Source organism: Canis lupus, chromosome 12, assembly GCF_003254725.2.
Source record: "Canis lupus dingo isolate Sandy chromosome 12, ASM325472v2, whole genome shotgun sequence".
In the NCBI taxonomy this organism is placed as follows: domain Eukaryota; kingdom Metazoa; phylum Chordata; class Mammalia; order Carnivora; family Canidae; genus Canis; species Canis lupus.
The window spans coordinates 57,341,756-57,485,934 of NC_064254.1; the positions used below are offsets into that span (position 1 = coordinate 57,341,756).

A 144,179-nucleotide genomic window follows, 5' to 3' on the forward strand; every position below is an offset into this window, starting at 1 on the left:
TGACCTGAACCAAAATCAAGAGTTGGGCGCTTAACCAACTAAGCCACTCATGTGCCCCTGGTCTAATCTTATTTTACTAAAAATGTAAGCATTGCAACAGCTATTTTTTTTTTTCAGTTTTCAGTGCTTTGGACCTCTTGTCTTAATAACCTCAGTTCTATTCCAGCCAGGCATTTATTGTTATTTATATTTTATTTATTTATTTATTTATTATTTATTTATTTATTTATTTATTTATTTATTTTTGAATTTTTATTTATTTTAAAGTAAGCTCTATGCCCAGTGTGGGCTTGAACTTGCAATCCTGACATCAAGAGTCACATGCTCTATGGACTGACCCAGCCGGCTGCCCCCAGTCAGGTGTATTTTTATGGCATAAAAGCCTCTACCAGACATATGTTGGTTTTAGAGAGCATGTATCAGAGGGTGTTGAGAAATCAGTTATCCTTTTAGTTCTTTTTTTTTAATCAAGAAGATTTCTAGTTTTCAGAGGAAATCTTGAGTGCTATTACACATTCATATACCTATCCCATATATGTATCACATGAAGATAAGTGCTCAGTTTTATGGGAATGTAAATCTGGTGCCTTTCACCAGCATTGAATTCATAGTTGGAGTTTCATATTTCAATTAAGTAATTAAAACTTGTTGAAATGAAATATCATCTTTAAATTGCCATAATTCAAAATAAAGTATCACACATAATTAAAAAATAGACTAGAAGAAAGATGGAAAGAAGAGAGTTTGCAAAAGGGATGATAAATCTAAAAGTAATAAATTAAAATGACTTTCAAAATAGATGGAAATTAAGAGAAAATAAAACTGCCTTTAAAAACATTCCTGTTTTATAAAGCGTGGATCTTAATAGTCTTGGCTTATACTGGAGACAGGCCAAGCTGTGTATAATCTCCAGAATTTGTTCAACAAATATTTACTGAGTACCTACTCTGTGCCAGGTATTATTTGAATTCCCAGGGGACAGAGCAGAACCAAACCAAGCTCTTGTTCTCATTGAGATAAAAATCATAGAGGGGTGGTTATAAATCAACACATAGTATGTCAAATCGTTGTAAGTGCTCTAAACAAAAATGCAGGGTAAAGGCTAGTGATTGATGGGTGGGGGAGAATATGCTACTTTAGCAGAGTGTCAATAAGGGGCTCTCTCTGCAGTCAGTATTGGAGCAGAGCCCCGAGGAAAGCAAGCTGTGCAGGGGAGGAGACACACGGGGAAGAGCACTGCAGCAAGGAGCAGGTGCAGAGGCAAGGGCGGAGGTTGGGGAGATAAGATCCCAGAGGACAAAGGTTTTGGTTTTTATTCTGCAGGGTTCTAAGCAGAGAAAGGGCATGATGTGAGGATGTGGATGTGGAGATTCGATTGTGAGGGAACAAGGGAAGAAGCAGGGAGAGTGCACGTCACCATCTAACAGCCATTCCAATTTTGCAGTATTTCAACCTGAGGTGGGTCTACCCTATGGATTTGGAGAATCTAATACTAATCAAAGCACTTTCACTTCAAAGGAATAGTAAGAGGGACACCTGGGTGGCTCGGTGGTTGGGCGTCTGCCTTCGGCTGAGGTCATGATCCCGGGGCCCTGGGATCGAGTCCCTTATCAGGCTCCCCGCAGAGAGTCTGCTTCTCCCTCTGCTTAAGTCTCTGCCGCTCTCTGTGTGTCTCTCATGAATAAATAAATAAATCTTTAAAAAATTTTTTAAAGGAATATTAAGATATTTGGTTTCCAAGTTTCTAAAATTTCTTTCTGAACATAATCCTATCACTTACAGAGGTCCGATATGCTAAATGTGTGGGGTTTTTTTAAAGTTAAATTCACAAAATACAACCACCAGACAAGGAATGTGTAATTGAGAAGCGTGCGATTACCTATGGGGTGCTTGTTAGAAATGTAGTGTTCTGGATGCAGTCTAGGCTTGGCGTCCCTGGGGGTTTGGGGGCTGGAAATTTACATTTTAAACAAGCTCCCCAATGATTCTTATATATAATGTTGCCTAAACCAGCAAAGCTCAGAGTAATGGAATTACAACAGTTTGAATATTAAGATTAAAAACAAGGAGAGTTGTACTCTATTACTTTATCTCAAATCCCTTTTTTAATAGGGTGGGATATGAATAAAAGAAAATTAAGATTCCATTGCTCTGCTATAATTCTAGGAAAAACAACGAGTTAAACCATAATATAAATTGCAGAAGGATATGCTTTGTTAATTAGATGACAATAAAAAAGCATTCGAATGAGAGCTTTATAGTAAGAGTGACCTTAGGAAGCTTGTGGAACAATTTTCTTATTTTACACATGAGGAACCTGAGAGGCAGAAGAGTTAAGTAACGGCCACAAAGTAGCACAGTCCAGACCCTGGCTGGGTTCCCTGGGACTCCTGTTTCCCTTCCTTTTTTTTTTTTTTTTTTTGTTTTTAAATCAGTTTTTTTTTTTTTTAAGATTTTATTTATTTATTTATTTATTCATGAAAGACACAGAAAGAGAGAGGCAGAGACACAGGCAGAGGGAGAAGCAGGCTCCATGCAGGGAGCCTGATGTGGGACCCCATCCCGGGACTCCAGGATCACGCCCTGGACCAAAGGCAGGGGCTAAACCGCTGAGCCACCCAGGGATCCCCTCCTGTTTCCCTTCCATTGTTCCCATGACTACCGCATCAATTAGCTGGGCCACTCCAATTAGTTTATCATATTGTTTATTTCCCACACAATTAGGTCATATTTGGGGGAATCTTTTTATTTTTTAAAGGATGAAATACAAAGAGTGAGGATCCTTCTAAAAATTCTCAACCTAAACCAACGGATTCCTTTTTTAAAAATTAAGATGTTATTTCCTTTTATGTTATTTTGACCTACTTTGGCTAGAGTGAACTCAAATATTTGTGGGAAATTGTGGTACCTGGGGTATTACTGTTCAGAATTCTTTGTTCCCAGCACCTCTGGCCATGACGTATAACGGCTCCCTGGAAGGAGAGTAGTGTTGTTGCCCTATGATTGGGCTTGGCCACCAGAATGTGAGCAGGCTCAATGAGCAGTATATCTACCGGAACACTTTGAGATGCATTTCACCCTGCTGCCAACCCCCTTCCGCCAGTGCCCTTTGCCACTAGAGGGGCACATCTCAGTTAGGGTCTTCTCCTTCAGCCTGGGTTCTGGCTGGAGCAGACCTGAACCTGAACCAAGCCTTGGAGAACAGCTATGGCATCCAACTCACAGTAGCCAACACGCCACATGAGTGAGGAATGTGTTATTGGAAGCCACTGACACATTTGAGGTTGTTGTTCACTGTAGCCTGATAAAGGCTAATACATAAATGCTTCCGACTTTGGGTCAAAAATCCAGTACCTGAGGCAGGAAGATATCAAAAGTTAAAAATTCTGAGGTTCCAAGAATCTTTGTTATAAAAATGTAGACGTGTCTCATCAGCGTGCCTGCATATCCATTAGTGATAGTATGTTTTTACGCAGAGTTCAGTATATGATAGGTACATATTTGAGTTATGGTCATTTGTGTTTGGAAAATAGGTGTAATGAATCTCCATGACAATTTCGTAATGTAAAATTGCAGCAACACGCAGAAGGGAAATGTCACAATTTATCTGGGGATATAATTTTCAAAGTCCATGGAAATACAGGGGAGTTTTTTTTTTATTATAATCCCACAAATACACACTGCTCTATCCATTTACATGACCAGTGTCAGATTGACATCAGCAACAAGAATTTGCTTCTCCTTATAAGTTTTTGCAAAGTTTTTAGTATTCTTAATTCTCTGACTAGTGACGATCTGATAATAGTTTAGGAAAATCTATTTTAACTTAATTTTTTTGGTGTATTCAGTGGAAGGAAGAACTTCATAGATTTTGAAGGACCAGTTGACCACAGAGGACACAGCCTCTGCGGAGAAACTAGCTCTAGCTTCTGATGCCTGTTTCTCCGTCTGGCAGCCGAGAGCTGGAGGCAGTTCACATGAACTCAAAAGAACAGTGTGCATCTCCTCCCAACTCAGCACCCAGTGACTTCACGTGGAAAGCCTGAAATGGGTCACGCTGGGAATATTTACATGACAAAAATTGGAAAGTGCTACAAATCAGGGCTTCTCCCCTCACCAGAGAGTTAGTGGTTAAACATTTATCAAAAGGCTTAAAAAGTTCTTTAACACTTGATACTTTAATGTTCAAAACATCAGAAAATAGATGGCCTAATTTGATTTCTGAGGGAGGATGTGAGGCTACCGGGTGAAAACCGGAGCTAGTGGCTCTGAGAGTTTAGGACTGTTGGTGCTGAGGAATAGGGCCCGATGATGCTCCAGGAAGGCCCTTCCGCTCAGACTGGACACCGTGGTACGACGGAGGGAACAGGGTGGGACACGGGACCCCTGACTTTGGTTAAAGCGTGTACATAGATGGGCGATCAGCAGATATTTTGAAAGACGAAAGCAGAACAGTTGTCAAAGAGTCTTAAGATTTTTTTTTCTCTTAGCTACACGTGGTCAGACACTACGGACAGATGCCAAGGAAACATATGCTGGAGACACACATTTTAAGGTCTTTCAATTTTATGAATATTTCTGATTATAAGGACTTATGAATATTTATTTTAGGTTTGACTGGGTGGAATAATTTTTAGAACTTTTAAACAGAGGAAATAGGGCTTCAGCACTATCAATCCTGTATTTGGGGGTTTTGTCAGCAAAAACATCTCAAATAAGAACAATGGTGTGCCAGACTCTGTGTTAGCCTTAGTAATTCTCTAGCTTTTGTGGTTGTAATCTTAGCAGCAATTTATAAACATTCTATAGGAGGAAGCATAACTTCCCACTAAAAAAAAGTTAACGAAATTAAACACATATTTGCCTAGGAGACTGAAATGTGTATGTGCGTGTGTGCGTGTGCATGTGTGTGTGTGTGACTACACATACAATAAGGTTCACATGAAAGTATCTCTTTGGGAAGAAACAGTCTTGTAATAAATTTTTAAAATTTATTTAAAATTTATCTTAAAATAAAATTTTAAGATCTTATTTATTTCTTCATGAGAGACACAGAGGGGAGGCAGAGACACAGGCAGAGGGAGAAACAGGCTCCCTGCAGGTTGCCTGATGTGGGACTCGATCCCAGAACCCAGGATCATGACCTGAGCTGAAGGCAGATGCTCAACCACTGAGCCACCCAGGTGTCCTGTAATAAATTTTTTTTTAAGATTTTATTCATTTATTAGAGAGTGAGAGAGAGAGCACAAGCAGGGGGAGGGGCCGAGGGAGAGGGAGAAGCGGGTTCCCTGCTGAGCAGGGAGACTGATGTGCTCCAATCCCGGGACCCTAAGATCATGACCTGAGTCAAAGGCAGACGCTTAAGTAACTGAGCCATCCTGGCGCCCTGATCTTGTAATAAATTACCAACTTCTATCATAGACTTTAGCAAAACAGGTGCTAGTTCTGAATTGTTGTTACTCTAACTTTATATTCAATATTTTTAAGTAGTCACCAATCAGGAGTTAATGTAGATTTTCTTTTTCTATTGCTACAGAATTGATGATTAGAATAGTTTATGGAGTAGCACAACATATAAATATTGAATAAGGAGCATAACAGTAAAATCCTACAAATATTAAAAATCCTCAGATGGTACAGCATTTCCTTTAGCCATTCCCAATGACTAGACTATCATGTTCACAAAATTTTAGGATACCAAAAATAAATACATATTCCAAAGATCTAATAAAGGAAGAAAAATTAACTTAGAAATTATTGGCCAAAATAAAAAGTAATCGTGCTCAGAAATTTTTTTTAAAGATTTTATTTATTTTTTTCATGAGAGACACAGAGAGACAGACAGAGACATAGGCAGAAGGAGAAGCAGGCTCCCTGTGGGGAGCCTAAGGCAGGACTCGATTCCAGGACCCCCGGGTATCACGACTTGAGCCAAAGCCAGATGCTCAACCACTGAGCTATCCAGGTGCCACCAGAAATTTTTTAAATCACATCACCAAAGCATTAGTCAACTTCCTAATCTTTCTCTTAAATGATACATTTAAAATATTTTTATTAGAAATAAATTATAATGCATGATCTTGAGGAAATATATTGAAAGTTACTGTAGTGAATACTTTTTAAAAAAGATTTATTTATTTTGAGAGAGAGAAAGCACACAAGCGGGGGGAGGGGCAGAGGGAGAGGGAGAGAGAGTATCTCAAGCAGACTCTCCGCTGAGCACGGAGCCGTATGCTGGGCTCAGTCCCACAACCATGAGATCATGACCTGAGCAGAAATCAAGAGTCAGGCTCTTAACCGAATGGGCCACCCAGGCGCCCCTGTAGTGAATACTTTCTGTAAGACACCATATAATACTGCTTTAGTACTTTCTAAACTGTACCCTGAGAGACTATCGCTTCCAATACCATTGACCAGTATTCCATGGAAAATTGGGAAATACTACAAACCTTACCTCATCTCACCTTACCTCTTCACCTCCACTAGACAGTAAAGGTTCTGAAGTTCAGAAGCAAAGAAATCTGCCTAACTGTGCTGAAACCATGGGATCTCATTATTTTTTTTCACCATAGAATTTTTTCTTGGCACCTGACCACTCATTAAAAATTGCTCTGTGGGGCAGTCCTGGTGGCCCAGCAGTTTAGCGCCACCTGCAGCCTAGGGCATCATCCTGGAGACCCTGGATCGAGTCCCACATCAGGCTCTCTGCATGGTGCCTGCTTCTCCCTCTGCCTGTGTTTTCTCTCTCTGTGTCTCTCTCTGAATAAATAAATAAAATCTTAAAAAAAATAATAAATAAAATTAGGTGTTTTTTAAAAAATAAAAATAAATAAAAATAAAAATTGCTCTGTGATTATCTCTGTGCATTCCATACATCTGGTCCTTCCCACCTGAATATGTGCCTAGCACAGAGATCTCCACATATATTTGTTGTCTGTATATACTGTTGACTAAGCAGATGGATGAATATGTCTTAATCTTGTGTTATTCTTTCCATTCTAGTTCATCAAAAATAGTTGGGGTGCAACAAGAACTGTAGAATCTGGGGGCTAATTAGTAATGAAGGGATTCGCTTTCAGAGAAAGCAAATGCCACAGTACATGATACCTTCTAAGTAAAAGCAGGAAAACACTGTATCAAACTCTGGTTTGAGTAACAAACAAAACAAACTTTAAATAAATTCGTATTTGGGGGAATTACAGAGAAAGGAGAGAGAAATAAATAACAGTGTGAATGCAGTCTGCAGTTTAATTGCAGATTCGTGTAATTTTAGAGTTTAAAATGAGCTGATGTCATTTCATAACATAAGGATGGATTGTGAGTGTTTAGCACATAGATGATGGTTCATCTACCAGGCTTATCCTCGTCTAATTTCATAGAGGCTGTGACACAAACCTATTTACCCAAACCTTCCATTATATTCAGCGGTGTCCTGAAATGATCAGTTTTGAAAGTGAGCTAATGAGATACTCAAGCTTATCTTATTATTCTGAAGTACAGAATAATACAAACAATAAAAATCATTAGACATTGAACAGCATTTTTATACAAATAAAATTTAAAACATCTCAGTTAGTTGTCTGCACAGATTCTCATTTGTAACAGAAAGAGCTGTTTTATCTTTGGTGTAATCTACTCAATTTATCTGATCATATGACTGCTTTGCTTTTAAATTTTTCCTTGAAAATTTTATAGCTAGGACTGCACCAATTTACTTCGCCAAATACACTGATAAAAATCTTCCTTCCTCTCAAAGTGTCACTTTCAACATAATTACCTTTTTCCTTTCAAAACGTAATAAACCATTAATAGTATTCATGCGTATAAAAATTCAAGCCCAAAATTCAGACTTATAGGCAAAAATCTTCAATACACTTTCCACTGTGCCAAAGGAAAAATCTTGGCCCCTATCCACATTTATAAAACATATATAATAAATCATGATCCTTGATTAAAGTAATTTATCTTTTCCCTTTTGACTTGTTGCTATTGCTGTCAATCATCACCTCTTTTGCTTATTGACATTAATGTACTGCTAGAGGACTGGGCTGCATGGATAAAATCACAGCTGCTAGAATAGTTTTTTAGCAATAGCTAACACTGTGTTAAGGGTCACTGACAAAATTTTCAGAATGGCTGAAAAAAAATTTCCTCTGAAGTATTAATTTAGTATTAAATGTGCTAAGAAAGGGGACAAACTAGAAATAACACTGAAAACTGTGATAAATGGCTTTGAAAATGAAAATTACTGTGTCAGAAATGGTGTCCTTTAATATTGTAAAGTGAAAAATGAAAAGTCAAACATTCATTATTAATTTACACGGTAACCAAGTGAACTTTTTATTTCGTTTCATATCTCTTTGTTAGTATTAGTATACTTGTAAATATGAGTTTTCAGTCTTTAGTTAATTCCTGGGAAACACCAAAAAAATAGAAACACTTCTTTTAAAAATTCACTTTTTTCTTTGCTACATATTGGCTGAAAATTAATCACCCTGAAAGAAAGGAAGAATATTAGCTGTCTAAATGTTTTTCTATATATTGTGTATTTTTAGGGTCTTATTTCAGGGCAGTTTAAATTAAGAAGCTCCTTTACTTATGCTCACAGAGTTAGGGATATATCTTTATCTATTACTAGCCACTGGGAAGATAATTTATCTTACCAAAATGCTAATATTAAAAATTTTAAGTCAATTGACAATATTAATAGTGATGGGTCATTCGGCTTCAAATTTTAATGGACAGTCTATATATTTTCTCTTGTTAAGGGAACTCTTATACATTGCTGGTGGGAATGTAAATTGGTACAGCCATTATGAAAAACAGTATAGAGGTTTCTCAGAAAATTAAAAATAGAACTACCATATGATCCAGCAATCCCACTTCTGGGTATATATCTGAAGAAAATGAAATCAGGATCTCAAAGAGATAACTGTACTCCCATAATCATTTCTACATTATTCACAATAGGCAAGATATGGAAACAACCTAAATGTCTGTCAACAGATGAATGGATAAAGAAAATGTGGGGTGTGTGTATATATTATATATACACAGCCCACAGGTATATGTTATTATATCATAACATATATAACACACACATATGGTAATGCAATAGTATTCAGCCTTGAAAAGAAAGTAATGCTGCCATTGGCAAATACATGGAGGCCCCTGGAGGACGTTGTGCTGAGTCAAACAAACCAGACACAGAAAGATAATACTGCATGATCCCATTTATATGTGGAATCTAAAAATAACAAGTTCATAGAAGTAAAGTACAATGGTTACCAGGAACTAAGGGAAGGGAAATAGGGAGAGATGCTGGGTAAAAGGTAAAAAGTTTTGGTTATGCAAGATGAATAGGTTCTGGAGATCTATGTACAATGTGACTATCATTGACAAAACTTATTGTGTATTTGAAATGTGCTCAGTTGTCACCATCAGAAAAAAAAAGTGGTAACTATCTGAAGAGAGATACCTTATTTAGCTTGAATGTGGTAATGACTTTACAATGTATATGTATATCAAATAATCAAATTGTATACCTTCAATATATACAATTCTTACTGGCCAAATACACCTCAGAAAAAAAGAAAAAATACAAAATTCTCTCACTGTAATGGTAAAAATTTTTTCCTAAGTCAATAAAATACTGTTTTTCATATTAAAATCTAAGTGGTAAAGTGAGAAAGATAAAGGCTGAGAACAGGTTTGAGACTAGTGTATAAAATTAGAAATGGGCAAACCTGAGCTCAGTAACGACTTGCGAATATCCCAGAACAGTGTTCACAGATTTGGTCCACCGGCCAGATTCAGACTGCCACTTGAAAATGGTTTTTAGATTTTCTAATGGTAAAAACAATAAAATCAAATCAAAGAAAGAAGAGTAGTATATGACACACGGAAATCACATGAAATTAAACTCTCAGTGTCCATAAGCAACTAAGAGTTTTATTGGAATGCGGCCACATTCATTCATTCAGGTCTATGGTTGCTTTGGCCTGCAGTGGAAGCGGTGAGTAGCCACAGCACACACCTACCGGGTTCTCGGCGGTCCACACTGCTGCTCCGCACGTTACAAATGGCAGGGATGCAGTTACGACTCTTCTGCATTCTGCATGCCACACATGTTGCCATACTACAATGTTTTCTTATTACCAGTGGACACCCATTGTGCCAGAACAAAAAGGAAAAGGAAAAAAAGAAATGTGGACTTCCAAGTTTCCTATGTTTAAGACAGTATGGATAATTTTGTTGCCACATGAGATGGCAAAGGTTGTGTTTAACATGCCATGACACTGTCACTGTTCTGGAAAAATACTATACATACAATGGAATGATCACAGTGGCCAGAAAAATTAGGAAATTTGAAACAAGGTATCTCATTACAGAATTTCTTTCTTAAAAAAAAAAAAAAATGAAAAAGCTGCAGCCAAAGCAAGTTTCTGCATGGTTCATTCATTAGCCCCGCGAGGAAAGCCTTTTACCAATGGTGAGTTAAATTGTTTTTGATTCATCAGCTAAAGAAAAGTGTCCAAAGTAAACTTGCTTAGACTATGTAATTAGGCTTTTGGCAAGGACAGTGGCTCGAAGAGTTGAGAACACTGGGAACAACATCAATAGTCAATAAAAAAAAAACAAGGCACATGATTCTGAGTGGTTTTCCCTGGCTCTTGCTGAGTCAACAGGTGTTACTGCTACTGCCCCGTTATTGTTGTTTATTGGATAAGTCCGTGCTAAGGCTCAAGTGACGGGAGAGTGATTTTCTACAAACAGTCTGTGTGGAGCAACTTCAGGCAAGAGCATTTCTCAGAAGTTAAGAAAATAGGACCTCGGTGTACCCTGAAGTAGAATCTGCTAAGATGTGTTAAAAAAAAATATATATATATATGTGGAGCAAAAAAAGACTTAGTTGGTCAAATTTAGAAGAACTTGTGAAAACGTAAAGTGTTGAAAACCTAAGGTTATTTACTGTACTATTTATGGCAAGTAGTTGTGGAATATATGTGACTTGACCTTGTGTTAATGACCTAGTGCTCTCGGCAGGCAGTGAATGCCACTGAACCATCCTCAGCTGTCACCCGTCAGCTATAGAAGCTGAATACTCGGATCTCTCCTACCACACTGCAGTCTGTTGGCTTAACAGTGGTAGTTTTATCGTGAGTTTTTGAGTTCAGAACGGATATTGCAATTTTTCTGGACCAGAAGAAATACCCTCAACCACAACTACAGAACGCCAAATGGCTTTGGAACGTAGCTTTTCTTGCAGAGTTGATCATGTTTTGTAATGAATTCAACCCAAAATTGAAACACTGCAAAACAGTGGGAACAGTTATTCCCACTGTATGTGGGATTCAGGAAAGGGCTCCTCCGGACCCAAAGAGCATTCTGGAGTGGTGCTTTTCAAAGGGTGGCCCTCAGACCAGCAGCAGTCAGCATCCACTGGCTGCTCATTAAAATGCAAATTCTACTGAATCAGAAGGTCTGGAGGTGGAGCCAGCAAAACCGTGTTCATATGTGAAACTTACACTAAAGTAATTTTGATGACAACTAATATAATTTGAATCACAAAGTAACACCAAGCAGCTTTATACATTTCCTGTGCTACCAAAAGGTAAGACAAGAAGCAATATCTCCGTTCTCACAGGAATCTGCAGCATGTATTTTTCTGAGCTCAAACCATACGTCCAGCAGTGGGTTTTTTGAACCCCGATGCAAATATGAAGGAAATCTCCATTTTTCAAATCCATTCAATTGTGCAATTGAGGAGCTCCACCCAACCTTCAACTGGAAGCGATTAATCTGCAAGGTAATGGCATGCTAAAAGGAAAATACCAAGAGAAGAAGGAATCTAATAGAATTCTATCAATGTCTTCCAAGCGATAAATATGCTCAGTGAAAATATTCTCATGGATTAACATATGTACTTGGCAATACTTATCTGTATGAAAAGATATTTTCAAAGACAAAAATATGTAAAATCATACCAGAGATCAACATTACCAGATGAATACTTACAATCAATTCTGATGACAGGAAATAGTAACTCTGAATCCCAACTAAGTGAAATATTATCCTCCCCAAGAGTATTTCATTCTACTTGTTAGTGGAACCATATCACAAAAAAATTTTCTCAATTACTATGTTTTGAATTCTGTCCTTCAAAATTTTGTGGAAATTCACTTTCTCTATCATTACTATAATACCTATATAATAACCTCAATTTTGCCTCTTAGTCCGTTACAGAAAATGTTCGCTTGACCTGCGCTCTAGAATCAGAAGCCACCCTGGACACTTAAAACATAGGGTGAAAGCACCGCCTCTAAAGCCAGATGTCCGAGGCGTGTATAATGGCTCTGCCACTAGCAGCTATGTGAACATGAGTAAGTTCTTCGATCTTTCTTTGTTTCCTCACCTGTAAGTTCGTGTAAGTAATGGTATCTACCTTATGGCGTGTAAGTATGGTATCTACCTTATGGCGCAGTTGTGAAGATTCAGTGACTCAGTAAACACAAAGCACACAGAGCATCTGGCACAAAAGTAAGCACTAATTCCATGCCAGTTGCTAATTCAAGATAAAAGTACTATTTCACCCAGTTGGTAGTCAATTTATAAGTCTCTTCCTCCTAAAAGTTCCACCAGATAAAACATTTAAAATGTTGACATACATTTGTCAGTGAAAAGCAAATCCAAGTGCATGAAGGTAACAATGTAGGTCAACCCAGCCCTTTCCCAACTGCCCCTTGCTTCTGCCATGAACTGGAAAATAGGGTGTACCATACACGTGACAGCAATCCTCATACAGATGGTCTCTTACATGGAGGAGACTGTATTACTATTTTAATATTTTAAATGTCATGATATTACATTCTTTATATTCTATAAAAGAATAAACACAGCACTACTACTAGTAATAATTTATAACCTTTACATTTTTAAAGTTTGACATATTGTATGGCCTAACTCAATAATATATTCTTATTCAATAAATATTTACGGAATGACTAATATTTGTCATATGTATAAATTCACTAGCTTAAGTACTTTGGGGGGGAATGCTTTCATATGTATACTGTTGAGAATACCCTCAAAAATTGCCTAGAGACAAATATTAATCATGCTAATTTTTTTAGCTAAATGTGTGTGTGTGTGTGTGTGTTTTAAATGACTCCAAGAAATTCTACAGTAATGGTGTCCAATATGATAACCACCAGCCCCCGGTGACTCCTGAACGCTAGCACAACTGAAGTATGGAATTTTTAATTACATTTAACTGCAGTTAAATAAAATGGCCACAAATGGCTAGTGGCTGCCATACTGGACAGCAGAGTTCTCCAGGATTATTCTAGGGTGTGCAGATGTTGGAATTTAACATATTGCCCTATGTGGGAAAATAAATTTTGGTATACTGTATCCTTAATATTAGTTTTCTACTCAAAATGGCCTTGTCATTTTATGCCACAAAATTTTTTCTGTTTACTTTCAGAGCAGCAGAACTAAATCAGTTCACTATTTAACAAAACAATGTTGTTTGTTTTTTTATCTGCTGTAACAGCTTTCTAATTATTTAAGGTGCTGGGGCACAGGAAAAAAATATATAAATAAATGAAATCCACATATATTTCAGAAGTCTTAAACTTTTCTCTCTGGCAAATTTTTAAGGCATCAGCTTAACAGTTGGAAAGTTGTTTTCTTTAGTAGTTTACCTCTGTTCTTGATTATGCTCATATTTTTATACTGGTATTATCCAGTAGTAAAATATATATGTCAGAAGAAAAATGGAAAAACTAAAATTCTCAAGTTGAAGAATTGATTTATCAGCTTAAAAATTAATCATAGCACATTAATTTCTCCAGTTAACTCTGGAAATTCTGTATACACCCAAACAAAACACTGGCCAGGTCATAAGGCTTATTAATAAGACATCCTTACATGGAGGTGTGAAAAATTATTTTTATTTTTAAATATCATGATACTTTCTGGCTCAACATGTTCCTTTAAAAATAAGTTAAAAGGTTTCCATATTATTCTTTTATTACACAGGTAATTACTGACTAAAGAATAATATTACTGATTAACATAAGGTACACATAATGTGAGCCACTCACATATTCTTCAAGAAAAGTGCTTGCAATATCTTCTCAAAACACTTGTTTACATTTTTACTTGATTTAATGGACAATTTCATATTTTTTTCTTCAAAAATCTACAAATGCCTTAATGGAATATTAAGACATTCCCACCATCATAAAAACTAAACAAAACCAACTCTAAAATAAAACCCTACAAAAGCGCATTGATTTTATTATAGAACACATATTAAGTCACTGCGTAAAGCTCTTTTTTATGAACACTTTTGGAAAGCTCACATTGAGTTCCAGCACAGCTCTATTATCAATCTGTGAACAGAAGGACACATCAAGCAAGGAAAGATCTTTACAAGATTCCAGAAGTTTTCTTAAGGATGCTGGACTTACCATTCTTGTTCCTGTCAAAACAAAACAAAATACCATCAATATAATATTTATATGATATCCTGATAAAAACCCCTTTTTTATTGCTTAAAATGCACTTAAAATAAATTGCCTTTTAAAAATTAAAAGCATTTTAAACAAAAGACATACTGAAACAGTCTTGTAAAAAAATACAAACTGAATTCTCCTAGCCAATTTGGTATCTAGGACCTAGATTTTGTCCATACTCTACCCACTATCTTCATTCCTACCTCCTACCCTTTCCAATCAGCTCCTCCACACCTTCCTATTTCTGTCACCCAACTTTTCCTTAACCCATAGGTCAAATCAGACAGAAGGGCTTACAGTGATTCCACCTCATATTCCATGCAGTGCAATTACTACACAACCACCCCTGCAGAAACTTCTGTGTGAGGCCCTGGAGATGCAAAGATGAGTAAGACATGTGTCTGCCCTAAGGAGCTCATTGACCAAAGCTGGAAACAAATAACTACAATACAGTTTGGTGAGTTTTACAGTAAGTGGTAGGTATAAAATGGCATTACTGGAAGTCAAATGACGGATGATGAATATTGTGTAGCCCATGTCAAATCTGATGAGATTATGGGACATTCAGATAGAAGCTAAATTATATACATTATGAAAAGCACCTGCTACATAGCAGGTACTCAAATATCACATACCAGTAGGCTTTTAAGATATCATCTGTTGTAAAACAAACCTTACTTTAACTACAGGTTTTCTAGAGAGAAAAAAAATCACAATTATATCACATATACATGCACGTCTACTGTGACAGGGACCAAAGTGTTGGTAGTGTTAACCTATGCCTTTTCCCTGAGAAATCCCTTCTACTCCCCTCTCTGCCATGGGTTCCAGAAGTGGCAACTATACTGCCATCTCGACTGTGGCTGGCCCCCCAGATCCTCCTGGGAATTTAGAATGGGAATTCAGTAAAGCCTTCACTGTCCATAGATCTCTTGAACTAAAGACGCAAGAATCTGGTTGGGGCTGTCATATTTAGCCACCTGTACCTAGAAAGACAGAGATGGCCAGCATGACAAGAAAAGAAGGCGGCAAAGCCAAAGGGAGAAGCAGACCTAAGAGCATCTGTGAGTGTACAGGGATAGAGGGGGTGGGTGTAGGTGTCTGAGCATGAAGGACAGGAAAAGAAAGAACAAAAGAGAAAACAGCTTCCTTGCCTTTTGATGGCTTTCTAGTCTGTCCTGAGGTCTGACCATAGCTAGCTTCTGCCTGTGGATCTCAGAGAGACAGCTCTATCTCCATAATAATTTTCTTTCCCTTATGTACAAGTTAGCCTGAGTGGGTTTTGTTATACAAGCGCAGAGAACCTCAACTAAGACACTTGGCTATGTGGTGTTCTTTACCCACGGCTGTGGCTGTCTTCTGTTTGACAGACTTGGTCACTAGAATCTCCGTTTCCTTTTTTTTTTTTTTTTTTTTTTTTAGATTTTATTTATTTATTCATGAGAGACACACAAAGAGAGGCAGAGACACAGGCAGAGGGAGAAGCAGGCTCTCCGCAGGGATCAGGCCCTGAGCCAAAGGCAGAGGCTTAACCATTAGGCCACCCAGGCGTCCCACAATCTGAGTTTCCTGATTAATTAGAAGTTCCTAAAAGCCTAAGAGAATGTCAGGGAAGGAAGTTGGGAGATGAAAATTTAACTAGACAAGGGCACCCTGTCTTCTCTTCCAGAGCACTGTGTGCTTTTGTTTCTTATCCACTTATGACACAACTGTGTTCTCAGTTCCTTCAGAGCAGGGGCCACCTCCTTCGTGTTCACGGGCCTATCTCCAGTGTTGGAAACGATGCCTGACACAGTATATGCTCAATAAGTGTGTAATAAATGAAGGGATGAAGGGATGGTGTTTAATTTCCCAATGCCATCACCCTGGCTTAGATCCTTATCAGATGGATGACTGCAGCTAATCTCCCTCATTTTGATCTCCTCCCTCTCCAATTCACTTACCACTTGTTTCTAGATTAATATCTCTAAAACACAGCTCTAAATATATCACTTATGCCCGGAATTGAAACCTGATAATAGCTCGTCCTTGTTTAATTTTGTGCAGATTCCTCATTCTGGTGTTCAAAACTCTCCGTGAAAGCCTCCATTATACTAACATTCTAAGTCAAATTAGATTGCCTATTCTCTGAAGATACTCTGTATTTTTGATTCCTATGCTTTTGTTTCATACTATTCATTCTGCTTAAAATGCTCCCCTCCCCCTAGTTCCTATTCACTTTTCAATGATGCCTTTCAAATACCTATTAACCTTTTTAATTAAACTTCTTATTTCTCTAATTATAGATACTCTCTTTTCTTTGAGCCCCCAAATGGACTCGCTTCTGGCTTCCATTAAAGTTATTTATATATTGATTTCCCGTTTTTTGTTTTGGGTTTTTTTTGTTTTGTTTTGTTTTGCTTTGTTTTGTTTTGTTTGCCACATTATAAACTCTCTGAAGGTAGAGACTGTATCTAACTCAGCTTTGGTTTTTTGTTTTGTTTTGTTTTTAAAGATTTTATTTATTTATTCATGAGAGACAGAGAGAGGCAGAGACATAGGCAGAGGGAGAAGCAGGCTCCCTGCAGGGAGCCTGATGCGGGACTTGATCACATTTGAAATAAGATGTTCTAATATATTTGCATGATGGCCCTCTCCCATCTAAAATTTGTTTTGGCATAATAATGACACTTCCTTGCTCTTCTTTTCTGAGTAGAGTTGACACACAATGTTATATTAGTTTCAAGGTAGTGATTCATCAAGTTTACACATTATGCTCCATTCACCCCAAGTGTGGCTACCCTCTGTTACCACGCAATGCTGCAGTATCACTGACTACATTCCCTATGCTGTGCCTTTTATTCCCATGATTTACTCACTCATTCCATACCTGGAAGCCTATACCTCCCACTCCCTTTCAACCATTTTGCCCATTCCCTCCAGTGCCCTTTCTTCTGGCAACCATCAGTTTGTTCTCTAGAGGTCTGATTTTGCTTTTTGTTTATTCATGTTTTGTTTTTGTTAAGATTCCACTTAGGAGTGAAATAATGTTATTTATCTTTCTCAGTGTGACATGTCATGTCACAAAATGCCCTCCATGTTATCATAAATGGCACAATCTTATCCCTTTTTATAGCTGTGTAACTTTCCATTGTCTATCTCTATACTGTATTTTCTTCATCCATTTTTTTTTTATTGATAGATTGCTCCTGTATCTTGGTTGCTATAAATAATGCGACAATAAACATAGGGGTGCATATATCTTTTCAAATTTGTAGTTTGGTTTTCTTTGAGTAAGCACCCCATAGTGGAATTACTGGAACATATGGTAATTCTATTTTTAACTTTTTTCAGGCACTTCCATACTGTTTTCCACAGTGGCGGTACCAATTCACATTCCCAGTGACAGTGCATGCATGAGGGTTCCTTTATTTCCACATTCTTGCCAATATTTATTTCTGGTGGTTTTGATTTTAGCCATTCTAATAAGTGTAAGGTAGTATCTCATTGTGGTTTTGATTTACATTTCCCTGATGGTTAATGATGTTGAAGCCTTTTCATGTGTCTGTTGGCCATCTGTATGTCTTCTTTGGAAAAGTGTCTATTCAAACTCTCTACCCATTTTTTAATTGTATTGTTTTCTTGGTATTGTTCTTTACTATATTTTGGGTACTAACCCCTTACAGGATATTTACAAGTATCTCCTCCCATTCAGTAGGTTGTCTTTTTGCTTTACTGATGGCTTATTTTGCTGTGCAAAGCCTTTTATTTTGATATAGTCCTAATAGTTTATTTTTGCTTTTGTTTCCCTCACCTTAGGAGATGTATCTAGAAAAATCTTGCTACAGCTGATGTTAGAGAAATTACTGCCTATGGTCTCTTCTAGGATTTATGTCATTGCAGGTTTTTACATTTAGGTCTTTAATCCATTTGGGCTTATTTTTGTGTAGGGTATTAAAACGTTTTATTCTTTTACATGTAGCTGTCCAGTTTTCCCAGCATCATTTATTGAGAGGTTGCCTTTTCCCCATTGTATAATCTTGCCTCTTTTGTTGTAAATTAATTGACTATGGAATCCTCGGTTTATTTCTGGGCTCTCTATTCTGTTCCATTGATCTATGTCTCTATTTTTGTGCCAGTAACACACTGTTTTGATTACTACAGCTTTGTAGTATATCTTGAAATCTGGAATTGTGTTACCTCCAGCTTTGTTCTTTTTCAAGGTTGCTTTAGCTATTTGAGGTTTATTGTGGTTCTATACAAATTTTAATATTACTTGTTCCAGTTTTGTGAAAAATGCTGTTTGTATTTTGAAAGGGATTGCACTGAATCTGCAGATTGATTTGGGAAATATGGACATTTTAATAAAACTAATTCTTCCAATTCATGAGCATGGAATATCTTTCCATTTATTTGTGTCATCTTTAATTTCTTTCTTCAGTGTTTTATAGTTTTTAAGTAATGTACAGTTCTTTCACCTTTTTTGTTAACTTTATTCCTAGGTGTCTTATTCTTTTTGGTGCAACTGTCAATGATGATGTTCCTTAATTTTTCTTTCTGCTACTTCATTATTGGTGCATAGAAATACTGCTCATTTCTAGGTACTAATTTTATATCCTGCAGCTCTACTGAATTCATGTATTACTTCTACTAGTTTTTTGGTGGAATCTTTAGGACTTTCTATATAAAATCTGCAAATAGCAAGGGTTCAACTTCTTCTTTTTCTTATCTGATTGCTGTGCCTAGGACTTGCAGTATTATGTTAAACGCGGTGAGACACATCCTTGACATCCAGACATCCTTGTCTTATTTCTGATATGAGAGTAAAATATCTCAGTTTTTCACTATTGAATATGATGTTAGCTGTGGGTTTTCATATTGGCCTTTATTACACTGAGATATGTTCTCCACTTAATAATTACTATTATGTTACGGTAAGTTCATTCCACTTTGTTGAGAGTTTTTATCATGAATGGATGTTAAATTTTGTTAAATGCTTGTTCTGCCTCTAATTGTGATAATTTTGATGTTTATCCTTTGTTTTGTTGATGTGGTGCATAACATTGATTGATTTGCAAATATTGAACCATCCTTACATCCCTGGAATAAATCCCACCTGGTCATGGTGAATGATCTTTTTAATGTACTGTTGTATGTGGTTTGTTAATATTCTGTTAAGAATTTTTGCATCTATGTTCATCAGGGACATAGGCCCATAGTTTTCTTTTTTCATGTTCTCTTTGTCTGGTATTGGTATTAGGTAGTGCTAGCCTCATAGAATATATTTGGAAGCTTTCCTACCTCTATTTTTTGGAACAGATGAAGAAAAATAGATATTAACTCTTTAAATGTTTGGTAGTATTCACCTATAAATCCATCTGATCCTGGACTTTCGTTTTTTGGTAGTTTTTCAATTATCAATTCAATTTTGTTATCTGTGATTGGTGTGTCCAGATTTTCTATTTTGTCCTGGTTCAGTTTTGGAAGACTGTGTTTCTAGGAATTAATCATTTCTTCTAGGTTGTCCAGTTTGTTATAAGCTTTCACATACTCTCTTATAATTCTCAGTTTATATCTGTGGTGTCAGTTGTTACTGGTCCTCTCTTATTTCTGATTTTATTTGAGTCCTTTCTCTTTTATTTTTGAAGAGTCTTGGCTATGCATTCATTGATTTATCTTTTGAGTCAGCTCTTGATTTTATTGATTTTTTCTACTTTTTTTTTTAAGTCTCTATATCATTTATCTCTGCTCTGATCTTTCTTTTATCTCTTCTACTCACTTTGGGTTTTGTTTGTTCTTCTTTCTCTAGTTCCTTTATGCGTAAGGTTAGATTATTTGAGATTTCTCTTGTTTTTTGAGGTAGGCCTGTATCACTATATATTTCCCTGAGAACTGCTTTTGCCATGTCCCAAAGATTTATGTTTTGTTTTCATTCATCTCCATTTTTAAAAAATTTCTTTTGATTGCTTCATTGACCCATTCATTGGTTGTTTAGTATCATGCTGTTTAGTCTTGGTGTTTGCATCTTTTTCTAGTTTTTTTCTTGTGATTTATTTCTAAGTTTTTTTTTCTTGTGATTTATTTCTAGTTTCATACCATTGTGATTGGGAAAAAAAATGCATCATATGATTTCAATCTTCTCAAATATATTGAGGCTTATTTTGTGGCCTAATATATGATCTATTCTGGAGAATGTTCCATGTGCAATGAAAAAGAATATGTATTCTATTTTCAGATGGAATGTTCTGTATATATCTGTTATGTCCATCTAGTCCAATGCGTCATTCAAAGACATTATTTCCTTGTTGATTTTCTGCCTGAATGATCTATCTATTGATGTAAGTGGAATTATTATCACTGTATTACATCAATTTGTCTCTTATGTCCATTAATATTTGCTCTATGTATTTAGGTGCTCCAGTGTTGGGTGTGTAGATATCTACAAATGTTACATCCTCTTGTTGGACTGATCCCTTTATCATTATATAATGCCCTTCTTTGTCTCATTACAGTCTTTGTTTCAAAGTTCGTTTTGTCTGATATAAGTATTGCTACCCTCTCCTTTTCTTTCACTTCCATTTGCATAGTGAATGTTTCTCCATCCCATCACTTTCAGTATATGTATTCTTTAGTTCTGAGGGGAGTCTCTTGTAACCATAAAGATGAGTCTTGTTTTTTATCCATCTGCCACCCTATGGCTTTTGATTGGAGCATTTTGGCCATTTACATTTAAAGTAATTATTGATACGCATGTACTTATTGCCATTTTATTATTTGTTTTCTGATTGTTTTTGTAGTTCTCCTCTGTTCCTTTCTTCTTTTGCTCTCTTTTCTTATGTTGATGAGTTTCTACAGTGTTGTGTTTGGCCTTCTTTCTCTTTATTTTTTGTGTATCTATTATAGGTTTGGGTTTGTGGTTACCATGATGATTCTCATATATAGCATCTTAAGTATATAGCAGTTTATATTAATTTCATGATCTTTAAGTTCATACACATTGTAAAAACAAAACATTTTTTTCTTTTCCCCCATTTTATGAATATGTTGTCCTATTTTATATCTTTTAATTAATAATTTTCTTATGTCTAATTATGGCCATTTCTTTTCCACCCAAAGAAGTCCCTTTAACATTTCTTGTAGTCTGGCTTAGTGGTGATAAACTCCTTTGTTTTTTGTTTGGGAAACTATCTCTCCCTCAAATCTGAATGACAGCCTTGCTGAGCATTCTTCATTATAGGTGTTTTCCTTGCAACACTTTGACGGTATCATGTCATTCCTTTCTGGCCTGCAAAGTTTCTGCTGATATTCTTATAGGTTTTCCCTTGTAGACAACTTTTTATCTCTTTATCTCTTGCTTTTTAACTCTTTTTAACTCTTTATCTCTTGCTTTTAAGATTCCCTCTTTATTGTTAACCTTTGACATTTTAATTATAATGTGTTGTAGTGTGGACCTCCTTGGGTTCATCTTACTTGGAACTCTCTTGGATGTGTATGTCTATTTCCTTCCCTAGAAGAGGGAAGTCTTCAGTTATTCTTTCTTCAAATAAGTTTTTTACTCCTTTCTCTCTCTTATTTTGGGACCCCTATTAAGCAAATGTTTGTTTGCTTGATGTTGTCCAAGAGATCTCTTAATCTATCTTCATTTTAAAAAATTCTTTTCTCTTTTTCATCTTCATCTTGGGTGATTTTCATTACCTTGTCTTCCAGATCTCTGGTACATTCTTCTGCATCTGAAATCTGTTGATTCCCTCTAGTGTGTTTTGTACTTTATTGTATTCTTCAACTCTGATTGGTTCTTGTTTATATTTTGCATCTCTTTATTGAAGTTCTCACTGGGTTCTTTCACTCTTCTCTCTAGCCTGGTATCTTTATGATCGTTACTTTAAATTTTTCTCAGGCATGCTGTTTATTCCTGTTTCATTTAGTCCTTTTCCTGAGTTTTTTTTTTTTTTTTCTTTTTCTTTCTTTTGGAGCATATTCCTCTGTCTCCCCATTTTGCTTTCTGTGTTTGTTTCTATGGATTAGGCTGAACAGCTACTTCTAAATTTGAAGGAATGATCTTGTGTTTGGTCATTCCCTATGTAGACTGTGTGCTTGATGACTTTGCTGGCTGGCTGGGGTTGTGGCTGGCATGGACTGGGGCTGGGAGGTGGGGTATTTTCCACATAGTAAGTGCCCTGTCAGGACAGCAAAAACCGAAATAGATGTAGGCCAGGGTGTCCCAGGGTTCTATGCACAGATAGCACTCTAGCAAGATAGCTAATGTTCAAATGGGTGTCCCAGGGTGCTCTGCACAGGGGCTGTCCTGGCTGAGTGGCTGGAACTGATGTATGCAGGCCAGGAGGTCCTGAGCTCTCTGCACAGAGGGGCCCTAGCAGGATAGCTGAAACTAAAGTGGGCACAAGTCAGGGGCACACAGGGCTCTACACACAGAGGACAGCTGAAGCAGAAATGGATATAAACTGAGAGTGTTCCTGGATTCTCCACATGGAGGGTGTGCCCTAAATGGTGACTGTAGTTGAGATGGGTATGAGCTGGGAGGTCCTGGGGCATTCTACACAGAGGGCATCTTGGCAGGACAACTAAAACTAAAATGCAGTCCTTGGGGTCTCCACACAAAATATGTCCTGGCAGGACAGCTGAAACTGAATTGGGTGTAAGTCGGGTTGTCCCATAGTATCCCATGGAGCAAGTGCCCTGGTTGCGTGGCCGCAGCTGAGCCCGGCAAAGGTGGAAGTGTTCTGGGTGCTCCACACAGGGTGTGTCCTGGACTGAAATCAATGCAGCCATGGGCCTATGGTATTTGGGGTGCTCCATATAGGAGGTACCCTGGCAGAGTGGCTAGGTGTGAAGCAGATGCCAGCCAAGATGGTCTGAACCACTCTGTACTGTGGGTACCCTAGCAAGCCATCTGAAGCCAAAGCGGTATAGGCCTGGAGTGTTTTGGGGTGCTGTGCCCCTGTGTCATGTTGGTGTGAAGGCCGGGGCTGTAGTGAGCACTGACCAGGGGTGTCCTTGGTGTGCACCACTTTGTGATCGCCTTAGTAGGACAGGGGGGCTGGTGTGGGCTAAGGGCCCAGGGCTCACTAAGGCACCAGGCCATTTAGGGGGCCCAGATCGTATACTGGTCTATGTTTTTAAGGGGGAGAGGGTGTGTAGACTATGTCCGTCAGCTCTGCCCACTGAGAGCATTCTAGCAGCCCCCGCCCCAAAATATTGGGTGCAGTTCTAGGGCTGACTCTTTAAACCAAGAACAAAACCAGACAAAAACTCCCACACAGCTTACTTTCTATGCTCCAGCACCACCACCCCTAAGGCAGGTGTGGCCTGTGGACCCTGGTCTCACTGCGGTACCTGGTTCACTGTGACGGCTGCAACCATTGGTCCAGATCCTGCTGGGGTCAAGGCTTTGGAGGCGGGGTGGGAATCTAGTTCCTCTGACCCAGAGAGTAAGCACGCAGCTCCAATGCAGTTTGGGAGTTTCAGTGCTGTCTCATTTATATGCTATTTGGAGGCCTTTTATCTGTGCCCAAGGATAGACTGCTCCCCACTGCAGCTGGCATTGTCAGGGGCGGGGTTCCTTTTGTTACTGTGTTTCAGTTTTTTTTTTTTTTTTTTTTTTTTTTTTTTTGCTGTTCTATCTTTGGTCCTGCAGAAGCTGTTCAGTCAGCCCCCAGTTCTTCTTCAGGAGGAATGGTTCTATAAATAGGTAGAAACGGCTGTGTTCCCTGGAGGGAAGTTCAGGGTCTTCCTATGTTGCCATCTTGGACTGGAACCTTCCATATTTCCTTGCTCTTATGTTTAGGAAAGTTACAAATGTTTTCAAGAAGAAGCCATTATACTTCTTACTTATTTTTCTTTTATGTCTCTGCCAAGTAATTTATACGTTTGTTGGCTAAAGTTAGACCGCCTGACAACCAGTCCCCCTGTTCACCACAATTGTGCTTTCCTTGTAGGATCAGTGTTACCAACTACCTTTGTGGTTCTGTAGCATCTCTTTCAGAGGCTGGCTACTCTTCATCTCTACTGAGTGGGAGTGCTGTAAAACTGAGACTAACCAACAATACCACCAATCCTCTGAAGTGAAGCCTAATGCAATTAGTGATCCAGTTTTAAAGGCCTCAGTCCCGGGGCAGCCCGGGCGGCTCAGCGGTTTAGCGCCGCCTTCAGCCCAGGGCTTGATCCTGGAGACCCAGGATGGAGTCCCATGTCAGACTCCCTGCATGGGGCCTGCTTCTCTCTCTGCCTGTGTCTCTGCCTCTCTCTCTGTGTCTCTCATGAATAAATAAATAAAATCTTAAAAACAAAAAATAAAGGCCTCAGTCCCCTTTCCTCATTCTCTCTCATTTTCTTGAACTTCCCAGAATATTCCCCTTATAAAAGGTCTAGACTAATTCAAGGTGGAATGTGGGTAGGAGGGAAAAGAAATAAGAAAAGCAGTTGTGGTGGTATGAAAAGATAGTACCAGCTGGGGCCCCAAATCTGGCATTTGAACAACCCTGCTCTGCCATATACTAATTGCTGAGCTCAGTCCCCCTTCAATGAAAACAAAACAAAACAAAACAAAAAGATGATATCCAATTCCCTGAGCTATAAAGAACAAAGAAAATATAACATAGATGAGGTATCTATCTAGCCCAAAGTGTATATGTAACAGGCAAGAATTCCTCCCCTAAATTTTTAGGCAAGAATTTCTGCCTACAAGTAGCTTGAACAAGAAACATGCAACCATATAAGCAACACCTACAAATGTATTATAAACCTGGACCATGCATTTTCAAGGAAACCACAAATTCAGACGCTGAAAATCTTCAGGTTTTCCTGTTGTTGAATGTTTAATAAACAGGAAAGGATATAATTAGCATTTCATGGGCTAACCTGTGAACACTCAGAGATGACCAGAGAACACAGTGCAAGTGCTATGTGAGTTCACAAAGTACCAACTGTATGCACGATTGAGCCATGGTGTTGCCAGCACTCCTGGCTAAAGTAGGAAGTAACATAACCTCACTGGGCTCCCAGCTGATGGGCTGCAATAGGGACACAAGAAATCTCAAACTGGGAAGGCTTCTCAATAGATCTGCCTTGGTATACAATTATTCCTAAAATCTAGAATTATCAGGAATGAAGATTTGGCAATTTTCCTTAATCACAAGTTTAACAGCAAGAAGCTTTATGTACATTTGTATTTGTATATACATAAATGTATCTATTTATGCATATATATAAAATTCATTATACAAATGGATTAATTTCTTCTTTCATAAAAATGCAGAACACAGCTCATATAAATTCTCACTCTTCTTACCAGACCAAGAATTAATGTTTATTTAGAGCTTTCTTGTTAGTTCAACTGCAAAATTCTGTTATTATCCTTACCCTTTTACTCAAGTACAGATATAATTACTCTCCGTATCAATTGGCCTATCTTGCACTTCCTCAAACCAAGCAGTCTCACCAGGATGAAATTTTCTTGTATCCGAGAGGTGGTCTTTTCCTTGCAAAAGGTCTAAGATTAGCTTTTACATCAAGGCTTTAAAATAAATTTATATACTGTACGCTTACCTAGTATGTCCAGTTGCCGTAATCTGGTACAATTACACGCTAGTTCTTCAATGTCTGTGTCACACACAGACCTGTTAGCTGTAAGAAAGAGTTTTTGCAAGTTTGGGAGCTGGCGTGCCAGTTTGGCGAAACATCCGGTGCTGCTCTGCAGAGTGGGGCACCAGCCAAGGTCGAGTTCCTCCAGAAGCGGACACCCAGAAGCCAGTTCTGCTATCCCGTTCTCAGTAATATTCTTACATCTCCACAGATCCAGAGTTCGGAGTTTTTTACACTTGGCTCCTATCATGCTGGCTATCACATCATAGTCTTCAATCTGGAAATCAAATCATTCCAGTCTCTTACATATTATGCTCAGAAATACAAACTGTGTAGAGCAAGTTAAAACATTCTTTTCTTTTTTTTTAAATTGAAGCATCCTTAATCATCTCCTGTTGTTTGCTTCCATGTAAACAGACCCATATTCTTGTTAATACACATCTGCCCACTCATCTCACAGATCTGCCACTGTTTCATAAAACAGCAAGAATAATCACTTACTTAAAAATCCATTTACCACAGCTCCAGACAGAGGACTTTATGAATTACATCCCAAAGTAGTATGAAATCCTCAGTCCCTCATAAAGGATTTGAGGATTTTGTGTTGTTCTTGTATGCCTTACATTTTCACCTTGCTGCTGCTCCTCGATGACAGGGCCTCATTTCTTCTATTTTATATATATAATCCATCAGCTTTGGTAGGTATAGAAGATCTCCCTGATGAGGGTGTGCCCTTCACCAGGCTCTAAAGTAGTATGTAAATATGCTGACAGTACTAATAATGATACTAGTTTGGGGTTAAATGAGGCATCTGGGGACTGAATATGCAACACAAAAATAATTTAGATTATGATAGGTTGGTGTCAGTTATTGCAGGTGTCCGCTAATTTCCTTCACAATCACGGGATAATCCTCTACTAAATAAGGATTAAACCTTTCAGTTCACGGGCTTTATATGCTTTAGTAATGCTTCTTTAAACAGGTTTCTTTCTTTTTTTTTTTTTAAAGATTTTATTTATTTATTCATGAGAGACTCAGAGAGAGAGAGAGAGAGAGAGAGAGACAGGCAGAAGGAGAAGCAGGCTCCATGCAGGGAGCCCGATGCGGGACTCAATTCTGGGACTCTGGGATCACGTCCTGAGACGAAGGCAGATGCTCAACCACTGAGCCACCCAGGCATCCCAAAACAGGTTTAAGAGTTTCATTTGATTGTTTTATAATCAGGAATCAAAATTATCACCAGAAGTCAAAAGGAAACAAAACAGCTAACATGTCCAATTATTATTTCCTTTTTCATTTTTTATTCATATTTTCAACCACGATGTGCCAGCACCACTCCAGGGGCTAGGAACAACAGTGAGTCAAAACACAAAGACTTTGTGCACATTTTGGGGAAAGATGTACACAAACGGGCAAAATAAATTCAGAGTGATAAGTGGTGTGAAAATAACCTGGTGCATTCAAGGAAAAGAAATAGGACTGAGTACGGCCCAAGGGGAGTGAGGAGACCCAAGGGGAGTAAGGAGAGAAGTGGTGAGGGTAGAGAGTTATGCAGGGGCCAGGTGATCAGGCCATGAAAACAATAGAGGATTTGAGACAAATATGATTTACATTAAAACAGAAGGGTTGGTTTGGATGGTAGATGGTGGGTAAGAATCGAAAAAACCCAGAGAAGAGGCCTGCATGAGCTTAGTGTAGAGAGGCAAAGGCTTGGATTAAGCTTGCAGCAGTGGAATTGCTGGACAGATTTGGGGCTAGATTTTGAGTCAGAACTAAGGCCTGATGGCTTTGATGTCGTTGTGATGATTTCTAAGGTTTTGATCTCCAGGAACTGTGTATGGGAGAATCATGCAAAAGACCATGAGTAACAGATTTGAGGGGACTGTAACTACTCGACTGTACCCAAACAATACAAACCCGTAGCTTTGAAAATTAGTGCAGCCAATTCTTTATAAAGAAGTAATTTTAAAACTTTCCAAAACCCATAATTCTGATTGCTATTATTTTGATAGTCAAAAATAAAATCAAAGGAATCTTCCTCCCTTTTGGTCAACTGACAAAAGAGAAACTGTAATAAACATGGTATTAAAGTGTCAACAAAGATCTGTGTGTTACTGTTCTGGTGAACCCTGGACCTGCTGTGAAATGCGAACAGTATTTCTATGACAGGTGCGGGATGTTTCAGCCACAATGCTAGTAATGGGATCAACAATGTTAGTAGTAGTTCTGAACTTCAATGTCAAGTCCTTAAAACTTAATTTCCTGACAACCAAATATCAATAGCAACCATATTTTACTGATAACTACATACTTTAATTTAAAAATAGCCAATTTGGGGGGGCATCTAGGTGGTGTAGCCAGTTAAGCATTCAATTCTTGGTTTTGGCTCAGGTGGAGCTCTTAGGGTCATGGAATGGAGCCCTGTTTTGGGCTCCCTGCTGAGCATAGAGTCTACTAAAGTTTGTCTCTACCTTTCCCTCTGCATCCCCAGCTTTGCACTCTTTCTCTAATAAATATATAAATCTTTAAAAAATAAATAAACCAATAAAATAGCCTATTTATCTTGATGCTTAAGAAAAGTAATGCTTAAGTAGCATTTTCTACAGTATATCATATATTAAGAGATTAGTAGTAGTAGTAGTCAGGTAAAGTTGGAAAACACTGGCTTACACAAAGGCATAGTTTCTTTGTTGTAGGACATACCACTGAAAACTCCAGGAGGAAGATAGAGGAGCATTATTTCCTATTTTTGACCAGGAATCCCTACCTCACTGCCTCCTAATATACATCCTTTCTTGATCAAAAATCTTTTAGGACTAATATTCCATTGTCAACTTGAAAATGCTGACTTAAAATACATCTCATTCTAAAGACAAACATAAATATAATTCCAAATACAAAGTGTCTGTGGCCAAAGGCCTGCTTTTCTAGAGGATGTTGCTCCAGTTTAAGGGGAGGTAAATGACAGGCAGAAAAAGTATCTCTAGCCATGATTAAGCAAGGTGCTTCTCAATCTAAAACGTGTGGGTGAGCAATAGCAAAGATCCAAGTGGCAGGAACTGGCTGGTCTGTAATCATAGACAGTGCCATCGAATGTCACCAGGCCCATCTAGAAGAGTCATCAGAGGGACCCAATAGTAGCCCATGAAATGGCTTGCTAAAGGTAAGAATTTGATCAAAAGTAAGGAAAGCCTAATGCTGAGTTAGTGGGCTCCCAAGACTGTTTCCAGATACTGGGGTCAGCCTGAGCCCATACCTGGGGTTTAATCAGGCCTGACCACCAGGATGGTTTTCACATGGGGATATGGACATAAACACGTGGCCATAACATGCCTCTCCAGCCTACACTGCCAAATCCTGGAGCATCTCAGAAGCCATTATTGAGCTCTAAAAGGTATTCACATGGGATTTCTTTTAGGTTGAATCCAAGCTCAGGACTCCAGGAGAACTTCTCTGATCTAGCAACCATCCTGCTTACACATGTCTGTCTTCCTAATAAGTGGACACAAAATTGGAATGGTTTGGAATCTCCTGAATCTGGTTTACTTTTGTAAGAAAGTAAAGAGGGCAGCCTGGGTGGCTCACCGGTTTAGCACTGCCTTCAGCCCAGGACCTGATCCTGGAGACCCGGGATAGAGTCCCACATCGGGCTCCCTGCATGGAGCCTGCTTCTCCCTCTGTCTGTGTCTCTGTCTCTCTCTGTCTCTCTCTCTGTCTCTCATGAATAAATAAATAAAATCTAAAAAAAAAAAAAAAAGAAAGTAAAGAAGGATGGACTGTTGTTGCAGTGGGAGATGTACTTCCTAAGGTGTGCATACAAATACCAAAAATTCTACTGTCCCTTGAGTCTCAGTATTTATTCATAAGCCACATAATTTAGATGAAAAAAATTTAGCTCATTCCATTATATCATTCAATGGCACATCAAATCATAATTTTAAATCCGGAAGGACTTTAAAGATGATCTAGTCCAACGTCCCTATGCTTTTGGGTTTAAAGGACCAGTAACGTTTCAAAAAAATTTGAGTTCTAACATAGGGTATCCATCCTTTTTATCTTAACCAATAAGGACAATAAAACATACACCAAAACCAACAACAAACAAACAAAAAACAGGAACCAAATGTACCTAAATCATCGACATTTCCAGGAAAGAATTTCAGAACTTTAAAATCAGCTTTGTGACAAACTTACTGAGCTCCTGTCATCTGGGCATAACTGATATTTTGTAAAGAAACCCAGAGAGGCAAACAGCTTGTCTGAAATAACATCTGGCCTGAGGCAGAACCAAACTTTTTTTTGCCACATACACTTCTTTCCTTGCTCTCCTAGATAAATAATGTCAATGTTTCAAAGACATGCTCTCCAATTTAAGACAAATGTTTGAAAGCAGGGTACACAGTAGTTCACCATAAATCTGAAAGGCTGTGGGTGAGTGCAGAGTGGGTGGGTCAGGATAAAATTCACCCACGGGAAGAGAAAGAGAACAAGCGATGGAGCAAAAAGAATTGTCAAATACTTACCATTACACAACTGCCCAAACTGAGGTGCTGAAGCTCTGAACAGAAGTTCAAAATGCTAAGCAGCGCTGTTTGCTGCCATCGGGGACCACGTTGGTGGCAAATATGGAAGGTGAAAGAAAGTGAAACAAAGAGAAGAGGTCAATTAGACATTAAAGGCTGTCACTGCTTTTCCTGGAATAGAGCTGAAAACCTAAGTTACAGATACCACAATTGCCATTTAATGAGTCCCCAGGTGCTCTCACCATTGATTGGCTTGAAGTCAAGGTAATCATTACAGTTTCCATGTGAGTCGCCACTTCGTATATGGTTTTGCATGCCCCACCGAAACCTATAATTCCCTGTGACCTCTCAGCCCATTTCCCAAAGGTAAGCAATTCGAAAGTCTCCTTAAGATTGAACAATAAGACAAGCTAAACAGGCTGTCCCTCAAAAAAAGGAAAAAAAAAAAAGCCAAAACCCAGAGAGGGCTCATGCCACTCTGAAGAACAGCGGCAGCTCTGACATTCACTGATCAGCTGCTGCCTGATGGAGCTGCCAATAGAGTCACCCCAAATCAGGATTGAGCTGGTGACTTTAATGTCAAAGGATTCTCTCTGCTGACAACGATACCAACAACCATTGAGCACCTGTCACCAGCGACATGCTGACCGGAACATATATAACATGCACTTTCTAGTCATGTTCCTGCCATTTAAGCCCATCTGCTCTGTGCAATGAAAACGGTCTCACCACTAAAGAAACCCAAAGGTATGCTGGACTGCTACATAATCAACGTACCTAAAATATCTTGATGGAATGCCTGCCAGGAAAAATTACTAAAAAAAAAAAAAAAAAATGCAAAGCATTCACATTTTTTTTCTTAATCTGTAGGAAAAAACCTACTCAAACTTATGTGGCAAAATTTCGTTTTAAACATTTTAACTAAATCCTATCCAATTAAAATGAAAATGATAATGGACCACCTCTGTTTAATCTGTTCAGTTCAGAAACTGAAAAGTACCGGTCAGGGAAAGGATGAAGAATGTGTCAGTGACAATACAAAACAGGAGTTCAAACCCAGATGAGATTCTCACTGACAAAATAATGAGCTATTTCATATAAAATACAGATAAAGTAAATAAGGCAAAAATAAAATAATAGTTCAAACAGTCCCAGAACAAAACCAAATTCAAGGCTAATTGTTTCACTGTTGGGTATTTCTTTAAATTTAGCCAAAAAAAAAAAAAAAAAAGAAAGCTTAAAAAAAAAAGCTTATTTGATTTTATGATTTTATGCTTGAGTTTCAATACCACTTATCACATTTATAAGCATGTAGCTAATAACCATGTAGCTCTCAGAATGCTGAGATCTATGAAGATAAGTTAATTTTCAGGTTCCCTATAATATTTAGCTATTTTAACTTACTAATAGATGGTAAAATGACATTAGGTTTGTTTTATTAAAATACCAGATCTGTATGACAAGGTTGTTTGTTAAGATTTTCTCATAAGCAAGATCTAGAACATACTAGAGAATTTTTAGAGAATTCCATATATTCTCGTGGATGAGGACTCACAAAAAATATATATACACACATCTCATTCAAGGAACCTGTTGGGAATTTATTTTTAAACTATTTTAATGGCAAATCTCAAGACAAGAATAGAATCCAATATAATGAATACCCATTTAGCTGTAACTCAGATTTATCAAACCTTAACATTTTACTTTGTTTGCTTACCCTTCTCTATTGGTGAATCCCTACAACCATTCACATACTTCCTTGGAGGCAACCTTTATCATGACTTGGTGTTTAAAAATATGCTTGAAAATTATATAATTTTATTACACATTATGGATCCATAAATAGCATATATTGTTCTACATGGTTTCTATACAAAGGGTACTATATAAATGCACATATACTTTTGCATCTTCCTCACAAGTATTTGAGGTCTATGTCGCTACTCACAGCTTTTGTTCACTGACTTTTTAGCGGTTGTATACTATCCCATTATGCCAATATATTACACAACATATATGCTCATTTGATGAAGTTTATGTTTCATCATAACAAAGAATGTTAAAATAACCGTTTTTATAAGTGCTTTCTTGTGCTTTTTATAGAAGAATATTTCTCTACAGCACATACCAAAGGAAGAATTTCTAGGTTTACAGTATGCTTTGACTTTATTAGATTTTGCAAAACAGCTTTCCTGAGTGCCTGCATCAATTTACTCTCCCATCAGCAAAGCAAGAGTGCTGGGTCTCCACATCTTTGCCAACATAGTCTTTTCATCCTTTTTAACGTGTGCGACCTGATGAGCATGGAATGGTATGATATGCATTAGTATGATTACTAGCAAGGCTGAAGATCTTTTTGTATGTTTATGGGCAACTCCTATTTCCTGCTCCATAAATTGCTTAATCATATCCTTTGCTGATTTTTTCCATTAGGCTGTTTCTTCCTTCTTGACTTGTAGGAATTTTTTTCTACACTGGATATGAATCTTTGTCCGCTCTATCCATTACAAGTATCTTCTCTAAATGTGAGACTTGGCTTTTGTTTTGTTTACAGAAGCTTCTGAGACATGAAATTTTAAGTTTTAATATAGTCATGTCAATCTTTTTCCTTTCTGTTTGTATTCTGTTGTCTTTTCTAAAAAGTTCCTCGTTATCCAAGGAAGAATATTCTTCTTTTTAAATGACAGCACTGAAGTTTTTCTTTTTCTTACACTTAGGTTTTAACCCAACTGTAATGGATGTTTATACATGGCAGGATATCAAATTTCACTTTTTTCTTTAAAAATAACCACTTTTCCTGGTTCAATTTGTTGAAGATTCTACTTCTACCTTATCCACCCATTTGTGGTGTCTTTTGTCATATTTTCACATCTCCATATGTGAATGAGTCTATTTCTGGGTCATTCTGTTCCTCTTGTCCACTTGCCTCTCTCTGCACCAACACTTACATCTTAATTATTATACTTCGTAATAAGTCTATAAATGTGGTAAGGTTTTTCATTTTTCAAAACTCTTAATTGTTCCTGGTCCTTTGCTCGTTTGTATGAATTTTAGAATCATCTTAAAGATTTCAGCCTAACTTTTAAAATACAGAAAAGATTAGTTTACTTTCTTCCCCCATGGTCATTATAGCTGATCCTTGAACAATATGAGAGTTAGGGGTGCTGACCTCTGCACAGTCAAAAACCCATAAGTATAATTTTTGACACCCTCAAGGCTTAACTACTACTAGCCTATGATTAACTGGAAGCCTTACCAATAACAGTCAGTTAAACACATATTTGGTATGTTGTATGTATTATATGCTGTATTTTTACAATAAGGCAAGCTAGATATAGGAAAATGTTATGAAGAAAATCATAAGGAAGAGAAAAATGCATGCAGACTACTGAACTATATGTACTGAAAAACATCCACATATAAGTCAACCCAAGTTCTTCAAGGGTCAACTGTATTTGATTTATTGGCATTTTAATAATTTCTGTGTCACAACTGATTATATATGAAAACTTCTCACTGAATTTCTCTTGTTAGAGAATATTTTTAATAGTTCTTTTAGTGTCTGCGAGTGGTAAAATCTTAACACACATTTACAGTCATTATTAACATGTTAGGTACTGCTATAATTATATATATTAATCTTTGCGACAACCCTATTATGTTTAGTCCTCACAGCAACCCTACACACTCATTTACTCATTTAACAAATATTTATTGAATGTCTATTCTGTATTAGGGACTGTATAGACACTTGAGATATATCAGTAAACACAGCAGATAATAACCCATAAGGTACATATCATTATTCCCATCTATTTATATCTTTCTTAAAAGATTTTATTTATTTATTTTAGACAGAGTGAGAGAGCACAAGCAGGGGAAGCAGCAGAGGGAGAGGGAGAAGAAGGCTCCCCACTGAGCAGGGAGCCCGAAGTGGGCCTTGATCCCAGGACCTTGGGATTATGACCTGAGCTGAAGGCAGACACTTAACAGACTGAGCCACCCAGGTGGCTCCTATTTATTTGAGAGAAACAGAAACAGAGAGAAAGCAAGCATGAGCAGGGGGAGGGGCAGAGAAAAAGGGACACGCAGACTCCCTGCTGAGCATGGAGCGCAGTGAGGGGCTCGATCCCAGCACCCTGAGATCATGACCTGAGCCAAAGTCAGATGCTTAACTGACTGAGCCACCCAGGTGCTCCTTTAAGTCACAGAAAGTTAAATACCTTATTTTGTCTTTATATTTTCCCTCAATCTTAAATGGAAATTTATTCAGACTTAAAATTCTAGGATGATACTCACTTTCTTTCATTACTTTAAAAGTATTACTCCATTACCTATTAGCCTCTATTATTTTGATAAGAAGTCTATCATTAGCCTTGTCTTCCCCTGTAGGTAATATTTCTTTTCTCTCTAGAAGCTCTTATCCCTTTATCTCATATTCTGCAGTTTCATCACAATGTATCTAAAGATCTATTTTCACTTATTGTTTGGTATCCTGAGCAAACATTGTTGATTCAAAGACATCTTTCATCAAGAAAGATGAAGATTCTTAACAATTTTCTCTTAAAATGTTGCTTCTCTATCATTTGTTCCTTTTTTTTCCCTTCTGGAACTCCTAATAATGAACACTGGAGTCTCCCAAGACCAGTGCCTACAGTAGTTTAAAAAATAGGTCCACAAAAAAAAAAAATAAATAAAAATAAAAAATATGTCCACAAATTATTCTATACTTCTTCCTTCCTTAGTTCTTCTCCCTTCAAGTGGGGGCTGGACTTAGTGATTTACTTCCAACAAAAGAACATAGTAGGAATGATGGTATGTTAGGTTACTGTGGTGATTAACTTATAGGAAACTGGACTGAGCCACAGGGTGCCCAGATATTTGCTCAAATATTATTCTGGGTGTTTCTGAGAGGGTGGTTTCAGATGAGATTAATATTCAAATCAGTAGATTGAAAGCAGGTAATTCCCTAATGTGGATGGGCCTTATCCAAGCATCAAAGATCTGAATAAAACAAAAGGCTGACCGTCCTCCAAGTTAAGGGAATTCTTCCTGCCTGATGGCCTTCAACCTGGCACATCAGCTTATTCCTGACTTCAGACTGACAATGAAATATCAACTCTTCCTGGGTCTCAAGTCTGCCAGCCTTCAGACTGGAAACATTGGCTCTCCTGGTTTTCAGGTCATTAGACTTGGACTGAACTACACCATTGGCTCCTCTGGGTCTCCGGCTTGCTTACTCACCCTGTGGGCCTCTGACTTGCCAGCCTTCATAATTATGTGAGCCAGTTCCTTAGAATAAAGCTACACACACATACACACACACACACCTCTTATTACTGTGTCTTTGGAGAACCCTCATACTGTTATAACAGGTCTATGGCTCCTCTTGGTTCCAGCCTCCCCCAATGCTCACTCAGGAGAAGCCAGCTGCCATGTCATAAGGACACACAGAAAGCCTATCGAGAAGCCCATACTATAGAGAACAACAGAGGCCTCTGACCAATGGCTAAGGAAGAAGTCTGCTAATGGCCATGCACATAAGCTTGGAAGCTAGTCCTTTAGCTGCAGTCAAGCTCTGAGATGACTGCAACCTTGTTAGAGACCCTGGGCCAAGACTCTTCAGCCAAACAGCTCCCAGTCCCTGACCCACAGAAGCTGTGTGACATCATGAATGTCAATTGTTTTAAGCCACTCAGTTTGGGGGTAATCTATATACAACAATAAATAAATAATATAGTGACTGGCATAGAGTAGACACAATATATATTTATTAAATCAATGAAAAGGATTATGATGATGATTAACTGTGTGTGTGTGTGTGTGTGTGTGTATTATACAAACAATGGAGAGTGGTGCCTGACATTCAGAGCTTTTGAATGCACTTAAGTTTAAGTGCATTCCTCAAACCTCCTTCTAATTTAGCAATTCTATCTCTCTGTTCAATGTAGAACTTAATCAATTTTTATTACAATGACTATTGTTTATTTCCTACATTTCTAACTAGTTCTTTTCTTTTTAAAGATTTTATATATTTACTCATGAGAGACAAAGAAAGGCAGAGACATAGGCTCTGCGAGAAGCCTGGTGCAGGACCCGATCCCAGGACCCTGGGAATCTTGACCTGAGCCAAAGGCAAACGCTCAACCACTGAGCCACCCAGGTGCCCCTAACTAGTTCTTTTCCACAACTATTTGTTCTTGCTATTTCAGTCTATGTTCTATAATTTATTAGTCCTTTTTTAAAAAAATATTTTATTTATTTATTTGTGAGATACACAGAGAGAGGCAGAGACATAGGCAGAGGGAGAAGCGGGCTCCCCATAGCAGGACTTGATCCCGGGACCACTGAGCCAAAGGCAGACGCTCAACCACTGAGCCACCCAGGCATCTCTCTTGTTCCATTTTAAAAGACGCTTTCATTTACTTCTTTGAACTCCTATTCCCTGACTTCACTCTTTTTATTCTTCCTTGTCTAATAGTCTTGCAGATTGCCCCCACCCAGAACTAGCACTTCTACTGAAAGTGCAGTGGTCCTGCTCTGCAGTGGTACTAGGGATAGTGCAGAACCAGGAGAGGCTTGGCTCAGTTCTGACCACAAGGTCCAACTCATGCCAGGGTACTATATACTTTTTGGTATATGTGCCCAGGCCCAAATCCCTCCCTTCTCTAAGATTTCCATCCAATCCCTGGGGTGGCCTGGACAGCCATCTAACACACTCACCTAGCTCCAACTACCCCCATGTTGGGACAAGAAGATTCTCTTGAGAAGTTTGAGGTACATTCCTATTAAATAAGTTCTTCTAATTAAAATTAAGAGTAAGACAAAAAAAAAATGTGTTGCCAAGAACAGCATATCAACCTGTCTGGACTCCTCTCTAAGGAGAGGAGCCTATCTATTGCTTACCGTTTAGCTTAAAGATTGTGACTTTGAGGCACAGGCAACATACTTTTGAATTAAAATTCTCATAATTATATATTTAGAAAATATTTTGTGTAAGGGTAGATGCATTCTGGATGAATTTCAAGCCACAGAAGAGGAATTCATGGCATACCATACATATTTATGCAAATATTTTACAATAACTTACAGTATGCACAAATTGGGGATTAAAAATTCATTTAATAGTAGAGAGAACTATTATTTTCATACCCGCCTTAAAGAAGGAACACAGAATAAAAAAAGATTCATGTCAAATGATATTACACAACTTTGCTAAATAAGAGATGGGAATTGAAGTGCTGAGACTCCCATACAAGGGGATGGAAGTGATGGCTATGGGAAACAAGGATGACCTTGGGAGAGATGCTGTGAAGAATGCAACCAGGAATCAAAAACAGATAAACAAAAGGACAAACAGGTAGCACTGAGGTGAACAAGTACAAGTTTACAGTTTCATGACTTTCTCCAGAAGAGCTCATGAGAAGCCAGAAACTGTGGGAGTACCCAGGTTTAGAGAATACAACAATAGTGTGCAATTTCTCTAGGTCCAATTAACTAATTTCCTCCCTGAGTATCTTTAGGACATTCTTTCTCTATGCAATTCAGAATCAAAGGACTGCTAGAGATGCTGAAACGAAGAGGAGAAACTAGAAGAAACTAAAGAAAAATGAACTCTTTGTTTCCAGATATAAAAGGGCCCGCTTTGGGGAAGACCACAGATTCAATGATTTAGAGCAGGAGTTGACGAACTATTGCCAGCAAGCCAAATCCAGCCTACAGCCTGCTTTTGTAAATAAAATTTTATTGGAACAAAGGCACACCCAATCATTTATGTATTGTCTATGGCTGTTTTTTACACTACAACAGCAGGGTTGAGTAGTTGTAACAGAGACCATATAGCCTGCAAGGCCTAACGTATTTACTACCTGGGCCTTCATGAAAAAAGTTTGTCCGCCACTACTTAAGAGAACGATTCTACCGTAATGAGTGCTTTCAGCATTTCTACAGGTCTAGAACACATAAATGGATGGATTAAAGCTACATTATCAAATGTGCTATAGAAAAGGAATTCAGAAATAAAAAGTGAAAAATTGTATGAATCCCTTATTTAAGACTTAAGATATCTATTAGATCCCCAAGTCCACAAATTCTGATTAGTTCTGTAAAATTCAATAGAAGCACAAGAGTAGCTCTATAAAATTAAAATACAATTTAAATAGCTTTCAGCTTTAATAATGCAAAACAGCTGATTCATTTTCAATTGAGTTTGTAATTTTCAAACAAAGGCCCAACCTTATTTAAATCACCATGGAAAGGAATTCACTAAGGAGTGACTGGATCCATGTTAATTTCTCCTATAGAATTATCAAAACAGGAGTGCCTGGGTGGCTCAGTGGTTAAGCGTCTGCCTTTGGGTCACATCATGATCCCGGGTCCCGGGATTGAGTCCTGCATAGGCTTCCTGCATGGAGCCTGCTTCTCCCTTTGCCTATGTCTCTGCCTCTCTCTCTCTCTCTCTCTCTCATGAATAAATAAATAAAATCTTAAAACAGCAACAACAACAAAAAAGAATTATCAAAACATACTGTAGGTGAAGGCTGGCATTTAGTAGTAGAATATATGCTCCTAAAGAAAGAATTCTTTTGCATTCCACCTAAAATCTAACTACAAACCAGCTTCAAAATCCAATGGATAACTATATGGCATAGAGAATTATTATTAATGCCTCTCCTCATTATAAGGAAATTTATTAAGAGGTAAAAGAAGGAAATTCAAATTTTCATTCACAGTTTTTAAAGAAATGCAACCTATAAACTACATAACCTTCCATTCTCCAGACTTCTAAAGTCCTAACCAACAATACTTAATAAGATGATAACTAAAGTTTATTACACTCACATGTAAGTTTTAGACAGTCCAGATTTATGGCTTAGTAGAGTCATATTTATGCATGGCATGTACATTTTATAATACAGTGAGACACTGTTTAATCAATGTGTGCAGGACTGTGTTCACCATTTTATATTAATACAGGTTTATAGTTGTTATAACTAGTTTATGACCTTTGTTGCTCAGTTAAAATTAATTGTTGCTTATCTATAATAAAGAATGCAACCCTTAATTATAATATTCTTAATATAGGAAAGTAGGATTCCAAATCAGTATTCTCTACTCTAAAAAATGATTCCTAGAAACCATTCTAAAGGATCGTTAAAAGTTTATATATTAGGGATCCCTGGGTGGCGCAGCGGTTTGGTGCCTGCCTTTGGCCCAGGGCACGATCCTGGAGATCCGGGATCGAATCCCACATTGGGCTCCCGGTGCATGGAGCCTGCTTCTCCCTCTGCCTGTGTCTCTGTGCCTCTCTCTCTCTGTGACTATCATAAATAAATAAAAATAAAATAAAGATTAAAAAAAAAAAAAAAGTTTATATATTATAGAAATATATTAGCTAAATAGAGACTTGTGACATCACCTGATCACAAACAAATGCACTTTCACTGATCATTATATTTCAAAAACATCAAAATAATATCTACAAGTAATGAAATGAGATTTTATAAAAGTATATTCACTATGAAAATTCATAAATTTGCATAACAGATTCCACCAAAGAAATCCAAAAAACACAATCAATTAGCATAATTTAAAATAAACATATGTATGGGGGCACCTGATGAGTTTAGTTGGTAGAGCATGTTGACTCTTGATCTTCAGGTAATAAGTTTGAGCCCCACATTGGGCATGGAGATTACTTAAAAAAAAAAAAAAAGAAAAGAAAAAAACCATATATATGTATGAATCTTTCTCTAATTTTTTTTGCCCCAATGTTCTAATCTCAATAAATCTGAGGAAGGGAAATAGAATAAAAATTGAAGTATTTTGAGAACTGATTAAAGTACTTGAAACTATATATAGAGACAATCATTATTCTAGAATATTTAAATTCAATTACAGAGATTTGCTATGAACCTTCTACAACAAATTGTTCTCTTTTATACAGTTTAAATATACAGTGTGATATGGGTTATATAATGACACATAATCACAACTGAATATCAGAATATGGTTCAAATAATTTATTAAATTCCCAAAGGTCAAATGTATGATAGAACAAAATCTTGGACTAAATCACAGACATTGGCCACCCTGAAGCCTCATTTCAAAACCTATTTTTGCCCCTGTTGTTGTGGATCTCTTTTGTAATCATACAGTTGAACACAGCTTTGCTCCCAGAATACTACACTGACAAATTTCCATATCAGCCCATAATAGATGATGGCAGAGATCTGCAGTTACAAAGTCATGGCAGTTTCCATACCAGCTGAACTTGATAGTGACCTTACTGACTATATGTAAATATATATAGTTTCAATCAGAGGAGTAAGGGTTGGATTGTCAAAGAAGCATGTAAGAGGAGTCTGAGGCATATATTGGTTGACACTGTTCCATTGAAAAAGAGCACACTAGTCCAAAAACTTTATCTATCTTCTTTCCTGTTAGGATGAAAGTGTCAACCTGTTCTGTGCTGATGCCTTTAATCATTTAAGTCACATAACTAATTCTCAGTGTTCTCATTCTAAACCCACCAAATCAGTTTTATAAGTATAATTTGGTTTCCCTTATGATATGCCAACAGTGAGAGAATGTGCTAATCAGCTATCTCTAATGAATGATGTCCTTTCTGGGTAGATTTTTTTATATCTGATTTACTGGTAGATGATAATGAGTCTGATCCCCAGGAGATGACACTACCCCCACATCCCACCTCACTGCACTGACAAGTCAGACTTCTTGACCCTAAATGAACCCTGACCCTGAAAGAACCACAGCCTATTCTCTCGGGTCACATACAATCAACCCCACCAAAAGATTCACATTCCCACTGGCACTTCTATAAAGCCTATCAGGATAAAAAAAGTATAGATATATTCTTGTCTGGAGACATATATTAAAGACTTTAAAAGTTGTTTACTTTAATTTTTAACTCTTAATCCTGTGTAAGAAGAAATTATTAATATCCTTTTGTTTTATACATTATCCAGCCAAATTAATATGTCTGAAGTGGACTGCATTTAAGTGGCAGTTAGCCAATGACCACCTGCATTAGCTGATTTAGGTGACCAACATAGGTTTTTCCTATCTCGATTTCTCTTCTTGGACTGTTACCCACACCAGCTCTGTTACGTGAGTGGCCATCTCTTTCATTTAAGTTTGTTAGCTGCACTGACTCCCTTCAAGGCAAGGCCATCTCTACTTCTACTTACCAGTATAAAATAACATGTTCTTTAAATCAAATAAGAATGTGGTAAGGAGACCACCATTATCTCTGTGTCAGAAAGCAAATTCATGGCACTAAATCAAATCATACTGCTTTCAAAAGACAGTGTATGTATCCTTTGTGGGACAGCTGAGGCACAGGGTGGTATGCATTTTCATGTATGTATCTCTTCTTTGCCAAATAAACTGGCACAGATGACAGAAAATATGAGGAGAGTGCTGACATGCAACAGAAGTAAAGATCGGCTACTTTTGTTGTCTTCTAGTTGATGAAGATGAAGGCAGTGGGGTCCTTGAAACTGTCGTCCCTGCCTAGTAGGCCAAGTCAACAGCTGCCAAACCAGACTTGCGGATTACTGTCATATACTAGTCCCCCACAATACCTATAATCAGTTTTTTCACTTCTTCAGATTCTTTCAATTTATGCTCTATCATTCTTGAAGTGAGGCAATCAAAACTGGATGCAGGTGTTCCATTTATAACTCCAACTTTTAAAAAACACACTTGGTTTTCTTGTCTGCTGCTAAGCAACAGAATGACATTCTTACTGAGCTACTATCATGCCCCATCTTACACCCATTCCAGATTTTTTTTTTTTTTACAAACAAAGAAAAGGTAAACAGGCTCCAACTTCTAACACTAATCCAGATTGTTTTAGTAAATGCACAGGATTTCTCTTAAAGATATTTTTTATGCAATATGTTAAAAAGTTATTGTTATGCTATCCTCTATAAGCTGTATTAGTTTATTAGGGCTGCTGGAACAATGTACCATAGACTAGGTGTTTTAACAATAGAAATTTATTTTTGCACAATTCTGGAAGCTAGAAGTCTGAAATCAAGGTGTCAGCAGGGTTAGTTTCTTCTAAAGCCTCTCCTCTTGGCTTGAAACTGGTCGTATTCTTCCCGTCTTCACATGCTCTTCCTTCTGTGTATATCTGTGTCCTAATCTCCTCTTCTTATAAGGACACCAATCATAATGGATTAGGACCCATCCTGATGACCTCATTTAACTTTAATTAACTCTTGAAAGACCCTTCCTCCAAATACAGTCACATTATGAGGTGCTGGGGACAGGACTTCAACATATGAATTTGAGGGAGAGACAATTCAGCTCAGAACACAAGTATTTAAGAGTAGGTTGCAGATATATGCCCCTTTAGAAGTAAAGTATCTTCTACTTATTTTCAAATGGTTCAGGAAAAAAAAATTATGCATATGGTAGGAGAATCTACTTTTTATGCTACCTTTTTTAAAGTCTAAAATCACTTTGAAATAAAACATTTACTTTTAAGTATTTAAAAGTCTATTTAATGAGTTAAATTTTTACAGCCCTCCTCTTGTGAAAATACATCATCACATATGGCAGAAGTAGTACTTGTAATTAATGTTTATCATACATAATAAGAATCTTGTGAACAGAGAGGAAAAGGACCAGTGGGGCAAAACAAAGTCATTCCCATCATTATATATCCAAGTCTATTACAATTATCTCTTCATCATGAATAGCAGAAGAACCTAAGTTCAATAGAAGTTTCTTTTCTAAGTTTCCATCTTTTGCCTAAAATGTTGTCTATACAACCCTAGAAGATCCATCAAATTCATTAAAAAGAAAACTACCCTATTTGCCAATCCATTTCACTAGTTTCTCTGGTATCACATAGTAAAATAAGGCATAAGTCTTGGCTCAAGGGCCACTGCATCTAAAAAGGTTGCCCAACAAGGGTCATTCTCCAACGAAGCACAAACCGGTGACATTCTTAGTATGCATTTGGGCTTACTGCACACCAGTCTACTTTATCTCTCTTTATCATAATAGTATCTTGTTCTTTAGTAGGCGTACGTTTACTGCTCTGCATCCACTGAAGTTCAACAAATGTATAACACTAACTCAGCAAATAGCTTATTTAGTGATTTTTTTGGTTGAGTTATAAGAAGACATTTGTTATTTCTCTGATGAAACAATTTTTCATCTCAATCGCAAACACATCTAAAAAATGAAAAAGATCTCATGAAATAAATGAATAAAACAAGCTGAACTATATTTCACTATCTTTTAGAGCTAAAAATTCTGAACAAATACAGTTCAAATATTTTCTTACAAGTTTTTCAAGTTGCAGATCTACCTATCCATCTGCTTAATACATGTGCTTATCTAATAATGAAAAAAAAAAAAAGAACCGATAAGAGCTAGCTATTACTCATTCATTCAACACAAATGTACTGAATACCTACTAATACGTTCACTACAGTAAACACCAGACACCGTTCTATGTACTAGTCATGAAGAAGTATATAGTCAAACATGGTCCTTCTAATTATGGAGTTCGTAATTTAGGAATCAACATTCCTTGTACCAGAAATAAATCAAAAAGGTGAGAGAGAATTTAGCCTAAATTTCCCTTAGCACATGATGGGAAAGATACTCCTACTTTGGAAGATCTATAAGAATACTTCATGGAGGTGGAAATACTTGAGCAAATCTATTTGAGTAAATCTAAACTACCATTTTCACATTTACACAAGTTTATCTAATTTCTACACAAGGTGTGTAGTTTTTTTAAACATATAACCTTAATTTGTCTTCTCAATAGCCAATGTGATAGGGTAAACTTGTTTTTTTTATTTTTTAGTATTTTATTTTATTTTATTTTTTAAGATTTTATTTATTCATTCATGAGAGGTACAGAGAGAGAGAGGCAGACACAGAAACACAGGCAGAGGGAGAAGCAGACTCCATGCAGGAAGCCCGATGTGGGACTTGATCCAGGATCATGCCCTGGGCCGAGGCAGGTGCCAAACCACTGAGCCACCCAGGGATCCCCTTGTTTTTTAAAAAATATTTTATTTATTTGGGAAAAAGCGAGAGAGAGAGGATACAACCCCAGTTTCTGACAAGGTGACACACGAGGCTCACCGGTCAATGCAGCAGCCTTGATGGTGAAATGTGTCAGGTAGGGAGAAGCCCACTGCCCTGTGCTCATTGCCTATTTCACCAGGGGCTCAGGAAGGGGCCCCATCAGCACACCAGAATCTACCTACCAGCATGTAAGGCAATTCTGACCCTACTATACTTTCATCCTCCTGGGTCCTCAGTCTTATTGAGTAATCAGACCTATAACATGCCTGGTATGCCTAACCACTTAAGAACACACCACTAGATATCAACAACAACACATCATATTTTATATACCAGAATTATTTGTGGGATTATTTGTCCCAGTGCTACTGTCCACTATGGTATAATATTGAGAACTGGCCTATGTTTTCTTTTCTTTTCTTTTTTATGATAGTCACACACACACACACAGAGAGAGAGAGAGAGAGAGAGAGAGAGAGAGAGGCAGAGACACAGGCAGAGGGAGAAGCAGGCTCCACGCACCGGGGGCCCGACGTGGTATTCGATACCGGGTCTCCAGGATCGCGCCCTGGGCCAAAGGCAGGCGCCAAACCGCTGCGCCACCCAGGGATCCCATATAAACTGTTTTCTTAAAGCAGTTTATTATGTACTGATTCCACAAACTATTACTTAAATATTTCTAAATATAATTTAAATAACTTATTTATAAATGCAAAACTAAGACTTCAAAGTAAGTTTGTTCATAATAAAAATAAAAGACCAAAATTCCACTTCCCTGTAGTAGTTTCAACTAGAAAATATTTATAGAATATAAATTAATAGTTTATATCTTATACTGGATCATGACATTGTATATGTTAGTTCTAATGTTATACTTCCTTACCAATTGCAAACTAGAAAAGGAATAGGTAGTAGGATAAACTCTCTGCTTTAAATAGAGGCAGCCAGGATACCTGGGTGGTTCAGTGGTTGAGTGTCTGCCTTCGGCTCATGGTGTGATCCCGAAGTCCTGGGATCGAGTCCCAAATCAGGGTTCCTGTGGGAGCCTTCTTCTCCCTCTGTCTATGCCTCTGCCTCTCTCTCTGTGTCTCATGAATAAATAAATAAAATCTTAAAAAAATAGAGGCAGCCAAGTTATTAGAATAACTACCATTCTATGCTTTTATATATCTTATAATTTTATTTATTTTTTTAAAGATTTGTTTATTTATTTATTTATGATAGACATAGAGAGAGAGAGAGAGAGAAGCAGAGACACAGGAGGAGGGAGAAGCAGGCTCCATGCTGGGAGCCTGACGTGGGACTCGATCCCAGGACTCCAGGATCATGCCCTGGGCCAAAGGCAGGCGCTGAACCACTGAGCCACCCAGGGATCCCCTATCTTATAATTTTAACTTAACACTGAAACCACCGAATCTGGGTTCAAATCCCAACTCTAACTTATTGCCCTGTGCCACTGGGAAAGTTACTAATCTTTTGGGACCTTCATTTAATCATCTGTAAGATGAGAGTGACACCTACTTTCATTGGACTAGTGTAAAGAATTAAATTATATGGATGCCTGGGTGGCTCAGTTGGTTAAGTGTCTGTCTTTGGCTCAAGTCATGGTTCCAGAGTCCTGGGATTGAGCCATGCATTGGGCTTTCTGCTCAGCAGGATATCTGCTTCTCCCTCACTCCTCCTTCCTGTTCCTACTCTCTCTTTCTCTCATATAAATAAATGAATATTTAATAATTTTTATTAATTATAAATAAGCAAATATATATATAAATAAATAAAATCTTCCAAAAAAGGAATTAAATTACATGCAAAATGTCTAGGCCAGCAAATAATATACTAGGAAGCTTTCCGAAACTTTGGGACTAAAACCCAGGTCTCCAATATCCCCTAAATCTTTGTTTACTATGTACACAAACTGACTTAAGTCTTACAAAATGGCACAGATGTATGTTTATTAGTGTAAATTATATATAGGCACATAAAGTGTAACTCTACCAAATCATAAATCTGACCTCTCTGAAGTTAAATGCTATAACAGACTCAACATTTTATAATAATAATTTTTGCTTATTTTAGAGCTTTGTAGAATTTAGAAAAATGGGTAAAAGTGGCACTGGATAATTTGTATTCCTTGTTTAAAAAAAACTCTCTGAAGAAGTTCAAATTTGTATCTTCTTTTTCTTCTCGTATATTTCCTTAAAGCCAACAGAGGCATTTAAAATTAATTGCTGTTCCTTTTTTTCAAAATAGTTTATAACATCTAAATGTACTGCCAACAATTATGTAGAAGGCTTAGAGAGAATCCAAACCCCTTAACTGTGTCTTCTTATTCCCTGTTTGCTCTTCATCCACCAACTGAGAACAGGACAGGAAATATACATGCATTGAAGAAAAAAGTAGTGACATGATGCTTTGCTTAAGTGACAAGGGAGGTGTTGGCAGATTGATATGAATACCACTGTAGTAGCTCCTGCTTAAGAGCCCAGCGGATCGTGCTGCCTTCTCCCTTTATTCCTGTCAGCTACTGAGTACCCATGTCAGTGTCTGATATTGAGCCCAAGGATGAGAAGACAACAGAGGTGAACAGAGTATAGGTAGAGAGCACTGAATACAGACTTTCAGAAGTAGGAAAAGAGAACACTGCCTGGCTAAGTTTTTCCCAGTTTCGAATTTCTTATGTCACTAAAATGGCATTATTTTTTATGTTATTATAAGTCAACTGTAAATCATTAAAATTTAATTTTATGAATTTTTTACATATTCAGTGTCAGAAAAATTGTATAAATTTATAAATTATTTTTGTAATATTATAGCAAATGGACTAATAAAAATAGACTTTAATAGGTAGTAATGTAGGTTACAATACAAATTTTATTTAGTGGAGTCATATGATTTTACATCTATATTTAAGTAACTGAAGGAAGCTGGAGCTGATGCTATCTAGACTTAGATACATATATATAGATCTCCACTCTTGAGATAGGAAATCTTCTCAGTCTTTTATAAACCACACTTTAAAAATATATATATACTTATATGTGGAATTTAAGGACCAAAACAAAGGAACAAAGGGGAAAAAAAGACAAAGAAAAAAAACACTCTTAAATAAAAAGAACAGACTGGGGGTTGCCAGAGGGATAGTGAATGGGAAGATGGGTAAAAAGGAAAAGGGGGATTAAGAGTACACTTAACATGATGAGTACTAATGTATAGAATTGTTGGATCATTAAACTGTACACCTGAAACTAATAAAAAATAAAAGAAAATGATTTAAGGACTATATAGTTATATTCTATCAGTTTCTTAAGGTAAATTAAAGAAAGCTGGACCACTTAATGATTTCCTAAAACCTGGATCATGTTAATATACAACATTTCAAAAGTATCCCATGGGATATCTTTTTTAAATAAGGTACATAGCAAATTAATATAATTTCTTGGGTTTTCCCCCTATTTTTCTTCCTGAAGATTCATTTAATAATTAACTTTGCTATATTTCTTCTTAAAGTTAAATATAACAAAAAAAATTTTAATGTGGCATTATCTTGCTCAGAGGATCTCAGATTTATAATACATAGGCCAATAAAATAGTAAATATATCAGTAAAAATAAGGTATGGTATACTCTAAGAATGGATGGACCTACCCAAGAAAAGACAGCTGACAATTTTATACTCACAAATGGTAAGTCATTTCACAACAGACCAATGAAAACATAGGCTAACATTGTCTTTAAACTGGCATTCAGAGACAATAGTCCTTTCATTTTACAAAAAAATGAATCTAGGAATTTGAGAGACTATGTGACTCAACCTAGATCATTAAGTTTGTCATGGGGCCAGAACTAAAATCAGTCTTCTTTCTACCCGAGCAGGTCACCAGTTAAACTCTAGCTAAACATTTTGCCCCCAAATTGAAAATATTTTATTAAACAGAAGCTCTTATACTCATACTTTCAGGCTTCCATAGATTAGAAAAAAACATCACATCTGTAAAAAGGTATATAATCTGATCTACCACTAAAAAAGGCTATATACCCAGATGGTTTTATAGGTAAATTCTGCAACAGTTAATTTCCATCTATTCAAGTGATGCCAGATGAAAGAAAAATGGGAGTTTCCCAAATCATTGTTCTATGCTGTCATGATCCTAGCCTCAGACCTGATAAAAACAGCATGAAAAAGAAAACCACAGCTCTTAAGAAAGCAGATATAAAAATTATTTTTAAGTATAAATCCTTAAAGAATATTTACTATGAACCAGGCACTGTTGCAGACACTTCATGAATATTAAATCATTTAATCCTCACAAAAACTCTTTGTGATGCATACTATTCTTATCTCCATTTTATAGAAGGGAAAGCTGAAGCATAAGGGATCAAGAAACCTCCTCAAGGTAATAATTCATAAATGATAGAGCTGGAGTTCAAATTCATGCAATTTGGCTCCAAAATATTAGGAAATTAGCTTAGTGCTGTATTAAATTAAAAGCATGTAGGGATACAAGAGTCACTATTCAACATAAGTCATCATACTGATAAATAAAAGAAGAAAAAAGATGAATGCATTAATGGAGCCTTAAAAATAATACATATTTTTGATAAAATATTCTTAATCAAACAAGGATGATAAAAATTACTTATTAGAAAGCAGTATCAAACAACATATAAAATCAGTAAGCTGCATGAGGGACTGTGTCTTTAGTTCAATACTAAGGTTCCAGTGCCTAAAACAGTGCCTGACACACAATAGGTAGACAAATATTTGTTGTATAGATATTTTAAAAATGAAACATTAAAGAAATTCCTACTATATAAAAAATAAGACCGGTATACTTGCTATGACTCTATATTTAGTAAGTTCTATCTAACGAAGCAACACTTTAATCATTGAAAAACAAAAAAAAGTATTAATTTTGAGATTATGTAATTGTATTAGAAAATACAAAAGCATAAATAAAAAGTTATTAGAACAATTATGAGCATTCAGTAAGGTAAGCAGATACAAAATAAATACACAAAAAACAATAAACTCTAAACTAGCAATAACCAATCAAAATTAAATAGAAGAGGAAACTGTATCTGACACTATAAAATGCAAGAGAGAAATCTTTTAACCAGAAAGATATAAAACCTAAGTGAAGAAAACTATAACATGCTCTTGGATGTAAAACAAGGCATACATGAATGATGGAAGCCGTATTAAAGAGAAAAATGAAATCAAATGAATGTACTTTTAATAAAATCTTTGCTGAAAGATACAACTGGAAGAAGAATGTACAAGGATTAACAAACGTGTAAAAATAGAGATGAGACTTTCCCTACCACAGAGTAAAACATACCACAAAACTGCCCCATGATGAAACTATTTGTACCAACTACTATTTTTTGCAGCTAGTATTTATTGAGAGATTGCTATATTCTAGGCACCCTCTAAACATTTTACATGTGATTTAATTCTCACAATGCCCCGGCCCTGAGATCTGTATTTTTTTATACTATTTTAGAGAAAAGAAAACTGAAATACCACAGGTTAAATACATTGACTAAGATACCATTAGAGACAGTCAAGGGTTCGCTACAATGAGGAAGTATCTGGTATACAATTTTGGAAAAGTAATTTGGTTATTTTACTCATTCATTTCATTTATCAAATGACCAATCTTACCAAGTACCATCCTAGATGTTCGAAAAATGGCAATGAGAAAGACAGACAAGGCTCCTTCCTACCTTCCTGAAATTTATATCCCAGTGTAAGGAGACAGATATTAATAAGAAAACAAAATCACTTAAGAGTGATACAGTTGCTAAGAAGGAAATAAAACTGGATAATATGAAAGAAACCAGAAAGAGGGCTACCTTTTTATAAATGTCCAAAAAGTGATCTCTGAAAAAAAAAAACTTGAATTGAACACTGAGCTAAGAAAAGGGTAGCCACATAATAAGCTGGAAAAACATTCTAGGCAGGCAGAAAAGCCAAGAGCCATGAGCTGGGACCAGATTAGAATGTTCAAGTAATAAAAAGAAGGTCAACATGACTGAAGTAAAGGAAACGAGTATATGACAAGTGAGTCTTTACTACAGGGGCCCAGGCACACACTCTTTGATCCAGCAATACCATTTACAAGACTCTATTCTAGAGCAATAGCAGTAGGTGTATGCAAAACTCTGCAAAAAAGAATGTTATTGCTAGATAATTTATAAAAGGAAAAGAACTGGAAAACCCTGAGCGTTGTTCACTTGGGGAATGGTGGAACAGATTACGGTATAACCTATACTACACAGTTAATGAAAAGAGTCAAATGCTGTATGTAGTCACCTGGAAAGAAGTCCTAGAGATACTGGTGAAAAATGGAAGTAGATCAATATACATGAAAAGATTCCACTTTTCATTAATGAGACTCCTAAACTATGGTACTGAGAATTAATTTAACTCCTAAGTCTGGCCCTGGATAAATTCCACTGGGTTTCCTCTCTCCTGCACACTATCATTCTACCTCCTTCTCTAATTCATTCCTTGTCAGCATTTCAGCTCACCTAAGCTCACCGCTTAATTCTTTACCTGAAAACATGAACAACATTACAAAAATTTTAAGAACATAGAGAAGAACATTTTCCTGTAATTATAAAAACAACAGATTAGACTCTAAATAATTTTTAAATGACTAAATCAGCTCTATTAATTTTAGAATACTCAAGTGGCATCAAAATCTATTTAAGAATCAGAAAGCATATTATCATGAGCAATTACAGGCAACTAAATATTCAGTTGGCTATCACACTAGCAAAGATGTGAATGGTGATATTCATACCTCTACTTTTGTTCTGTAGAGAACAAGTCGTTTAAGACCGCATAATTTGGCAATGTGGTTGAAAGCTTGAGGTGGTAGTTTATCACAGGATGAGAGATTTAAGTCCTGTAAATTTGGACACATCTCAGAAATAATCTCCAAGCAAGTTTCATTAAGAAAGTGGCTGCAGGATAATTCAAGGCGCACTAATTCAGATCCACAAACCTTCAGAAACCTGTAAAAATAATGTTACGTGTGAATTTTGCATAGTAAAAGATATTTTTGCAAGTACATTGAATTACCTCAACTCTTAGTAGACACCTTCAGAAGAATGCATTTTTATTAGAGAAAATGTTAAACTTGTTTCACTTAAATTCTCATTTACTACCTATCAAAATAGGTATGATTAGGCTAAAATAAATCACTTTGATACGATAAGATGTATTTCCATCATATAAAAAGTGAGCTACTGCTAAGTAAAAAATTAAGAAAGCAGAGAATGTATATCTTCTATCTAAAATTCACATCTGAGTTGGTAAGGTCAAAAACCAAAAACATAACAAACCTCTTAGAAGATATTTTCCCCTAAACAATATCCACCCAGTTCTGGATAATTTATTTTGAATGCGACACAGAAGGTGAAAGCTTTAATTAAATGACCTTAAAATAAATCAGACTAGCCTCCTCTCAACTAAAGAAATATCTGAACTGGTTTAACTGTACTACTGTAATGTTCCTTGTAACTGTTACTATTTACTAGACTGATGTTGAAATTAATACAAGATATTCAATTGCAGAAATACACAGAAAATAATTCACAGAAAAATTCAACATGGCAGACATAAAACTCTATATCAGAATAGTAATAACAATATTTATCTTAGTTGCAGTACAGATGAGGGCAACAGTCCTGTCCATAATCATCATCTGAAAATAATATAAAACTAAATGTGAGTCTAGGAATATTTGAATCCATGAAACTTGATCAGTTAAGCATATTAAACACTTAAGTGCACCAATCATCCCTGTCTAGGACTCTTGACATTTTCTTGCCTATCACAGGGCCACATCAGTAACATGCCATTAGTTTATTTATGCCACATCTTTTTTTTCCTGAATGGATTAATTAGCTTTCAAGTATACATATAAAGTAAAATTGACTAAATCAATCACTTATGAAAATAAAGGAAGTAACATTGGACTTCTAAGTCAAAAGATTAATACTTTGCCCTGTTCCACTCCCTGGCATATGCCCTTGGAAAAGGCATTTAGCCAAGTCTCAGCACTTTCTCTGCTGTAAAACGCAGACTAGAATTACATAATAGCACTCACCACGCTGCCTCATGGTTTTGAACATCAAACAATATGTGAAGCTATTGGTAAAGGTCAAAGCACCCCACAAACATAAAAGTTGAATCCTGGACAACTCACATTATACAATTAAAAATTCAATTGCTACAAATTTATTTTAAATGTTGAAAATAACTATTACTCACATATCTTATTTATACCTGAACAACCATTTATCCTTAATCCACTGCAATATGTGTTTTGTTCTCCCTAAAATTTGCCCTTTCCTTTTAAATGCCAAATTCAATGCCCTTTCTTTTCAGTGCTTGAATTACCTGACTTATTGTGGCATTTCACACAACTGCCTACCCCTTCCTTAAAATTCCCCAACACTCCTCAAGCTACTCCTTCTCCCGGATTTCTGCCCACCTGTTTCACTACTGTTACCTTTGCTAAGTTGAATTAGCTAAATTGCAGTTTGCATCAAGCATGTTCATTCATTCATTTAACAAATACTTACTGAGGTCCTATTTTGACCCAGATATTACTCTAATGGGAGTTAGTGGACAAAACAAAGTCCCTGGTCTCATAGAACTTACTTATATTTTGGTAGGAGAGGCAGGCTATAAATAAGTAAACGAGTAAAACAAATACTGTATTAGAAAGTAAAAAGTGTCGAGGAGGAAATAAAAGCAGGGCAAGGCAATAGGAAGTATCAATGGTATCACTGAGAAGAGGAACAAGACCCAAAGCAAGTATGGGAAGTAAATAAAGCAAAGTATGGGAAAGAACATTCCAGACTGAGGGAAGGGTAAATGCAGCAGCTTTGGTGCAGGATACTCTGGAGGCAGGACACCATATAGAGCGAGGAAATATAAAGAGATTAATGCAGGAGGTACAAAGTAAGGGAGAGATGAGGAGCAGGTCAGAGGAGGAAGAGGCAGTTCATTCAGTATATGTCCCATAAGCACTTTGGCTTTGGGCATTCTCAATCATTAGAGGGTCTTGAGCAGACGAGTAACGCAACCTCCTTGTGTTTTAGCAGGGTCACTCCGGTTTCTGTGTAGAGAACAGACAGAAGGGGAAGTGGAGTATAAACAGGGGGACAGTCGGGACACCACTACAACATTCAGGAAAGAGAAGAGGGTGCACTGGATCCAGGTGGTAGTACTGAATGTGGTGCACAATATTTGGATTCTGGATCCATTTCAAAGGTAGGCAATGTATACTAAATGATGACATATCTTCTCTACACTGAACTGAATTCAGACTCCTCTATTCCTCAACCACTACTTTTTTTTTTCCCTCTTAACTACAGTTTCCTTCCCCACTAATTTGTTTATACTGAGTTTATAAGCTGCCTCAAATCCTTTGGCAACTGAAACAGATTTTTGGTGAACCTAACACAGCACAAGGTCAGGAATGGAAAAAACATTTGATGAGAGTTTACTGAATGTACCTTTCAATTATGAAAATTCACTTGACAAATTTAACTTTCCTCTACTCCAGAAGAGACTAAGTTCTATGGACTCAGGGTATTTTTTCCTTACTACAGTTAAACTACTCTCAAGAAATACGACAAAATTAACAATTTTACCTAACTTTGAGTATAAACATTATAGGTACTTCTTCATATTTTTGTAAGCTACAACCTAGAAATGGATGTAGAGTTTCAGAGAACTAAAGACTATTCTATTTTTATCTGATACTTCTACAAGTATTTGCAGATTACAAAAATTAAGTGAGTATATTAACTCAAAATCTTCAGGCACCTTATCTCTTGAAGGTCTTCACTATTTGGCTAAGCAGTTTATTCTATAATTATTTCTCATGCTGGACTTGGAATACTTTAACACCTCTTTTCTCATTACTCTCATTATTGAACTTTTTTCCTCTAAAGAATGTACAGAGTGATGTCAAGCCAATCAGCAGAAAGCAACTCGTTAACAGACTAGAAAACTTCCCTAACTGGGACGCCTGGGTGGCTCAGTGGTTGGGCGTCTGCCTTCAGCCCAGGGCATGATCCTGGAGTCCTGGGATGGAGTCCCACATCAGCCTCCCTGCATGGAGCCTGCTTCTCTCTCTGCCTGTGTCTCTGCCTCTCTGTGTATCTCTCATGAATAAATAATAAAATCTTAAAAAAAAAGAAAACTCCCCAAATTGTTTTAATAAATGACAAAATTTGAAAGCACAATAAAGATAATGATCATGCTTATACTACCTCTCTGACTTTCCCTCTCTTTTTCAATATTGCATATTTTTACTCTGAGCAGATTATTTGGTCAATATCCTCATACTGCATCTTCCTAAACTTACAGGATCTACACTATCTACTTTTTCATGATCTACAGTTCAAGAAGGCAGAAGTAACAGCAGACTCAATTAGCTTAACACAACTCTTGTTTCTTAATGCTCCTCTTGTAAGTCTTATTTAATGCATAATTACATGCATGTTTTTGTCTTGGTCATCCATTTATTCATCTCAATTGTGATACTAGTCACTTGAAAGGAGAACTACAGCTTCATTTCCTACAGCCTATTCTTTCCATGGTATGAATGCTCACAATGTATTTCTTGATATTGAGGGTATTATGAGAAGATCTAACTTCAAATGAATAATCCCAAACTAGGTCTCTTGCTATGGGAAAGAAATAAATGGCTTATCTTTATGTGGTGAATTAATTTGTCCAGAGTAATGTAGGTACATAAGAAGTAATTTACTAAATGGTAAACTTGCACAATGAAATAATAAAATCATATGAATAAATTATTTAATCTGAGTTTACTCATCAAAATAAAAGACACCAATCCTCTCAACTTGTGTGATGTGTAAAGGTAGGGGGGAAAATAAAAGGTAAGGGGAGAATTAGACATAAACATCTATGGCTTCTGATTGCTAATGGTACATTTTGTCAGCTGACTGTGAGTTTTATAAAACAGCATATTTAAGATCAATCTTTAATCTCATAAAATTTGGAATTTTATTTAATACATCTGATTCAAAATAAAGCCATTAAAAACAAAACTCTTTGTTGGCAGGGGAAAGAAAGTCTTAAAATTATCTCAAGTCTCTGGGAACTGATATTCTAAAAGAGACAACTGTATAAAGCATGGGTAGGCAATTGAATAAACAAATAAGCAATAAGCTCTTTATCCTATAAAATTTTAGCTCTGTGTCAAAACATCTAATAAAGTTCCTGAATCTAAAAAGCATCCAAGAATGTTTTATGAAGGAAACAATTAGAGGAGTCAAGGGTAAGAATATCTACATAACTGAAGTAGAGATCAAAGTGATTAATTTGGGCAACTCTCCGAAGAAACATAGTAGTGGAAAAATAAACCCAAGGCTTTTTGAGCATCAGAGTGATATGATTAAACCTCAAAGCACAAACAGGCAGGGGGGCAAAGAAATACCCAAGACTTGAGGGAACTGTATTATAAAAGAAAAGTGGAATTATAAAAGATGCAATTCTAATGAGTAATGATATGCATGAGCAGTACCTGAAGTTGCAAATCACAAATCTGGAGATAGAATAGGATTTTAATAACTGATTAAAACTTTAACTTCTTGCTATTCCAATTCAGCCTATTTTCCTACTATTTTGAATAATATAAATTCCTAAAAGTTCTTTGAAATCCAGTTAAACAGTTCCAACTTGTGAGGAAAGGTTTTTTGGCAACAAAGATAAAACTGTATCAAACTTTTCCCAAAGACTTGCTCAAAAGCAGCAGCTGATCATCACTGGGCTCTAGTTTAAAAATGTACTTTTTTTCTTTAAAATATTATAAATAAGTCTTATTCACAGTAATGAGCATAAATAGACCATACTTATTCATAGATTATTCATTAATAATCAAGCCATGAATATTTATTGTTTATTCTGGGAACGCTGCCTACAAGCCATAATGACTATCGATTCAGCAGTCAAGTCAAGGGGGCCACCAGCAATCAGTAGGTGAAACTCCAATGTCTCCCACCCAGAAAAGAATTCTCTCTCCCTGGTATGTAAACTTTTTATTTTCTTAATGGGAATGAGGACTATGCATAAAGGAATTCTATCAAGATTCAGTTTTACTGGCTGAAATACTACAGTAAAATATGGAAAAGTTAAATTTATGTATGTACCTTTATGATTATTCAAACAGCCCCACAGCAACTAACATGGCTGAATTGAAAATGGAAAGGAAATTGCTGGTGAGAAAGTAGATTGGAGCTTTAATCTTGCAAAAGAAGATCTTTATCCATTATGAGTCTAAAATTTAAAAAGTAGCATTACTAAACTTTCTTCTCACAAGTTAGGTCTCAGTTCCTGCACCAGAATGAGTCAAATAAAGGGAGTTCTGAAACAATGATTTAATATTACTGCTACATTTTAGTCATCATATCACGGTCACATGCAACATTTTGCCAAAGAAGCTGGACTTCAGCTGTTCACTACAACGTTTTCTTTACAGTCCACACTCATGAATTGTCATCCTGTTATTCTATTAATAAAAATACAGGAAGGATGTTTACATGTTTATCCTTATATCTTTATCTTTTCTGTAGCCTGATGTAGGAACTACGTTAAATGTCTCTTTACATGGCCAATGACACTCACTATAATTCCTTATGCACGAAGGGTGAAAATAAACAATAAATTCCCAGTACTATGGAACATCGAGGAAGGAGCTATAAGAGGAATTAAAATACCTGGAAGGTCCTTATAATGTAAAATAATGCTTACTGACAATAGCTACTCTAAGTCAGTCTTGACTTATATGATCCATAGCTGCTCTAAATACCCACAGTCATCATTAGCTTCACTTCTTCTTGGCCCTATTAGCAGAGAGGAAAAAATTCAAATGAAGTGGGTGGGGGATGGCAAGGGGAAGTAGAAAGGATTAAGCTCTGTTTCAATTGGTAGCTGTCAAATGTCAAGCAATTTTTAAAAATGTGGATTCTATAAAAATTAACCAAAATCACAAGCTAAAAAAGAAATGCCTATTTTTTTAACCATAGATATCTCCTCTTAAGCAAATTTACATAATAGAAAACATTTTGTATATACATAACATGCTATAAAAAAAAACCTGTGTACTCTCTGACCCACAATACCATACTGCTTTATCTAAGAACTCCTTTCCCTGGCTGTTTTTGGCGGGAAAGAAAGGAACTCAGTGCATCCACATTTCAAAACGTGCTGTAAGCCATTACAGCTTGTGTTTATTTTTTATTTTGATACAGAAACTATCAATATTAGTACTTGGAACACACTGTTACTATCCCAAACATTATTATTTCATCCGAATCTTATGGCATCAAATATTTATTTCTGGAACTGCATCTTTATTTTTATAGTCTAGTCAAGGGAAAACAAGGCTCAATATACTAATTTCTAATTCATAAACCACTGTGCAAGAATGTATCCACTGAGGATGTGTGAAAGGAGAGTGGTTGCTCATTTTTAACTTCTAAAAACAGGATAGAAGATTATTCATTAATCAAAAATAACAGGTAATTTCCCCAAAGTTTCTACTCCTTCATTATTTAACTTAATGAAATGATGGGATTATACTGTAATGTACAATGAGAATAACCCTCATCAAGGTTAAGAGAAAAACACCTGTTTGTATCATAAGCAAAATTAATACAGCATTACTAAATGAATATGCACTTGTGTAAGCTTTCAAATGTTTAACAGGTGACATTTAATAGTAAGAAAACGAAATGCTTAAATAGAAAGGAGCAGAAACACCTGGGCAGGTCTGCAAGTGTGGTCGCCTACTTAGCATGCAATTGCATTTTCAACATAATTAGTTTAAATGAGCTTCTAAATTTGGGTGATGTATTGCACATGTAATTAAGATTTAATTAAAAATGTTCTATAATAAATTGTTTTCCATTTCTGACAAATCACATTAGAGAGGTGGATTTTGATTTGGAAATAGTTTTTAAAATGTGTTAATCATCTGTGCTGAAAATATGAGAAAGAAAAAAAGGAGCTCTGTTGAAAGTTACTTAGGATTTAAAAAAATTTAAATAAAAGGAGGTAAAGGGGAAAGTTTCCCTTCATATTATTGTGAAGTTTAGCTGAACAGGATGATGAAACTCACTCACTTTGATAAATAGAAGCATTCTGAACATGATGATACACAAAATGGATTTCCTTTTTATTTGTGTAAAGTATATGGTAGATACTTTCACACTCTTATTACGGAAACTACTCCATAGTAAGTACTGCCTGCTGGTAAAGTATGTGCAACGAGGCTTGGCACTCACCTGCTAAATCCTGCAACAGAGATGAAGCCCCTATTGCCAGTCCAAGATAAATTAAGCCACTGAACGAGGGTGCAGCGAGCCTGCAGAAATTCCAGAGAGGTGTCATTCAGTTTTGCCCAGTACGGTTGCAGATTGAGGTGGATGTATTGGAGAGGATCACAGCAATGCTGGTTCAGTAGTTTGCAAGTCTGTGCTAATCGACACAAGTCTGGTAGCGTAAGATGATTCAGAATCAGTTGAATGAGCTACATCAAACAGATTGAAAGACAATATCACTTAAGTGTATTATATGGTCTAATAAAGAACAAAAGTATCATGTATTTTATAACAATATTTTTACATACTAAATCACAATTCCCCATAATTATCCAAATCAGAAGAAACCGTATTTACATAAGATAATATATATTACATTTCAAACTGTTTAAAGCATATTGGCTCATATTGACCCATTTTTTTTATAGTACAAACATATATTTTGGTAATCTAATACAGTTTTTCATAGACTCAACAACAACTGCACATCTACTACACCTCCAACATGGTGATAGATGAGAGTTCCCATTTTCAGAGTTTTGCAGAGTCCAGAGGGGACCTGGTAAGCACAATGACATGTTTTAATAGCTTTGAAAGAGAAGAACAGAGGCTGCTCCGGAAGATACCAGCCTAACCGCAAAGGGAGAGTATACTTGTACCAGGAAGGCTCAGCTTTAAAGGGTGAGAGCCAAACTAAGTGAAAGACTTGTTAGTGGTTAAGGACTGGGTTACAAAGAGCCTCACAGAGGAGCGTGAATTTATTCCGAAGGCAATAAATCCCCTGAAGGGATTTAAACTGCAGAATGACACGGTCAGATTTGTGTTTGGAAAGCTCATCACAGGGGATACCACTGGAGGCAGGGAGGCAGAAAGAGAACCAGTCAAGGAGCTGTTACAGAATTCCCGGGGGAAAGAGAAAACAGGGGCCTGCTGGCAGTGATGATGGAACAGCAGACAGATACAAAAAGTAGTAAGAGGAGGAATCTAAATTATTTTTAGCTCTAATTAAAATAGTTTCCTTGAACTAGTCCAAGATTTGGTGTTTGTTTGTTTGTTTTTGATGGTGAACAGGTTGGGGCTTCTAAACTAACTTTTCTAGAACTACTGCTAAAAATAGCCTATTCTGGACCAAGAAACAAAGGAAAAAAAGATCAAATGTTTGCTAAATGTTAAAAATCTTCAGATGAAAGAGAATACTGCATTTCTTGCTTAACGCAGTGTATTTGTCTAGCTACTCTTTTTGTTTTGCAAATATGCCCTTTAACCTAAATGATGCTCTTCAGTTTATTTGACCATGTAAGCCCAATATTAATTTCAGGACATAATTACACTGTTTTAGCCAAAAAAATTACAAAATAGTGACGTGATATTTAAAATAAGCTTAAAAGGTACATAAAATATGAGCATTGCTCACTAATACATAGATTGTGTTCAGTAAGGCTGGGATGTTTTTGCTCTTAAGACTGAACTGGACTTTAAAAAATATTAAAGATATGTGTTATAATAGGAAAATAAAAGGAAATTAAAAATTAGTCTAAAATCTCATCACTTCGATGACATGTAAACTGCTGAAATGTAAAGTATTATACAAACAACAAAAGAAAATGGGCAAAAACATTAGAAAACCCAAACACTGAAGAAAGGTAGAAAACGAAAAGTTTCTATCCTCAAATCTAATGAACCCTCTCTCCATTGATAAGCATTTACCATTTTTCTGATCTCTTCCAATAAATACTTATGAAATCCCATTTTGGATTTGCACTAAAAGAATGATACTATATACACTGTTCTATACCTTGCTTTTCTCATTTAATGATGCATCCATCTTGTAGTTACCTCTTTATCTGCACAGAGAAATCCAGCCCATTCCTTCTTATAGATGTGGTATATATACAATTCAACTGATTTCTTACTGATGTAGATCCTGGTTTTTTCTTCCCTGTCTCAAATAATACTGCAATATCACGTATGTACATGTACATATATCTTCACAAATGATGTAAATATACCTTAGTATAAATTACATGCTTTTAAGTTTTGACATAAACACAAAATTGCCCTTCAGTGTTTGCATCAATTTACTACAAAGAGTGTAAAAAAGTACCCCCTTAGGGGTATCTACGTGGCTCAGTTGGTTGAGTGACCGACTCTTGGCTTTAGCTCAGGTCATGATCTCATGGGTCTTGGGATGTAGCCATGCATCAGGCTCCCTGCTCAGTGGGGAGTCTGCTTGAGATTCTCTCCCTCTGCCTCTCCCTGAGCCCTCTCTCTTAAAAATAAATAAATCTTTTTTTTTTTTTAAAGGATCCATTCTCTTGTCACCTAGACAGCATTGGTATCAACAAATTTCCTCATTCTGAGAGCAGAAAAAGAAACAAAAAAACAGTATAGCACTGTTTGTTTTGTTTTGTTTTGTTTTGTTTTTTTTGCTGTTCTTTTTTTAACTATAGAAATATAACCCTTTGCCAAGGGAGTTGCCAATGTTTCTTTCTTTTATGCTGATCTGTTTCTGGACTCCATTCTGTTGCATTTGTTTATCCATTATTTCTCTCATATCAATAGAACTCTGAGTCAAATGAGTTTTGTTCTAATTTTCATAGACTTTACACATTGAAATGCACTGGAATGTTTGGTTGCAAATGAGAATCTATCTTCATTGTTGACCCACAAATATCAGTCCCACAGCTTCAGAATACACTTTATTATCTGGTGGGACTAGTGCTCCCTCCATCGCTTTTCCAGAATTTTCCTGAGTATTTTCATGTTTTTTCAGGTAAACTTTCAAATTAAAAAACAATTAAAAATTCTGTATTTTAATTAGGACTTCATTGAATACATAGATTAGGGAAAACTGACACCTTTACTTTATTGTGTCTTCTTACACAAGGGCATGGTATGATTTATCATTTAATGATCTCTTATGTTCCTAGAGTTCCTAACACTATTGGTTTTTATCTATTAACTTTGTAACCTGCCAACTTACTTATTGTTCCTAATAGTTTTAGTCTATTCTCCTAAGAATTCTAGTACATAGTCATATTGCCTGCAAACGATGTTGATCTTATAGCCTCCTTTCCAAAAATTATTCCTTTTCCTTCTCATATTATCAGCACTGGCTAATGCTTCTAGAACAATGATAAGTAACATTACTGTCTTGTTCCTACTTTAATTTAAATGTGAGCCACAAATGTGATGTATGTATGTAAAGAGATTTTTTAAAAAGTCAAAAGGCTATAGTTAATAATACTGTACTGTAAACTTGAAAGTTGCTGGGTGTAGATCTTAAGCATTTTCAACACAAGCAAAAAAAAAAAAAGAATTAGTGATATGAGGTAATGTATGTATTACTTATCTCAATCTTGGTAATCATTCTACAATGTGCGTGTGTGTGTGTGTATATATATATATATATGAAATCGTGTTGTACATTTTAAATATATACAATTATATGTGTCAATTATTCCTTAATGAAGTTAAAAATACAGACAAAAGAATAGTGATATTAATTCAATAGAGTTTAATAATATATTAAAAATGATCATTTCAACATGTAATAATATAAAACTCCTGTGATATTTTATTCTTTTCTTTGTATGAAGTCTTTGAAATCCTGTATTTTATATTTTCAGCACATCTCAATTCAGACTAGCCATATTTCAAGTGCTCAATAGTACATGTGGCTACTGGCTACCACATTGGACAATGCTTTTCTAGTGTTGGATAATTAGATATATTAGCTTTTTGTTAATAATATCTGGTAGTAGACAATTACTATTGAATGGCTTAACTAGGTATTTTTTTAAACATAGATGGATAACAAATTTGGATATCTATCCAGCTGTCATTTGTCAACCAATTTAATGTATCTGCTATGATGATTTTTCTCCTTTTGACCTAGTACTATGGTATTATAATTCTCTAATACCAAAAACAACTCTCTAATACCAAAACACCCTTGAATTCCAGGAATACATCCTGAATGATTCTGTTGTATTATCTTTTAAAATAATTCTATTTATTGTATTTGTTTGCAGAATTAAAATTGGTCCTGTAGTCTTTTTTTGTGCCACAATATTATGCTGGCTTTATAAAAAAGCTGAAAACTTTCCTTCTCTTTATACCATGAAAGAGTCTGAATAATACAAGATTTATCTGTTTCTTAAATGTTTGAAAGAACCTATGAGAGGCATCCAGGCTTGGCAACAGTAGGACCTTAACTATCTGTAGAATGAATTAAAATCCTTCTGTTTTAACTTCAATATTAAAAGTTATATCAGGAGAATTTTTAAGTATTTAGTGCAAAAAGCATTAAAAATTAAATATATCCCTGTATCAGAGGACCAATAATTCACTTTTTCCAGATGATTTGCAATTTAAATAACACCCAGCAACTTCTGGCATTGTTCCAAACAAAAGTCACCAATGTTAAAAGATGTGTATTTTGTGTGAAAACATTCTATAATACTTAATATTACATTTTAATTAAATATTAAAATAGGAAAGGAATAACGAAAAGTCACTGAGACCATGACATTGATGTGTGAAAAAACACTTTGGGATTTTGATTAAACAAGAGATAACTGGTTTCAGGCCTACAAGACAATATCCATTAATCATTACATATCTAGTATCTAGTATCTATCACAATGTGTTTTTACATGGGGGCATCCTAGCATGAAGAATCATTTGATACTACAATGAATATAGGACTCCCAAAACATAATTGATCTATCTACCCTCAAAACCCACTCTACCAATAATCCAATTATTTTCAACTATGGAAACACTGTGTCACTTGACATATTTAAATATGGGGTGGGTTTTTTTTTTTTTCACTTTAAATAATTTGGATTATCTTAAAGGAATTTGGGTAACTTTTTTTTTTTTAAGTTTCTCCTTTGAGTCACTGAGAGATCATTCAGTGTCCTGCAGCATTAACTGATATGGTGTTCTGCTTTCGTCAGAGCCAGTTAAAGTCCTCAGGACTACAGATTCTTTCTCCAGGTTTCTTCCATATTCCTTTGTTATACTGATCAAACCCCTGACCTGTACTGGAAGGTTTCCCTCTCTACTGCCTCCTTCCCTTTGGCATAGAAACATGCTGAAATCTCTCCCAACTTGCATCACAAACAAAAACCTTACTACCCTGCTGCTTCCTCCACCATTCTTTTCTTCTTTCAGAAGGGAAGTTAGCACAGATAATTCCTATAATTCACTCTCCCTCATTCTGATATACCTTTTTTGAGTGCCACCACAAAGGGGTGAAGTGTTAGTCAAGATGACAAGGATAACTCATTACTGGTGAACAGTCTTCTCCATGGTACAGCCCATAGAGTATATTAGCAAAAATATTTTTTCTGCTTACACTCAGAATAAACTTTCTTTCACCTTCCTTCATGCCTTAACCGAATTTGGTAAGATTTTCTCATCCCTTACCTTATGTTCATGGCTCCACTAAACTAATAATCATAAAGGATTATCAAAGACTCCCAAAAACCAAAACCTGTGGGCACTTGTAATTTAGCTCTCTGCAGCAACAGGGTGGACTATGTCCTTTTTATGTTTTCTATGTCTCTTTTGCTTCCTATTGCTTTGCTTTTAAGACTCTCTCATCTTTATTCCAAGCGCCTTTTCTGATGGGTCTTCCTCTATGGGACTATACGTTAGTATTCCCAGAATTCTGCTCTTGACCCTTTATTCATACTCTACAGTCTTTCACCAGTTAATTTTATCTACCATGGTGCCCCTCCCCTCTTTCAAGTAGACTCCTTCAAATATAAACTCAGATCTTCCTCCTGCATTTCAAACTGAAATACTAACTGCCTACTGCCCTCAACCAGTTGAGATGCTTTGATGAGTCACAGGCACCTCAAAGTCAGTATATCCTTCTCACCTTCACTCACTGTTTTATGATTAATGGCATGTCCCTCCACCTAGTCATTTTAACCAGAAACCTGAAAGTCTCTCTGATGTTCTGCTTCATCTAGATATGAACATTTACTAGTTACTTTCAATTTCTACCTTCTGATCTGTGGAATATTTCTCCTATCCATCTCCTTTCCAAATCTTCCAATATCCAGGCTTCAACATCTCTTCCCTCAATTACAGCAGTGGTTTCGTGACTGGTGTCCCTGCCTCCCACCCTGATCTCCTCTTGGTCTACTCTTCATTTACCAGCAGAGTAAACTAAGCCAGAAGCCTCATTTTTGTGTTATTCTCATTTTTAAAACAAATAAAATAAAACCTTTGATGTTTCCCTACTGACTGCAGAAAAGGTGTACAGTCTTTTTTTTTATACCATGACACATATAAAAGACAAAATTTACATGAAGGCCAAACACCTGGACAATTTTTCTAATTGTGAGCCAAGACATGTGCAAAAAATGACTACATATTATGGGTAATTCCTGGAATGTTAGCTATGCCATAACTTTCTCTCCCACTCAAGAAAGCATTATAAAAACTACAAGAGAACACAAGATAGTGAGTGTGAAACTATAATCTTGGATCTGCTCCAATTTTTTCCCAAAAGTTATTTATATAAGGTCTCAATTACTAGGACACTCCCACCCCCGATTAATTTTGCTGTGTCCTGAAGACACAGAATACCCTGAGGAACACTGGCTGAAGGGATAAAATGCAAATCTCTCGTAAAACCCACAAGCCCTCTCTGATCCAGGCTGTGCACTGTCAATGGTAGGATGTCTCAATCACTGTCATCTACATGAATGGTGTTCTGTGGAGTCAGGCATCAAGGCAGCTCTGAGCCTCCATCCAATTTCATCTCTTACAGTCTCTGTTCTCCAATCCTCTTCTGGTCAGGGCACCATCCCCCTCCACAGTTGAAAGTTCATGTATAACTTTTGATTCCCCCAAAAGTCAACTACAAATAGCCCACTGTTGACTTGAAGCCATACAACACAAATAGTTGAGTAACAGAGTTGTGTATTATATTTATTATATACCATATTATTACAATGACATTAATCTAGAGAAGAGAAAAATGTTAAACTCCTAAGGAAAATGCATTTATAGTACTATACTATCAAAAAAAAAAAAAAAAAACCACGTATAAGTGACCCACACAATTCAAACCTGTGTTGTTCAAAGGTTAACTGTATATAATACATTAGATAATGTACCCTTTACCAGTGCTTGTATTTCTCTGATACCTACCAAAATAAACATTAATATCTGAACATTTAAAACGTACAGTGGTATGTCCAGTACTGCTGCTGATTACCTTTGGCTTACCTCATAAGGCAGTTTATCAAAATATCCATTATTTGGCCCTTCCCTGAGGGCAGTACTGCTAAACTTTTGGCTAAGACTGTCCATGCCACAACCATCCTTTTCTTCATAGTCATCATCTTCTAGATCATTCATGTCAATAAGTGAAGTCTGGAGAGAAAGCACTGGCTTGTCCTTCGTACCATGTAACACGACTGCATCTAATTCAGTGTAATAATCCAGAAGAGAACTATTTACTTCCAGCCGTATGAGGTTTGTGGGAAAATTTATCTGCTTAATACAAGGTTTAAATTGGCGAGCCTGGGAAGCATTCACCTTCGTCGGTGTCTCTGACCAAAGAATCTCCCATCTGCCAAAGAAAGAAACTTACCTATAATACACTTTGGAATGAGATTTACTGTCATCTTAAGGATATGGCCCCATGCCCAATATGTTACAGTGCGACGCACAAAGGTATTAAATAAGATGAACAGAATCAAACACAAGTACTGTTTTTAGTACATTAAAAAAATAATTAATTAAATGTCATAGACCTTGAAAGAATGTGGACTACTTAAACTATTTTTATAATTTCCTAGAAAGTTCCTTTTGGCAAATTTCACACTGGTCAGCTAGAAAGTGGCATAACTAGAGCTACACGAAGAACATCATTCAGAAAAAAAAAGAAACTCAAAGTCAAAACAAGACATATAGAATGAATAAAGCTCTGCTGTGTGCATATATCCTAACCCAACTAGACCGAGCACTTTGTCGCACCAGAGTCTCCTTTTCCAGCTTTTCCACTTCTGTTATCAGTGTCATACAAACTGAAAACGTTTGCTATCTCTGATTTTCTTTTATCCAGTCATTAAGTTTTGTCAAATTTTTCGTGAAGCTGTTGCTTTTATATGTTCTTCCTCTAAATTCCCATTTTTTCTCTTTTAGTCATCTGTGTGTGTTCTGTTATCTAGCAAGTACCTAACACATATCAGGTAAATAACATTTTCTCCTACTTCTCCAAACTGACCCTTACTTTCCAGTCAGATTAATCATTATCTTCCAGATAATAAATTTATTTCCACCTTTGTGTTTTTGCTCATGCTGTCTCCCCACAATGAAATGCCCAATATGCAATTATCTGCCCATCTATTATTCTTCATGGCCCAACTCACATTCCATCTCTTCATATAAGTCTCCTTATAAAACTACTTTCCAAAATTATTTAAAGATTCTTCGTAACATAGCATTGTTAGATATACAATATTCATATATATGTGTTATAAGTAACTATTTCTCTAATATTGTTTCCAGATATATCAGAGAAAATTAGAAACACAAAAAAATACTTCAATAAACATCTTTCCATTACTGATTACTTTAGTTAGCAGAATTTTTTTAATACAGATTTTATGTCAAAGACTAAGTGTTTCTAAGTCCTCAATACAAACTGCTTTCAAAGTTTATGCCAATAGCATATAAGAATGACTACTGAGGGGTGACGGGGTGGCACAGTCATTTGAGCCCACAACTCTTCATTTCAGCTGGGGTCATGATATCCAGGTACTAAGATTGAGCCCTGCTTTGGCTCTGTGCTCAGCTTGAGATTCTCCCTCCCTCTCCATCTTCCCCCTCCCCTTTCTCTCTCTCCCAAATAATAAATAAATCTTTTTTTTTTTTTAAAGAATGACTACTGAAAGCATTATTTATCTTTGAAAATAATACGTAATTTCATGATAAGTCTATCGCCATGGTACATAATTTATATGTGATTATTAGTAACACTTAAAATGTTTCCATAAATTTACTAATCATATGAGTTTTTTTTCTAATACATTGCCAGTTCATTTCCTTGGCCTGACTTATTAAGATTTAAGTAAACACTGATTACAGCAAGGCATTTAAGAAACTGAAATAGATAAAAGAGTGTGAATCAAAACTGTAGAAGTCATCAACATGCACATACCCTAACGGTCTTTAGGCCAAGATGGCAGCAAGAAGGGCATACAGCACCATCCTGGAGAATGCAAAAGGAAAATATAGTAATTTCTACCTTTAGGAATAAAAGCATATAGCAGAAGCTCATGGGAATATAAGGATATCACTAATCCTTATAGTAGGAACTTTTGGAATCACTAGAATCTTTATAACCACCTCGTATCTGCTACTGTTGCTGATTCTCTCCTGACAATGAGGAATAAAACCCATCAGACAAAAAGAAGGCTAGACCTAGATACCCCATGAGCTTAACTGCAAAAATCTTGAGGGTTTCTAACAATAGAATTGATTTGAACACTCTTATGTAAATCTATGCAGTTAAATAGAGCTACCCATACAGGTACAAGGAACTGAGGTATGAATCATTTAAAACCATGTTGGTAAGGGAAAATGCATTCCTAATTTCAGACAGTATATTTCCAAAAATCATGAGGTAAATGGTTTCACTATTTGTAAATAGTAAACTATTACTACTTGTTGCCACAGTAAAATGACATTAGAGAATGTTAGAGGAATGTCCTGTGTCTAGGAAACAAGGACCAAATGGGACCCTGTGAAATAATTGCCCATACTGGTTTACAACACACATGCTCTAAACCAGTCTATTTTATTACTTAGCTTCAGTGGGAAGTTTTTATGAGGCTTAACAGAAACACTGAAAATGTGACATAGAAATCACCTTTGCCAGGTCCTTTGCAATAAATAAATACACAACTAATGTGTTCTTCATGTTTATTTTGAACTGTATTATCATGTAAATTACATTATAAATTTACAAATGTAAGCTTAAAGAAAAGCACTGACTAGAGCAGAAATATTCTATTTTAATAAGGTTAATTATAATACGGTAATTAATCTACTAAAGTCCTCACTACCTACCTTGCAAAATGCACAAAGTTAGATGATGCTTTAAATTGACTTCTTTAACCTTTCTAGTTTATTTAAACATACCAGGATTAATGCTATCATAACAACATTTTTGTGTCTTCTATGTAGCATGAATATTATATACTTACTTATACATATATCTGAAGTTGTAAATATGACAGCATACATAAAGAACAATATCAACATCATCAGTTTTTAGAAATATTTTAAAATATATCTAAATAGAAAAGCTGTCATGTATCTGAATTATTTATATTTTATTTTTTCTTGATAACCTGAAAAGTAACAAAAATTATAAAAAGAGAAAAAATTATTTTATAGGTCTGTGGCCTTCTGAATTAAACTAACATTAACTATAAGACCAATACAAATTGATCCTGAGGTGTCTACAGTAAAATGAATTATTTAAAATTTCCTAATAAAACTAGAATATATTATTTCAAAGTCAGAACGAGAAAGATACCTATTTTATTCCATAAGAGAATATGCCCATATTATTTTATTCTAGAAAACTAAAGCCAGAATCTTAAAATCTAGTCACTGAAAACAAGCAAGCAAATACAAATGTACATGTGCACACCTGTGGGTGTACACACACACACACTTTTCTGTGAGATGGCCCCAAGTCTCTTAATCCTCTAGACCCAGGGCAGTGTTAATGAAATTAAACTGCTTTAAGTCATGCTACTAAACTGTTTACTATATGTGCTCACACACACTCTCTACATGTATGTGGGACAAATCTGACAAACTCCAAAGTCCTGTGTATTTTAAATCTACAGTATCACATATGTAAAATTCAGTTTGGAATTTCAAAAAAAAAAATCCTTTCTTTTTAAAGATTGTATTTACTTATTTGACAGAGAGAGAGCGAGAGAGCACAGCAAGGGGAGTGGCAGAGGAAGCAGGAAAAGCAGGCTCCCTGCTGATCAGGGAGCCCAAAGCAGGGATCATAGGATCCTGGGGCCATGACCTGAGCTAAAGACAGACACCTAATAAAAAACTAAGCCACCCATGTGCCTGTGACCTCCCACCACTTAATTCTGGGATGGTAACCAACAGCATTCTCTCCATCAGCCCACTTACTTCTCTGTTGGTTGCACTGAATGCCTACTATGTGTCCAGTTCTTAGAAACAAAGAAACAAATGTGATGTTGATCTATTGCTTCCCCATTGAGAGAGTTTCTCTAGGGCTCCCCAGAAGCAACTGGTAAATAGAGAAAGAGAGACATTCACCAATGGAAACCAGAGAAAGCAAGTTTTCCAGAGCATTTAGGTTGGAAGCCAGGCCCATGGATGCAAAAAACTTCTCTATAACCAAGATGTCGCCTGGTTAGTAAGCGTATCTAGTAGCCAGCACAAAGAAGGTTCTCTTGCCAACACTGTTCATTTCATCAGCTGGAAGTAAAGAGACAGAAGAGGAACACCAACAGAAACAAAAGAAAAGTATTTCCATAGTACACCTACTCACTCCCTGCCTCGCAGCCCATCTCTAATTGGAACTGACTAGCATCTGCTTTAACAAAATTATGCTTCTTGGCCTACAAAGTCAGGACTAGACCATGACCAATTTGTGAAATTGTTGCTTAAGCAACTTCCTTTGGCAGCAAATTCCCTCTGTGACAGCCACTTTTTCTCTCCCTGCTTTCTCTGACTTCAGTATTATATAATTAAGTGCTTTCACACTCAAAAATCCATACCACTAAGTTTTATCCCCAAATAACTTTATTCCAATCAGTTCCTTTAATATGACCTCATTTTATTATTTTCTTTCTCCTCTTTTCCTGTCTCCTTCCAATGTGTAACCCTGTGCTAGCCTAACTTCGGACTCTTACACAAGCATACATTAAGATCTTATCCTCAGGACCAGGACATGTATACTATCTGTTTTCTTTTCTCTTAATCGGGCACTAGGCAAGAAGTCAGGAGACTGTGAGATCTTATAGAACTACCTGTAACTTGTCTGCTTCACTTACTGAACAAAAAAATGCAACCAGACAAAATAGGGAAAGATTGCTTTTAAATTTTGAATACTCTGGGACTACGAGTCCATTTCCTGCAAACAAATTCCTGAGCCACTCCAACACACTCTCTCGTTTGCTAACTCTTAAGGTGGGCATAAAACCATGTGCTCAATTAAAATCACAGGCAATACAGTCCAATGGTTCCCAAACAACTGCGTGTGGCAGAGTGTTCCACGACTAAATGTGAAAAATAAGGAACGTATTGGTATACATGAAAATATGCACATGTATACATGTAAAATTGCCAACCATTCTTTAAGATCTGATCTAGCCAATTTCCCACTATAAACTGAGGTTTCTTTTATGAAGTGATGGTGACGATAAATTATGTTAGTATTTCATTTGTTTGTCTTTTTATATGTACTCAGTTTAGCAATGTAAATAATCTGACAACCTATATCAGTTCTCTAATTTTTATTATTATTATTATGTTAGTTTATGATAGCCAACTTTTTCTACTGTACTCCACTTAGACCTCCTGGTCAGTTCTGTGGGCCCACCCTCCACATCTCCTTGCTTTGCTGCTAAGGGCTTCCACCTACAGCCTTCTTCAGAGAACTACTTGGGCTCCTAGAGCCTCTTCATCCAGAGGGTGGCATGTTCCTGGAAGATCCTCATTCCCATTCTCCTTCCCACTTCCCCAGCCCACAGTCCAAAACAGACGGGTACAGAAGTATAAGAGTCCAGCTCCCTGGCAACCTTTCCTCCAGGCTGGCTGGGACTTCTTCCTTTCCCTACAGCACTCACCCCACTCTCTTACTGGTTCCAGGAGCCTTTTCATGGCAAATCACTTGTGAAACAACAACCTTCTCAAGGTCTGTTTCTGGGATACTGGTTCCAAAACCCCTGGGATTCTCAAAGTCTAGAAACCAGTCATCTAAATCTTAAGAATGGCACTTCCATGTTTGTGGCCCTCCTCTAGCTTGTTCTCTACATTTAAACCTTTCTCACTTCTTTAAACACCAAGACCCCACCTCATGATTTCACTTTTTTGCACGTGCTCTTCTCCCTCCACCTTTCCCACCCAAACTAAAGCTTCACTCAACTTTCAGATCTCAGTTAAGTCACTTCCTCAGGGAAGGCTTGTCTGAGGCCCACAGATTAGGTTTTCCCTCCACCAGCACACTTTCCCTGTGATCTCCCAGTCTTCTTCCAGGCTGGCCTATAAAGCTCAAAGAACAAGAGCCATGTTTGTCTGGTTCTTTGTTCCATTCCCAGCAGTGAACTGACAGAGAAGGTGTTTGGTGTTTCTGACTGCTTAAAGAAATTCACCAAATATTAACAGTTACTGAATCTGAGAAGAATTGTGGGGGCTTTTTGTGTGTATTTTCTTTCTTGATCTTTTATAACAAGCTTTTTTAAACAATGAAATATCTATTGATCTCATAATCAGTAAAATTTAAAAGTCTCTTTTCTTATCCTGCAATAATATATATTAGATTCTTTTTCTCTTAAAATTTGATGGTATTTTCCATGGAATATAGCTAAAAATCAGTTAAGCAAATTAGATATACATCTGTAAATAAAGTTGTCGCTTTAATTAAACCATATACTACAACTCTCAGCTAGGAATCCAAGAGCATGATTTATACTTAAAATCAGTTATGCAGACATTAGGGTTTAGATTAAAGATATTACATGTTTCATAGATCTCATTCCCAAATTTGACTAGCTTTTTAAGGGAAAAAGTGTGTAAATTTGTCATTAGAAGACAAAGAATGACAGAATCTAATAAAACAATTTTCTCGTAAGAAAGGATCCTGCCCAAAGCACCTTTTCTCTCAGAAAAAACCAAACAAAACAAAAAACAAAAAAACACCAAAAATCTGTATATTAAAGGATGCTAGTTTTCTGTTTTTTTAAAAAATAGATTCATTAATACTATTATTCACGATAAATTATCAAGGACATTCTGAAAAGAACGAGTAAAGATTATTCCAGCAGTTTCCAGCTTGAGCTGAGCTGTACTCTGCAAATGTTTCCTGACCCTGGGGAGTTATACTCCCTTAATGTTGAAGGCACAAAGGACTTAAGGAAGCAGTGTATCAGGTGGTAACTGATCCTGTCCCCACTCCTCTTCCAGTGGCAGCTGGGGACTCACAGTTTAACATGTGCCCACCAACAGCTCTGGGGTTAGAATAAGCTCAAAAGCACAGGGCTTTTTGTCTATTTTGTTCATTGTTCACTGATGTATCTCCAATACCCAAATCAATGCTTAGCACATGGTGGACACACATGTATTTTAATGAATGAATGAATTAGTAAAGTGATAGATCTAAAAACTGATATCAACAAATAAAAAAATGAGCAAATAACATGATCAGATAGTTCAAGGAGAAGGAAACATAAATGGCTCTTAAACATGAAAGCATATTCAACCTTAGAGATAACAATAGTCTTTTAACTTAAGGTTTACATGAGATAACATTTTCACCTATCAAAATGACAAAAATATTAAAATTTATCAACATATTCTGTAGGTGAGGCTTGGACAAAACATGTATGCATAAAAAATGCTAGCAGGAATATAAATAAGCAGAGCTTCTTTGAAGAGAAATTTGGCACTATATATCAAAATTACAAATACATAGACCCCTTGGCCCAGCAATTCTTTTGGGAACCCAACCCACACACGTGTGAACTGATTCATGACAAATAAGGTTATTCATTGCATTAATGTTCATAGTAGCAAAAGTATGGGAAAACTAAGTACCCATCAAAAGGAAACTGGTTAATAAGTTGGGATACATATACACTGTGCATTACTTGCAACCACAGAAAAGAATGAGGGACCTCTCTTTGCACTTACATAGAAAGATACAGTATACTCTACTAAATGAAACAAGATATAGAATGACATGAATAGTATGCTTATTTTTGCATATAAAGAAAATAAAAATATATTTGTATTTGCTTGTACCTGCATAAAGAAACTGTAAAAAAAATAAGTGGATAAAAGCGGTTTTGGGTCATTGGCATATGGAGAAGAGAGAACATACAAGACTGCATTATGTACTTTTTAGATTATTGAACCATGTGAATATATTACCAGGTCAATGATTATATTCTTTGAAAAAGAAGAGGCTGAACTACAAAAAAAAAGAGAGAAAAAGAGACAGAACGAGGCACTGCTACCCAAATTTATATAAATAAATAGGCTTTTAGAAAGAATGCATGAATTTCTGAAAGCAACATTTGTTTTTAAATGAATATGCTTGTTACAAAGATATCCCTAACATTAAAGCTAATTCCCTAAGTACCCTCCCTAAAACAATCACTTTATAGATCTACTTTGAGTTACTCACTGTATGTAAAAGCAATAACATGATGCTTGTTTGTAGGTCATATTTCCTACTAACTTCACAGACTTGCCCACATCCTAATTAGTTCAAATCACATTTTCTTTATAGTAAATTGTGACACACAAATCTCACCATCTATGAACATTAAGGTACAAGGTGTAAAGAATGCATTACATCTTTAAACATGTGGTCTTTCTTTCCCTATTAGAAAACCAAGGAAAATTTTAAAAATCCAATTTGTCTAAACTACTTAAATTACTTAAAAGAATACAAAAAGACTTCTAATAGTAAAACAACCAAAGCCGTTCAGCCATATACCATGGTCATTAAAAAAAAAATGAGTCTTACCTTACTTCAGCAGGTGGAATTGGGGAATAGGGATTTGCAGAACAAGCCAGAATTCTAATGACTGCTCCAGGATGATAAGTTTCCAGAACATGAACGGCTGTTGGATACACCTGTTGTTCAAAAGTAAGTTCCACGTAGTCTTGGCTTTGAAAATTAGGCGGTGTCCTCTTGAACGGCAAGGAAGCACTAGGACACTGATCCCACCATGTTCCGTAAGTTCGAAATACAGCTGTCTGAGTGAAGTCACCAGAACTTGGAAATACATTTGGTACACCTGCCAAATTCCACATGGTATAGGACATACTATTCTCACTTCCATAATGGGAACTGAAATCCACTACTTCTTTGGCATACTGGACCACCTCTGCATTGAGAGGGGAAGTCCGGCTGTTTGATTCTATAGTTCTATGGCTGTTCATCATTTCTCCTCTTGCAGCTGTCCTGGCTCGGCGCCGAAGGCATATATAATAAAACATAGTCAGAACTGTTAACATGGGAAAGACTGGTGACATCTAGGTGTGAATTATGAAGCTTCAAAAGGTCAGGTGTCCTCAGTAAGACGCATGAACTCTTTGAAGGATGTTCTAAAAAAATGAATGGCTTGGTAAAGTAAAATAATTTAAATATGCAGAAAAATTCATGGATACGGTAATAATCAAGTTTTTCCCCCAATGTAATCCCCCAGAATGAAACTGAAAAAGCAAAATTCACTGTAAATATAAATCTCTGGTACAATTTATCAAATAAATTTTCAAGAAACCTAAATATCGAAAATGTATACAATTTTATGCTATATGGGAAGCAAAACTGGTAATATAAGGCAATGGAAAGTATATGACCCAAAAAAAAACCTATTTTATACCAAGTTATAACTATCTTTCAGAAAACACTAAAGTCCTTGAACTTTTAAAATGAAAATCATTTCAAAAATATGGCCAACCACTAAAACACTGCTGTAAATCCAAAAGAACCTTAAGGCATTTTATAACTTCACATTTTAACAAATGATGCCCTATTGTTAATTATTACTCACCTCCAAACATGCTAAGTATAGATTTCACATTATGGGAATATAGTTTTCTGGAGCTGACAGTTAATCCAGACCAACTAAATTAACTGCCTTACACATCACAGATCACCAGACAGTGTTTAATTTATAACTCTTAGCAGTATTTGTTAGGGCTTTCCATGGCTGGCTGGCATCTGGTTTGCTGCCAGATACTCTTAGAAATCACTCACCCCAGAGAGAATGGTCACAGGATACACACAGGAAATGCAAAAGTTGGCATTCATCCATGTGGCCTGAAATCTGCATGCTGATTTCAGGTTCAAATGTTGAAATGTCACATTCTTTTACCTATAAGACAACAGTTTTAGAAGATATTTTTATTTCCAACTTAGGAAGTCAAATATCCCAAAAGGATTATAGATCACCTTTTAGATAAACAGATAAACACAGATAACAACAGCTACTTGTTAAGCAGAACTTTCATATTGAACAGGTCACATATTTCTGACTTTGTGGACAATTCTGAATTACTACTATAATTTTAAAATTTCATGATGGAATGTCATAAAAACATCATAATGACCCCTTTCTATATAAACAATACAAACCTATAGCTTATGGATCCAAGTGTGTGGGCAGACATATATTGTAGGGACCAAACAGTATTGTTGATCTCATTGTTTTATTATTTATTTATTTATTTTAATTTATTTATTTGTGACACACACACTCAGAGAGGGAGAGGCAGAGACACAGGCAGAGGGAGAAGCAGGCTCCACGCAGGGAGCCCGATGTGGGACTCGATCCCAGGTCTCCAGGATCACGCCCTGGGCTGAAGGCAGTGCTAAACCGCTGAACCACCCAGGCTGCCCTATTTTTTATTTTTAAAAAATTTCTGAGTACAGTTGACACACAGCGTTACATTAGGTTCAGGTGTACAACATAATGATTTAATATCTCGACACATTATGCTATGTTCACCACAAGTGCAGCTACCAACTGTCACCATACAACCCTATTACAATATCATTGATTACATTGCCTACACTGTGACTTTTATTCCCATGACTTATTCATTCCATAACTGGAAGCCCGAGTCTCTCACTCCTCACTCATTCTACCTATTCCCTACCCCCTTTTCCTCTGGCAAATATCAGTGTTTTCTGTATTTATAAGTCTGATTTTGTTTTTTCATTTTTTAGATTCCACATATAAGTGGAATCATTTGTCTTTCTCTAATTTCAATTAGCATAATGTGCTCTAGGTCCCACCATGTTATCACGTACATGGCAAGGTCTCATCCTTTTTTATGGCCATATAATATTCCTGTGTGTGTGTGTGTGTGTGTGTGTGTGTGTGTTTACTTTCTATCGATGGACACTTAAGTTGCTTCTATATCTTGGCTATTGTAAATAATGCTGCAAAGAACATAGGGGTATGCATCTTTTTGTGTGTTTCTGCTTTCTTTGGGTAAATACCCAGTAGTGGAATTAACTGGATCATATGGTATTTCTATTTTTAATTTTTTGAGGAACCTCTATACTGTTTTCCTCAGGGGCTGTACCAATTAGATTCCCACCACCAGGGCACAAGGGTCTCTTTCTCTCCACATCCTCACCAACACTTGTTATTTCTTGTCTTTTTGATTTTAGCCATTCTGACAGGTGTCAGGTAATATCTCACTGTGGTTTTGATTTGCATTTCCCTGATGAGTAGTGATGTTGAGCATCTTTTCATGTGTCTGTTGGCCATCTGTGTATCTTCTTCAAAAAAGTGTCTTTTCAGGTCCTCTGCCCATTTTTTAATCAGACTGTTTCTTGAAGGCAGGATCTAGCCAAAGATCTTCAATTCTCAAAGTATTCAGTATGTGGTAGGCACATAATAGTTGATGTGTTGATAGAAAGGTGATGAACAAATAAAACACACTATAAAAGTCTTAAATAATTTAAGATTATATAACAGCATTCTTGTGCATCTTAATCCCAGCCAAATTCAAACACACTGAAATGCTTGACAAAACATAACCAGTGAAACAGTAAATAAAGAACTGAGCTTGAAACAAGTGAGGAAAATCCACAGTTATAAGAAACAAAGGAAAGTCAAAGTGCAACTCCTGGAATCAGGTATAGATAGATAGGCCTTAATGGTTACAAGGGGACTTTCTAACATCCATGCAAAAAGGTTATTTCAAGCCATAGGTCACATGTGGAAAGAGCTTCATAAAGCCAAAAAATCAGGAAAGATTGATTATCCTATCTATGAAACCAGGAATGTGAAAACTTAACTCATTGCCCAGGAAGCCTAAGGAGACATGACATCAATTTAGATAATGGGGAAAAGTCACCAATGGGAAAACAGAATCCTATTAGGCATATATCATGCACAGAACATGGACCTAAATTCACACTACTTTCATATGAGATTTAGAATCTCCACCCCAACCCCAAGCCAAAAGAATTTAAAAAGATAAAGTAGTCCTGAACTGGTAAAACTTTAGAACCTATTAGGGGTAGATATGAAACCTCTTTGCAGGGATACTTTCATGACACATGACACAAGACAGACTAAACCCTTACTAAAGATACATCACAGTAAAAACTCACAGACTACAAGAGAAAAGGAACCACGATAAAGGACACTCAGTAGGCAGACTCACTAAATGGAGGAATTTGCACCCCAGGAACAAGACATAATAGAACAGTCTGAACAAGACATTTTCTAGAGAAGAGTAACAAAATATGTATTAAAATAAATAAGGTGTTTCTGCAGCACACGTTCCTAGTGCTGATGTACCACGAATCAAGAGTCAGGTTCTCCTCAGGAAATAGAACACCAAGTGCTAAAGTATAGATCATGTTATAAGTGTCGGAAAGAAACAATCTAGTATATCACTTCTTTATTCAAATATTTCACCTACCACAAGTATAAATCTGTCACAAATTACCAATGCACTAATCTCAAATCTTTAATGTCAAAATTTAAAATGATACACCTTTTACAATATACACTTTATTTCAGAACAGGCCCGCAGGTATATTAACACGGGTAATTGCCCAAAGAATTTACTTGGTCCTTCTCTTTCTTAAAAGAAAAAGGATAAAATAAACTGCAAAAATGAAATTTAGGAAATAAAAAGCAATTGGTAAGCATCCAACTCAATTGACAGAAGACTGCCTGTTTTACTCCTGGAAATCTTCATGAGAAGGACAGAATTCCATTTGCCAAAGTGGATGGATGAGTTTGGCTTTATAATCTTTTTTTTTTTTTTAAGATTTATTTATTTATTTGAGGGGGGTGATATGCGGGGGGTGGGGTAGAGGGAGAGAGAGTCCCAAGCAGGCTCTGCACAGAGCACAGAGCCAGAGCAGAGAGATGGAAGGGGGCCTCAATTCCATGACCCTGAGATCATGGCCTGAGCAGACACCAAGAGTGGGAAGCTCGACTGATTGTGCCACCCAAGCCCCCTGGCTATATAATCTTTGGACATCACTTCTCACTCCACAGTCTATGGCCTGCTTCAGGAGCTACTTTCACTTTCTTTATAAAATTGCATTTATCAGAAAGTAAAAATTTTATAAAACCAAAGGAATACCTGCAAAACAAGATATCATCATTCATGTGAACTTTCACAACCATTCTTGCCAAAAAGATGGAGACAAGTTGTGAAAGTCAATTTTTTTTTTTGAAAGTCAAATTCTAATTGACATACCAAGCCATGGACTTTGTTTCCCAGCTAGCTTTTACTATTATAACTTATGAGATAATATAAAAAGTAGCAAGAATGCCATACAAACAATATCATTTTTAAGCTGCGTTAGAGTTAAGTAAAATTTTACACTGAAGCAACATATGTAAAAGTGAGTTATAAACTGTAAATGTACGTATTATATATTCAAACTTCTGCAGAGTAGAAGAGCAATATAAATGGATGCTTGATTTTTCCAACTATGAATAAAAAAATCATTATTTTTTGTAAGATAAAGCTAAAACTGACAAGTTTTTGAAAGAAGGAAAATCAATGTACGATACACTGAACAAGCAAATATATTTATTCTTTTCCAGCAATACTGCTCAGAAAAATGTAATAAAGTTAAAAACTGTTTTTGAAAATAAACAGGGCATAGAAATATAAACAGGAAGTGTGCAAATCCACTGTTAACACCCTTCACTGATTCTCAACTCCTTTCCAATCAACTAAGATGACACTATAAAAGTGTTTGGGGGTGGGGTGGAGAAGAACATATGGAGGAGAAAGAATAGTTCACTCTACTTTTCCCTGGGAAATGAAGCTGAAAAGGGGAATAGAGCCATAGTCTCAGGACTCATGTGGGCAGCAACAGCCAATGCTGAAGTCCAAATTGTCCAAGTACTGTTTGGATTTTTGCCAAGGCATAGAGGCAATTTGTGATAACCAATGAATATCCCAATGGGCAATGAACCAAATGCAAAAGATACAATAACTACTTTATGAGGAGAATGGGATTCAAAGTCAAAATGACTTTTCCCACCTGGCGCAAATAAATAAGTATTAGCCTGGTACACTAAAGTGTCCAAAGGGGTGATTGTAAAATATACCTTTCGAGAGATATGTTCTTTTTCAGTTCATTCAAAGGGCTACTTTACTTTTTAAAACCCTCACAACATATAAAAATACTGTTTTCCATTTAACAAAAAATCAGAATTAGAAATAGGGTGATTGCTATTTTATTAGCTGTCTAATCCAATTACTTATCAACAATGGCTATGAGGGGAAAAATTTTCCGCAACACACGGAACCTTTATACCAACACAATCAAGGAATACAGAACAACAGTCATCTTAACTTCTATCCTGAGACTTTCATACTCCTTGGGAAACAACTTGCTCTACACGACATGATTTTATTATAATACAACTTTATTTTCAACTACATCTTTCATATTATAAAATGCTTAACAAAGTTAAATAATACAATTACAGAGGAAGCAATAACAGTGGAAAAGAGAAATTAAGAGGTATAGGCAAGGGAGAACATATGTTTTCTACTGAGATTTGAAGTGAGATGGGGAGTCGATGAGGCGGAGAGAAGCAGGATGGCAGGAACTGCAGAGAAGACGGCTCCTGCTCCAGCACAGGAAAGAGGAGGAAGGAAAAGGACTTTCCATAAAATAAACAAAAGGAGGCCATCGGAATGAACTTGAGCCAGGACCACGCTAAGGCTAGGTTCACAGTGCAATGAAAGAACCTAGAAACAAGCTTACAACTCCAAGAGGATTCTCAACTTAAGGTGAAAAGATCTAGAAAAGGAAAAAGGACAGGCAACAAGGCATGGCCAGATACTGAAGGCAAGCCACAACACAGTCCTGTTGCAGAATGACCCACAGAGACAAGTCGCTGAAGTGAAGAGGAAAGACGAGGGCCTAGGCAGCTCCACAGCATCACACCAAACCTAACAGGGTTGCATAATGTGGTAAGAAATCAGTTAAAAAAAAAAAAAAAAGCCAAACCTGGTAATGTTCTCATTTCTGAATCCTGCTGAAACTGATCAAGAGACACTATTTTGAGGAAAGGACTTTTCTGGACAAGTCTAGGAATCAAGACATCAGTGAATGGAGAAAATATCAAGAAGAAGGGAATTATATTTGAATCCAGTGCAAGAGCTGCCACTCACAACTGGCCTTCTTTCTTGGCCTGCCCCCTCACACACACACACCACATGCTTTTAGGTCTCCTTCTGCCTGTCTGATAACTTCTCCCTGGGCCTTCTTCCTCTTCATTCTCAAATAGACAGAGGTACCATTAAGAGAAGGCTGTCTTTTGATAAAATGAGATCCAAGAATGTTCCAACTACCTTGGCACCTATCTTCTCCCCTTGCCTTCCACTTCTCCACACTCAGCACCCTTGCTGTAGAATATATGCCTCACCCCAACCACACGTGTGCTTGCACATCTCAGCATCTTCAAGTCTTCCACTGAGGCTGGGCCGCTGGCTGGAACAACTTGTTCTTTCCCACCTGGCACCCTCTATTCATCCTTTAAGGTCAGGTCCAGACTTTGTCTACCACTCACTTTTTCTCTGCTCTTACACTCTTGTGTGCCATTTCTTACATGGTGAGAGATTTTTTCTATCCTAACAGACTATGAATTCCTCAAGTTCAGAGAATGTGACTTAATCATAACTAGACCCTTAGGGCTTAGCACATGCCAATATATGCTCAATAAGCATTTGTTCTGTTTTTTGAAGACTGGCAGAGAAGATGGCCAGAAATGAACACAGAAATGAAACCAGGGACTCTTCAAGATAAGAACACGTCGACCGAAAAATGAAGCAAAAAAAAATTCCATATCTTGATACAGAGCAAAAGAGGGGAAAAGTGGATAATAAAAACCGAAACACAATAGGTAAGAATCAAATGTATGACCTTCTTTGAAGCCATCCAATAAGGAATAGTATACATATTGAAATTTTACTGTTCAAAGAGAATGTAAAAAAGTAGTAACCTCCGTTAGTACAAAAGCAGCCCCTGAACACATAAAAGAGACTTGACCTTGGCTACAAAGAAACTCTGATTGAAATTAAAGAAAGATTCATGAAAGAGATGATTGGAGAGGTAAAAGGAAACTATTTTCTCAAATACAATGAATTTTTTTTAACACTCCAAATCTATGTTAAGACCATAGAATGATTAAGAAGAACAGGAAAAACTATGAGTGGAAAAGAAGTTCTTAGAAAAAGTGATAACCTAGGAACAAGAGGGCAGAAGCCAGACAGGGAAGGCAATAATAAAAGAGCAAGGGTAAAAAGACAGGTTGATATGTTCTGGTATTAGACGAGCTAGGGAGGAGCAAAGGCTGAGTGGTAGCAAAGCAGCTCTTTTTCTTCACAGTAATTATTTACATTTCAATGTACTATGTTAAAATAATGTACCACTGTCAGTAAGGAGACTATTGGAAGTGGAATATTACGATTTTACATGCATCTCTCCTCCTCTAAGTAAATTCTCCTCCAGTTAAAACACTTATTCTGATCACAGTTTTTATTCAACAAGACTCTGATATAGAATAAACTTCTTAACTGAACTATGTGTATGGACAGGGAAAATACAGCCTCCTAGCCTGCTTCAGAGCTTCTTGAAAATCCAGACAAATAGAGTAAAAAAAGGCAGTTGAACCACTCAGGAAGGAAAAACCTAAAGGCCAAGGAAAAATCCTGAAAAACAAAAAGACCAAGAGTACTTCTTTCTCTTCCAGGAATCAAAGTAGAACTCAAAAATAGAAAAAGTATGGCAGCAGCAGGCATTTCCAAACTTCTGCTGAGTTCACGAACAAATGGTGAGGACCATGTTAAGAAGTGCATAAGAAATCAAGTCAAGAATAACCTTGTCAGAAAACAACGGAGAAGGGGAGCCTGGGTGGCTCAGTGGTTGAATGTTTACCTTTGGCTCAGGTCATGATCCTGAGGTCCTGAGATAGAGTCCCATATCAGGCTCCCTCAGGGAGCCTGCTTCTCCCTCTGCCTGTGTCTCTGCTTCTCTCTCTTGTGTGTCTCATGAATAAATAAATAAAATCTTTAAAAAAAATTTAGATTTAAAATCAATTTAACCTAGAAATTGATGACGGTTAGTTCTCTCTCCTCTTTCCTAAACTTTCTTTAACAAGCATATCTTAAAAACAACAACAACAACAACAAGCATATCTTAACTTATGAAATATTTCATGAACTTTCTTTAGTAGAGAAAGGAATCAAGGAGTCAATGTTTTCTTTTCTTTTAAAAAGCAGAGCTGTAGGGAAAGATGTTTGGTGATTTAACACAGTGGACCTGAAAACCCTCTTCCTGCCCAAAGCACCATCTCACAAAGTGACAAGGAAGGACGTGTTTCTAATAACACAGGTATGATATATAAAGTACTTTAGATAAGCTGCCACCATGCCATATTATCTTTATCTTTTATTCTCTTGTTAATGATGGGTAAGAATAAATCATCTGAATGGGAAGAACTGTGAATTTAGAATAACCCTAAAACTTTGGCAGAATCACAATGTATTATTTAATTAAAATCTAAAATATTAGGGATATTTGGCTAAGGGCAATTTAAATGGACTCACTGAAGAGAGGAAAAAAAACTCTCTAGCTACTAAAACCATAAAGTATACTGAATTTACTTTATTCAAATACTAACTATACATTTTTGGACAGTAAAATAGAGCATTTTACCTAATAGAAATATATTGAATTTATACTCAGCCTTCCTGACAAAAATCCAATTAAAAGATCATGGGTACATCACAGCTAACCATTCATACTAAAAGAGCAATTAACTAAAATGTTGTAGTACTGCTAAATTAACTTTAGTGTGTAATTCACATTCCAAAAAAAAAAAAATTAGTATATAGTTTAATGAGTTTTGACAAAGATATATACCAATGTGATCACCTCCAAAACTGAAAATAGAGAATATTTCCATCAGCCCAAAAGGTTCACTGCCGCCCCCTCCCAATCATCCAGCCACTTCTTGCACCAGATAACAAGAAGTTTATATAACTATAAATCAGACTGTCCTTTAGAGTTACATATAAGTGAAATAATATGTATGTGTCCTTTTGTGTCTAGGTTATTTTGCACAGCCTATCTTTATCCCTGTTGTTATGTATATTCACGGTTTGCTCCTTTTTATTGTTGAATCATATTCATGATACAGACATACCCATTCGCCTGTTTATAAACATTTGGGTTGTTTCTTGTGCCAAAATGTTTCTAAAATGTCTGCAACATTTTACATTTCCATCAGCAATATATGAAAATTCTAGTCGTTCCACATCTTCATCAACAGTTAACATCATCAGTCTTGAGCCGTTCCATCGGGTGGGTAGTAAATATCAATTGACTAGTAATGATGTGGAGCATTTTTTCATGTCTTTATTTGCCATTTGTATCTCCTTTAGTGAAATGTATATTTTGCCCATTTTTAAAAATCAGGTTTTTTTGTTTTCTTATTATTGAGTTGTAAGAGTTTCTGCACATTCTACATACAAGGTTTTTTATCAGATAAATGTTTTACAAACATTTTCTCCCAGTCTGTGCCTGGCTTTTCATCTGTTTGATAATACCGTTTTTTTTTTCTTTTTTTAAGATTTTTAAAATTTATTCATGAGAGACACAGAGAGAGAGAGAGGCAGAGACACAGGCAGAGAGAGAAGCATTCTCTCCATGTAGGGAGTCCTATGTGGGACTCGATCCCAGGACTCCAGGATTACGCCATGGGCTAAAGGCAAACACTCAACCACTCAGCCACCCAGGTGTCCCTATTTGATAATATCTTTTAAAGAAAAAACTTTTCAATTTTTATTAAGCCCAATTTATCATTTTTTCCCTTTATGGCATATTTTTGGGTATCCTAGCAAACATTTTACTTGAGAGCAACGTCAAGCATAATTTCAAAAGGGTAACTCTGGGACAGGTAATATTTAATATCTTAAACCTGGAACGAGTTAATTACAGATTAATGAAATTTTAAGATGATACCAAATTGGATGTTGCAAATACTTCTGGTGGGAATACAAAATGGTATAGCCACTTTTGAAAACTTTGGCAGTGTAGTATAAAGCTCAACAAACCCTTACCAAGCCATCCAGCATTCTCACTCCTATATTACTTGTCCAAGTGTATTGAAAATTTATTTTCAAACAAAAACCCATATACAAATGTTTATTTATTCATAATCACTCCAACCTGGAAACATCCAAGATGTCCTTCAACAGGTGAAAGGATAAACCATCATACATCTATCCATACAATGAACCACTGATTCAGCAAATAGCACGGATGAATCTTAAAATGATTTTGTAAGTGAAAGAAGCTACACCTAAAGGCTACATATTGTATAACTTCATTTATATGATACTCTAGAAAAGACAAAACTATAGGGAAGGCAAACAGATCAGGGATTGCCAGGAAGTCAAAGGAAAGATGGGTTAACTCCAATGACTACAAAGGGTCCATACAAAGGAATTCCTAGGGTGATAGGACTATCCTGTATGCTATTGATTGCAGTCTTTGTTTTGGACCAAACAAAATCAAGCTAGAGATTTAATATCCCCACATTGGCCTATTTATGGTCCTACTTCATTAGTCTGTTCTTGACCAGCATACTCTGAAAGATATCTATTAGTTGACATGTCCTGCCCATTCATTGTGTCTAGGACAAAGCCCGATCACAGAGACTCTTCCACTCACCTGGCTTTAGGGAACTACCTTTCTAGAAGAGAGAACAGTGACCTTCATGACTTCACAGAGATTCCCAACCAGGAACAAATCAGCCAACATAGATCTGCATTTATAGGTAGGCACAGAATTATCCATCTTAAAGACAAAGAAATAAGTTGGGCAATTAGAGCAAATGGTCTCCAATAAAAGTTGATAAACAATAGAAGAGTAGTTTTAAAATTATAATTGTTATCTTTAGTGTGAATTAATAGAGTATAGAATTCATAAAACAAGTAGAAACTAATTTAAAACATTTTAAGGTCTTTGAAATTAAAAACATGGTGGCTGCAGTAAATTACAATTTTAAATGAAAAAATAAGTGACTTAGAACACAGATGCAAGAAACCTAATGCTTATATAAATGCAAGAGACTGAAGCTGATGGAAATTCAAGGAAATGCTAGAAGATAATGTATATTTCAGGAATTCTAAAGAAAAAACCTGACTCAAACTGTTATTCACATAGGAAAAACAACACAATGAAAAATATTTTTGGACATACAAATATACTTCCCAAATTCTTCTTAAGAAATATCTTGAAGAGGGATCCCTGGGTGGCGCTGCAGTTTAGCACCTGCCTTTGGCCCAGGGCGCGATCCTGGAGACCCGGGATTGAATCCCACATCGGGCTCCCGGTGCATGGAGCCTGCTTCTCCCTCTGCCTATGTCTCTGCCTCTCTCTCTCTCTATCATAAATAAATAAAAATTAAAAAAAAAAAGAAATATCTTGAAGAAAGTATTCCAGTCAAAAAACAAAGGAATTAAATTATTTTTTAAAATGAAAGACGTAATATTCAAGTAACTAGTGACCTTACAGTCAAATTTAAATCTTTACACATATAGTACTGGTGAAGATGAAAAAGATGGCTGGGGGTGGAGGGGTGGGGGGGAGGGAACATATGTAAAAAAAATCAAATCAATAAACCTAAAGAATGTAGGGAAGGCAAGGAGTCACTATTGAATGGAGGTATAAGGGAAACAGTTATAGATGATTTTAGAATTTCTGAAATTGCAAGGAAGAGGAAAAAAAGGAAAATATGAATAGGTTAAATTTTCCTATTAAAAGATAAAGCCTTTTGCACAAGGATCTTTGTAATGAAACTGTTCTATATTTTGGCCAAGGTAGTGGTCACAAGATCTACATAAAATTATCTTAGCAAAGAATTAAATGCAAACACACACAAGCACATGTAAAAGTCATGAAATCTGGATAAAGTCTGTAGATTGTACCAATGTCAATTTCCTGGGTAAAATACTGTACTGTGTAGTTTTATGCAAGATGTTATTACAAGAGGAAACTAGGTGAAGGATACATAGGATTTCTCTATATTCTCTCTTATAATTGCATGTGAATCTATAATTCTTTTTTTTTTTTTTCCTTCAGAGGATGGAAGGGACAGAGAGGAAGAGAGAGAATATTAAGGAGGCTCCACACTCAGCAGAGAGCCCAACAAGGGCCTTGATCTCATGACCCTAAGGTCAGGACCTGAGCTGAAATCAAGAGTCAGACGCTTAAATGACTGAGCCACCCAGGCACCCCTCAATAATTATCTTTCTAAAAAAAGTTTTAAAATGAAAAAACAAAAAAACAAAAAAAACCCAAAGACAAACTTTCAATTTAGGAGGAGGGAAGACTAGAATAAGAAATAAAGGTCCAGGTATATGATGTTTGATGTTTACAAGAGGCAAGTAAAATGATGTAGAATTACTAAAATTAAAAATATGGGCAATAAAGATCTGATATACACAAAATGATAGAGATGGCAAGAGTAATATCAGACAGTATAGACTCCCAGGCAAAAATTAAGCATGACAAAATGGTATATTATATTTTGTAAGAATAAAATCCAAATAATTACACATAGGATGAATTCAACCAAATTCATAGTCACAGTAGGAAACCAACATATTTTGCTTACTGATTTGTCAGTTTTGAGGAAATAAATAATGTAGTATAATAAGTGTGTCAGGGAAAACAACAGGGAAAGGATGGCTTATCAAAATAAATGTTTTAGAAAAATGTCCAGACATTTAGAAAAATAATTTAGAATATTACCATAGCAACCGTTTTTAATCTAAATTTATGATACAAAATATGAAATTAAGAGAATATGTACAAAGTATTTTAATAATCCTGAGGTGAAAACTTAAGAGGTATAAAGGAAGAGAATAATAGGACAACATTAATATTATAAAAATTTCTGTAAAGTTCCCAGAAACAGCATTAAAACAATAGACCATGAAAAAAAATACTATTAAATGGTGTACCAAGTCACTAATAGCCACAACACATAAAAAGCCATTACAACCAATAAGAAAAAGATACACTTCAATAGAAAACTGAGAAGATGAACACATAAGTTAAAAAAGAATGCAAATGACTGATAAACATTTACAGATTTTTAACTCTATCAATAAAGAAATGTAAAATCAAAACAGTAAAAACAGCATTTTTCATCCATAAAATTTCTAAAATGTAAGAAACGATTGTATCATGTTGATACAATTCTTGACAGGTCTCTCATGTTTCTGCACATCTTATAAGCAGGGGGCACTGATAGCCTTTGTTCCAGACTATCTTTTCAAGGATGTCTATATAGCAAACATCCATGGTAGATAAAGAGAGATTTCCCTTTAGAGTAATGGGAAAGTCTGTAGCATTATAAATATAATGCCTCTCTGTAGGGAAAAGGTTAAGCAAGTTTACTTGCAGCCCTCTATGAACGACTCAGGTTCTCCAAACTCAGGGTTCCTGTCCTGTAATCTACTGTGTGTGCTGGAGTCATCTTGTCCTTACCACATCACCCAGAAGAAATTGGAGTTCAAGCAAGCTGCATAAGAAAATGACGATACTCTGGCTACTGCTGTTGCTGTGCTTTGTCTCTGGCCCAAGAGTTTCATGTCTTCTGCCAGTGTCCATGAAACTGTTGGCTTACAAGTAGGGTTAAATCTCAAGATCTGTGACAATTCTTGGCAATGATATGGCAGTGGCAGCATTCTTATAAAGTGTAAAAATTTACTCAAGTCACTCAAATTTTACATTTGAAAAGCAATATGGCACGATCTATCATTATTTAAAATATATATAGCCTTTGACCCAGCAATTACATGTCTAAGCATCTACACCAAGGAAATAAGCAAATGTGCAAATAGATAAATACAAAAATGATCCCTGCAGTTTGTCTGTGATAGAAATAAATTTGAAATGGCTTAAATATCAATAGGGAATCAGTTAAACACGTTTTAGGTTATTCCTACACTGAAATACCAAAAAAGACCTTTAAAAAACAATTTTCTATGCACTGATACTGAAAGATGCTCATCAATTATTACTAACTGGAAGTTATAGAAAATTACATAGAGTACACTGTCATTTATGAAACAAATGGAGATTTGTACACATGTATTTCTAGTCTCTGAAAGGAGAACAAATGATTAATGATGATCTCTGGGAAATTAGGTGAGATAGGTGGGCACACAACACTAACGTTCTCCTTTGGCTACTTCTGTATTACCTGATTTTTTTTTTTTTGAAGAATGTATACATTTTATAATCTAATAAAGTTTCTAAGTATCTGTTAAGTTTTTACACCTAAGACATACAGTTAGGATAGTAAAATACAAATGGACAAGGGGCTGCCCTGGATGTTACTTCTATCTGCATTTATTCCTCAGAGCTGCTGAAACCACGTACAGAAAGTCCTGAGTCATGGCTGAGGAGAGCCTATACTTCTGAACAACACAATGCAAAGCTAAAAGACCTGCAGATTTTGAACAGCTGCTTTTCTACATACAACTCTAAGGAGCAACTCTATGCGGCACCAGTTCTGAGGTATCAAAAGAAGGGATTTACTTAGCAATGGTTAATGATTCAACGTACCATGAAATAGGTTACCTAAAAGTAAATAATAATAATTTCAAGAATAGTGAAGAAACTTTAAAGGGGGGCAGGGCACCTGGGTGACTCAGTAGGTTGAGCGAGCAATTCTTGATTTTGGCTCAGGTCGTGCTCTCAGGGTCTTGGGAATCCAGCCCTGGTTTAGGCTCTGCCCTCAGTGTGGAGTCTGCTTGAATTTTCTCTCTCCCTCTCCCTCTGCCCCTTATTTATTTAGAGCACTGCTCCCACAATAAACAAATAGATAGATAGATAGATAAATTCTTTTAAAATAAAGGGGGTATATAAAAAAGGAAATCAATTTAACCCCACTAAGTGTCGTCATTCCAAAAATATTTAGTGGTCAACAATATGCCAGACACTGTTTGAATCACTAGACATTAAACACACTATAAAGCTAGAGTAAGAAAAGCAGCATGGGATCAGTACAGGAAGCCAGAGATCACAGAACAAAAGTTCAGAAAACGTCCTTAGAACACACAAGAATGAGGAAGGACCTTGGATAAATAAAGTATTTGTTATCAGCTGGGAAAAACAGAATCCAACAAATGATGATGGGGTCCATGGCTCACAATTTTGGGTGGGGGAAGCGCCTTACTTCCTTTTTCACGCTAAATTATACGTGAGGCAAGTTAAAGAGTTTTGGATGATGACTAAGTTCATTAAAAGTACTAGAACAGGGGATCCCTGGGTGGCTCAGAGGTTTAGCGCCGCCTTTGGCCCAGGGCGTGACCCCGGAGACCCGGAATCGAGTCCCACATTGGGCCCCCTGCATGGAGCCTGCTTCTCCCTCTGCCTGTGTTGTGTCTCTGCCTCTCTGTGTGTGTCTATGATGAATAAATAAAATCTTAAAAAAAAAATTTAAAAGTACTAGAAGAAAACAGGTGGGTACATATATATTTGCAGTTCTCCAAGGTTACAGCTCCATGAAGTAAAACCAGCATGTTGATCCCAGGAAATTTAAGAGCGCGAGGCAGAGACTAAGACGGCAGAGAACAAAGGGACAGTTTTTGCTGACTATATTTGAAAGTAAAAGACAGCGGTTAGCAATATTTTAAGACGCCACGGTGAGAGCAGTACGATAACTGCATTACTCGATCACGGCGTTATAGAGAAGAAAGTTAACCACTGCGCATGATTTCTGATTTTTCAAGTCCGTAAAACCGGGAGAGAAGCGCCGGAAGTTGAAGGGCTCAGAAAAGCCAACATCGGAGCTTAAAAAGTTGGTACTCAAAAAAAAAAAAAAAAAAAGGTATGAAAAGAAGAATCCAACTCAATGAGCAATTCGAGAGTGCCCACCAGGGTGATGGGGCACATCGCCGCCCGCGGGGCGCCCCCAATAACCTAAAAGAGCTACTGAGGAGCTGCAGGATCGTGGGTGCATTAGGAAAATCTCCCTGTACTTCACCAACAGGTACAATACGGAGTGCGGACCTACAGAGGCATTAAGCGAGCTCTTTAAAGGATACAGCGTGCCTGAACCCAAGGAACCGCACGCCAGGAAGCAGGAAAGGCAGCTGCTGTCCTCCAAGTGGAACAATCAAGATCACCGCACCTGGCGTCAGATCCCCCAGGGCAAGGTGCCAATCACGGTGTCCCGTCAACGCCGCTACCTGACCACAGGCTTATTAATCACCTTGACTTTCTATTTGTTCGTAAATCCCGATTAGTGACTGCAGCCCACGGCTATGTGCCAATAAGCCCTTGGGAACCATCAGGGCGACCCCAAACCTCTCCCACTGCCAACATGAGGATGGGGAGGCCGAGGGGGTGGTCACCGCCAACACTACGCCCAGGGACACCCCTGCACTTGGGAACAGGGCTGCCGCCCGGTATCTTGTCGCAGTCCTAGACCACGGGCCTGGTTAGCGCAAAGCAGCGATGCTACGGGGAAATCAAGGCAACACGCACGGGGGCAACAAGGACACGGGCGGGCAGGCGGCCGCCGCGGGCTGCACTCACGGCTCGGGCCCGGGGGCCCCGCGGGGTAAACAGGCCCCGGCGGGGTGGGAGTCGGGCCGCCGCCGCACGCCGTGCGGACACGCTGGGGCAGAGAAGCCGCACGCACGGCGCGTGAGCCGCTCACGGGGGCCCGGCAAGCTCGGCGGGCGGGGGGCGGGGGGCGGGGGGCGGGCGGGCGCGGGCGCGGGCCCGGGGGGAGGGGCGGCCGGCGGGGACCTCGGCCCGCGCCCAGGCTCCCCGCAGCGCGGCGCTCCGCCCTGGCCCGGCCCCGCCCCAGCGCTCAGGGAGGAAGACGGAGACCCGCCGGAGGAAAAGAGGTAAAGGAAGGGCCGTACCCTGCCGGGTCCGGGAGAGGTGCACGCCCTGGGCCTCACCAGCGACCCAGGCGGCACCGGGAGACGCGGGCGCGGGGGCGGCTCCCAGAGTCCCGCGCTGCGGCGCGACGGCTCAGAGGCCGGCCCAGCGCGACCCGGAAGGAAGACGCGGAGACCGCGAGGAGGGGCGGGGCCGAGCGGGGAGGCGGGGCCAGAGGGCGGGGCCGAGCGGGAGGCGGGGCCAGAGGGGGGCCGAGCGGGGAGGCGGGGCCAGAGGGCGGGGCCGAGCGGGGGAGGCGGGGCCAGAGGGCGGGGCCGAGCGGGGAGGCGGGGCCAGGGGAGGCGGGGCGCCGCCGCAGCTGGAGCTCCGCGCGGCGTCCGCCAGGACCGCCCCCTCCCAGGCCGCGGGGAGGAGCTTCCTACTGACTCCCCAGCCCCAGCCGCGCCCTATAAATTGCTCACTCACTACCCAGCAGGCAGTGGTTGAAATCCACTGCGGGAGTGACGCGTTCCTTGCACCAGGCCGCCGTCTGTAGTGTAGTCCTGCCAAGGCTTTTGCAGTCCAGAGTTGGCGAGCCGGGTAATGCCTAAGGTCCTCAGAGCAAAAGCGGAAAACAAAATTATAGGTGCTCTGGAGGGCCTGATTCACCAAGTTTGCAAACCTCTTCTGCCCCAGATACGAATCCATCCTGCAAGCTCATTTCCCTCACATTTGGAAACTGTTGTCCATAACCTCTCATGAACAAGATGATCTCACGTCTCCCCTACTCAGTTACTGTTGTTTCTTTTCAGTAGGTATTGTATCTAATTCAGTGTTAGATACAGTTAGATATTGTATCTAATTCAGTCGATATTGTATCTAACATCAACTTTTTAAAGTTTGCATTATACTGATCTTGTTACAAGATTTCTATTAAGATGTAAAAACATTGAAAAATGAAGAGATGTTAACACATCACTTGCTATTTATTTGCCCCTAAAGAGGCAAAATAATATATTTATTTATAAAGCACACATATGAACTGAGCTGATATATGATGTGCAATAAAGATTCTACACAAAACTGGACATTTTTAAAAAGAATACATGATGTCCAGTAGAAATCGTACGCAAAACTGGACATTTTAAAAAAGAACTGAAGCTTAATCTCCAATCTCCCTTGAGTGTGGGTGGCTTAGTGACTTGCTGCCAAAGAATATGGAAGAGAGGAAAAAGTAGCTTTATTGTGGAGAAACCTGGTAAACACTACCTTGGTCAGATGAAAGTTAACACCATCAATGATAAACCAAGTTGATAGTATGCACTCTGATATGGTGTGATGAGAAAGGCACTTCGTCTCCATAATATTCTTCCTCAAAACCCATAAACCCCATCTGGCCTTGAAACAACGTCAGAAAACCCAGAAAAACCTACAAAATACCTGAATAAACTGTCAGGTTAATGGAAAAAAATATAACAAAACAGACAAGAAAAAACTGAGAAATTGTCACAGACCAGATGGGGATTTGCATGATAGGACCACTAAATGTTACATGGTATTTTGAATGGGATCCTAGAACATGAAAAGGATGGTAGTAGCAAAACTAATGAAATAGGAATTCAGTTAATAGTAATGTACCAATGTTGCTTTCTTCATTGTAGCAAAGGTACTATTATAATATATGATGTTAATAAGTAAAGGGAAAATGGATGAGTGGTATGTAGAACCTTCTGTACCACCATTGCAACTTTTCTGCAAATCTCAAGTACATTCTAAAATCACACATGGACTACAAATAAATTAACTTATTAATGAGTAAACAAAACCTGCTCTTTTATGATTGCCAATGAGACTTAATTGAGTTGATGTCTTTAGGCACTCAGACCCAGTCTAACTAAAACAGTTTCTTACTTCTAATTTTTAAAAATATATTATTTCTAATTTTTTAATAAAAATATATTTTTTATAAAATGTATTCAGAAAAGAACACAAAATATGAATGTCAAGTTTGATGAAACATGAACATGCCCATTTATTCATCACTAAGATCCAAAAATAGATCATGGGGCACCTGGGTGGCTCAGTTGGTTGGGCATCTGCCTTTATCTCAGGTTATGATCCCAGGGTCTTGGGATGGAGCCCCACAATGGGCTATCTGCTCAGCAGGGAGCCTGCTTCTCCCTCTCCCTCTGCCTACTTGTGTGCTCTCTCTTGCTCTCTCTATCAACCAAATAAAATCTTAAAAAAAAAATATCATTACTAGCACTCAGAAACCCCAACTTATGGGGGATCCCTGGGTGGCTCAGCAGTTTAGCACCTGCTTTTGGCCCAGGGTGCGATCCTGGAGACCCAGGGTTGAATCCCACGTCAGGCTCCCTGCATGGAGCCTGCTTCTCCCTCTGCCTGTGTCTCTGCCTCTCTCTCTCTCTCTCTCTCTCTCTCTCTGTCTATCATGAATAAATAAATAAAATCTTTAAAAAAAAAAAGAAACCCCAACTTATTTTCTTAAATCTCTATCCTTTACTCCTCCCCAAAGGTAAACATTTTCCTGACAAATACTAGACTGATTCTTGCCTTTATGTAGTTGCATTCATACATTATATACTCTTTGGGGCCTGGCCTCTTTCTCTCAACATTAGGTCTATGAGAGCTACTCATGTTGCTGTGTGTAGTAGTGGTTTCTTGAGTTTTTATTGTATAAATATACCATAACTTACTTATTCTACTCCTGGTGAACATTGAGCTATTTTTGGTTTTGATTATTGCAAACAGTGCTGTTATGACATTCTTATTCATATCTTCTGTTGCATATCTTTTGCATGCCCCCCATACATTTTAATCTCCTTGGTGTATAAGAGATATAGTAGTTGGTGCTATTATTTGTTTAGTGTTTTGGTTTGGTTTGGTTTGGTTTTTTTAAGGCACTTAAGGTGCTGCTTGGAAAGTATAAAAGTTTATATTTTAGGAAAGTGAAAGACTAGGGCAAAATTCCATTTCTGTGACCAGAGTTTCGGTCATCATTGCTCAATTTACCCTCCCTCCAACCTTCTTGTCTCAAGTGCCATAACATTGCCTTGCTTCATTTGCTGAGCAGAAGAGCCAAGTAGGGCCAAGGAAAGGGGCGATACTTATCAGTTAGTGATGGCGCTGATTTAATGGGTGAACTAGTTATTAAATGGAATGTTGTTTGGAGCTGAATAGCATCCCACGCCATAACAGCACTATTACAAATAAAGAAAGTCCCAACAAAGCTTAATTGTGCATAAAGAACCAGCTCAGCAAGCTGGTTATGATCCATTCTATGTTCGCTTCAAAAGTTACAATGTTCTACTCAGATGGGGAGGCGGGCAAAGAAGCAGCAGGTTCAAAACTCTTCTTTGTCTCTTAACTCTTAAAACACTCACCATCATAGCCTCTCCCGTTTCAAGTGATTTGTCTTTATCTTAAAAGGAAGTATGTGCCAGTTATAAACTTTCAGGGTGAGGAGTATGTATGGCAATAAAACACTGGATCAGAGGGGCAGAGATAGCATCTATTCCGCACACTGCAGAGAGAATCAAAAATGTTTTTCCATCATTGGTACCAAGTAAAGTCTCCTGTCCAGTCAAGATCTCTCAGAAAATGCAACTCTATACATTTTCTGCCTAAGTCAGCCAAAAAAAAAATTTTTTTTTTACCTCTTTGTGAAATCTGAAGTTAACTAGTTTGTTGAAGAGTGGCTTTTGGTGAGTAATATTAGCCAAGATTTTTATTAAGCCATGGACCAAACAGCATGAATAAGAGCCATTAAGGGTAATCTCTTGGCGTACTTTCTTAAACCTCTTACAATCTATAGCAAGTTTTATTTTAATATTAATCTACCACAATATTCACCTAGAAACAGTCACAGCCTGATGAAAAAAATAAGAGTTTTAAGCAAGTATGCCCAAAAGTCATGTAGTCCAAACCCCTGTATTGCTGATGAGAAAACTAAGACTCAGAGAGATTGACTTCTCCAAAACATTCTATCAGACTGTCCATGACACCTAGTTCTCTGACTTTACATGTGGAGGGTTCTTTTTTAACAATACAGCATTACTTTATGATTTAACAGAAGCCTAACTAGTCCTATTACCATAACCTTGAAGTACTCTGAATACAGTAGAAGAAAATTGAACTTGGGAGTAGGAAGACCCGTGTATCCAGCTCTGCTATGTAAGTAACTCTGTGATCTTGGATAAGTTACAACTTCTCTGAGCTTGTTCTCAATTCAATGAAATGTGCCTAACTCACAGGCACTGGAGAGATTCAAAAAGATCATATATATGAAGGCACTTTGTGAGCTATAAAGTAGTATGCAGATGCATGAATATTATTAATATTTATTAAAACATGTTGAGGATAAGAAATTGAATCTTTCCAGCACAAAATGTCAGAATAGAACTTTCACGTCCATTCTAGTCTAATCCTTTCGATTGTTACCAGAGGAGGGAAAACCCTAGAAAGACTGGATAATTTATCCAAAGACTTAAGGCAAGTTGCTGGCAAACCAAGACTTGAATTAGGTCTCCCAACGTGCAGTTTCAATGAACTTCTAATGTGTTTGATAAGTGAACACTAAGTACCTATCAGTAAGATGGCTTAAAACAACCTGATAAAATTTAAGACTGAATTTACACAGGCCTAGAAGTGATATCTTGAAATACTTTTCAAAAGTAGTTTTTAAATATATTTTAAAAATAAATGCTTGTCTAACTCATACTGTCTGTGCTGTTTTGCCTTGTAATGTTCCTTTTCCTGTATCTTGGGTCATTTACTTAAAAACTTTGCATTAATAAAACATCTTTGGTGGTTGGGGTGCCTGGGTGATCCAGACTTAGGCTTCTGACTCAGTGGGGAATCTGCGTCTCCCCCTCCCTCTACCCTTCCCCATGTTTGTGCACTCTCTCTCTCAAATAAATAAATACAACTTAAAAAAAAAATGTCGGTGGTTGAGACTAACGTAGGAGAAAGACCAACTGGAGACAGTGGACAAATCGAATCTCTTCCTGATGTAACTTCCTGCCTATTGTTCTATGAGGATGGAAAACACAGCCACGAAAATGATGCTTGTGGGCAGGGGCTCTGGTAAGGCCAACTGAGGCTACAATCTCTCTTCTTCCTACTTTTCCTTTTTTTAAGTAAAGGTGCTTTTGAAAGAGTTCCTGTGTATTTATATTAGGCAGAACCCTGTGGTCTATTCACAGAGTGACATGGCGATCAATAGAAAAAAAGCAAAGATTTTCTGTCCATACAGGTAAAACAAATATCTGAGAGTTTCAATGTTAATGTTCCATATAATTCAGTCCTTAATCCCTCAGAATTATTTTGTCCTCAATGGATGATTTGAGGGGACTGGATTATCCAGATAAACACGTATCATTCACCTATTTATTCATGCCCTTGCACAACTGTGCATGTCCCTTCCTCACTGTAATATAAGCTGTATATTTAAAACAAAAAATGGAAAATGCTATTTTCTGGGTAACCCAAATCCTTTGGAATAAAGAAGTATATCCTATTTTTGTTATTGAGCCATAAATATGTTCCCCATCTAGTTAATAGGAGTAATAAAATGTATATAGTAAATACAAATGACTCAAGAATAATTTATTAAGCATAATTTAAAATGAAATCCTTACAATTGCTGAACTTTTATTATAAAGCTTCCACGAAACCCAGTACTCTTTGCTGAGGCACTTCTTTCATCCAACAATCCTGCATCTCTCATGGACAGTGTATAAAAGAACAAAGGTCATCTGGCAAAAAGCTCCCTAAAAGTACATCTTTAAGCATCATTCTTGGAGGGGGCATCTGGGTGACCCCATTGGTTAAGCAGCTGCCTTTGGCTCAGGTCATGATCTCATGGGTCCTGGGATTGAGCCCCTCATCATCCTTGTCCTCTGGCCCCCCTGCTCAGTGGGGAGTCTGCTTTTGCCCCTGCCTCTCTCCACCCCAATACCCCCTTATATTCTCTCCCACTCGCTCTCTCAAATAAATAAATAAATAAATAAATAAATAGAAAAATAAATAAGATATTTAAATAAATAACATTATTTGAGATACTCCATTTGGGATTTCTTGGTTAGATTCCTCAGTGCCTTACTGAGAAAAATCCCTATATTTCAAAGTTATTTAAAAAGAAACATAGAAAACAAATTTACTAATAAGGCTTGCCTTCCCCACCACCCCCACCCCCCATTATAAATTGGTAGAAGGTTTCCAGAATTTCCAGGAGAAATTGACTTTTCCTTAATAGGTTTCTCAGAATGTTACTTCAGATAAAGCTCCCTAATATATACTATTCTCTAGCTATTTTTTTTCCTTGCTTATCATTTCAGCCTCTAATGGTGAGAGATTTGATTGCTTTTGAGTAGGGGTCTTTTCCTCTAAATCAAATGAGTCATAAAGCAAGTCACTGAGAGAAGAGGGTGAGAAGCCAGGATGGCCTGCTGGCAGTGTTCCCCCCCTTCCGCTCGCCTCCTGGCCTCCTGCCCCCTGAGAATGCTTGCAGCTGCCAGCACAACACAAACAACTTGGAGATGGGCCAGACGAGATTTAACGATGGTCAGTTGGGATCGATCTGTTATGGAACTGGGCACTTTATTTACTATTTACTAAGTAGATTGCTATTCATATAGTGTTGGGCTATTTTATAGGATAAGATATCTTGAGCTAATTTCATATTTGCATGTCCTATTTCCCTAATAATGAATATTTTTCCATAGCCTTTAGTGCAGCTGGTAAACAAGCTTAATGCAATTGCTCAAAAGTACCTCTTCAGAGAACCAACACAAGTATTTGAAATTTAGAAGAGTGGGTCTTTGAGCTACTTCCTTTGAAGGTCATATTTTGAGGATGGGAAGAGGCACCTTGATATTTCTATGAGCAATATTAGTTTTCATTCTTCAAATAATTTATGTTCATTTAGACTGAGAGTTGGGATTCACATACGAATTGTACTTGATGTTTTTTTCTATTCCAATTTTGTCTGTGCCTCCAATTACAAACAGAAATCTAAGCAAGCATTCTTTTCCATGGAATACTTGACAAATACAATTTAGGTAAAAATGGTCCTATATGTCAATACTTCTAAAACTTTAATGTGCAATGGAATATTATTCAGCTATGAGAAAGGAAGATAGTCTTTGATTTGTAACAACGTGAAAGGATCTTGAGCACATTATGCTGAGTGAGATAAGTCAGACAGAGAAAGAAAGACAAGGACTATCATCCCATTTACATGTGGAATTTTAAAAAGTTAAACCTGTAAAAAAAAAAAAAAAAAAGCAAAATATTGGTTACCAGGGAATGGAATGGGAAGGATTAAAATGCTGATGTTTAAGAGAACAAACTTTTAACAGGTAGTAAATAAACCATAGAGATTGAATGCACAGTATCATGAATACAGATAATATAGTGTTATACCATAATTATGTAATGCCATAAATATTGCTACACTGGCAATCCTGTTACAATATATAAATGTGTCAACACATTGTATACCTTAAACTCACACAATGTTACATATCCAATTCATCCATTAAAAAAAAAAAAAAACCCTTAAATGTGCATATGAATCTCCTGAGAATCATACGATTCTCACTGGATGGAGCCTGAGTTCTAAACTTATAACAAGCTCCCAGATGATCCAGATGCTACTGAAACATGCAATACACTTTCAGTAGAAAGCTTTAGGCCATTTCACCTGCAGAGGATTATATCTGAACTGTGAAGACTTACCATGAATAGGTACTAAGATTACAAAGCAATACCTCAACTTCAACTGGAGACTCAAATAAAGTAAATGGATAGAATCTTGTTAAACATTTGTGTTGACTCCTTTAGATGGTTTTAGATTTCCTTGGGAATAGGGACAGTCAATCCATATTCTCTTTCTGTTTTACTGAAAAGTAAGGTTCAAGAGAAAAATCTATGAAGTGTTGCCGTAAGCGGGCATCCTTTTAGGCTCAGAAGACTGTGGTGAGCCCATCTTACAGGGTAATTGAGAAATCCAGCAGCCAATAATAGAACAGTTTGGGGGTTAAATTCTGACATATGCCAACACTGCATGAGCTTGACCAATTTAACTTTTTATACGTCAAAGTTGTCCACCAGTAATGTCATGTCTCCAGCTGCTGTTCTGCTCCACCGTGCCTTTGTTTTCACCCAGCTCAAGTGTAGCAGGGAAATGAGGGCATAAGAAAAACATCAGATTTGTTATTCACAGCAACAGCTCCAAGCCCAGACAGCTTCAAAGTAAATCTGAGCAAGGTCTTGCTGTGACTTTGTGACCAAAGACTTAATGTTCTCATACCATTAGTGGGCTCTGGCACTTTATCAAACCTGTGATATTGACTAACTACCAGTAATTGCTGATTTATGGGCAAAGTTTTCTCAGCCTTGTTTTCTTCAGGACTTTAATATACCTTCATCTTCTGGAGACGTGTTGAATCAGTCAGTTCACGTTCTCCGTGAGCTTTGCTGTTGACATATCTAAATAGAGGACATCTTGCCCTTTTACCTGTTGCTGCTGAGATGACTTTGTAGTACTTCACTTGCCTTAAGTTATCACTTAAGGAAAAACGCACTTCTGGGCATTCAGGGAGGGTAATTAACAGAATATAGCATGTGGGAAATAAATTTTGTTCTATCATTTTTTAAAGCTCTTTACTTAAGCAGGATAAGATGATGATATAACTAGAAGGATTTCTAAAGAGCATCTAGTCCAGGATAACATAGATTTCACTTCTAGTGTCATAGGACAGAGGAACGAAGGCAGATATGCCTTTTATTTTCTGATAGAGAACTAGTAACAACCCTAACTTCTAGTCCATGCTTCCCTTCTCTTGTTTTTTGTTTCCTTTTCTTTTCTTTCTTTCTTCTTTATCTGACACTCTCTACCTAGATACAAGTACCAACCAGACCTCAAAATTAGATCTGAGGAAGGATTAGGGTCATATCAAGAGCCTAAGACAACTCTATCAATTTCACTTCCCTTCAAACTTCTTCTACTTATTCCATTATTAACCAAGCACCTGGGGCTTCTCAGAACCACTTCCACAGCAGCCTTTGTCCTCTAGCATTTCCAAAGGTGTCCATATTACTATGGGTGCTTTGTGCCCGAATGATTATGTTACAGCAACCTTTGAACCATACTATAAAATATTTATGACCAAGCCACAGCTCACAATAGTGGGACACATAGATAAATCTCTGGTTTCCAGTTAATTCCTTTTCCAGAATCAAAAACTCCTGTCAGGTGCCTCCTTCATCTCTTTTCACACTTCCTCATTCATCACAAACAGCACTGGGAGGGAAGCAGAGGTTGGTGAGACCAAATGAGACCTTATAATATCTTGGAAGCATCCAAGGATAGAAATATATTTTGTCCTGTTTATTTCTAGATTCAGGAGAGTGCTAATTGCAGCCAAGACGTCTAGAGCTGATTTAGATTTCTCTCCGGCAATGTGACCTTGGCTGAGTTACTTCACCTTTTTGATATTTTGTCAAGTGTGGATAATAGCATCTCCTCTTAAATGTGGTTAATCAAAGAAGATATGCAAAAGAACTTTGCTCTCTCCACAGGAAAGGTTCTAGTCTATATAAATATAAGGAATTATTAAGATACTGATATTTTCAGGCTGAGTTGAGTTTGATTGAATTTTATACCATGAAATGTGCATGTTCAGTGATTTCTTTATTGGTAGGCTGATTCTTAGTATGTTAATGAAGACCTATGTATAGTTTTCTTGATTAACTCATGGCTCAGGACTTGTTACTTCAAACACCAAACAAGATTCAGTTTTTTGAGACATTGACTCCAATATCTCAATTATTCATCTTAGGAATTAGTGTAAAATTAGCACAGATCCCTGTTCATATGGAAATAGATGGGTATGTTAATTGGAATGCTGTAGCTGGAAAAAATCTTGCATAATGAAAGGATTGATATTAATATCTTTGAATGGAAAATGTATATCATATTGTTAGTAAGAAATAATTCATTCACATGTACTTGTTCTAAACAATTATTTTATGTAGTTTATCTCACTTCCAAAATACAAGCTATTCAATGTATCTAGGAAATATTTTGAAATGGAATTATGCTAGCATATTTTTAACTTAAAGCAAAAACTATGTTGAAACACTGAAATGTCTTCCTCGCTCCTTCTTACTATGTTTTCTATCACTTCCTGTGTTCAAATTTTCACATCATCACTGTCAGTCTTATTAATTCCTGATCAGATCTGGATAATTACAGGACACTTCACTAACTATACGGATAAAATACTACTAGATGTGAGTGATAGCTTGCCATCACTAAAATCCCTTAGTTATTTCAGGTAGGTCTCTCAGAGCCTTTTTTGATTTTATATGCAAAAGGAAACCCAAATAGTGGGAACAATAATTTATAGAAATGCTGAGTGAGATGAGATACCAGTTTACATCACATGTACATATATATGTATGTACATGTATTCCTATATATAAGTGTACACACGCACAGCCTGGACTCAAGTTGAGGCCTTTAATCAGTTTTACATTTCTGAAGCTTTTCATTATATATATATATATATTTTGCCATTCCTTTTCATTTAGAAATTAATTCAATAATATCATATTGTGACATTATAATATCACAATCTATAATGTGAAAAGCACTCTGCTAAATGTTGTGGAGTAAATAAAAACCAGCAAGGACCTCACTATCTAGATGTACAAATATCCATGTGTACAAATATCTTAATCACAAGAGGACAGCTTAGAAGCAGTATAAACAAAATTCTGTGTGAGCATAAAGTTGAACAAAACTGTCACTAAGCATGGCTGCTTAAAGGAGTTGGCGTGTTAACTGGGCTAAAAAAAAAAAAAAAAAAAAAAAAATTCCGGGGATTTCCAGGCAAAGAGAACAACATGAAAAAAAAAGCTTGCGGGGGGAAAAAAAGCAAGAAGTGTTTTGGGATTGGTGATGAGAGAGAGTTGCAAAGACTATCCAGGTATCTCCTACTTCTTTTCTACACAGAGCACTTTGTGATAATCTTACCTCCTTTTCATCAATGCTGTGAAAATTGGTTTTGAATACAGATTGATATGTGAAGAAATTCTATAGCAGAAAGTGATTTCCCCAGGGAGAACATACACAATAATTTCACTGCTCTGAATCACCAAAGACAACTGAGGATGGCATTACCTAACGTAAACATTCATGGGGGCCTAGGGAGTACCCAAAAGGAAAAAAGAATCATCTGATAATATGATGTTGGCAACCATGTGACCAACCCAGTGCACAGAGAAGATGACCGGCAAAGCCTAAGAGGCCACTGGATGAGAATCTGCCAACTGAGACACAAGTCCAGGCACCAAGTACCAATTCATACTCCAGTTGAAGCCCTGTGGTGACGGGGACTGGGAGTTTGGGATGGCATGGAGCAAATATTGCTGAAACCAAGGTGTTTCTTCAACCATTTCTAACTCAAGATTCTGGGAATAAAACCCTCAAACATACTATTTATTGACTTATTTGCTCAAAGGGCCTATTCCACTTAGTGTGACTGTATAACAAGTTACTCTAAAACTTCATGGAGAAAAATAACTATTATGTTTGCAGATTCTGTGGGTCAAGTTTTTGACATTAGCTTGCCTCTGCTCTATACTATCTGGGCCTCAGCTGGAAGACTTGAAAGCAGAGGACTAACTGGATCAGCTGAAGGCTCATTCTCTCAAATATCTTGCATTTACGCAGGCTGTTGGCTGGACAGTTCCTCTCCACCTGTGGTCTCTCTGCAAAAAAGCTCGTTTGACTTCATCACAATATGGTGGCAGAGTTTAAAGGGCAAGCATCCTAAGGGACAGAGCCACATATGGCCACATGTCCTTATGCGCCCTAGCTTTGCAAGTTATATAGCATCACTTCTGTGATGCTACCTGTGGAAGTGGTTGCAAGCTCCTGCCCAAATCCAAAGTGAGAAAACAGAGACACCACCTCTTGGGAGGAAGAATGGCAAGGTTCTGAAGAGCATGTCAAACCAGAAACACTGCTATAGTCATATTTGGAAAAAGGATCTGCCACAGGGCCCTATAGAGCTCATAGAACAAATACTATTGCCCATCCCTCTCTTTCCCTCTCTTATACCTTTGTAACTGTTGGTGGTTTCTTAAATGAAGAGAGAGACAGAGGATTAATAAGTCTGGACGCTGCTTAGGAGAATTATGGGTTATTAGCTTATTATGAGTTTTCAAAATTCAAACTCAATATAGATTAATATTCCTGGAGTATGGGAAGGATAAAAGTATCTGAAGAGGTGGCTTGGGATAAATCATTGAGAACTTTAAATGTCATGCTGAGAATTTAGGTTTTACGCTGGACTTGGGACTTGGTTTTGTGGCAGTGGAGAACTGACTGCAGAGTTTGGATCAGGTGAGTGACATAATCATTTAGGAAAATGAGACATTCTTAAGGCCTCGGGCAGGATGGCAAGAAATTAGAAACTGAGAGAAAACAGAAGCTCTCTTTTTTTAATTCAAGTATAATTAGTACAGTGTTGTATTAGTTTCAGGTGTACAATATAGTGATTCAACAATTCTGTACATTACTGAGTGCTCATCATGATAAGTGTACCCTTAATCTCCTTCACCTATTTCACCCATCCCCCCCACCTCCCCTCTGGCAACTACCAGTTTGTTCTTTATATTTAAGAGTCTGGTTTTTTATTTGTGTCTTTTTTTCTTTATTTGTTTTATTTCTTCAATACACATATGAGTAAAATCATACAGTGTCTTTTTCTGATGGTCTTATTTCACTTAGCATTGCATTCTCTAGATCCATCCATGTTGTTGCGAATGGTGAGATCTCATTCTTTTCTATAGCTGAGTAATATTCTGTTTTGGTGTATAGCCACATCTTCTTTATCCATTCATCCTTGGATAGATGTTTGGTTTGCTTCCATATATTGGCTATTGTAAATAATGCTGCAATAAACATAGGAGTGCTTTGCTTATATCTTTTCAAATTAGTGTTTTGTTTCCATTGGGTAAATACCCAGGAGTGGAATGATTGGAACACATGGTAATTCTATTTTTAATATTTTTTTTAATTTTTATTTATTTATGATAGAGAGAGAGAGAGAGGCAGAGACACAGGCAGAGGGAGAAGCAGGCTCCATGCACCGGGAGCCTGACGTGGGATTCGATTCCGGGTCTCCAGGATCGCGCCCTGGGCCAAAGGCAGGCGCCAAACCGCTGCGCCACCCAGGGATCCCTATTTTTAGTTTTTTGAAGAATATCCGTACTGTTTTCCATGGTGGCTGCACTGACTTATCTTCTCACTACCAGTGCATAAGTATTCCTTTTTCTCCACAGCCTTGCCAACACCTGTTGTTTCCTGTGTTTTTGATTTTAGCCATTCAGATAGGTGTGAAATGATATCCCACTATGGTTTTGATTTGCACTTCCCTGGTGATGGGTGATGCTGAGCATCCTTTCATATGTCTGTTGGCCATCTGTATGTCTTCTTGGGAAAACTGGACAGCTACATGCCAAAGCATACAACTAGACCACTTTCTCACACCATACACACAGAAAAAAAAAATCTCAAAGTGAATTAAAGACCTAAATGTGAGACCTGAAACCATAAAATTCCTAGAAGAAAACAGAGCGATAATTTATTTGACAGTGGTCATAGAAACATTTTTCTAGATATGTCTCCTCTGGCAAGGGAAACAAAAGCAAAATTAAACTGTTGGGACCACACCAAAATAAAACAGAAATTCTTTTAACTGACCTCCTCTTTTTTTTTTTTTATTTTTATTTATTTATTCATGAGAGACACAGAGAGAGAGGCAGAGACATAGGCAGAGGGAGAAGCAGGCTCCCTGTAGGGAGCCTGATGTGGGCCTCAATCCCAGGATCCCAGGATCACAACCTGAGCTGAAGGCAGATGCCCAACCACTGAGCCACCCAGGTGCCCCTTAACTGACCTCCTCTTAACAGAAATGCCTAACTGATTCTAGTTCTCAATGCTGTCTCCAAAACCCATGGACTGATTTGCAGGATACTCTGGATGCTGAGACCAGTAAGACATACCCTAACACTCCTTTGTATTCCTACTCCTTCCAGATGAGTTGCTTGCTTACCAAGAGTCAGGATGTTTGTTCCCAAATCTGTTTATGAGCTTTAATTTCAATTACATAATTTAATTAAATATTTTAAAACAAATGTAATGATAGGTGTGAAAGGAAAGAAGGTTGTTGTTCTGTGAAAACCAAACTATCTGCTTTGGGAAAGACTAAAAAAGGTTTAATAATTACTGTAGGACTAAGGATGGATGGAGCAAAGGTAAAAGATTGAGGTAAAAAATGAAAACCTGGAAAGATTCTATAGCCAGTCTTGCTCTTTCAGAGTAGATGGTACAGTATAGCACAGTGGTTAAGAGCCCATAAAGCTAAATTTAGTGAAACCAGTTCCAATTCTATCATCTACTATCTATATGATTTTGGGCAATTTACTTAACTTTTATATGCCTCAGTTTTCTTTTTTTTTTTTTTGTATATGCCTCAGTTTCCTTATCTATAAAACAGAATTACTAATAGTATCTATATCATAGTTTGTATGAGGATTAATAGAGTTAAAATTAATAAAGTGCATAAAAGAATATCCACTATATAGAAAGCATTAAAGAAGGCTATTATTATTAATTATTATTATGCACCGTGAATATGACTTTTAAAAGAAGGACAATGCAGGGGCGCCTTGGTGGCTCAGTGGATTAAGTGTCTGCCTTTGGCTCATATCATGGCGCCAGGATCCTGCAAATGAGCCTTACATCAGGTGTCTGGCTCAGGGGAGAGTCTGATTCTCCCTCTGCTCATGCTCTCCCTCTCTCTTTCTCTCTCTCTTTCTGTCTCTCATAAATAAATAAAATCTATTAAAAATTAAAAAATAAAAGCAGAATACCAGTAAATGGATTAATTCAGGAAAATGCTATGGCTACATTATCATATGTTCACAAGGTATAAGTGTATCATTTTTTTATAATTCTTTGCTGAAACAGACTTATAAACAACGTTGACAAGCCATTAGTCCCAATGATCTGAGATAAGAGATCCTTCTCCATCTGGAGGGCTCTTGCCAGGTGAGGGATGCTAGGAGTCTATGGCAGAGGCAGGGAGAATGGAAAGTAAGCAGCAGAGATAAGAGACTTAATAGAAGGAAACTCAATAGTAACTAAAAACTGTACACAAAAGGAGAGCGAGGACTCTGACCCCAAAGTTTGAGCCTGAGTACTTGAAAAGAAATTCTTCAGAAGAGGACAACCCAGGTGGCTCAGCGGTTTAGTGTCATCTTCAGCCTAGGGTGTAATCCTGGCGTCAGGCTCCCTACATGAAGCCTGCTTCTCCCTCTGCCTGTGTCTCTGCCTCTCCTCTCTCTCTCTCTCTCTCTCTCTCTCTCTCTGTCATGAATAAATAAATAAAATCTTTAAAAAAAAGAAATTTTTCAGAAGAGAGAACTCTATTTGGGAAGGAAATAATGAAAATGCTTTATTTAAATATAAATGTTTTTTAAACTTTGATATTTCCCAGGATTTGGTCATGAGCCCTCTGCATTTCTTCCCCCAAACAATCTCTCTGTATAAACTCATCTTGTGGCTACGGTTAGCACATTCTAATCATGTCAAAATTCATAATCCAGCTCAAACCTCTCTGCTGAGCTTTAGTATATATAGCTGGGTCCCAAATACAGCTCTTCTTGAATGTTCTACACAACACTCATTGAACATTCACTGTGTGCCAAGCAATTTATCATCTTCCCACTAACACCTGTTCCTTTCCCAATTACTGTAACTAATGATGCCATCATGTACCCAATCATTCAGGCCATGGGTGATCTGGAAACCAACCTAAATGTCTCTTCTTACCCCTTACATTTAATTGATCTTTAAGAGTCGCCATTTTACCTTGTAAATGTTATTCTAATCCATCCCTTCTGCCTCCTAACTCATTTCCCTGCCTTCATAACTGATTTCTCTGCCTTCATGCTTTCTCCCTCCTAACCCATTGCTACCAGAATTACATTTGTAAAATGCAATATGAGTGTATTGCACAAATGGTTAAGACTCTTCAGTGGCTTTTCATGATCTATAGGATCTAGCCCAAAATTCTATAGATAGTACACAGCATATATGACTCTCCAGATTCATCTCTACCCCTCGTACCCTATTATCAGTCATACGGATTTATCATGAAATAATCCCCCCCCCCACAGAATTTATCATTCAAAACCTTGGCACAATGGAATTTTTAAGGCAGAAGATTTTAACCTAATCAACAAAGACCATCTCTATCAGCTTCAAAGAACAAAAAAAGAAACTATGCCAAAAAAACTTTCTCTATTTTTTTTAAGAAAGTTTACCTAGTGTTAAGTGTCCTACTCTTGATCTTGGCTTGGGTCTTGATCTCAGAGACTGACTTCAAGCCCTGCATTCTTTTCCAGAAAGAAAAGAAAATTTACCTCATATAATTCCACAGGGAAAACATCCTCCAAAAGGGATGTTTGCAACCTATATTTTATTCTAAATATTTGTTTTTTAAATTTATAACTATTTGCTTCTAGTTAACAACTATATTTTGTATTTTCCTGGTGTTTACTTCTATGATTAACAGTGATATTTTTATAGTATAAAGAGGACTAGAGCTCTGATTTGTAATGTTAGATCTATAAGATGAAAAGAATTTGTCTAAGAATGACTCGACTTCTAACAATCATATAAGAACCAATTATGCTGTCAGAAGTGCCCTATACACAAAGTTAGAAATGAAAAAGAGAACAAAGAAGATATTAAAAGAACACCAAGAAAATACTTTGCACAGCTCTATAATAATAAAACCTAAAAGAAATGAACAGTAGTCTAAGAAAATATAAATTTCCAAAATTGGCCCTTGAAGAGGTAGTAAATCTAAATAAATCAATTTTCATGGAAAAAAATAAAGTTGTCACAGAACTACTACTTAAAAATGTGCAGGACCCAGATGGTTTTACAGATGAATTATTTCAAACTTTCCAGGAACAAATTGTTTCTATGTTATATAAACTGGTCCAGAACATAGATAAAGAAAGAAACTGTTTCTTTTCCTTATATGAAGTTAGCATCCATTTAACAAGGAGAGCACAAACTTCAGACCAATCGCCCTTGAAGGAACTGACACAAAACTCCCAAGTGAAAGATAAACCCATTTACTTTAAATGTTTTAAATGTTAAGGAATGACCCCGCAAAGTTAATTTCAAAAATGCAAGGATAGTTCAATAGTGGAAAATATATTAATAGATCAAAAGGAAAATCATATTATTATCCTGTACTTGAAAAAAAAAAGAAGAGGCATTTATTTTTATAAACTTGAACTTAGAAAATGCACAGATATTCCGTGCTTGGCATAATTATCACCTGCTCTTAAAATGGGTATGAAATAGTTAAAGGAGATGCTCTGAGATGTCACCAGGTATCATAAACTTCACATATTCTGTGCAGGGGAGGAGGCTGTTTCAGTCCAACTCTAACTCTCTCCTCCCAGAAATGGAAACTGAAAGGTAAAGTCCCTTGCACAGCACTGCCCTGGAGCACAGTGGGTATAGACGATGCAGGGAGCACAGAACACCGGCCACATAGAAAAACCCCACTTGGGGAAAGCAGGAAGATCGGCAGGCATTTTAATGAGCATGTTGTCAGGGAGACATACAACTGATGGAGCAAATGCCAATGCAAGAGCTGTTCATCCTCTGGAACTGACATTACAGCTCTGGTGTGAAGAGGTGATCCCTTAGCGTAGGTGAGAGAGGACCTGAACAGTGGGAAATGGAAAAAAAGGCATTGATCCTGCTCAGTATAAGAAGAGCATCCAAAGTGTGGCAGGACAAAAATCATTACCTTAGCCACCCCTGGAACCACACTAGGCCTGTGCGTTAGTTTGGGATATTTATTTCTAATTCAGTTCATCATAGAATTTGTAAGGTAACGAGAGAGGGATGTGCTGAAGACCTTGGGGCCTGCAGGTACACGGCCACTTCCTAAGGAGAGTCTCTGGAACTGCTTTGTTTTTTTTGTTTTTGTTTTTGTTTTTTTCTTTCTTCAAGCACTGGGATGAGATGTGCCTCTGGCTTCAGGTGAAAAGCCACCTGCCACTCTAGCAGTGGCTGACAGGGGAAGGGGACAGTATAAGAAGCAAAGGCAGCCTTAGAGTGGAGCCTGCAGGCATTAAACTAATAGTAGAGGATTAAAATTGTTTATAATGCAATGAATATAAATCGAAGTGACAAGATGATGCTTGAAATCTAAGCACGTGATTACCTTTTATTTATTTTTTTAATTTTTTTATTTATTTATGATAGTCACACACAGAGAGAGAGAGAGGCAGAGACACAGGCAGAGGGAGAAGCAGGCTCCATGCACCGGGAGCCCGACGTGGGATTCGATCCCAGGTCTCCAGGATCGCGCCCTGAGCCAAAGGCAGGTGCCAAACCGCTGCGCCACCCAGGGATCCCGTGATTACCTTTTAAAAATACACTTTAGGAGGCAGCTGGGTGGCTCAGTGGTGAGCGTCTACCTTTGGCTCAGGTTGTGATCCCAGGGTCCTGGGATCAAGTTCCGCATCAGGTTCCCCGCAGAGAGCTTGCTTCTCCTCTGCCTGTATTTCTGCCTCTCTCTGTCTCTCATGAATAAATAAATACAATTTTAAAAAATTACACTTTGAAGGATGCCTGAATGGCTCAATCAGTTAAGCAGCCTGACTCTTGATTTCAGCTCAGGTCATGATCTTGGCATCCTGGGATCCAGCCCCGTGGCCAGCTTTCTACCCAGTGGGGAATCTGCTGGTCTCCCTTTCCCTCTGCCCCTCCCCTTGCTCTCTCTCTCTCTCTCTCACACACACACACACACACAGACACACACACACACACACAAATAAATAAATCTTTAAATATATATGTATATATCTATATTTTATATATATATAAAGATATATATATACACACACACACACACACACACACACGCACACACACACTTTGGTGGTTTGCATGCAGAAGCAGCTATTTCAAGAGTCCCAAGACCACTGTCAGGCTGAACAATTTGTTGAAAGGACACACAGGACTCAAGAAAGCTTTTATACCCATGGCCATAGTTTACTACAGTGAGAAGATAAAGATGAACATGAGCGTAAGGTAAAGTCTGGGAGACACCAGACACAAGCTTCCAAGTGTCCCCTTCCAGTGGAACTGCACAGGGACACATGCAATGCTCTCAGTAACAATGTTTGACAGCACCTACGAAGTGTTCTCAAGTAAACAACTCAACGGAGTTTTGGTGTCCAGTGTCTTTACTGGAGGTCAGTCATGTAGGCATGCAGGGCTGTAGGACGCTTAACCAACTGAGCCACCCAGACGCCCCTTTTTAGAGCTATTTTAGAAGCATAGCAATATTGCATAGAAGGTGTAAATATTTCCCATATACTTCCTGCCCCACATGTGCAAAGACACCCCCCCAGCACAGTGGTACCTTTGTTACAATTGACGAATCTATATTGACATACCATTAACACTAGAAGTCCATAGTTTACACTAGGTTGTGTTCTTCATGTTGTACACTCTATGGGTTTGGAAAAATGTGTAATAACAAGTATTCACCATTATAGTATCATACAGAGTAGTTTCACTGCCTTAAATATTTTGTTTCCAGCCTATTCATCCCTCTGTCTCCCTAACCCCTGGAAACTTTTGATCTTTATACTTGTCTCCATAGTTCTGACTTTTCCAGAATGTCACATAGTTGGACCCATTTGGATTTATCCTTTCCAAATTGGCTTCTTTTACTTGATAATATGCATTTAACTTCCCTCCATACCTTTTAGTGGCCTGTTCATTTATTTGAAGCACTGAATAATATTCCATCATCTGGATGATCCACAGTGTATTTATCCATTCACCTACTGAAGGACATCTTGATTCCTTCAAAGTGTTGTCAATGATGAAAAAAGCAGTGATAAACATCCACGTATGGGTTTTTCTGTGGAAATGTGTTCCATTCCTTTGGGTAAATACCAAGGAGCACAATTGCTTGATTGCATGGCAAGAATATGTATAGTTTTGTAAGAAATTGCCAAACCATCTTCAAAATGGCTGTTTGGTTTTGCTTTCCCACCAGCAACGAATGAGAGTTCCTGTAGGTCCTTATAGGAATCACACTTTTAGAGGAACCTTATTTGGTCAAACAGGTAGAGCATGGCCCAAGGCCTTGGGCATGCAAAAAACACTCCAATTAGGTAGATTATTCTAAGGTGTCAGAGGTTATCTCCCAGCAGTTAGCCAAGGGCCAGCCCTGAAGACAGCTCTGGTTTTGGAATGTGCGGAGTTTGAACCATGAGTTCTGCTGAGTTAACTCTTTTCTGCTCCCATAGCTCAAGTCCTGAGCACCCAGCTGCTATGGTAAGTACCTGGTCTACAACCAAGTAGTATGAGAAGCAAAAGAGCACTCTTTCTCCCAGGCAGTCTGAAGAAACAGGAAACGCCCAGTGGCTAAAATGCTGACCCTTCTCTGCTCATACTAGGTTGTTTCATTATTCCTGGGGTGGCATCACTCCAACTCCCCCAACTCATCCTTACTTCTAGTTAGCACTGTACCCTGCTGGGAGAGATGCAAAATGAAGCCCTCTACTATCCTCTGGACTAGAAATGCAACCCCTCCTCATCCCCTTGGCCCAGGGAAGCCATAAAGAAGCTTGCCTGGGTTTGATTGGGAATTGGTGAGTTGGAGTTCTTGTGAAAAGATCCATTTGGTTAGAAAAAAACAACCTGCTCTCAATTCTTTCTTTGGAACTAAGCAAAATATTAATCTTGAACTAGACTACCTTAGATCCTTTGCAAGGCTAAGTAGGATTTGACCCTACTGAACGAAGCATGTACTCTAGGTTGGCAATACCCCATCTGTCTCATAACCAGAATATTTGGGTTCAGGACACAAACGTTTGGGTGGGGCTGAGAATGATGCCACTCTTAATGACCCCCTAAGGCCCACCCTCGATATTTCAGGTTAGACAAGGCCAGACCAAGAAAAATAGTGTGTGTCATTTTAAGGACGTTGGATTTATCCTGGAGTTAGTGAGAAGTTATTGGAGGAATTTACATGGGCCACAGCAGACTAAGGTTTATATTTTTAAAATATTGCTCTGAACACAGTGAGGATGGAGGGAGACAGGAGTGGATACCAATTTAGGAGGTTGCTGCATTAATTAAGGCCAACACTGAGCACTGAACAAAGACAGTAACCGTAGGAGTGGAGAGGAGTTTGGAGGAGAGATATTCAGAGAGTAAAACTGATGTGCAGGAAAGCATCTAGCATAATGGCCACATTCTGTGTTAGATGAGAGAAAGACAGAGAATGCTTTAGTCTCGGGTTTCCAGGAGGGAATACACAGGAAGGTGTAACATCTGCATGGTGGACAACACATAGGAGGGATTAATGACATCTTTATTGATTGTTGGAAGAGGAATTTTAGGAAAATTATTCTGAAAGCAGTTAAGTCCCAGGCCCCAGAGAGAGGTGAAATCAAAACTTGAGAGCCCCTGATTCGGGTGTGACAGAAAGAAAAGGCATAAGCACTACTGAACTTTCAAAAGAAAGATCCATAAGTTCTGATGATTGATTAGTAGAATACAATGTATAAGGGGGGTGGGGGGCAGTGAGGATGAGTCACACTTCCAACTTTTAATTCCTGGCAAAGCAGCAAAGTTACATGACTGGAGTCCCATGGATGAATGATATTATTAATTCCAATAAGAAACTTCAATTTGAATTTTGTTGTATGGCTAAATCATTTCTCTCCATTTGGCAGAAAAGTCTCATTATACTTACAACCATTATCCCCATTGGGAAAAGAAGTTTACTTGCCCAGAACTGAGCTGATTGCCAAATTCCTGTTTGGGCTGATGATGTTTAAGTGCCATAGCTTTTGTTTCTAGGTTACTCTTGCTCCCTGATGAATGGGGATTTAGTTTGTGTAACCATTTAAAGCATCAAGTTTTAAAGCCTGATTGTAACTTCTGGTTGGAGATGCCTGACCTTTTATCCACATTTAAATATCTGAAAAACATTTGGAAACTTCAGCTGGGAGATCAAACAAAATTCTGTCACAAAGGTTCCTGACCTTTCTACATCTCTGAGAAAAGGAATTAAGACTTCAAGCTTTCTTAATACACATTTGAAACTAAGCTCATTGATTGAGAGCTTTCTGTTCTGCATTTGGCTCCTCAGCTTCACCCAGTGTCAGTGTGAAGTCTGTCACTCTTTATCCATTGCTTTCTCTTTTTTCCTCTGACCTCTATAAAGTTCAACTGACTTTCAGGTGAATAAATACAAGTCTAGATTGTGTTTAGATTTTAGTAGATATTGCCAAAATGGTCAGAGTCATAAACTGGGAAGCTAAAATGTCAATCATCCCAACACTGGCTGGCAGAGGGCTTTACTTAAATTTGAGACCTCAGTGTTGTTTTCATTTGAGTAAAACTGAATATTTTCCACCTCTTCATTTATTCATTCAATAACTCCTTTTTCAGGCATACTGTGTGCCCAGTATTAGGGATACTTCAGTAACTAAAAACTAAGACCTTTCACTCATAAAGCTTATGCTTGAGTGGGGATATAAAATCATAAGCATAATAGTTAGCATATCTATGGTATGTGAGGAGGTGATTAGTTCTCTGAGAACAAGAAAAGTATAGAGTAGGCTACGGAGGAATAGACCTGAAGGAGGTGAGGGAAATAACCAGAAAGATAACTGAGAAAAAGAGCATTCCAGCCAGAGGGAACAGGAAGAGGGAAAGACCCTAAGACTGAGTGCTGCCTAGAATGTTCCAGAAACAGCAAGGAGGGAGGTTTTAGGGGGTTTAGCAGAGAATGTAGGCTGTTGCAAGCATAAGCATGGATAGGTACTCTGAAATACCCGTTGACAACTCCAAACCATAATTGACCTTTGATTCCTATGCAAACTTTTCTTCACTCTCTCATCTCCCAAATGAGTTTTCTGCTTGTTAAGCTCTATTTGCACCATCCTGCTAAACCATTCCTGTCTACTTCTACCTCTATGCCTTTGTATATTCCACATGGCACCACATTTTGTACCTTTATTCCGATAGCAAAATCCTCCCCTTCGCTAAGGTCTACCTCTTGGTTCATCTATCCTTGGTGATGTTTTCCTTAAATTCACTTACCTATTTTGGTTCATTTTCAGAGGGCCACACATTTTATCCCTTGAGTATTTGCTATCTTGTGTCGTGCCTTTATTACATCATGCATGTTACGCTTTTCTCATAGAGTATGTGCTTCCTAAAGTTTGAAATCGTTCATCTATATTTAAATAGCCTTTGCAGTTAGGTATAACTGGGTACACAAGCATGAGTAAGACTTTGTCACTATCCTGGAGGAGTTCCATCTGGAGAGAAAATGGCTGGCAAATCAATAACAGTGATACTCTAGGATCTGTATACAGCTATGATTCTGCGAATGACAGAGCACTCTGAATAGAGAGGAAAGAAGAACCACTATACATTAGATGCTACACATTATCTCATTTAATTCCTACAATAGCCTGGCAGATAGAGGTTATAAGTCTCATTTTAGAAGCCAAGGAAATTGAGGTCCAGAGAGGTGAAGTCTCATGACCATGGTTATTCAGGCAGATATGATCAGTCCTGGGACAGGATTTAGGTCTTTGATTTTTACTTAACTACACAATTTTTCCACTTGCCTATTATGCTTTACCAGTCCAAAGAACACAGCAACTAAGAAATATGTTTTATAAGCAGTCAAATAAAATAGCAATTTCTTTCATTTGTCCTTATGTTGCCTTTCAAATATCAGAGGATGCCCATGGTAAACAGACTTTTCTTTATTTTATAAACTTCAATCTTGTCTCTCCTCAGACTTTGATTTAAGAAAAATGAAATCCAGTTCTAGCTATATTTTTCTCTTACAATTCCTATTACATGTTTGTTTAAAGATCAGTTGTGAAACGGAAATGTCAAGTTTGAATTCTAACTCTGCCTTTCATTTATTACAGGTTACTCAATTTAGTGGTTTTAGGTTGCTCCATTTATAAAATAGAGATACCTGTATGAGGATCCTGGTAGAATTAATTAATATTTTAAGAACATCTGATATCATGCATCTGAAAAATATAAGTTAAGTGAACATAATTACAGTTTTCATTGCATGCATAGAAAACATGATAGGATACATGCATTAGCATATTAGACAATCGGGTGACTTCTCCAGTAACTGTTATGGAAAAAAAACCAAAGACCACCCAAATGAGAACAAACAGGGGCTCTATATTCAGAACTTGCTATCACAAGGGAGTCAGCCACCATCACTTGCATTGTGGCAGAGACTCAAAGGCAAGCAAAAGAGTGGGAAAATGCCATAGTAGAAAGAAGGGAACTTCTAGGTGTGTTCTAACTGGAGGCTGTTAACATCGGGAAGCTATAGGCTAACTAGAAGTGGAACATCCTAAGGGAGTTGTTTAGAGTGCATATTTGGTTTTCTCTGGTTGGCCTTTAGTTGGGACCAGAGACAAAAATTAGGGAAGCTGTCAGTTATTAATCAAGTCCCGGCCACTTTGTTACAGACATGATTGTTTGGTTTCCTGGATTGGTTGCTAAGGGGAGTGGTCTGACTTTCCACAGGTCTGATTTAGGGCAGATTAACTTCCTAGGCTAGTTACTGTGGGTGATAGATGCACTGCCTGGGCTGGTTGCTGCACATTGTGGGTCAGAGTTCTATTTTTACATATGGCCTGGCCATGGCCTGTGTGCATATTCAATCTTGCAGTATAGGTCTATCAAAAGATGATTTAGCAGGTCTCCATGGTTTACAAGGCCCTACATGCACTTTAATGAATTGCTGTTTTTAAAAATTCACTTCTAGAAGCATCTAGAGTACATATGCTGATTTTTCTAAGCATTAACCTCATTAAATTTGTTATATGAATAATTTGGGCGTTTCCTTCTCTTGTCAAAACTTTTAGCTAAATATGCCAAATGTGACCTAAAATTTCTATCATGATTTATAAGAAGATATATGTAGGATAGAAAAGTCACTGTTAGATTGTGAAGAGTTTATTACCATTGTTAATTATCATTGTTAATTAACCCTCTGAAAAAAGTAGACTGACCATATATGTGTTACATTTTTGAAGGCTTATAGAAAAAAATAAAAAACCTGCAACAGGGACTCAAGATGCTACACACTAAATGATAAGAAATTTCTAGAAAATAAAATTACATTTAGTGGTGCTTTGGTGGCTCAGTGGTTGAGCATCTGCCTTTGGCTCTGGTCGTGATCCCAGGGTCCTGGGATTAAGTTTCACATCAGGCTCCCCATGGGGAGCCCACTTCTCCCTCTGCCTGTGTCTCTGCCTCTCTCTATGTGTCTCTCATGAATAAATAAATAAAATCTTTTTTAAAAACCACACATCTAAAACTCTTCATGACAAAAATCATAGTCACTAACACAGGAAAGGTAATTCAGGCATATGCTGAGTCATAAGACAGCTATCAACATTGTGGCTTCAGTAAATATTCTCTTGATCATTGCAAATGAAAGTAGCCAGAAAGACAGAGTAGACGTGTATCCACTGCTTGGATAATTTTTGATTAATGACGCATCTCTTCTCTACTTTTAGTTTTTATTATCAGAGGACGGATGAGACCTTTCCTGGCCCGAGGGGGTAAACTCAGGACTAAACTAATCAATAGGTCAAATTTCATGACTACAGTGATTGGTTCAGAGGTGGGTTCATGACCTCACTTGGTCCAATCAGAGTTAATGTCACGACTTTTAATGAAAATGCTGGAACAAATATTCTCATACTTCCCTGGTAGGCGTGAGCCATGAAGACTATTCCCCAAGGGCAATTGGTAGCCAGCTTACAACCACAAGAAGAGTTCAAGTCCAAGAATAAGATCAACAAAGATGAAACACAGTTCAACAGTGCACTGGAGAAACTCGGTTTTCTACCATCTTAAATAGAGAAAAACCCAGTGCCTTCCCTTGGGAGTCTCCTTTACTACTCACATAGAACACTTCACTTCTGGACACTTCAGGTCATCAAATGTGTCGAGATTTTTCCCCACAATAGCAAGCAATTCTCTGTGACACTAGCTGGCTATCCTATAATTTAACTCAACGCTAACACTATCTACCTGGAGATAATATCCAATCCCAGATCCCACAGGTTAAAGGTAGTAGTCCCACAAGAATATACTCTCCTTCTCTCCCCCACCCCTGCCCCTTCAGACACTAGTTGCAAGTCCAGGCTGTCTCCTGCACTGCTTCTATTATTTTTTTTTTAAAGATTTTATTTATTTATTCATGAGAGACACAGAGAGAGAGGCAGAGGGAGAAGCAGGCTCCCTGCAGGAAGCCCAATGCAGGACTCCATCCCAGGACCGCAGGACCATGACCTGAGCCAAAGGCACTCAACCACTGAGCCACCCAAGTGCCCCTGTCACCTGTGCTTCTGACCAAGTGGCTATAGATGGCCAATTCCAACAACCCCCTCTTTGGGGTCAATCAATTATCTAGAGCAGCTCACAAAACTCAGGAAGGCACTTACTTGCATTTACTAGTTTATTGAAAGATATAATAAAGGATTCAAGTGAACAACCAGATGGAGAGATACATGGAGTGAGGTCTGGGTAGCTCCAGAGCACAAGAGCTTTTTTCCCTGTGGAATTGGGGGTGCATCACCTTCTCGGATATGAAGGCGTTTCCAGCCTAGAAGTTCTCTGAACCCACTACTATTGGGATTTTGCAAAGGCTTCTCCTGGAGGCATGATCAGTCATTAACTGCATTTCCAGCCCCTCTTCTTTCTGGAGAATGAGGAGCAGCCCTGGAAATATGGCTTTTCCCAGCTTCTAATCAAGGCTTGGTCTTTCCAGTAACCAGCCCTTATCCAGGAGCCATCCAGGAGCCCACGCACAGTCACCTCAAAAGGATGAAAGATGCTCCCAGTGCTCTTATCACTTAGAAGTTTTTGAGGGTTTTAGGAGCTCTGTGTCAGGACCTGGGAGCAGAGACCAATATATGTATTTCTGCATTATCCACAAGCCATAAAGAGAGATGCCAGAGAGCAACTGATGATATTGTTTGATTCTTTTTTCCTTATTATAACTCTATAATCTATATCTTTTTCTGATTATAAAATAAATACAGCAAAGCAGAAAGACAACATAAACAAGGCTAAAGAAATAGGTAACCCGTGACCCATAATCCTCTCATCTAGAGATGACCTCATAAACATTTCAATAGAGAGTCACCTGGATGAAGACAAGCTTGTAGGGGGATATATTTGGGGGACAAACCAGAACAGCAGCACCTTTCATATTTATCATATAATTGCAGTAGACTGCAATTGCCATGCAAGATGCGACAATTTTTTTCAGCAAAAGCCCAGTTGCAAAGAAGATGATTTCTTGCAAGGAGCAGCTATGGCCTCCAACGTTTGACTACAGACAGCATGAGAAACATGGCTGGTCCAACCCAGGTTTGATTCGACAAACTCACACATGTAATCTCAGTGTCAAAGGAAAACTGCGAATCTCTAGTGGAAGCTGAGGCAAAAGTCATAGCTTTGAAGGGGAATGATGTGTTCCAATCCCTAAGGCTCCCCTACCCTCAGGAAGCTTTCCATCAAGAAATGTGCTTTTGAGCCCCTGTGGGAAGTGAAATGAGCAGCCAAGTGCTTAGAGTGATTTCGGAACTCTGTCTTCATTTGATCAGAAAAGTGCTTTCCCCTTCAGGCCTTTCATGCACCTTACAACTTAAGGCAAAAGCTCCCATTCCTAGAGACATTTCTGTGCAGTGAGAGAACAAAGCTTGGTGCATCAGTCCTACAGAGACTTTTTTACATGTAAAAGAAACCAAATTGGACTGTGCTAGAGTTATGTAAATGAGCCAGAGACAGCCCCAGATAGCCTAAAATGGCCCCACTGCTATTTACTTCCTCACAGCAGGCTAAGACCTTTAGCCCAAAGCCTGCCAGGCCCAAACTCAAATTTTCACACGTTGAATTGCTTTAAGTAGAATCCAAATAAACATATTTTTAGCCACTTGGAGCCTACCTACTTTACATACCCCGTGAAACTGCACCCAATATCTGCTAACCATAGATAAGACAAAGCCTGTAGCTATTAAACGAAGCCAACCCCCTGTTGCCCTTCAGAGTTCTCTGACCCAGAAACTCCCTACCTTACCACTGAAAAGGAAAGCACATAAACACATTGCCCCCACTCTGATTTCCCCCGGCTTCTCCAGGACTTCCTTTGCCCTCTTCCTCTTTTGGGTGGTGGCCTCCGGCTGCTGTTTCTGGAAGGTCCCTCGCCTCTCAGGCTGCCTGTCCCAGCACTCCCCAGCAAAGCTAGTTGTGTGTTACTGTGGTCCCGTCTCAATTTTGTTCAACCCTGGCATCTCTGAACTTACCAGAGCCAGCTGAGTTCGAGCTCTTTTAATGTATTTGTGCTATTTTGTTCAGAAATGTATTCCCGAAATCAAGGTCTTATCAATGAAATAAATTTCATTGTTTATTCATATGAATACACTTCTCCTGCTCATCCAAGTTTTGAACCAACTGACAGATCAAGGAGTCAAGAGGAAGGTGATCAAACTTCTGACAGAAGCATGAAGACCATGGCATTGGTGCGTGGCAACAACAGGCTTCCTAATGCTGCCACTCAGAATCAGGCACAGCTTTGGTCATTCGGCCTCAGGAGGGGCTGGAGATCTAACCTTTCCACTCCAGAGGCAGATGGGAGCTCAGTCTCTGCAGGCAGCCAGGCAGAGGCACCCCGAAGTGCTAGGCAGGGGAGAGAGCTCAGGCTTTCCTCAAGTGCGCCAGCCAGAGAGGCCCCTGAGTGACAGGGCAGAGAGAGGCTGAGAGCTTCCTCGTGGGTGGCCCTCCCACCCAGGAAGATATGGCAGCGTTGGGAATCGGTGTTCTCCAATAGCACACTCTCTTCTGCGACCACAGCTCTACCAGTGGAAAGTTTCTGTGGAGAAAGTTTAGATCCAAGCAAGATGACAAGGTTTTACTTGAGAACCTCCACTTCACAGACATAACGCTTACAGGAGGAAATCTACTATTTCTTCTGATAAAAACACTCCTTCGAATGCTCAAGTTCTATCAGTGAAAATGACTACATTTATTTGTATGTTTTGGGTAACAGCGTACATACCTAAAAACATGTCAGTCTCACTGAAAGAAACACAAAGGACTGATCACCCCTAGTTTAGAGTTACGAGACTTCCATATTTTCTTCTACGCTGGGAAAACATGCTATAGTTTGGGGTTTGTTTAGAACCTCTTCCGGTGATTACTTTCTGGCCTTTCCAAATGAACAGTTCCATCTTGGTTCTGAGAAAGAAGAGGCTTTAAACTGCAGCAGGGGCGAGAGCAGAAAATAGAGGTAAGGAAAGCTTGTGTGGGAGCACCTCACCTTATGCGTCTCTACGGCAGGTTGTCATACAATGTTCAGCAAGTCACTACCTATGTGGGTTACAAATCCACATAGGCTCACCTAATCTCCCTGGCACACCTCTGTATTTTGAGGTGTATTTGTAAATAGAAACGTGGCGGAAATGAAGCATACAGAACTTCAGTCGCAGGAAATGAGGACAGAAAAGTTTTGCACGCAGGAGAAGGAGAGGTTATATGAGGGTACCGTGGCTGTAACTGGAAGCCCTGAAACCCTGAGCGTGTTGTGACACTGTTGTGACATTTAAGAAGAGGTACACCAGACAATTTAGATTTCACTGTGACATATGCTGTATAAATTCTTTAATGTTTAGCTTATCTTGCACTAAACAGCAGAAGAATACTTAGTAAGTGCAAGTAGGTCAACATCACTTTAATTTGCATTATCAGTTCAGAAGAACATTTTACACTATATGTGTTGTGATAAAACACTGTGTCATTTCTGTCACCCGATGCAGAGTATTTTTAGGTCTTTGCACATTATGTGTAGAGATATTTGGTATTGCCTTTAATGTAACTTGCCATCTGTGTTCTAGTTTCTAAGCATTGGCAGAAGTAAGCTAAAAGCATTGGCCAAACTTCAAGGGGTTAAGATTTTTGCTAACAAATATGGACTATTTGATATGAAAACCATCATTGTTTGATATGTCAAATAAAACATTTGTCAATCAAAAGTCTTTAAGCACTGGGCTATGTGACATTTACTCTTTTATAAACCAACAAAGTCCCTGGTGGCATGCCTTTTTTCCTCTCATTTAAATAGTGGTAGGAGAACAAATCATACTTCAGGGCAAGTTGATAACTGCCAGTCACGATTCCTGCCTTGTTTACTATAATGAGGAGGGTAATAAATGCATCTGACCATTTCGGCTGGCATTTGCATAGATGAATGATTTGTCCAGTCAGTCGCTCTCCAGTGATTTGGGTCTTTTTGTCAGCACAAAGAGCATTCAGTCTCTCTGGAATTTACAGCAGCCAAGCTCTCATTAGCAAACATCCTTTACCATGAATGATTCAAATAATTACCACTGAAATAATAAACTGTTTCACAAAAACATTTTATTTGATGGCTCCAAACATCAACTTTTCTGAATTGTTGACATTCAAATAAGCCAGAGAGCTTCATTGTTAAGGAACAATGGCTCTCTTGTTAAAGGGTGGGCATTGTTTTACCTCCAATAGACCTTTAAACTTGGCCAGCTATCAAATGCGTCCCTCAAACTGCCAGCCAACATTCTGGGTAATCAGAGGGCATGTACCAGATGGAGCTGTTAAAACTTTACATATTCAAACTCCAGGAAATTTTCTTTAGATTTTCTTTTGAGGTTGCAAACCTAGAACTCCAGATTAATTAGCAGCTGCTACTTTGTATCTTTTTGCACCTAGTGGAGCCAAATAATATTAAATGTCCTCACTTATACTAAGCTATTCAAGTGCGAGTTCTTCACTGTAATGGTATTCTATGTGTATAATTAAGTGTTATTTGATATAGTTTTGGAGTTCAAACAAATGAGCAAGCAACAATTATACCTTATTATGATCTTCTCTAGTGCATAGCCATAGGGTTGCTCTCAGTGCATTACCAAATTCATAGCACCAGGCAGGCAGCAGTTCCTGTTATCAACTTTTTTCACCCTCTGCGCCATGCATAATTTAGAGAGTTTTATTAATTTTGAGCTGGTTTAATGTATGCGCATGTTCTAAAGATCTAGGTAGATTGTATGACTAAGTTTAGCTTTCATAGTGCAATTGTTTATGCATGTAAATGTCTGAAAAATATTTTCCCTCAAAGCTTAAAAAGCTATGGTTTCATTTAAATAGATTAACTTGCACATTGCACCTTCTTCCTTACCTGCAAGGAAGAATTCAGGAAGGGAACGAATGGAATATATTTCTGTGCTTTGCAAATTTCCTCATTACTTTGCTTTCACTTTCAAATTTAGACATGTTATATATAGCAAGAATGGAAAACCGTCAACAATACTGAAATACCTTGATGTTTCTACAAAATTACAACACGATGAGGGAAAATCGTGATCATCGGGACGCAAAATTTTTAAATGTTAACTTTGAGGGATAGCTTAAGGATGTTAATAATACCAAGTAGATTTTATAGACTCTATAGCCACGGTCTCCTAGAAGTCAAGGATATCAAAATTACCCTTTCAAGATGTGCTTGATATAGGCGGCCCCTTAAAATGGCATACCAGTGCTTAAGCTTCCATTTCTATCCCACAAAGATAGATGCAAACTAGAAACATAATTTGTCATACTTAAAATAATTTACTTTGCTTTATCAGGACTTTGTGCCCAAATTCTCAAGTTTCTCCTCTGCCGCTAGCTCAGAACCTTTGCCTCCGAACGGTGTGGCTTTTCTGTTTCCCATTCCCTGTGCTGCCTGCTTTGGTTGGTAATCATGGTCAAGACTACAGAGCCCATTTTTCATTTTGTTATTTGGCTTGTCAAACCAAAGGTCAAGAGATGATGAAGAAACCCTAAAATAGCCCAGGATTGGCAGATTTTCCCCTAAGTTTTCTAGTGGAATTTGGTGCTTATGAAAGTGAGGGAATAAAGAACTGACTCTAGCCATAAATCATGCAGGCGAGAGCTTTCCAAGTATTGCACGGTTTCAACTGCCTTGTGCCCAGAGGCCCAGAAATGAAAAGTGGGCATCCTACCATTAATAGTGCCATCCTCATGATCTTAGGGCTGAGGGCATGTGAGAAGAGCTTTCTGACATCGACTCATTGTTTATGATGGGAGATGTGGGCAACAAGTAAGTGCAGCCTTAACTCTTTACGTGTGACGTGACAGGATATACAAGGCGTGACTTGATACACGAGGGCTATAGGATTCCAGGATGTTAGTTCCAGGAGCGACATCAAGATCACAGTAAGCAGCAGAACTTGTACTTGAATCCAGGTCTCTTGGCAGTGAAGGCAGAGGTCATTCTCTGAGTGAGACCATAGTGATATGCCCCTGAGGCTCAAATCTTACTTGTGAGGACCTCTCTTGTTACAAACTGACACAATCACGTGCCCTATACGTACCCGAATTTCCTTTCAGGTCAATATAAATGATTCTGCACAGTGCTTGGCCAACAGGTCTTTCAGTGATGATGTGGCTCTAGATGCAGTGACAAGGATCGTTTGTGGTAGTGTTGGCAGTCCTTCCCCAGTGCTCTGAAAATTATAAATTCTCTGGTATTGTGCCACTGGAATAAGGGAATATGTATGCTCTTTTTTTTAATTTTTTTTTTTTTTTTTTTTTTTTTTTTTTTATTTATGATAGGCACACAGTGAGAGAGAGAGAGGCAGAGACACAGGCAGAGGGAGAAGCAGGCTCCATGCACCGGGAGCCCGACGTGGGATTCGATCCCGGGTCTCCAGGATCGCGCCCTGGGCCAAAGGCAGGTGCTAAACCGCTGCGCCACCCAGGGATCCCCTCTTTTTTTTAAAACGCAGGGATTTTTGTTTGTTTGTTTGTTTAACAAAATATTCCAGGGACAGCTACTATCAATTGCTGAAATGTTTAAGCCCAGATCTTCAACTCACGTGGACAGAATATTATTTTCAGTTCCATTTGGAGGGGAAAAGAGAATGATCCCTGGTTCCTTTTGAAACAACTAATTCAGTCTCTTGAATTGTCCCAAAACTCTGATGTAATTGACATTGTGGTTCGGTTATAGAATTTATGTAAGACTTCCCTCCTTAATCAATGCACTGATAGGATGAAATTTTGCTTTAAGCTCTGTTATAGGCTGAATTGTGACCCCCCCCACCACCACCACCAATGCATATGTTGAAGCCCTAACCTCCAGTATCTTAGAATGTGATTGTATTTGGACCTAGGGTCTTTAAAGGGGTGATGAAGTAAAAAAAAACCTGTTGGGATGGGCCCTAATCCAATCTGACTGGTGTCTTTACAAGGAGAGGAAATTGGGACAAGAAAATATACCAGGGGTGCACTCACACAGAGAAGAGACCACTTGAGGAGGGAACAAAGAGCGCAGCCATCTGCAAGTCAAGGAGAGAGGCATCAGAGGAAACACACCCTGCCAACACCTTCATCTTGGACTTCCAGCCTCCAGAATCCTGAGAAGATAGATTTCTGTTGTTTAAGCCACCCAGTCTTTGGTATTTTGTAATGGCAACTCTCACAAAATGTGTACAAACTCCTTGAATGTATAACTTTCTCTTTCTTCTAAAATAGCCCTTATGGAGCCCTTGACCTCAGCCATATTTCCTCCCCCATCTTTTGCCTAGCTCACTCCATTCTCATCTTTCAGTTTTAAGCTTAGTTAACACCTCCTCCAGGAAGCCTTCCATCACTGTGCTGCCCTGGTCCAGCATTCCTCCGTTGGGTTCAGTTGCTGTCCCAACACTTATCCCACGGCGCCACGCAGCAAACCCGAATTAACTCTTGCAAGCAATAGCCAAGGACTTGCTCACTTGGAAGAGAAAAGAACATCTGTTATAGCTCTTAGCGGCATTGCTGGCTGTGTCTCTGTAAGGAAAACAAGAGAGTTCCGAGGACATGTGCCCTGTACTAGCTTTGGTGAAACGTTTTCCTGATCAGGACTGGTTTAAAAAGTAGAAAGCAAAAAGAGTTAGGGTAGGCAAGAAAAGTTGCAACCAAAGGGTTTTGTAAAGCCAGACATATGTCAGCCCATAAGTGGGAACAATATAAGCTAGAGAGAAATGTGGGGAAGTTCTGTTGTTAGAACGCATATGCAACGGAAAATTAGCAACTTGAGAAATAGAATAAATAGTAGTGTAAAAGTAGGATTGTTGGAGTCCTGGACTTGGGCTCTCAGGCTTGCAAAATGCCATGCCCTACCGACTGCTGGTCTCCTAGAGGCATATATACACATGTGTGTACACTCACACACACTTGCACACCTGTACACACACACACACATGTGCACGCACACGTGCGTTTAAAGGAGAAGCAAACTGGATAGTCCCAGAAGGCAGCTGTCTCTCATTAACACTTTACCTAATAATGTGTACTTTCCCTATTCAGCCTTTATTAGCTGCTTTGAGACTGTTTTTTTCATATCTGGTCCGATGTGGAAAGTCTTCTGATTGCACTTAACTAAAGCAAGAAATCCACCTACTAGAACTGCCTCCCTACCCGAAGTTCCCTGAGAGCAGAGGCTGTTTCCATGGCATCGTCAGTGCCCAGGGGCACAGGACCTCAAGCTCACTGTCCCCAGTAAATATTGTTCTTGAAGTGGAATGAACTGAATGAGGGAGAAAGAAAGAGTAAAGTCTAGAATGAGAGGAAGCAGAGAGGATGCTTTCTTGCTCTGGCTTATTCCTCAACTACTTGCCACAAACCCAAAAGCCTCTGGTGTTTGCATTTGTTCACTCTTTTTGTACTTGAACCCCTCTTGAATGACCGCGTGTATAATAGTCTTTTTTCATTTTGAAAGAGATGTATCCAAGTTTCCAGAGTTAGAATGACAAATTGTGCCCTTCCTAGCTTACTAGATAAATATACCGACATGACCCTTCCGACAACTTTTCCCATTTGACTCGAAATAGTTATCATGAAATAATTACAGATGCTCTCTCCTGTTACGTGGAATAATTGTCTCTCCCACCCCCACCCCTGAACTTAATCTCTAGGCTTTAATCATCACAAAAAATTTATTTATGCAAGGAAATAGCAAGTTATTCACTCAGCTCATTTTATTCACCATTGTCTTCTGATTTCTTCACACTACTTAATTTAGCACGTCAAGGTGAAACGATTAGTTTATCTCACCTTGACACGGCTATAGTCCACTGACAAAACACGTTTGTGACATTCTTGTTGGCTACTTCCTTTCTGGTAATAGCTACCTCCTGAATTACTTATCGGTGGATGATATTTCCAAGTCAGAATAAGTATGTGACCAGCAGGTAAATCTGGTCGATAATAAATCAGAACAAATAAGGGCATCAAAGCAAATGCCATCTCTTAGGACCACTGCACATGATAAGTGGTTGTTTCGGATCAACATCTGCTTTTACTTCTCTTGACGATAAGAAAAGCCCAATTAACACCCGCAGTTTAAAAAGATGCAACTTTTTATTTATCTAAGACTCTACTGCTAAAAACCTTGCCAGATTTACAATTCTAAAGACAACAGCTTTTTGTAAATGTGTTTTATTTGCAGTTATAATATCTATAGTTAAATCAGTTCATTAAAAATAGAGTTGTAAACTATCTCTCAAACTGCCATATTTGCGTGTTTAAAACAAAATGATTAAATCATATTCTTACACTGCATTTGGGTAGAACTGTGAAGTTGTCTAGTATTCAAAATAACGTCCTTAGTTAGGAAATCCTTTCTTAATTAGGATAGAGGTTAGGACAGTGTAATTTTATATTACACATCTAGTCACTCAAGCCAGGATTAAGTAAGTATGGTCCCTAAGCACTTCACCATGGTCGTATTTGCTACGCTTAACTGGGAAAGAGCTGTTACCTGTCTAGGTCTCAAGGCAAATGAGCAATAGGCATAGAAGCAGTAGAAAGAGTGACACCGTCTTAAGCCCAGAACAGCCCTGAACTACCCAGAGGTGCAGAGCCTTCAGTCTTGGGGAAAGCAGGTTCTTGCCTTTTGAATTATATTATTTCTTATAGCCCTACTTGGCTTAATTCTTTTTCACAAGAAAGCGAAGGGACTTTTTTCTTTTAATAAGAGCTAAAAAGACCCTAGAGTTTCCACGAGGCTCTGTTGTGGAAGAGATCCTATGAGCGAGGGGTGCATGGGCAGAAGGTGCTCTCTGGAAGGAGAGCCAGAGACCTGGGTCCCCAAGCGCAGAGCCGGCTCTGCTAATTGTGTGCTTTGGGTTTGCCTCTTAATCGCTCTCTACCTTTATGTCTTCATTGTTAAAATAGGAATACTAATAGCTGCCCTGCCTGCATAGTTGTTATGAGGATCAAATGAATTAATAAATGTGAGAGTGCTTTGGAAAAGTTAAAAGTGCCACTCAAGCGTTAGTTATTCTTATTTGGCTTTCATATTCTTCGGAAACCCCATTTATAATAAGGCCCTCCTGGAGAAGTAGCTGTTTCTTGAAATCCCATGAAAGCTTTGTCTTTGTATTATCTCTTACGGGTTCCTTTGGAAGTTCAGCAAGTCTGGCTGTTCCCTACTGTGCTGTGCATACATTGCCCAGAGCGATTCCAGGGCCGGCCTCCACAATGGGCAGTCTGCTCCGTGCACCGTCAGCTCATTGAGGATTGGTGCTATGGTGAGGAGATTAAAAATACATAGGCTATTTTTTGTGTTTTTCTGATTACAAAACTAATACTTTTTGTGTGCGTGTGGGAAAGGAAGGGTTTGTTTTACTTGCAACAAGCGTGGAGAACCAGGGATATTTACCAAAGCATGCCCCTTGAACAACAAGATTGGGGAAGTCTTAAACTAAGGAGGTACACATTCACGAAGGGGCACGATAAAGGACAATTCAGTATAGAATTGGGGCAGAAGTTATCCTAAGTCAACAGAGTCCAGGTCCTAGTTGATTAAAGTCTCCAGGGCCATCGAGGGTGGGTATCAACAGCTTTAGGGCTCCAGTCAGTTCTGTGTTCACATACTTAAAGGAGTTTCCTGCAAACAGGATGCAAGAATATGCATTACGTTAATCTTTGCTTTTGAAAAGGCAATGGGAGTTTTACTACTGATTTATTGTCTCTTATATGGTTAGGCTATCTCCTGGCCTGATAGTGGCTGTCTTTATATTCTTTTGTTCCCTTAAAATTTTTAACTCTAGAGGTCTATTTTTCTACAACTTTAACATACTTCAGGGGTTCTGCAAAAAATGGGCTTGGGCAGGTAGCATGCATCTTGAGAGAAAAGAACAAAACTGGAGGTATCACAATCCCAGATTCCCAGATACACCACAAAGCTGTAGTCATCAAAGCAATATGGTACTGGTACAAAATAGACACAGACCGATAGAACAAAATAAAGAGCCCAGAAATAAGCCCACATTTATATGGTCAACTAATCTATAACAAAGGAGGCAAGAATAAGCAATGGGGAAAAGACAGTCTCTTCAACAAATAATGTTAGGAAAACCGGACAGCTACATGCAAAAGAATGAAACTGGACCCACCTTTTAGCACCATGCACTAACATAAATTTAAAATGGACCGAAGACCAAAATATGAGGCCTAAACCCATAAAAACCCTGGAACAGAATATAGGCAGCAATTCTCTGACATCAGGCGTAGCACTGTTTTTCTAGGTAAGTCTTCTAAGGAAAGGGACACAAAAGCAATAATAAACTATTGGGATTACATCAAAATAAAAAGGATTTGCACTGCAAAAGAAACCATCAACAAAATAGAAAGACAATCTGCAGAAGGGGAGATGATATTTATACATTCTTAATAGAACATTTTGAATTGACAGAAACTCACAAAGAGAGAATGTAAGTTACCTACTACCTCAACACCAATCCTTCAATCCTACTACCTACACATAATTATTGTCAATATTTTGATACATGATCATGCATGGCCTTCAGGCCTCTTTCCATATATACATAATACAGTTGTGTATTTGGAAATATACATGTCATTAGGGACCATTTTTCAGCAGATAGGGACCAGATGTTTGTTACTTCCCCCTCTCCCCATCCTTATGTTGAAGTCTTAACTCCCAACATGACTATTTGGCAACAGGGCTTTTAGGAGGTAGAGTTAAATGAAGTCATAAAGGTGGGGTCCCAGCCCAATAGGATTAGTGGCCTTTTTAAAAACAGGCACCAGAGAGACAGTCCCCTCTCCTCCTACCCCTCTCCCGCTGCTCTCTCCTCTCTCTCCCCACCACATGAGGACACAACGAGAAGGCAGTGGTCCTCTGCAAGCCAGGAAGACAGCTTCATCAGATACCAAATTGCCTGGCACCTTGATCTTGGATTTTCAGCCTCCGGAACTGTGGGAAATAAAGTTTTGTTGTTTAAGCCACCCTGTTAGTGGTTTGTGTTCTAATAGCCTGAGCAGACCAAAACATGCGTATTATACACTGCTTTATCATTTATTTTTTTCACTTAACAAGTAGATGATGAACATTTCTCTGGGCATTAACTATTCTACACTGTGATTTTTAATGCTTAAAATATGACAAAAAAATAGATGCAACCTAAATTTTTAATAATCCCTATTGGACATTTTAATGATTTTCAATTTGGGGTTATTATAAATACTGTTGTAATGAATACCCTTGGATATTTATCTTTTTTACATAGCTCTCATTCCTCAAAGTAGAACTGCTGGATCAAAAGGAATGAATATTTTAAAAGTTTTTGATATATGTATTAAAATGTCCTCCAGAAAGATTGTATCAATTTATACTTCTACTGACAGTTATCTGAGGTTTCCTACTATCAAGAACTCCCACCAACAATAGGCACTATCACTGTAAAATGGTATCTGTTGATCTGAAGGCAAAGAGGTATCTCATTGCTATTTTAATTTGTATTTTTAATTCCTAAATTAATGAATTATATTTTTGGGACATTCTTTAAGGATAGCAAGGAAAGAATGTCACTCTTAACATATAAATATTAACAATTTTATTATTAAAATTCTAATTTTTCAATATGACATATACCTTACCACTTGTAGAGCACACCTAATCTACTCACCAACCCTGCAGCTTCCTTTTTTTTTTTTTTTAAGATTTTATTTATTTATTCACAAGAGACACACACACACACAGAGGCCGAGACACAGGCAGAGGGAGAAGCAGGCTCCATGCAGGGAGCCTGATGCAGGACTCAATCCCGGGTCTCCAGGATCATGCCCTGGGCCAAAGGCAGGCGCTAAACCGCTGAGGCACCCAAGGATCCCCAACCCTGCAGCTTCTAATACAACTTCGCTGCTTTACTTTTCATGATTTTTAGAAGAAATATGGAATTTTTATAGGTTTTATGGAAGCTGGAATTTATGTCTAAATTAGCCTTAGAGAAACTTCTAGGAATCCTTAATACAGAAGATTATGGAATGTTTCAACGTAAATGATGCTGGTAATACAATAGGGTCTTTAAAATAGGTCTGTTTAATTTTACTACCTGGCTATTTTTTTCCACATGCCCTATATATCCATTCTTACTCTTCATTATGACATATACCAGGTGCTAAATAAATATCTGTTAGATCATTGAATGGATTAATGAGGGAATAATCTATTGTTTTCTCACTTTAAATTGAAGCAAATTGTATCTATTCTAAAACAATTCTACCCATTTCTATTCCCATGGCATCCTCCTTTACGTTCTTCTCTGCTATGATAAATTCTACTTCTTTTCTTGCACTATCTCCTGAAAGTCCCTCTTTCTGGAAACTATTGGACGGCTAAAGAGTCAAGGAATTGTGCTTCTCATGCTCTAACTCTGGCCAAGTCTTCTGCTGAGTTTCAAAGTAACAAGGGATAAAATTAAGGAAAGCATGAGTCACAATTTCTCTAAGTCACATGGAGAACAAATGACATGGTGAGTTCCCACTTTATTCTTTTGTTCAATCAGAATTCGCCATAGAAAATTTGCCCTAAATTGGTCTTGGAAAATTTATTGTTTATTTTTTTCAGCCCATTACCCCTAGAGGCTTTTTTTAATCTTTATTTTCTTTTACTGAGACTAACCTTGATCTACCCTCCACTTTTGTCCACTCCCAGTGAAAATATCTTTTCTAAAAATTGGTGTCTGTTTTACAGTCGTTTGTGAAGAGGCAATTGCTGAGAGATCTGTCATAACATTTTTGATACAGTTAAAAAAGAGTTAAAAGAAATTTTCTTCAAAAAGACCAGTACAAAAGTACTCCTACATGTACTAGGCTTTCAGATGCCTCAAATATTTTCATGAATGAAAGCCCTTTTGGTTATTTTCATTATAGGGGAAATTCTTTTGTGGAAAATTCAAACCAACAAAGAAAGCTCAGATTGCAGTTCTAACATTTTTCAGCAGAGTTGACCAAACATGAGTCCTAAATTGACGTATTATGAACACAATAAATAAGGTTTTAAAGGCTGGCTAGCACTGCAAAGCTTTTTGAAACAGACCTCTCCTTTATGTATCTATCTTTCTGGGAGTTCATGGATCATGAGAGGACATGGAATTCGAAAGCCTCTGGTTATTCTTACAATGGCCACAGCTAATGGACAGCTGGGCAGCAAGGGTCGGTCACTTCCTGTAGAATCATCTGTGATGAATCATCCTGGTTGCCAGCTTGGGAGTGCAGGAGCTCTTACATTGCCGACTAGAGTTATTAAAAGACTGCACTGGCATTGTAAAAGGTTAATTGCTAATGGATAAACAATTCAACCCAAACCATTTCTGTTGAATTCCTACTTTGTACAAGACACAAAGATAGTAGTGTTGGCAGCTTTGACATGAGCAGGGTGGTGTTGGTGATGGAGGTGGAGGTGGTGGTGTGTGTGCCTGTGAGGGAAAGAGAGTTACAAAGAGGAATGACCTAATCTCTGCCCTCAAGTGTGGAAATACTATAATGGAGGCAAAGCTAGGGGCTGTGGGAGCAAAGAGATGGGAGATACGTATTCTAAAAGATAGGGGACAGGTATGAATCACACAGAGGAGCCTAGTCAATGGCTCTAGTATTACGGTTTAAAAGATCAAAATTGAACTCCATGAAGTGGGTCAAGAGGAAGTGAATAGTTTCAGAAAGAAAGCGGTCTTGTAGGTGGCCAAAGAAATACAGCTTCCACAGACTAAGGATTAATTAATGAGCGAGAGGGAGAGAGAGACAAAAGAGACACACACACACACACACACACACACACACACACACACAGAAAATGGCAGAAATCTCATTGTAAAAGAACCAGAATCTGGAAAAGCCCAAGCCATTTAGTGAGACCTACCTTCTTTCATGTTCTCATCTGTAATAATCTACCCACATATAGAATGTCTGCTCCACCGCTAGAGTGCAAGCTGCAAGGAGGCAGCCAATTTGTCTGTTTTGTTAATTGCTCCCCAAAGAGTATATGACACTAGTAAACACATAAAAATACCAGCAGAAAGAATATGTGAACATATGTGATAGATGACTTATAGAACCACAAGGGAGGCCTGTGTTCCAGAAGCTGGGGTTTGAGGACATACACCCCCCCAACACACACACACACACACACACACACACACACACACATCATTATCAGGTGGTAGCATAAATCTGTGAACACCAAACTGCTAGAAATGTGTGGGCTAGCAGGAGATTGATTAGCATTTCTTTCTATTCTCCTGGATTGGCGTCTAGGACCCTACTACACTGCCATGAACCCATGGTACCGCATTATAAGGAAAGCAGAAAACACAATTAGAAACAAATGCCATCTTTGGAGCTTATTAAGAGTTAGTCCAGTTGGTTTTACTCCTACAGGGCTGGAGATTCGAAGGGAACACCAGAATCAGAAGCCATCAACTCATTTGGGAGTGCTGCGTGTGGGTCTTCTGAGACGGCAGGGTGAGGAGGGAAGGCTAAGACATGAGACTAGACTTTCACCACGTGCTGTGGCAAGAATGATTGAGCTCCCCATGGATCAAACACATACAGCAAAGGTAGGTAGGCAGAGGTCTGGAGTGAGAGGACACCAGAAGCAAGAGGTAGTGGGGCCTATTGCTGGAGATGAGTGTGAAAGGGTTGCAAGGGATTGAGCTGAGTGGACTTCCCAGGTCAGGGCATTGTGCAGTAGAGACGTGTGACCTCCCTGCTTCTTGGAGAAGACTTGGAACAACTCCTGGCCTGGATGCTCTCCCAGTGACGACCACCCTTCATTCATCAGACTAACTTCTCTGGACTCGTCGATCAGGTCAAATGTCAATTCCTCAGAGAATGCCAGACAATAATTATCTTTGTCATTTGTGATTAATGGCTGTCTTCTCTTCTAGACTGTGGTATTCTCAAGGGCAAAGGACCCTGTGGCTCCAGCTCACTGTGGCCTTCCACTGCCCAGCTGTGTGCTTGGCATGGAGCTGCAGCCTGATGGCCAAGGGGGGCCAGCTCTAGGTTTGGACTGCTTATCTGAACACTAGTGTCAGATTTTCTAACTGCACTGCTTCCCTAGGCCTCAGTCCCCTCACCTATAAAATGGGTAAAGGGATGCCTGGGTGGCTCAGTGGTTGAGCGTCTGCCTTCGGCTCAGGGTTCCCAGGATCGAGTCCCACAACAGGCTCCCATCAAGGAGCCTGCTTCTCCCTCTGCCTATGTCTCTGCCTCTCTCTATGTGTCTCTCATGAATAAATAAATAAATCTTTTAAAATAAATAAATAAAATGGGGTAAAAAGCACACTGACGCGATAGGGTTACTGTGAGGATTAAATGAGATCATACATGGAAAGTATGTGGCTTCGTGCCTGACACAGTTATGATCCACAAGCTAGACAACTTTTGCTTTTTATGACTGGCATTCAGTAAGTATTTGCTGAATTGAATTAACAGGAGCCAACAGTCTTGGGGGCTTACTGTGCCAAGTACCGTGGAAATGCTTTACATTTACTTTTTCTTTCCATCCTTCAATCCCTCCCTGAGAAAAAGGTACTACTCTCACCTTGATTTTACTGATAAGGAAGCTGAAGTATGAAGAGGTTATGAAACTGACTCAAAGTCACACTGTGGCTCAATTGGTGAAAACAGGTTAAGGTGCATCCCAGACCATGACATATATTGTCGGTCTCCAACGGGTTTGCTGTCAATGCTGCTTTATCTTCAGCACTGTCTTTTCTGGCCAAAACCAGAACTGTTAGCAAACAGCCCATCTTATATGAAAACATTTATTTTATATGGCTATGTACTGAAAGTAGATAATTTTCAAAAGCACAAATAGTCAAGGGAACTTCCTCTGTGGTCACATTTATTATTTCTCATAATTTGGTCACATTTATTATTTCTCATAATTCAATAAAATATGTCATTTGCATCAAGGTAATTTTGCTATTTGCTTTTATTGGACACAGGCAAATTTAGACGCTACTTTAAAATCTGCAAACCTTGAAGTGCATAATCATCACAGCATTGATGTAAATATAAATCACTTAAAATATATCAGAGTAGGAATTCTAAGAAAGTTTGACTGAAGAAAACATCATAGACATCTATATTTGGCTATGTTTACATCTACCTATGTAAATAAGTAACTTTCTATTCATACTCATAAATATTGAATTCAGCAGTACTTTATCTTTGCATTCTTACCTTTGAATGGCGCTCACACATTGCTCACTCGAAAGTTTAAAAAAAAAAAACTTAAAAAAAAAAAACAAAAAAAAAACTTTAGAAAGTAGTCCACCTAAAGCATTTGACTCAGAAAGCTAATAATTTTTTCCAGTTGTTTAAATCATCACCATACAGTGGTGCACAGTGTTTCCTTCTAAGTCTCATCTTTATTAAATGCACAGAAATTCAGTAGGCTGAAAGGTTAGGAGCTCAAGCTCTTGGGTTATACTCACCTGGATTCAAATTCTGACATGACTTAGTCAAGATATTTAAGTGGCATAATCCCTAGTGTCTCCATCAGCAAAATGGGATAATAATAGAATTTACTTCCCAATGCTATTATAATCATTAAGGAAGATAATAAGAGGGCACCTGCATGGCTCAGTCAGTTAAGCATCTGCCTTGATCCTCAGGTCATGATCCCAGGGTCCTGAAATGGAGCCCCTCATCAGGCTCCCTTCTCAATGGGGAGTCTGCTTCTCCCTCTCCCTTTCCCTTTACCCCACCCCTCCCCACTGTGCTCTCTTTCTCTCTCTCAAATAAGTAAATAAAATATTTTAAATATATATATATATTTTTTTTAAAAGATTTTATTTATTTATTTATAAGAGACAGAGAGAGAGAGGCAGAGACACAGGTAGAGGGAGAAGCAGGCTCCATGCAGGGAGCCCGATGTGGGACTCGATCCCAGTATGCCGGGATCATGCCCTGGGCTGAAGGCAGGCGCTAAACTGCTGAGCCACCCAGGCATCCCTAAAATATATATTTAAAGAAAATAATATAGCAGGTCCCCTTATTCATGGGGATATACTCCAAGACCCCCAGGGGACACCCAAAACTACAGACAATATGGAGCCCTATATATACTCTGCTTTTTCCTATACATACATTCTTATGATAAAATTTAACTTATAAAATTAGGCATAGTACGAGATTAACAACAACAGCTAATAATGAAAATAGAACAATTATAATAATATAATAAGAGTTATGTGTATGTGGTCTCTCGGTCCCTTTGGTACCATGCTCCCCTTCTTCTTGTGGTGGTGTGAGATGATACAATGCCTATGTGATGAGATGAAGAGAATGACGAAGGCATTGCAACTTAGCATTAGCTACGATTGACCTTCTGCCAATATCTCAAAAGGAGCATCTGCTTCCAGACTGCCGCTGATCTCAAGTAGCTAAAATTGTGGGTAAGATTGGACTACTGTAGTTGTGAGGGGCTGAATGGTGTTAACCTACATTTAGAAAAATAACTTCCAACTATATCTTTTAGTGACTCCCATACACCACTTGGTAGATGTTTAAGTAAATTGAATCAAAATTCAGAAGGTGAACTGTTTAGAGTCAAACAAAATAGTCTTAGTATGAGTTGCTATTTAGTTTTTCCCCCAACACATTCAAGGACTGGTTGTATAGGACTCAACCGGAAAGGTTTTGAAAATTTAGGATTCTGGTAACTCTGAAAATTCTGATTCCGTCAGAAGGTGTGATATTAGGCCACGAATGCATATTTGTAAAAGCCCCTCCAGGGATTATTCTGGTGGACAGCCAGGTTACAGACCATTACCAATGGTCAACTCAATAAAAAATTTCCCCTAGTACTTCCATTGGCGGATGAATGCCCCATAGATGGAAAGCAGATCCCACGAGTTTCCTGGTTAAAGACTGTCCATATCACAGCATCTGCAGCCTCATTCCAAAAATGAGTTTTTCAACTCTCTAAAGGTATGGCCAATGAGAAGAAGTCCCCAAATGGCATGAGAGAGACCAGAGGGAAGGGGACCTGAGCCTGAGCATTTTCCAAGGCGTCAGTGCCCCCAACACAGGAAACAGCAGCTCCTCCCACCCAGCGATTGAACTGAGTGGCATGCAGCCCAAAGGAGACACGCACCCCCACCTCCTCATTGGATTTCTGCTCTCCTGGATCTCCCTGTGCCATCTATCACAAAGGCGGTCAATAAATACTCATCAATTAATTATTGTAATCTTAGAGTCAGCCTCCCATTACAGCAGCCCATTCTGCGCCTCACCTCTGGGATGTGAATTTAGCCAACAAAGTTGATTTAATGACCATGCCTCCCCATTGAATCCTTTGAAAAACTGCACACATTTTATTTCTCCCGCCCTCAGGCCTCCTTTCTCCAGCCATGTGTGCTCATCCCCTGCCACACGCCCTCCTCTTCCTTCCTGCTTTTGTCACGCCTGCAGGCACGCCATGGAGTCATGTGCTCTAGGGTATAAATAACAGACCAACATTCATCTCTGTGGTGGCAGAGAAGCTGCTGCCACTTTTTCTTTTTCTTTTTTCTGGAAACCTGCCTTTGGTGTGACAGTATACTACAGCAGTTTGAAACATTTTCACAAAACATTTCTGAGTGAAGCAGGGAGAGGAGATGGGGAAGTGAAGATACTGCTGTGGCCTTCACACATCAGTTTATAACTTGCCTAAATATTTGTCATCATGTCAACAGCACTTAAACGTGAGCCAATAATTCATTTCAATCCAGATCTGTATTCTCTGAAGTGCTCTTGGGGGAAAAAGTTGCTCAGTGCTTCTAAACTTTTATTCCTTTATCACTGGGAAAATACTTATTTTTTACTTATTTAGGATCTTCTTTAAGAATCTATAACGAAGATGTAAATTCTCACAGAGCAGGCAACGTGTCTGGTGTTGCTCACCATTGAATCCCTCATAGTAAGCCAATGACTGATAGTAGTAGGGGCTTTATTATTATTATTTTTAAGAGTTTATTTATTTCTTCGAATGAGACACAGAGAGAGAGAGAGAGGTAGAGACATAGGAAGAGGGAGAAGCAGGCTCCCTGTGGGTATCTCGATGCAGAACTCGATCCCAGGACCCTGGGATCATGAACTGAGCCAAAGGCAGATGCTCAACCACTGAGCCACCCAGGTACCCCAGTAGGGGCTTTAAAAAAAAAAAAAAAAAAAAAAAATATATATATATATATATATATATAAATCAGGGAAGACACACTTTAGAAGAGTGTTGGGGGACTAAAGAAGACAGATTTGGGATGCCTGGGTGGCTCAGTGATTGGGCATCTGCCTTCGGCCCAGGGCATGGTCCTGGAGTCCCAGGATCAGGTCCCACATCGGCCTCCCCACAGGGAACCTGCTTCTCCCTCTGCCTCTCTCTCTCTGTGTCTCTCATGAATAAATAAATAAAATCTTAAAAAAAAAAGAAGACAGATTTTTTGCAAGGCCATTTCAAGGAGAGAGAACCCTCAAAAGATGGAAAAGTCTTTTCTTCTAGTGTATACAGAGAGAGGGGAAAGAGACAGTAGGGGAGGGAAGAAGGGGAAGTAAAGAGAGAGAGGGAAGGAAAGAAGGGGGAGGGAGGGCAGGAGAGACAGTGGGGGGAGAGAGAGGGGTGGAGAGAGAGAAAGATGGAGGCCGAGAGAGTGTGGAGGGAGAGAGAGAAGAGAGAGAGGAGGAGGGAGAGCATAATAACATGAAGAGGACAGTAGAGTATTCAAGCAAAGGAATCATGTTCTCTTCGCCTTTGTTGCCCTTGATAACAAGGGGAGTGTAGATAACAGATATGTACTTCAAATAGAAGTTCCTGCAATTGCTCCTCACCCCTGCCCCCCACCGCCATGTTAGCCTGACATGGTTTATAAGGCCCCACATGACCTCGTCCCTGCCCAGCTGTGCAGCTTCAGGCCCATCTCCACCATCCCTTCACAAGTGTGTACATTCCAGCCATTCTGAACTTCCTTCACATTCTCTTGGGTATGGGCATTGGCATATGCTACACTATCTGCCAGGAACACATTCCACCCCTTCACGAGCCAATTCTTTCGGGCCTTTAGGTATCTGCTTACATGTCACTCCCTCCAGAAGTCTCTCCAGGCCTTTGGGTTGGACTTCCTTTCGAGGTTTCCCTGTTCTGGCCTCTCCTAGATTGGTCCGTGACTGCTTGCGTAGCTGCCTCTGCTGAGGCCATAGGCTCCAGGGGGCAGTGATCAAGCCGATGTTGTTCACCGTTGATTTTTCAGCACTGAGCACAGCCTGACACACAGTCCATAAATGTTTAGTGAAGGAATGAAAGAAACAAAGAGGAAGGAGGGAATTCTCAGCCTGAGCCAACAGCAAGGGGCCATCTCAGCAAAGAGATGGTGGCTACACTGAGTGGAAGTTGCTTTTCCTGGCCTCTCTTAAGATCCATTTGGTGGAGTCCCAGAGGATGTGGGGAGGTGAACCTGATACAACTGAGCCCGAATTATGTGTAGGAAAGAAAAGAAAGAGTAAATGATTGCTAATAAGACTAATAGGTTTTGAAAATCAAAGACTATTTCCAATTAACACACTCATTTCTAGCTACGTATGTTACGAAGCAGCTCTTTTTGAATAAAATTGTCACTTAACATCAGACAGAAGTTCTTATTTCATTTTTAAAGCTTTATCCTGGCCGATGAGGAAAGAATAGGCCAACCAACATAATTCCATGCAACGATTTCGTACAAAATTTAAAAAACAAATAACTTGATTTTAGTGTATAGAAACAATCAAAAAGAAAGTCTTTAATTCATTTTAAGACTTGTGTTTTGAACATGGAAGTTTTTCCAGCTGGGAGCTATTACCTTGGTTTCTGCCATCTATACTCCTATCTCCAATGCTTACATGCTTGGGGTACTGTCCCAACAAGAACTGTTTTTTTTTGTTTTTTTTTTTTTTTTAATCCTGGTTGAAAAAGAGGGACAAATCAAGTCATAGTAATGACGGTGACCCAGATCGGGAGATACCAAAAATGTCCAGACTGCTTTGATTTTCTCATTCCAGTGCCAAGTAATTTTGGGTTGTGTCTTTTCTACGAAAAGGCTTTCAGTTTCACTGCATGAATATAGTGTTGATGTAGCATGCACTTGCCACTGGGGAGACCACAGTCCTGGATGTCCCAAGCACTTGGGGCTCCTGTCTCACTTGGCTACTCCCCTGTTACCTGATGAGAGTTATTTATTTGAATTTTCTTCCCTCATTTTTTCATCTATAATGGGAAATTTTCTTAGGATTTTTTTGCAGTCCACCCATCTTATTTCAAACTCTTACATGATCTGTTTAAGATTTTAACCATTTTGTGTTTCTCTATCACTTAATTGGTTAAGGGCTTTGCAAATAAAAATCGATTGTCCAGAGATTCAAGAAAAGAAAAACCTGGCTGAAAGCATTAATTTAATGAGGATATCTGTTATCTGCAATTATCTATTTGATATCATCAACTGCTTCATTAGAGGGGAAAAACTATGTCGAATAATTCTTTGAATGCTACCAAAGCACTTAGCACATAAATATCCTAATAATACTCATTGATACACTATTCTAATTCTTTGAATGCTACCAAAGCACTTAGCACATAAATATCCTAACTAATACTCATTGATACACTATTCTAAGAATACTTGGCATTAATCAAATATCCTTTATCAGCCTATGATCATTTTTCATCTATGGGATAAGAAATTAGCTGATGAGATTTAATTGATATAGGAATCACCAAGGTAAACCTTAAAAAAATATGGGGTTTCAAGAAACGGAAGAATGGAATAAAAACATCCCATTAAAAAAAGATGCTAGTAATGCATTAAATGTCATACCTTTGAAATTACCTTGTTTCTTAATTAGAATTCTTCAAGCATATCAATTGAACTTGTCCTCACTGAGAACCACACCCTAGGCAAATTCAAAGCATGGAAGGGAATTATTTTCTAGTTAATGGAGCATGTAAGTTTATTTTAATATTCAAGGTTATGATGGGTGAAATGTAAACTGAGAACTTTTCCTTTTTATCACGGGTCATGGTATAATAGCAGTACTTACTTTATGAAATAAATGTCCAATTACCATAAAACAAATGGAAGGTCATTACATTTTACTTGGCTTTTGTATGCAGTCTATGAAATGTGTTTCCTTACAAATTGGCATGCTGTAATACTTTGTGTTTGTAGTCAATCCGGGGAGCCCAGCCTTATCTTTTCCTCATTACAAACCACATGGGCTCCATTCTAGCGGCGATAACTTAAGTCTTTCTCATCACTGAACCTTTGCATTAACCGTTCTCTCGGCTTAAAATGACTTCTTCAATTCTTCCACCAATCTACAAACCTTTTCTTCTTCAAGACATTTCGGAAACTCATCTCTCCCACATATTCCTTCCCTATGTCTTCTTTAACCTTTTGTAATAATACATATGTGAAGCTTGGGTCAGATATCCTTTTTCGCTAGATAACCCAAGTAACAAAGAAGTCCCTTATTTTGGCCTGAGAAAAGATTCCTGGTTCCGGCTCTCTACGTGTTTGTCTTTTGGGTGAGGGTTTTAGGGATGGAAGGGGACTACTAGTTAGCAGTGTGTGTGGCTCAGTGTTAGTTAACATCCTTGGGACAGAGTTTGCAGTATATCCCAATATTACCCTTCACTGTAGTGGGTCCTTGTAATTGTGTGCTTCTCGCATTTGCATTTGCCTGTCTCCACCATTAAATTCTATTTACTTCTTCCATTTATGATGAATCTTTTGAAACCAACAGTGATAGAATTACCATGTGTTTCTCAGAGGAGGAGTGAGGATTCATTGGTTGATGATGCCAAGGTCACAAACTCAATTGTCTTCACAGCCCAGGCAAGTTACATAAATGTGCAAAGAGACACAGTATTAGACAGGGAGCAGAGGCTATGTAAGCTAGAGGGTACCTGCCCAGCCTAGAGGCATTCAAATGCAAAAATTCACAGCACCCCTGCCAGTCCAATTTGGCCTTCCAGTCACTAGTTTGCAACCCCTGATGCCCTTATTTCTTGCTCTGAGCCTGTGAGGTATGTTGGCGGTGACAGGGAGATTAGCTACATTTTATTGGTGAATGAATTGAGACACAGAGTAGTAACTTTATAGAAGCCACACAGGAAAATCAGCTTCATGCAGATGTCTTGTTCAAAGAGAATAGATTGCAAAAAAGGTGAAATAAAAAAGTATGATCTAAGACCTGGGAGTGAATGAGTAAACCTAATTCCTTTAAAGGAAAATATTCTAATATTTGGAGGTGGTTTTTCAGTATATTCGGTAAGTCTTAAAAACATAATGAAAAAAAAAAACCATAATGAAATCAGCTAGTCCCTTTACTGTGATTTGAATATATTTACACATACATACACATGAACATAGACACACACTCACACATTTATTTTTATGATTAAATCCTAATTACCCTGGGAAATTTGGCAGCTTGTCCTTCCTAGGAGATTTTGGCTAATACGTGAACTACTTTGATTTATAGGAAACCTAATTTTAAGGGCAGGATTGTTCCTTGCCTAGATATCCTGCAGGTTTTCTTCAAGATGATGCTTTATTTACTGTTGTTACTCTTAGTTGTGATGGGAAAGGAAAGTTGGGAAAGAGATCCCAGAATCCACTATCTAATGTGAACGCTTTGAAATTTTTATTCACTTCTACTCCAAGCTGAGAAGTAGGCAAAGCATATTCTGCAAATCAAGCCCGTTAAAATTCCACTGCAAAGTGTGGACTTGAATGACTGCAAGTGGAGCTGTCAGTTCGTACAGGCATCACTGTCAAGGAGCCGTGTCATCTGTCAGTGTCGGTTCCAGCTCACTGTTCCACATAGAGGGAATGCACTGTTGCCTCCCAATTGATAACACGCTGCCAGAAGCATGTTACTTTCTCATCCGTCTTCTTGTAGCTGTCAAAAATGGAATCCATTAATTAGTTTGTTCTTGTGAATTTTAGTTGTTCTAAAGACATGTAAATTTCAAAGTAAGACAAATAAAAATCCCAACCCAAACCATGAGGCCAATAAGGGCTCAAAATCCCAAAGTGGCAGCTCTTGCTACAGTGGTGAGAACTGACCAGCTAAACTCTGCCTTAAGTGAATGTAATGATGTGGCTAGTTTCCCATCCCTTTTAATGAGAGCATGTTTCCCAAGGCAGCAGAGGAATGGAGAGTTCGAGCAAAAGGCGGGAGACGCCCTGAACATGGCTCTAACTAGTCAGGCAGTTTGACACAACTTAGGGAGCCTGGTTGCTGCTGCTACTGCATGATTACCTT

The 144,179-nt window shown here is 38.0% G+C and overlaps 1 protein-coding gene and 1 long non-coding RNA gene across 4 annotated transcripts in view; both read right to left on the reverse strand.

Annotated features, from left to right (window-relative positions):
* Window positions 1-13,933: 13,933 nt before the first annotated feature.
* On the reverse strand, window positions 13,934-92,484 carry FBXL4 (F-box and leucine rich repeat protein 4). Of its 3 annotated transcripts, none has more exons than XM_025444454.3 (10): window positions 92,317-92,474; window positions 86,096-86,221; window positions 76,112-76,229; window positions 74,873-75,456; window positions 66,340-66,685; window positions 59,050-59,294; window positions 51,519-51,732; window positions 30,626-30,697; window positions 26,067-26,379; window positions 13,934-14,488 (listed from the first exon to the last, which is right to left on the reverse strand). In XM_025444454.3, the coding sequence occupies exons 4-10, from the start codon at window positions 75,382-75,384 to the stop codon at window positions 14,325-14,327; spliced, it is 1,866 nt and encodes a 621-aa protein (XP_025300239.1). In that variant the 5' UTR covers window positions 75,385-75,456; window positions 76,112-76,229; window positions 86,096-86,221; window positions 92,317-92,474; the 3' UTR covers window positions 13,934-14,324. The 3 variants fall into 3 exon arrangements, with proteins under 3 accessions (XP_025300239.1, XP_035553498.1, XP_025300240.1); XM_035697605.2 differs by having other exon boundaries at window positions 86,096-86,189; window positions 92,317-92,456; XM_025444455.3 differs by lacking the exon at window positions 86,096-86,221 and having other exon boundaries at window positions 92,317-92,484.
* A 50,959-nt stretch (window positions 92,485-143,443) lies between these two features.
* LOC125752185 (uncharacterized) overlaps window positions 143,444-144,179 on the reverse strand; it is an 884-nt gene continuing 148 nt past the window's right edge. The window contains exons 1-2 of the long non-coding RNA XR_007401049.1: window positions 144,177-144,179; window positions 143,444-143,813 (exon numbers count right to left, since the gene is read on the reverse strand). The exon at window positions 144,177-144,179 is cut by the window's right edge and continues 148 nt beyond it. This is a non-coding gene — a long non-coding RNA (uncharacterized LOC125752185). The remainder of the gene's footprint in view (window positions 143,814-144,176) is intronic.

Excerpts from the sequence above, each read along its gene's own strand:
- FBXL4 (XM_025444455.3), bottom strand. The coding sequence starts at position 75,384 with ATGTCACCAGTCTTTCCCATGTTAACAGTTCTGACTATGTTTTATTAT. Across the intron at positions 66,686-74,872 it reads ATTCCACCTGCTGAAGTAAG|ATGGGAGATTCTTTGGTCAG; the intron begins GTAAGACTCATT and ends TTTCTTTGGCAG. Across the intron at positions 59,295-66,339 it reads TTGATAAACTGCCTTATGAG|CTCATTCAACTGATTCTGAA; the intron begins GTAAGCCAAAGG and ends TGTTTGATGTAG.